This window comes from Diadema antillarum, unplaced genomic scaffold, assembly GCF_040938485.1.
Source record: "Diadema antillarum isolate AM-2024a unplaced genomic scaffold, OU_Dant_1.0 scf00000037, whole genome shotgun sequence".
Classification (NCBI taxonomy): domain Eukaryota; kingdom Metazoa; phylum Echinodermata; class Echinoidea; order Diadematoida; family Diadematidae; genus Diadema; species Diadema antillarum.
The window spans coordinates 897,902-1,042,080 of record NW_027270926.1 but is presented as its reverse complement, the minus strand read 5'-3'; the positions used below and the strand labels follow the sequence as shown (position 1 = coordinate 1,042,080).

The 144,179-nt window shown below is 38.7% G+C and overlaps 2 protein-coding genes across 2 annotated transcripts; both read right to left on the bottom strand.

Moving 5' to 3' along the window:
• Positions 1–24,783: 24,783 nt before the first annotated feature.
• LOC139709043 (uncharacterized) lies at positions 24,784–78,879 on the bottom strand. Its single transcript, XM_071621012.1, has 18 exons — positions 78,592–78,879; positions 66,682–66,795; positions 63,499–63,718; positions 56,637–56,767; positions 55,556–55,662; positions 55,116–55,176; positions 52,163–52,324; positions 47,108–47,216; positions 45,901–45,951; positions 44,672–44,722; positions 42,931–42,972; positions 40,803–40,853; positions 40,045–40,104; positions 32,470–32,736; positions 31,718–31,897; positions 26,371–26,456; positions 25,211–25,424; positions 24,784–25,020 (listed from the first exon to the last, which is right to left on the bottom strand). Exons 2-18 carry the CDS (start codon positions 66,765–66,767, stop codon positions 24,895–24,897), a joined length of 2,004 nt encoding a protein of 667 aa, XP_071477113.1. The 5' UTR covers positions 66,768–66,795; positions 78,592–78,879; the 3' UTR covers positions 24,784–24,894.
• A 5,405-nt stretch (positions 78,880–84,284) lies between these two features.
• On the bottom strand, positions 84,285–137,322 carry LOC139709032 (centrosomal protein of 290 kDa-like). Its single transcript, XM_071621003.1, has 52 exons — positions 137,230–137,322; positions 136,069–136,222; positions 135,267–135,322; positions 134,494–134,637; positions 133,344–133,397; positions 132,609–132,761; positions 132,014–132,196; positions 131,398–131,487; positions 130,472–130,594; positions 129,807–129,930; positions 128,851–129,020; positions 128,206–128,276; positions 127,259–127,436; positions 126,693–126,781; positions 125,666–125,831; positions 124,876–125,106; positions 123,826–123,990; positions 123,194–123,349; positions 122,448–122,567; positions 120,445–120,543; positions 119,745–119,894; positions 118,011–118,091; positions 113,922–114,095; positions 113,412–113,526; positions 112,695–112,894; positions 111,963–112,121; positions 111,009–111,141; positions 107,249–107,451; positions 106,392–106,505; positions 105,595–105,789; positions 104,773–104,961; positions 104,018–104,152; positions 103,140–103,361; positions 102,550–102,615; positions 101,914–102,021; positions 100,185–100,384; positions 98,470–98,683; positions 97,850–97,987; positions 96,842–96,949; positions 96,227–96,325; positions 95,032–95,154; positions 93,900–94,042; positions 92,754–92,889; positions 91,148–91,291; positions 90,022–90,294; positions 89,424–89,585; positions 88,549–88,755; positions 87,787–87,924; positions 86,850–87,037; positions 85,871–85,973; positions 85,342–85,464; positions 84,285–84,446 (listed from the first exon to the last, which is right to left on the bottom strand). Exons 1-52 carry the CDS (start codon positions 137,320–137,322, stop codon positions 84,285–84,287), a joined length of 7,524 nt encoding a protein of 2,507 aa, XP_071477104.1.
• Between the last annotated feature and the right edge of the window lie 6,857 nt (positions 137,323–144,179).

Here is a 144,179-nt window from a genome sequence, read left to right as displayed (position 1 = left end):
AACATACATTTGTACATGTATAAATTCATCAGCTGGATAGCTGGAAAGTGAAAGTAACTGAAACTGTAGTAAACTGGAGTCTTCCACAAACTGCCAACTGGGCAAAATCAACAAACTGGAGTACTTGACAGCTGAAAAGAAAATCAATCAAACCATGGGATTGTGTATGTTGAAGGCTCTGGTGATTTATGGGGAGACCCCCTGATACAGACTGCTTGGAAAGTAGATTTTTTCAGCAGAAAAAAAGGACAATTCCTAGCAAAGGAAAAAGATCAAGCAGTACCAATGACTAAATATTTTTGTGTGATTACATTCCTTCATGTATCAGGGTATTACTTACAGTCACAGAATGTGACTCAGTACAATCAAAGGGATCAAACATTACTCTTTAATCCGATAGTTACAAATCCTCAATGGGCTTAAAGACCTAATAAAATGGTTTAGGCATTTTTTTCTCAATGATGTAATAATATTAAATGTTAAATTCTAAGTAATTCTATGGTTGTGCGGTTTTTTTTACTGTTCTGAATTTTGTTCTATATTTGTTAACATAATGGATGCAATTTCCTCGGTTTTGGAAAACTTGCTATACTTTCGCCGCATGCGGCGCACTATCACTTCTAAATTGTGATGACGTCTAAGAACGGAGTCGTTCACGACCAGTCTAGCCGTAGCCTCTAGCCAGCGAGCTGGCAAGGCTATGCTAGCGCAGCGCAGCGACAGCCGGCCGGCGGCTGCACTGTACTGGCTAGCGCTGGCGGGGGAGCAAGCTAGCGAGCGCATAGCAGGTGCTGCGCTGCACTATTGTCATTGGCTAAGCCTTTAGACAAAAGAATATTTAATGAACTGTATCGGATTTAATACTGCCAATAATACAGATTACAACTGTGGTACGCTTGGATATCCATTATTTTCGGCAAACTCGTGAAATAGGCCCCACCACTGCGTGTCTGTACTAATAGTTATACTAGCGTTACGGCGACTCGCCTGTTTCAGCCCCACCGTGTGGCGTTCATCTCGGTAGGTAAGCACGGCGGTGGGGCTGCCTTCCACAGTAAATACTCGTGAATGCGGCGAAAATGACTTCATAATATGGCCCTCGACTAATTTAACGGCCAATTTAACCATAAATACAACTCTACCTAACCCTAAACCCTAGGAGGACCTACCCTTGCTTGCTATAAACGCACGGGTACGGTGCACGCGCACTGCGGTGGAGCCTATTTCACGATAGCCCCACCACCACTGCGTGTTTGTACTAATACTACGGCGACTCGCCTGCTTTATAGGCCTAGACCTACTCGTGAATCCAGCCCCACCGTGGCATTCATCGGTAGATAAGCACGGCGTTTGGGCTTCCTTCCACAGTATGATTTTTAGCATAAAACAAAAACTACTCGACCAAAATTGACGATAATTCTTGGTATCGTTTTTCTTAGAAAATGGCGCATCTAAATTACTGATAACAAATGTTGCAGAAACTGACTATGGGAAACTGGTTAGGCCTTTTTTTTTTTTTTTTTTTTTTGAGCCACGACCCACCCTGTATTCAACAACATATCCCCCTAACCGTTAGGCGTTAGAGTGTAGCCTCTGTACTACTACCAAAGATTCTGCTATCACTACCAACACTATTCGCGATGCTTTGACAGTGAAAACGCCGTTCTTACACCGTGATTTAGTCGTCCTATGGTTGTGCTTTCGTCGTGAAAAAGTCGTGGTTTTATTGTGATATCGCTGTGAAATCGATGAGGTAGATAATGAGGTAGCCCCTTTGTCATGTTAATAGATCTTTGTTCGCCCTCTTTAGAAAATGTAACAATCGGAACAAAAGCACAGTTCTGGCGAGGGTGTCTTGATCGGACTCTCGAAAGCTTTTGTTATAGCGCAGCAAGCCGTCCGCAAATTTCTATAGTCGCGTGGATTAGATTACTACCATGGCTTACCGTTAGATTACTACATTGTTTGAATTCCCTCAGTTCATCGCGCTTTGCCGCCCGGGCACACGATAATCGCTTCGACTGCAAAGTGCACATAGTGAGGACGGAAAAAAAGATATAAACTTTAGCGAAAGTGCATGATCAGACTCTAGGTATATTCTGAAAACATGCATCTAATCGATCGCTTATTTTCCGTCGCAAATTACATGGTAAAATGTGCAACAAAATCATTTGTATTTTACGTAAAAACGTTTTATAAGACCTCCGTGAACGCAATGTCAACGCAAAGCGTGAAATCAGTAAAATCGGAGAAACAGTAAACACCCTGCCTCACTCAAAACATCTGTATACTCTCCCTTAATCTGCATCGATTTCCACTCCAAATTTCACTTCGATGGAGTTTGTAATCCGTTCCTGTCGCCGTAACGAAAATGTCTAGAACATCAATGGTACTGAAAATGACTTTCCGAATATTCCGATGTATCAAGGCAGGGCTTGACACTAACGGTGGCACGGTGGTCCAAAATTTCAGAAATGAAGATTTTGATGGCCCGATCGGGCCACCAAAAAAGGTCGGATGTTTGCCTTTACTTTTGGAAATGAACAGCGGTAACAATCGGCTCCGTAAGATGCTAAATGTCAGATGTTTGCTTTATTTTTGGCAATGAATAACGGTAATATTCGACTCCGTATGATACAATAATGAATGTCGGATCTTACATTGTACTTTTGGAAATGAATAACGGTAAGATTCAGCTCCGTACGGTGCTGAAATTAACGTCAGATACTAGTATTTGATTTTGCGTTCGGAAATGAATAAGGATAACATTCGGCTCCGGAAGATGCTGAAATAAAATAATGTCGAATATTTGCTTTGACTTTCGGAAATAAATAACAATAATTTTCAACTGCGTACGATGACAAAATAAATGCCGGATATTTGCTTTTACGTTCGAAAGTCAATAACAATAACATTCAGCTCCGGAAGATGCTGAAATAAATGTCAGATGTTTGCTTTCAATTTTGGCAATGAATAACGGTAATATTCGACTCCGTATGATACAAAAATGAATGTCGGATCTTTGCTCATTCTTTTGAAAATGAATAACGGTAAGATTCAGCTCCGTATACGGTGCTGAAATTAATGTCAGATACTAGTATTTGATTTTGCGTTCGGAAATGAAAAAGGATAACTTTCGGCTCCGGAAGATGCTGAAATAAAATAATGTCGAATGGTTGCTTTGACTTTCGGTAAGGGATAATGATAACTTTCAACTCCGTACAATGATAAAATAAATGCCGGATATAATATTTGCCTTTACGTTCGAAAGTGAATAACAATAACATTCAGCTCCGGATGATGCTAAAGTAAATGTCGAATGATTACTTTCACGTTCGGAGATGAAAAACAATAATATTCAACTCCGTACGATGATTAAAATGTCGGATGCTTGCTTTTACATAGCAATAACATTCGGCTCCGGAAGATGTTAAAATAAAATAATGTCATGATGATTGCTTTTACGTTGGAAAGTGAATAGCAGTAATATTCTGCTCCGTACGAAGCTAAGATAACTTTCGGATGCTTGCTTTTAAATTTCGAAATGAATAACAGTAACATTTAGATGCATTCGATGGTAAAATTAACGTTTCATGTCTAATTGCTTTGACGTACGGAATTAATAACAATATAGTATTCAACTCCGTACGATGATAAAATATATGCCGGATGTTTGCTTTTCCGTTCGAAATTAAATAGCAATAACATTCAGCTCCGGAAGATGCTAAAAGAAATGTCGAATGATCCCTTTGACGTTTGGAAATGAATAACAATAATATTCAACTCCGTACGATGATTAAATAGATTACAGCTCGTTATTCCGAAGGTTCGTTGAAGGCTCTTCGGTCCGAAGATTCGTTATTCCCAAGGTTCCCGGCGTTGTTCCGAATTTCATTTTCTGATTAACTATTCTTCGGAATAACGAACCTTCGGAATAACGCCACAATTAATGTCCAGATTAAAGAACCCTTTTTCATTTTCGGATTAACGAACCTCTAGGTATCATCCTAGGGAGACTTTGTGTGTTTCGGATTAACGAACCTTCGGAATAGCGAACCATCGGAATAACGAACAGCACCCATAAACTAAATGTCTGATGTTTGCTTTTATGTTCGAAAGTAAATTGCAATAACATTCATAATAATCTATAAGCCTATTGGCTAAATCTTAGAACTCAGAATAACAGTAAGATGATTGAATGTTCTATTCATTTATTTTCGACATGACGCACTTCAGTAATATTTGATATTTGTTTTTCTTTGTAGTAGGACCGATGTAGTTTTTCTTAAGTTTTTCTTGATTTTTTTTCGGGCCACCAGAAAGTTAGTGTGGAGCCCTTGATCAAGGTCATTGGCATGTTAGCCCGATCGGACGCCGTGTTTTTACCAAAGAGTATAAAGCGCACGAATGTGATTTTTACTACGACTGGGCTGTGTATAGTTATGCCACTTGATAAATGTTGATGTACAGCGAGAGTTATCAACATTTAAATCATGTATTAGGAAGCGTGATCGTTCGTATTTTGTCATGAGGGTATTTAAAATTCAGATAAACATCTCATTTCTCCCATGCCGTGTGGCGGAATCCGAATGACTGTCACAAACTACATTCGAGTAAACCTCTATCAATGTACCCTACCACGCCACACTACATACATTATAGCTAACACGAGTCCATGAGAGTAATGCGTTGCCATGCATCCACGTGCGTCCGCACTACCAGTGAGCGGTCAGTGCAGGTGCGCAGAGCACTTGTACAAAGTGATGCGTGCACCTGATACTCTGGCGTGAACCATGCAGGGCCGTATAAAGAGAGTGGCCATCTCGCTTTTTGGCTTATGTGTTTTGAAGCCTGTGATTGGTCAAAAGCTGGTCCCATGATCTACAGGCGCCATGTCGTTACTAGAGTGCGCTCATAATGCAGTGCCCACTGTTTACGACCACAGAACTCTGTGTTTACGACCCATTTGGCTTGGTTATTTTACGTCTGAGCGTACACGCTAACCCTGTTACGTGTAATACGCGCGGTAACGACATGGCGTCCAAATTAGCAGTTAGCCAGACTCTCTTTATATACGGCACTGGCGTGAACCTTAAACTCCTGCCACATGGATGAGAAGACGGGACGAGATCGACGCGACGGGTACAAGTGTCGATCACAAATCAATTAAAAGATGACTAGTATTCACACTGATTATGCCTGCATGGATAAGAATTTCAGCACAGCCTTTTTATTCACTTCCAATATGGGGTCTGTAGGCCTATATATTTCCGATGTATACTTTCTCTCATGAGTCGATGGAATACTAGTACAAACTTACATGTATTCGTTTCTCTTGTCAGACACAAAGAGAAAGAGGGAGAGAGAGGGGGTGGGAAACAAACAATCAGAATACTGTTAGCGTTCGTTTAATACATTGTAGTTTAATACATTCTTAACTTGAAGCTATAATTTCTCGAATATTAATTCATTGCCTTTCCCACGGCCCTCAGAAACTAAAGTTCATGAACTTGCGGTGTGTCTTGTTTATCATGTTTGGCACGTAAGGAATGCGCGCATACTACTAGACAGGGCGTGTATTCTGCCATTTCTTTCTTCGAAGTCTGAAATGTAATACTGCAGTAACCGTCGAGTAGGTTTATTTCATGTGCTTCACATGTTAATCATGATGCATGCATGCCTGAGAGCGTTCGTTCGTCGTGAACCTTCAAACTTGCTCTATACTCAGACAATAATTTCGGGAATTTCCAAGGCAACTGAGTAATATTTCTTTTTTTAAAACCATTAATAAGAACAAATGTAACCTGCTAATTGCTTATCGATAAATCGATAAAGTTAAAACTATCGTTCTTGTGCCTCACAGTGGTGTGGAGCGTATGCCGTTGAAACGTTCTTTTTAATGATGGAATAAAAAACAAGAACGCAGTTTGGTCGACCGTTCACAAGTCACCGCGGGGCAGCAAGATTTCTTGGGTTTAGCATGCTGTTCGCGCCAATATTTGTGTCTTGTGTCTTTCTTACGTGCGAAAAAGTTTGCTAGCGAATTACAAATCTCCCGAGTTTTGTAACCTGCTAATTTGTATGCGTGTATAAGAAGACATTGTAGGCTTCCTGCCAACCTCTTCAGAATATTAAACATCGTTAGAAAATATTTCAAATATTCCACCAAGTGTCTATACCAGATTGTTGTATTTCATTTCTAAAAATGCAAAAGCTCCCCCGTGGGAGAGGGGGACACCCCCTTCTCCACATATTATAGACTTCTCTTCACTCACATAAAGTTGGTTACAGTGAAAGACGCACACGTCCATCAGAAGGTGGTTGTAGCCATTCTCATTGTTCCCCGATCGATCAGTACACATTTTCTTTTTCTTGTTTTTTTTTGTTGAAAAAGAATAAAAATATTGTAACAAAGTGTGAATTAGATCGTTGAAATTCAGGGGAGCGTTTCATGAAGCGTTTTGTCAGATATTTTGTCTGACAAACTGTTAAAAGCTACGGAAATCCTTGCATCTGATTGGCTATGAGCAAATTTGTCCGACAAGTTGTCAGACAAAATGCTTCATGAAATGCCCCCCAGATCTCGATACAAACTTTCCTCGCACCTTTGATCATCATCTATAAAGTTCTTACACAGTGACAGACGCGCACGGGACTCTGCACGAGGTGACAGAAAAATCACGATTTTATAGCCATGCCCACTGTCCCAGAGTATTAAATTTCTTACATTTTCTTTGAAAAAAAAAAGATGTGTACATGATGAATTCCATAGAAATGGTGTTGAATATCATATCTAAAAATACAAATGCACCCGTGATGGTCTGTCACAAGCTCTGTGCTCTCTATTATGCTCCAGCTCTCCCTCGATTACGTGCTCTTCCCCTCCCGCACACGTAAATATGTATATAGTGCCTATACCTGTTACATGTATCTTTGGACACTGTTCCATACGAGGGTATGATTAACCCCCACCCCCACCCCAAAAAAAAAAAAAACCAACAACAATGCAATCGTTACATGAAGTTTCCGCCAGATGTTGCTTACGCTATATGAATAAAAAACCGCGTAGATAAGTAACAATTACCATAGGTACTCTCTTAAATTAAGCTCTTACCATAGAGGTCACATCAGTCGGGTCACTAATAAAAAGAACTGTTCATAGATAATTATAGGGGCCAACCCCGATTTGTAAAGCCTGATGTTCTTTTTTTCTATATTTTGTTTGCATTTAATTACAAACGTATACAAACTGTTTCTTGACATAAAAGCCAAGGTGCTCCCTGCCCCATCGTAGGTTGTTTAACAATGACCCGGATATTCATTAACTCCTTGCGGCTGGAAGCTTTTGTGCTTGATGATGATATCAAAAGGTGGAACGGCATTGAGTCGCTGAGCTGCGCATGCATGACCAACGATGACCGAGCTGTGCCGATATAATGGGTCGGTTTGGAGATGGATCTTTTCCACCTCCCTGGTTCGATGTAGAAGGTAACATGGACATTATAGCTCACTTCGTCGTCAGAAAACGACTAACAGTTATTTACTGTTGATCACCAAATCCTCGAAGTAGTATTCAGAGTAATTTCACAGTTCAAAATTTAACTCCCTTTAATCTCGTAAGCAGTTTATTACATGCAATTCGGTAAAACGTGAGATCGTATGGGTTTTGCATTGTCATGATCATGTTGTTTATATTACTCGAAAATATCAATAAATGAAATTCTTGCCTCGTATTGTTTTCATTACAACTGATTGAAAATTTGTTTTATATCGACGTAAACTGTGAATTCGTGAATACAAATGAAAATTACTTGACTGGACAAGCATGGGCACTTAAAATCTGATCTATCCACAAAGAATAATATACATGAAGATTATCCCGTATTAATTCTATCAAATTTTGTTAAGGACAGAATTGCATTATTGTTGATAACGGAATTCATGATGCCGTAATTACGATAATTTATATACCTTGCACTGAATCGTAATATTGCTGTTAATGATACGGAATGTTGCTATAATCACTAACGAGTGCCGCTTAGTTATTTCCGCGTGCAGTATATGTCGTATATGTTGTTTGTAACAATACTCCGTTATATTTTGAACGGGCCAAGACACAATCACTCGCCCTGCGTATTATACTGTACATAAATGACATAGTTCACGATATCCCGCTCGATAAAATGATTGGATGAAATGAGCGGCAACTTCTTAGCACTTCTGATTCTTGAGCAGATATATAATTTTCTTTAAGAGAATATCCATATCAGCGTTTTAAGCTTCATGATTTAAACTACGGAAATTGTTCTGTCTGTAGGCTGTGTTATCAACAAGGTTCTATATCTGAAAGAGAAATTGCAAGAGACTTTCAGTTTGCCACTGCTCTGCGAGGAAGTTTCGTCCGCATTTGCACGCTGTTATATAGGGGCCGAATATATCACTGTCATTATCGTAACACCTCGTCTTCATCATTATCACAAGCGCCCTCGATCCATCATTATCATCATCAAAAGCATTAAAAAATTTTTTCAACGTCATAGGGCTCGACACTAACGGTGGCCCGGGGCCACCAAAAACACACGTCGGGCCCCTAAAATTTCTGAAATTAAGATTTTAGTGGCCCGATCGGGCACTAAAAAAAGTCGGATGTTTGCCTATACTTTTGAAAATGAACAGCGGTAACAATCAGCTCCGTAAGATGCTAAAAAGAAAAAAATGTCAGATGTTTGCTTTTAACTTTGGAAATGAATAACGGGAATATTCGACTCCGTATGATACTAAAACAAATGTTGGATGTTTGCTTATATACTTTTTGAAATGAATAACGGTAAGATTCGGCCCCGTATACGGTGCTAAAATTAATGTCAGATATTTGATTTTGCGTTCGGAAATGAAAAGGACTCTTAACATTCGGCTTCGGAAGATGCTGAAATAAATGTCGAATGTTTGCGTTGCCGTTCGGAAATAAATAAGAATGATATTCAACTCCGGATACGATGATGAAATAGATGCCGGATGTTTGCTTTTATATACGTTCGAAAGTAAATAGCAATAACATTCAGCTCCGGAAGATGCTAAAGTAAATGTCGAATGATCCCTTTGACGTTCGGAAATGAATAACAATAATATTAAACTCCGTATGATGATAAAATAAATGCCGGATGCTTGCTTCTACGTTCGAAAGTAAATATAGCAATAACATTCAGCTCCGGAAGATGCTAGAATAAATATCGAAAGATCCCTTTAACGTTCGGAAATGCATACCAATAATATTCAACTCCGTACAATGATTAAATAAATGTCGGGTGTTTGCTTTTACTTTCGAAAGTAAAGAGCAATAACATTCGCTCCGGAAGATGATTGCTTTTAGGCCTACATTCGTTTGGAAGTGAATAGCAGTAACATTCTGCAACATACGATGCTAAAATAGATGTCAGATATTTTGCTATAGCATTTCGAAATGAATAACAGTAACATTCAGTTGCGTTGCATGGGAAAATAATGTCTGATGTCTGCTTTGACGTTCAAAAATGAAAACAGTAACATTCGGCTCCGTATATACGATGCATATTGTCAGATTATTCATTTCACTTTCGGAAGTGGACAGCAATAGCATTCGGCTCCATGCGATAATGAAATAAATGTTGGATGTTTGCTCTTAAATCTGGAAATGAATAACGGTAATATTCTGCTCCGTACGATGCTAAAATAAATAACACATTGTTGTTTTTACATTTGGAAATGATTAACGGTATCTATCGGCTCAGTTAGGTGCTAACATAAATAGCGGATGTTTACTTTCACGTTCGGAAATTAATAGGGCCTAAGGATAATATTCAGCTCCGTAAGATGCTAAAATGAATGTCGGTTCTTTGCTTTTACATTTTAAAACGATTAACGGCAACATTCGGCTCCGTAAGGTGCTAAAATAATAGCAAAATTGGATGATTGCTTTTAATACAATATTGTTTGTTTTAGGCTTTCAATACCGATGTAGAAATAAGGACGATACGATAAAATTAGAAGCTGAATGAATATTAAACGACATGTCTCACGTCACGCTCAGGCATCTTGCACTTCTTTAATTTATGGTCTTGGTAAACACGACACGTGGTACGCGCCTGCCGTGATATAACGCATTGAAGAACCTGCATGGTAACGTACATAAACAGTAACACGCATGCGATTTGTCGTAATTAATGTGGTAGCGAACGCAGGGATTTACGAAGACGAACACCGGGATTTACGAAGACGAATACACATGCTTCGTTGCATGTCTTTTCATGCTATTCTAGGTGCTCGCGTCGATCGACGAAACCATACTATACTGTTACAAACGACATGAACAATGCAAGTAGAGCTTCGTTTGTTGTATCGAAATGGATAAACAAGGTGCTGGAACCAAGATTATCAGCGGATTATCAAACTTTGCAACGCTCCAGAAGCACTGAAACAGCATGATTTGATCGTTCTTCGGCCGTGAACTAGTAGTGAAAAAGTCGTGGTTTTGGAGCCCAAGAGCTGCGGACAAAAGCCGATGTAACAATCGGCGGATTATCACCATGAATAGCATGTGTCTTTTGTTCGATTTTCACGCTGCATAACAAAAGAGTCACTCTAGCCGGCGAGGGGGCGAGGCAGGATGTCGGTGACTGTTCTGCCCGAAAAGCACGACTTTTTCACGACGTAACAACTACTAATCCACGGTAATTTCACATCGATTCCAGCACATTTTCACAACTCGTTCACTACCTAATCACAACGCAATCACGGCAAAACCACGGGGACAATATGTAAGTGCAAAAGCACGACTTTTGCACGACTAACTCACAACGAAACCACAAGTAAAGGACGGCGTTTTCACTGTCAAAGCATCGCGAATAGTGTTGGTAGTGTATTACTACTTACTAGTCTACTAGACCTAGAGCCGTAGTGGTAATAGTACTACTACTAGCAGTGTTAGTAGTAGTACTAGTAGACTACTACTACTAGTAGACTACTATAACTACTAGTAGACTGCTACTAGATCTACTACTAGACTAAGTACTACTGGTAGTTTAACTTGTAAGCGCCGGCCGACGGGCCAGGCCACGGCCGGGACGCTCCCGCTTGCTTGCTGCGGCCGGAGTAGCCGCTCACTTTGTGAGCGAGCTGGGCCTGTTCTTCTAATCTACTTACTAGACAAACAGTTACAACTTACAATGTCAATCATGTAGAATACAGTATATCCTTTCTAACGTTAACCTATATGGGGGCATACCAGACATACCACTCTATTTCCCAGGCGATCGTTTCCGTGAGGTCTATTCTCGGGCTTGGTGCCATGTTCATACGCTCTTGCACTGGCAGCGGGGGAGATGCAGCTGGTTCATATCGGTAAGGTGCAGCCCCACGATAACGTTCTGGTTCATCGGTTGCCTCTCCCTCCCCATCTTCCCCTTCAACTTCATGTGCCGCCTCTTCTTCTCCGCTATCGTCAGAGCTGCAGTCTTCATCATCATCATCGATGTCGAAGTTTACCCATATAGGGGAAGACATTATGCTCGAGGTACCAGGTATCTGTGCAAGCTAACTTAGTGATAATGTACGTGGTAATGCATACATGTCGACAGTCAGTGGGTCGACGGGGAGCGCACATCCCGCGGGGCCCGGGCCTGGCCGGGCTAGCTATCGTGTACGCGCGTGTACCAAGCTACAGTAGTAATCTGAGTGCTTGTGCTGAGCGGCGTCTGCTAACTGAGCACAACTCCGTGCTTATACGTCATCAATCGGTTCAGGGGTGTTGGTCACGTGACTATCTTTTTCGCAAAAGCTGCAACGGGGTCCTCCAAAAATGTGATATTTGGGGGAGTTTCTAGAAGCGATAAAAACCGGAACGACACTGACAACCTATTTACATTGATAATCATGACATATATTTTACATTTCTTTTGCATATTAAAACATTTTGCAAGCATTTTATTAGGTCTTTAAACAACCTCAGGGGAGAAGAGGGAAGAGAAAGAGATAGAGAGCAAAGAAGAAGAAGGCGACTTCGGGAGCAAAAAGAGGGGATATAGCTTTGTCAGTTTGTGTATACTTTGTGCATGAGGATCTACAGCAGTATAACAGATACTAGTCTTGAAATAAGCTACTTAAACTTGTAGATATATAAACATATAGCCTACTATTAGAGTACACAAAAGGGAGAAGAATAGGAGTCCTGAAAAACTAACAAAATAGAAAGATGAAACTTGCAAAAGGGAAAAAACAACACAAACTCCACCTTTTTACCAAATATTGATACTGCTCATTGATCACAATGCCTTCAGGTTGTGCTTATCAAAGCAAGGTTGATTTCTGTGGAGAAATGTTTCGGGTAAAAGCTTATCCACTGGGTATACGGATATCACAAAACATCTTTTTTTTTTTGCCATCTCTTTTCCAACAGAAATGTCTATTACTGCAGCCAGGCATATCTTACACTGAGCAGGGGAAAGCTCCTTCACACCTCACATTAATAGGGACTGAAATATTTTTTTCTCCGCAAGAAGCAAGGCAACAGGCTCATTCACACATGACAGTTCAATAGCAAAATTCAATTCTTTAAACTACTGTTCGCTTTCGTTGATGGCAAAAAAAGGAAAAAAAATACACAAATCAGCTGCAAGCCAAGTACTTTGGGATCTCTGAACTGCACGTGCCTAAACAATGACCGGAGAGTGAACCCCAGCACCCTAGTGTGCAGACCCAGTGTGAAGAATTGCATCGTGGGATTTGAAAAACAAAACAAAACAAAAACAAAAACTTTTCTTTTTCATATGCCATTCACACGTCATTCACACACACTGCATGGACTTCTAAAACTTCTAAAAGTATTATGCAATTTTATGCAAGATTTTAAAATTGCAATGAAAGCCCGAGAAATGTAAAAAAAAAATATGCAATACGACTTCAATGTTGTCAAAAATCTCATACGACAGCCGAAAAGGTGTACATTCCCCACTGCTTTCAATTTACAGAAACTTCAGTGTCGCTGTCCATAACTCAGTGATAGGCCACAGAACGATTTGAATTTAAATGCTTCACAATCTGTTTAGCGGTTGTCAGATACTGTCAATGTCACAAAGAGAAAATAGTTATATCCTGCACATCCATTTAACGTACCGGTAATTGAAATGTTTTAGTGCATCCGTGTCTGAACGCCAATAAAGCCAATCAATAAGAACATGTATTTCTATAATACCTCATCACACCACATCACATAAGAGGGAAAATCCCTCAATTCCCCACTCCACAAACTTTCCTCAAACTCTACAGTCCTGATACCTCTTATCAAAACATTCGCAAAACGACTGAAACAAATGACACATGGACAGGGAAAAACTGAGAAAGTCTGTGTTTTGTTTGGCAAAGCACCCAGATCTGAGCAGGTCACAATCAGTGCAGAGACAGAAACAGGGTAATAGAGAATATGAGGGAGACAGACAGACAGACAGACGGAGAGACAGACAGAAAGGCAAATAGGTCAAAAGATGTAGAAAGGCAGACAGACAGTGATGCATATTATAGTATAGGGGAAAAAAGTATAACTAAGCTACATAACAACCCCTGGAAGTTGTGCAATATCCAACCTGCTCTGTCAGTAAATCATATCTGCTGGACCTACTACCATAAAAAAATAAAAAAAAACAACAACAACATTGAACACTGTTATTATACCAAAGCAGCGCACCACTTCATATCTGCGCCGTATTGGACAAATAAAGAAGTTTTGACTGCAAGAATGTTAGCCCTATCATCTAACAACATGGCGTGTTTTAAATTCTCTGTAAAAATCATGACTTTGTCGTCTCTCATGCAGAACTCTGACAAAGAACAAACTGCCTGAAGACACTTTTCCGGGGGGGGGTGGGGGGGGGGGGAGGGTTGAGTACACGGTCGGCACATCTTTCACGGATACATCTTTTCAGTTATACATGTACCCCTATCATAGAGCCAATGTTTCTTATGAGAACATTTTAACTGAGGACTCGGCACTGTAGAATGTACAACCATGCAGGTACAATACTGTCAATAGGAAACAATGCCACAAGATCATGTGATCACCACAGATATTTTGAGATACTTGCAGAAAAGCATTCAAGTCATAATGAGGTTAAAATGGTTAAATAAAGATTGTATCACTAGTTTGATTTTAGTTGAATTTCTTTTAAACTGAATGGCTTTGTTTGACTTACTGTAATTTTTTCCCTTTTCTTCAAAGTAACTCCCTCAGTTCTATATACAGTAGTCAATTTGTCCACTTATTTTTACCAACCATACAAAAATAGATGGCGAGTAGGTAGTAGACAACATCCGAATTAGATATGGTACTTTAATATCAACAATGTAGGATAGATCATACTGGACACTAAAGGGTTTTGAAGGACGATAGAAAGGAACAAGAGCTACCCAGACCAGGAATATGTATTGACGTCTTCTTTCATCGTGGCCAACTCCACACAAAACTTCATCATCATTACATTACAATTTTCTCCGTCTCAACATTTTCTTCCATCAATAGTCAATACCTATAACTCCTCATAATTGATCTATCACATCCACTCCTAATTGATCTATCATAACCCCTTTAACACAAGCAGTGACAAAATCTTCAAAAAACCAAAAACTGTTTGTGTTTCTCCCCTTTTCCCAACTGCCAAAACATACAATCAACCATGTGCTCTGTACAACCTCCATTCATTGGAATGAAAACCATAGCAAGGATACATTACAGATTTCAAAGTCGAGTAGAGTAACCTACCTAAACTGTTATACTCATCGACCATGTGAAGTGCCACTATCCACATCCACGCCTGGTATGCTCATATGAAAGCAGGTTGCGTCCATTCAGAAATTCATGGCAGCACCAGTGATTTCAATAGTGGGTTCCAGCAGCAGGCAGCTTCTATCTCACCATGGACCACTACGGCTGGAGTCCCTGCAAAAGCATGTTCTCAGCTCAGGCTGATTTCACAGCCACAGGTTGTTGGTTGCATGCACACTCTTCAGTAATCTCTTTGGTCCCTTGGAGTTTGCTATGCATGCCTTGTCACAGTAAAGTTATAAACTGGGCCTGGCGCCGAGCGAGGCTCCAGGATTGAATGTTTTACAGTGTGTGGGTGTGTGTATGTATGTTTGTCACGTGTCTCAGCAAGGAAGTATAGTGTGTATGTGTGTGGATGTGTGTGTGTATATTTGTGCTAGCCTCTCTCTTTCTCCTTCTTCCTCTCTCCCTCCCTCTCTCTCTCCTTTCTTCCCCACCCCCTTTTCCCCCTCAGTCTCTCATGCCAGTTAGCATGGCATTGATATAAGGTTTCAGGACAGTCTGAAAACCCAGTCCCTCCAGAGAGTCACTGACTCACCCAGTGTGTGTGGGATGGCCTAGAAACCAGATCTTGTCGCACCTTCCTGATCTTGTGGAAATGTGCAGTGTAATTGGGTGATATCACAGACGAAAGAGAAAAGTTATCATCGACTTAAAGGAGAACACACCAGAGAAAAAAGGCTGCAGTACTAACAGAGACAGACCAAAGAAACACTGAACCATGTAGGACAGACGTTAAAAAAATTACAAATTTTATGATTGTGTGATCATCATCCATAAGCATCTCATAATTCCCCTATTCTTCTAATCACTGGTAAACTACTTGTAGATGATCTGTTAAATTCATGTCATACTGTCCCTCTCTTAAACCTCTTGTTCTTCCATGAATCAATTTCAGAAATTCCACATCTTCTCAAATATAACTCATTTTCTTCAAGACTCTGAGATGATACAACAGAAAACCTGCTTAGATTTCCTCAAAACTTCAAATACTTGTCCAATCCCACTAAAACATTTCAGTATTTATCAGTTTAGTTAAATAACTTGGACTCAGCACAACTTCCTGCTAAAATACATTGTACATTTCAATAAATTATTTAAAGCCACCAAAAAAGGATATGAACCATACCATAGTATCAAATATTGGACACGTGGATACTGGAAATTCCGATCAATCCTGCAAATGCACTACAGTAAAAAAAAAATCACAAAGTTACATGTAACATAAGAGCTATAGAGATTCCAAAAACTAAATAACAACCCATCCATGACATAATTGTGCCTACATATTTACACACACACACACACACACACCCTATGGAATGCTTCTCAAGTTGAAATCCTGTTTCTGTGCAAATATTCACAAACAATATGGTGTTCATGTTGACAATACATCAAACACACATCACATATAATGTAGAAGAACAATGGTATGCAATGCCTTCAGAACGAAAAACTCTGCATAATCTTGCTGCGTTTTTGTTTGTTTTTTGTTTTTCTTTTTGAAAGGTAGGGTAGCAGGACTGTTGGATACACTGTTGCTTGTTAACAGTATGTCAAAATGAGGACATTCACCTGAGAAATCAAATATTGTACAGTGTAAGTTGATAGGGAGTTTAGACAGACTTGCATTGATATTTCATCACTACACTAGACACACGATCCTGTTTATTCTCTTACCACACCCCACACACACACACACACACACATACCAATTAATTAAGCCAGACTGAATCACACAATTACTTGAGCAAAATGCTGACATCTGTTGACATTTTATTCACTCTGGAATTCTATTTCTACTCTATATCTTTTTTTCTTTCTGTACTTTTTCAATATAAAGTCTGAATCGAAGTCTAAACCAGGAACCAGGCATTGAGTATCACTGGCTATGAGCTGTGCATGTAAACAGGACTTCCCAGGTAATGGACATACCACAAAGGATAATCATCAGTCTATCAAAATCCAATTGTGGGTCATACAGTCAATAAAAGGGCTATTCACACCTATAGGTGATGATGCCCCACCCCTATTCAATATTCCAATGAATTAAAAGAAAAAGGTTTCTTTTGATATGTGCAGGCTACTGAAAGGGCAAACATTCATGAATATATGAAACCAAGAGCAGGTAGAGGTCACAATTGAAGATCACAATGATCCTCAATTGCCACATATGCAATCACTCAACAAAACAACCATTTTTAGATACTCACCTTCTCAATCTCCCATCCTCTAATCACACAATACAGATAGATAGATATATACATGTTATAGATAGAGATAGATGGACACATACACGTAGATACATGTAGATGGATAAATACATGTAGATAGACAGACAGATAGATGCATACATACATACATATGATATATATACATACATACATACATACATACATACATACATACATACATACATACACATACTTGCCAACTCTACCGCATTTGGCGGTAGACTACCGCTTTTGAATGATTTCATTAGCATTCAAGCTAGCGCTGCTCGCATAGGCATCCTGGATTCTACCGCTTTCTCAAATGAAAATGTTGGCAAGTATGCATACATACATAAAGATATACAGAGATTGACATTAACAGATGGATAGACACAGATAAGTACATTGCAGATGGACAGAGAAATAGACAAATAACTAGACCTTGAACATTGTCAAGACTGATTAGGTGATCCGCTGGATCCGTGATTGGGGGCAATTGACCATGCAATTTTTTAGATGTTCATCAAAGAACTAATATTTACATGAATTGCTAATCAACAATGGCATGTCACAGTGTAGACACTTAGATTCAGGACTGTTAAAAAAAAACAGAGGGAGGGGGAGGAAAGAGAGAGATAGAATAGGAGAGGTGGGGGACAGGGAGAAGGGGGAGGGATCTCAGCTCGGTCTGACTCAACCTCAGGTTTTTCAACACATTCATCTGAGTTCTTTGCACACCTGTAAAAGCCATCTAAAGTTTTCAATAGAGAATTACATGTCAGCACACAATGACCACACCCAATCTTGCTCCTTTCTGTTCACAAATGGCATTCAGCTAAATAAAAGTGTTATTCAAAATTACCAAAGCAGCAAGCTTATGCCACTTACACCTGCACATTAGTTGCACTTTATTGCCTCGACAAGTTTCTCACAGACACACCACGCACACTATTGTGAATAGCCATGTTTGCTGCAGAATCAAAGAGAGGTCAGGACAGATGTATCAATGGCAGGATATTCTTATCTATCACTGCACAGGGACATCTTCACCACAAATCTTTCTGGCTTCTGGGGGGAAAATGATGGAAAAAACCCACGCAACTTTTTTTTTCTTTTTTTTTTTTGTAAAGCAAGTAACTTTGTAAGACAATCACGATGCGCTACATGGTAAAAAAGCATTGTTATATTGCAAGTGTAAGTACTGTACGTGACCTGGAGAAGAAAGGGGGATGTGTTTCTGTTTTTTTCTTGGGTGGCGTCAGGGGAAGAGGAAGGGGAGGCCTAGGGGTACGGGATGGCAGCTAGAGTAGAAGGGGGGAAAAATTTCAGCTCACTCCATGTTACATGCTCCTTTGATGACCACTTCAGTCCTGTCAGAGAACATGTTTGCAGAGTGAATCAGATTCTGTGCATCGCTACATCACAAACACTTGCTGTAAACTGGCTATAGACATCACGCATACACACACACACACACACACACACACACACTGTCAGATGCATAGTGACATTGTACTCTGCATATATGTGCATATCTGTGACAGGATACATACCCAACCCTACCCCCCCCCCCCCCCCCCCTTCTCATTTTTCCCTTTTCATCAATATCCTTCAGGATCCACACCTCTCCATCAGTAAACAGATTGAGTATCCTTTAATGTCAGAGACCTGACACTCAGGAGCATGGGCCAGTTCTCTGCATGTGGTAAAAACCTGATTGAAACACAATATACTAGAATTTTTTATGTTTGTTAGTTTTTGGTTTTTCTCTTTCTTCTTCTTTTTTTTCTTTTTTTTTTTTTTTTTTTTTTTTTTTTTTTTGGGGGGGGGATATACATTGTACAGTGTAAAATATATTTCCTTACTCCTGAGCACAGTTGATTATCACATCTGACAGGTATTGCATACCTCGACTTCCTGGTACCACTGCATATATCTAAGAGCAAGTTTTCAAGTGCAGGGCTGTGGTCAAAGAAAAGTTCTGAACAACACAAAATAGATATTGCAAAACATCAGGTAATTTCAAGTTTGGTGCTAGTGCTGGTGATGCATGGTGTTATCTCCTAAACAATTACATTCAATCGAGCTTCAACACCTATTGTCAGATAATGCAAACAATTGTGATTATCAAATCCCAACACTAGTGTTATCTTCACACCACCAGGAAAGTCCACAGTTGCCCTTGGTTCAAGCAGGGAGGTGAGAGGCTCACCTCCGTGGTTCAAGTCAGATAGAAAAGATTTAAACAATCAAATTATATCAGGAAAACATGACAGAAAGGGGAAAGAAAGTCTGTTTGTATGCTGTTTGTTGATGGTATTACTTCTGTAGTTTCCTAAGTTGTTTATACTGAAGCTCACAATCTGCTATTGACAAATTACTCCTTCATTTCAACTCTAGTATCAAGTGGTGCCTATGTTTCTTGAAATTGATGTACAGTCTGTATTATGACCTAATTGAATAAGTGATACAAACAATACATGATAGTAATTATTGCAGAGTGCGATATTGCAGATAGTGATATTATGTACAGCGACCCTGCAAAATCGCAAGAGGCCGATTCACATAGAAGAGTTATTGATCTTCATTGCTTATTTGCCACTGTTCACATATGACCAAATACAAACAAACAAACAAACAAACAAACAAACAAACAAACAAACACTAATATCGATTCAAGCAAAGCATGATAAATTTCCAAACTGGGCATGTCTAAACAATGACTGTAGCATGACCGTGAACACCACAGTATGCAGATTTAGTGTGGCAAGTTGCATTATGAGATTGAAAAATGTGATTGTGTGTGTGTGTGTGTGTGTGTACCACTCACGCACACTGGGCAAGGCAAACTATTGCTAGGGTTTTTAAAAAGAAATAATGATGATGGACTGATTCTTGCACTGCGACCAGTGGCATGTCGATAGACTGAATCTTGCTGGCAGGTGATTGGTACCGTGTATACGCTGGTCGGACATGTCTTACTTCCAGTGGTTGCAGACATTACAAACAGATGATCCTTGAACTTTAGTTAATCTCCCAGGGTATTGACATGGACAACACAAGTTATAAGGAAAAAAGCAGTGTTCAGAACTGAAATTGAAAGCAACTTGATGAGTGTCAGAAGTCATTCAAGGGTATGTAAGCTGGACGATCAAGGTTTACATAGCAATTAAGTATTTGTTCACCTGCTGTGTGTTCATCTAATTCTCCAATGCAAATTCAAATTAGAGAGATAGCATCGTTTTCATTCTCCTATCTTGAAAACACATTAAAGGAATCATATAGTTTTGGTTGAGACTTTATTTCAGGTTTCTAATATTTTTTCGTGAGATAACGAGAAACCTCTCATTAAATATGAAAGAGCATGTAATTCCATGAGGAATTCAACATTTATTTGATGAAAATTGGTTTTGAAATGGTTGAGATATCCAAAACAGAGTGATTTTAGTAAAGTGTGAGACCCACACTTCATTATGATCGCTTTGTTTTACTTTGTTTTTCGATGTTTCAGTCATTCCAAACCTGATTTTCATCAAATTAACTTTGAATTCCTCTTCAAATGGTACGCTCTGTACTATTTCCTAAGTGTTTTCTTGGTATCTCTCTTAAAGTTAAAAGCCCAATTCTCATCTCCACTAATACTGTACTATCCCTTTAATCTCTTTTCCACCTTGTTCCCTTCCAAATTTTTCCTTCTATTCTGGAGGCAAGAGTTCCATTTGTTTTCTCTTGCAGCCCCTCATACGTATGCCTCTTTGGCATTGGAGGGTCGAAACGCTCACAATGCCGTGTGATCTCGTTATTTCAACCAGCCATATGTGAGTGAAATGAAAGGTATCTCAACAACAGTTAAGGCATCAAAATGCTCTGTTAATGCTCTGTTATACTCTGCAATGTCTGGAAAAATGAATCTGAAAAGAATGTGATGATGTTCTTATTAAGATGATTATGGCCTACATTGAAATCTTCACAATACTTTAGCAGGAAAATTAATCAAAACTCAACAAATCTAGGAAATCACAATGTGCAGGTACAGTAACTGTTGTCCACCATAATGAAAAACTTTGTTCAGGTTTAAAGGACAAGTTCACCCAAATGTACATGTATGTGTGGATTGAGTGAATGCAGCAATATTAGTAGAAGACATTGGCGAAAGTTTGAGGACAATCAGACAATCTGTTCAAAAGTTTTGTGCAGCCATTGCTGGATGAGAAGGCTATACAGTTTGTAATATCACATTTGGAGAACAATATTAAGAAAATATACTGAAAATTCAACATATTTTCAAATTTCTAGCACTTGACTTGCTCTTTCAGAAAGAGGGGAGAATGATATTACCCTTGATGTATGTCAGTAACAAGTTGAGGGAAAGTGAACTTTTCATTAAAAATTAAACTTTGTGGAATTCACTTTTATATTTTCTTCATATCGCTCTTCATGTGACATCACATTCTGTAGTAGCCTTGTCATAAACTTCAAAAATTAATAACTTTTGGACGAATTGTCTGATTTTCTTCAAACTTTCACTGATGTGTCCTACTAAATGGCGGCATTCATTCAATCCACAAATATTTGGGCAAGCTTGTCCTTTAATGGTTATGTCGGTCACTGGCTCTACAAGGAAAATCAAACACCAGACCAGAATCAGCAGCACTGAAGTGTCCAACGTAAATGCCAATAAGATGGCAAAGACAGAGGTAAGAATAGAATGATTGTATGATACTGAATGACTGCAAGTTTTCTTCTTTCATCTTCTTCAGTGGTACAAAGAGAGTAAAAAAAAAAAAGGTGAAAGAATGGTGCATCATTCAAGAATAGTGAAAAGAGCCACACACAATACAATGATAAATTGCACACAGATCTGTAGTAAAAATGTTTTCACACTTTCTCATTGCTCTGATAGAATCAACAACTCACCAATACATGATGACAATGTGGACACTTGAACACTTGACTGGACTGGACTTGAGTTTCTGCAGTGTGGAAGGAATGAATCAAATTCCAAAGATGGCATGAATTATAATGCTCGCATTAGTAAGACAAGTTCTTCTTTGCATGATTGGTACTTTTCTGTGAAGTACATGGTGGTCATTGAGCAATTCCTCTTGTTTATTAACTTGGACAAGTTTTTGAGCAACAAGAGAATTTCCTTTGTGAATAGCAAATCTTATTCTCTATCTTGTTATTCATCAGTGCAGAAAAAATTGAGTTGCAAAGCTTTACTTGTAGTAGTGGCATCATCAGTAATACAACAGTAACAAACCGACAGCTCTGCAACAAGTTTCACTTGTACACAAAGTACTATTGAGTATATCAGGTGGACTGTATATTGCCCTAATCAATTTCCTTCCAGAGCGCACTTCCTAGAAGCACACAGTCAAGGGTCCCACGAGAGAGAATTTTAAGGAAGGAGGAAACGAACATTATTAACTGCTTTATGACACTGAGAGCCCTTTAAAATGAACATCAAGTACATGTAACACTGTTCTGGAGGAAGCAAAAACAAAAGTCCCAAATTTTGACACAACTGACCATACATTTAAGTAATTGGTGATTGCACTGGGGTCACAATTTAATGCACTTTACTGTTTTGTGGAAACCTCTACATTTCCTGAAAAAGTTGTACATGTGAGCTAACACAAGTAGTTTGTTTAGTGTCTGCTGCCCTCTTTTGATGTTGTATTTACAGGGCACACACATAGTAACAAGAGAAAGAACATGTTAGAACTTGGTTTGCAATACTTGCATAGCCCTGGCAAAGTTAGGCATGCAGTACATGTGTTGAGAAGCATTATTATTTTATACTGATACTTCGTAATATTAGTAAATTGTAACAATGTGAGAAGTGCAATTTAGCACATGAATGAGCATGAAAGACAAGGCTGGGAGTCTGACCTAGTAACATGCAGTCCAGTTCCGTCTGAGTTTCTGCCAGAAGTCTGAAAATGAGACAGAGAAAAAAATGAGTCTAGGAAGAAGTCCTTTCACAATATTGCACAGTTACTCAAATAACAAGAATGTAAATTTGAAACCCAGTGAGTCATCTGACTGTGCATGACATGATATCCACACATGCTGCTATGAAGAAAGTATCAAAACTACTACAAGGCAACAACACAGATGAAAAGCTACTACTGTATTCGCTGTTATTTTCGCGTACCGGTACAGATATTTTTGCGAATGAGGTCACAGACATTTTCACAAGATCTTGTTTTCGCGATTTTGACACTGACGCTATCATGAGTGCACTAATACCTGTCAGTTTGCAATATCTTTGTGTGTTAAATTCATGGTCCACACTATAGTGATTCGCGAAATTAAACCCTTGAGAAAATGACAGCTTATACAGTAATACACATTCAGGTTTGTCAAGACCTTTAAAGTACTTGCAAATTACCCTGAAGAGCCAAAGTTCAGGTTGTCAGCTTTGATTTTCGGAGTCAAATCACCATTAGTCGCTGTGAATTAGTGCTAAACTTTTTTCATTGTTACATATCTGATGAAACAATAAATTTCCCTCTGTGATTTTGCAATTATCACAGAGACACATTTTGGCAACAAAATGGATTTTACATGAAAAAAGAAAATACATGTACATGTTAATGATTAAGTGGCTAATTACAATTTGAAAATGAAAGAAATCCTATAGACAATGATTTATAGTACATAATCATGTTTATATCGACTGCTTGTAGAGTTCATAGTCTTGGAAATATTGTGTTCGTTGTGGTATTTGATGACAGTACCTATAACTACAGTAATCCACACAATACCAATGGAAAGGTGCTTTTATGCATTTTTGGTGAAAAATGAAAATTAATACTCTGATGATGGATTATGGCGGTACTCCACAAATCTCTGTATTAACCCTCTGAACCATTTGCAGGATCAGCTCTTTCACTGTACTAGAATGGTAATAGCGCCCTCTCTAGTCATTTGAGCTCATATGATTTACAACTTTCCTGATCAGGCCACAAGGGACCATGAATTCCCTTAAATCAAACAATAAAAAATTGTTTTTCATACAAATCAATGTGAAACTCCATTGATGTGCATAAAAATACTATTATCATACACGAGGGAAGAAGATATGGAGAAAGAGAGAATGGAAGAGAGGAGAGAGGTAAGGAGGGAGAGAAAGAAAGATGGAAACAAAGGTAAAGTTAGAGAGAGAGAGAATGGCTGCGGGGAAGAGGTGGAAAAAAAAAGAGAGGGAGAGGACATGGGGGAGAGGGAAGGAGACAGGGAGAGGCACATGTATGAAATATAATTAGTTACTAAAATAATAGACCACCGGTAGCGCAGTGCTTCTAACATGGCACTCTAAGGTCACTGAATAGCATATAATACCTCAACACTTAAAGGGATAGTACAGTTTTGGTTGAGACCTAACTTCAGATTTCTATTAAACATTGTTTGGTGAAATAATGAGAAACCTCTCATGAAATATGATTGAGCATGTAACTGCAAGAGGGATTCAATGTTTATTTGATGAAAACTGGATTTGAAATGGCTGAGATATCCAAAACAGAGCAATCCTAATAAAAGGCGGGACACACATTTTATTAGGATCACTTTGTTTTACTTTGTCTTTGGATGTGTCAGCCATTCCAAAACTGATTTTCATCTAATAAACTTTGAATTCCTCTTAAAATGGTATATGCTCTGTATCATTTCATCAGTGGTTTTTTGGTATCGTTCAAAAAATTTAAAAGCCCAATCCTCATCTCCACCAATACTTTACCATCCCTTTAACTATGTGCATGTTGACATTCATGTATGAATGTGGTATATGATGATGGTTATTCATGTAATGTAATTCCTCTCCTTTCCTTACCTCCTGGTGTCTTCCAGTTCCTTCTCTGCTCTGTATCTCATCTGCACATGCTCCTCCAGACCAGATGTCTGCGTCTTGAGGTCAAACCGTGTCACATCCAACTCTTTCTGAAGAAGTAGGCACTGTTGAGTTTGGAGAGAATAGGAGGGGGGAAAAAAGAAGAAGAGAGAATCTGTGATTAAATATTGATATTGTCAGCAAGTTATCTGCACAGTCTATCATTTTGTGATGAAGTCAACATAATCCAAACACCGACAGCCATCTTCTCTGGCATTGATCTAAAATGCATGCAACCTTGCAGAAGGATATTACCATGCTTTCCAGGTCTGTAATCCTCTGCTGGTCTCGTTTTGCAGTAAACTCCATGATCTCTACCTCGGCGCGCGACAGCTCCAGCTCATTCTGGATCTGACTGAGTCTGTGGTTGAGACTATCCATGCCATCGCCCGAATCCCGGCTCTCGATCTGCTTCAGCCGGTGATTCTCGTCTCTGACTGCCTTCAGGTCCTCTCCCATCTTGATTGCCCTACAGGGCAAGATGAAGATATAAATGGGAGTTATGACTTTGAAATTGGAGTCTGATCAAGTTCTTGGAAAAAATTCAGATACATTTTTTTTTTTTTTTTTTTGGGGGGGGGGGGGATAAACTTGACCAAGCCTGTAACCAAGAATAATATGACTATTCTTTCATGTACTCTATACAATTTTATGGGCTTTTTAAATTTGTGTCTTCTATGATAGTATGTTGGTTTTGTTTTGTTTTTCTTTTTGCTTCTCTGTTTTGCAAAAAGGCAGGTGATAAAAACTTGCTTGATGCTTTCTTAAACAAATGATAAAGTATTGCTATATGTCATGTTGCAATTAATCGCAATCATCTACATGCAGCAGTGAATCCATTCTTCTGATCAACAAGTATTCGCATAAGCATGTTAGTAATCTCATAGATAGTTATGGATTTAAAGAAATGCAAAGACCTCTCCCCCTCCCCCCCCCCCCCAAAAAAAAAAGAGAGAGAGAAAGACCCCAGACAAATTGCAAAAGAAAGAAATTGGAAAACATTATCCATTTATCCTTTTTTACATAGAATTTTGATAGCCTAGCAGTGTTCTGGAGGGAGGAAAATGTCTCACTCCTTACATAATTAAAGTTCTCATTTGGTTGGAGAAGAGAGGTTACACAATTCTAAGTCATCAACTACCACTTCTATGACAGATAAATCTTGAACTCTATCTCCAGACGATAAGGCAAAGAATTGACAGATTGAATGCATGTATGACACGTTTTCAGTGTTACCCCATCGCCAACAGTAATGGGGGGGGGGGGGGTGTAAAAATTAACAAGAGTTTTAACATCCTTCAAGGAACGGGTTAAAAAATGTAAATGACTTTAAAACACAAAAGGCAAAATCAGCCAAATTAACAAGAAGACTGTGCTCGACTAAGGTTGGAATGTGACCATAGTAGTCTCAGTACCTGTGATCAGAGTTCTTCTTTGCCTCCATGACCCACTTCATGTTACAGAGCAGGCTTTCCAGCTGTGATCTCAGCTTAGTTATGGTCTGTCAAAACAACACAGAACAAATTTCCTAATGTCAGATATCAGTGACTGAAAAAATGTAGTTATATTAATTCCTTTGATTTTTTACCTTTATAGGCCCTTGATTAATTGGAAGAACTTGATTTGTGTCCACGTGGGGGACTGGTAAATCGTAATTCAGTCGGTTGCTTAGGCACAGAGATTTTTGCTGTTGTTGAAGACAAGATCTGGTAGATTTTTTGCAATTTGTTGAATAGTCACTACTCAGCATTAGGGTGCTAAACAGGAATTGACTCGGAGAGAAAATCCATTTGCAAATGACAAGACCTATAAAATTGATCACAAGCACACACTTACTGCATTTCAATTATCCACAAAGTAAGAGGCTGTCACATCATGGTAAAGCAAGAAAATCTATAGCCAGTGCTAAATTGATGATAGTTTTCACTTTTGCCTTTTCAAATAACAAATAAATCAAAACATTATATCCGCTGCTACATTTGATTATGACTGTTGCGACTATTACCCCAAGAGTACCCCTTTGTCGGAGGGGAAGTAAATATTTCATGACAAGAGCATACTCTGGCTACAATAGAGTGGCCAATAAAGTTTTTATCTCAATAAAGTTGTCACCATAGCAACAGCTTTTCACACATTTGGAAAATATATTCTGGTTGTTCAGTCTGTTAACCCGTTGAAGACGAGTCCCAAGTATGCTCCTGCAGGCATCTATGATAAATGCGTGATGTAGCAACATCAGCCCATCCTCAATAATTATTCATTGTCATTATTTATTAATTAGTCATAATCATTGTTGACATTTTGTACATTTAACAACACTTAAAAATGATTATACTGATTAACATTTTTACTTTTGTTGTTTCTATCCCTAACTCACATTTTAGAACTATTTTGAAGCACTAAACCTGGGTTTTTGCTTCACTGCATATGGTAAATGTCTTTAATGTTTGGTCTGAGAAACATGCATACACACATGTGCGCGCACACACACACACACACACACACACACACAACACAGAAAACAACAAAATTTCCTGCATATCTTTTTTGCCTTGAGGTCATTGAATGCAAAAACTAGATTCAGTTTATTGGAAACTTGTGAAAATAGTTCATTCCACAATTTTCCACAATTGATTGCCCAACTGACCAAATATACGCCATCTCCTGTATGCAATATATTCCCTCCAAATGGTTATTCACGTTTGTCACAAGACAGACAGGTTCTATGAAACCATCCCAATATTATTCATTGAGCAGGACAATGCATGTGTCCCCTACCCCACCCTAACCCCTTAAAAAAATGAAGTGTAACACTAAAATGGCTAATCGCTAACAACATTTACCTCGCTATCATGGAGCAAGAACTGTGAAGGTCTCTAGTGACAATCCATTCTCTTGACTGGCATCCTCCCGCTGGATGTTTGAGTGGTGTGTTAATCTAGTTAAGTGCAGACACTATCCCACACTCAAGACATGGGGTACTAATGGAATTGGTTTTAATGGAACATCAATGCCCATGAATTTAATATCTCCCTCTCTCCCTCTCTCCCCATTTTTCAATTTACCACATGAATACAACTTGAAGCATTGGAAGCCACGCAGGTCGCGTTTATAATTGCAGACACACTGTGCCATCATTAATATTGTGCACACGTACATTTGAATGATGTAACATCCATGCTAATAAGCAATTTGATGCACATAAAGTAAGAGGGTTATTTCCATCGTATTTGCCGACAAGAGATGTTTTGATTGTAGTAGTACGGCAATTCATGAAGGCAGAACCCTGGACACTGAAAGTAACATCCTAATGAAGAAAAAACCCAACAACAACAAAACATACCAACAAACTAAGAACTGGACAAACCAAGACAAGTGAATAACAAATGCAAGATGGATGTGAAAACAAAAAAAGGAAAGAGCTAGAGCAAGTGAACAGTGATTCAGAAAAGACAACAGGTACTAGTGTAAATGGACAATGACACCAACACAAACAAACATACACTGATGAACAAGATAGTGAGTTATTGTGACAGCTTTGAGCCTCAGTCACTTTTGAAAATGGGGGCACAATAAAAAAGGGGGAAAATACAGAGAAAATGAACAAAGAAAACAGAGCAAAAGGAAAGATAGACTCTTAAAAATCACCCTGATTAAACCATGGGGCCCTGTAGATGTACCTCAACTCTACCCAAGAATCTCCAATAGAGTCCTCGAACCAAAGTGTGTCTCCCCAGACTATCTATAGAGGGATTTTTGTGACGGATGACAAAAGTGATATCCTTCTGCACCAAGCCGTTAGCCACGGTGTATTGCTCATACCAACACAGCATTTTGATAGCTGGTATTGTCAGGGTCTGACAAATGGTGAAGAATGCCCAAGAGTTTAAGCAAATAGGCAAGTACTGAGCTGCCGTGGTAACAGGTCAATAGTCATGAAATCATATAAAAATTGTAAGAATTGTAGTAAAGAGTGACACAAAAATGTCTGTCTCATTTTCAATATCATGATCTTGATGGTGAGACTTAAACTGCAGAATTTTCAGAAGATAGTAGACAGTGATAGTAAATAAAAAAGGAGATGACACAGCTTATTTCATACAGAGCAGGGCAAAAATTGTTAGTGATTAATTTGTGAGTAATGCAATGCTGTCTTCAAAACCTAGAATGATTGGTTACCCAAGTATGTCTAACTTGGAGCAAGATGAACTTTCAACAGCAAAAAGTTTCACTTAGTTTCACATTAGGACCACAGTTCTAAGCATGTTATTTTCATTTTTTATTTGCTGTACATGGAAAATGAAACCATGAGTTAGGGAAATGTTAAGTGTTTATCGCCTTAAAATTCTCAACCTACAATTGTAAGTGTGGAAGAGGAAAATACATTTTTGGCGAAACATGACATTCAGAACAGAAGTTTCTACAAAGCATATCAATGAGCGCAAAGAGTTGCCTTGTGTCTCGGCACTGATGGCCTATTAACAACTTAGTCAGGAGTATAGTGTGTACATGCATGGAAATACATACAAGGTAGGTAAAGCGAAAACCCTTGTCCTCCATGCACTATAAACCTGACAACAGAACATACAGACACACACACACACACACACACACACACACTATATGGTAGGTTTGTTCTTTCTTTCTCTCCCTATCTCTTTCTCGTTCTCTCTACGATTCCGCATACTTATATACTTAGAGTATGAATGAAATATAGTGGCAGTTATAAGCCTTGTGGTGAGACCTTGAGAACGAACATCATGCCTGGTTAAGTCCATAGTATTGCTGTAATGAGGGGTGGGTGAATATCAGTTTGGATTCCAATTTGGAATTATTACTTCGTGATGATAAATTTGCTCATTTGTAGCTAATAGCTGCAAAAGGAGGAAGACACATTCAAAATGGAAAATGAGACCAAAAAAAAAAAAGGACTACCTTTCTGTAGTACAGTTAGGTGTATTTTAGGCAGACTGGATCTTCCTCAGGAAAAAAAAAATGATAAGTCTCCGCATACTAGTGCATCAATAATTTACTCAGTTACAAAAGAATCTATGATATACATGTACAATTGCTTCTAATTCTAGTATAAATGTATGTATCATTCCTGCATCAAATTCACTATGCAGCACTCTCAGTGATTTGCCCAAATGCATATAAAGCCTAAAAGATAGCATATCAGCAGATCCATTTTGTGTGGATATCATGAGTTTCAACAAGCACCCTGCAAACCAGAGTGGCTGAGGGATAGATGCTATCTATCAACATATGTTTGCCTTGTCAAAAATGAAAATTAAAACAGTTGATACTCCATAACAGCGTAATTTGTGGATGTACAGTTAATACTATGACATTTCACATGCTGGGACACATACATAATGCATTTAAATCTCACTGAGACGTGAGCATAAACATTTGAACTAAATGTAGCAATAGTGATACCACATTATTCAGATAAAGAGTATGACATACAGTACATTATTCTTGAAGCTCTTTGTTCATACTCATTGTATGTGTGCAATTTGTCTGTCTCCCAGACCTCAAAATAGTATTGAAACTGTAATCCGCCATGTTGGATGATATACATGCTTGTATCAAGAATTTAAGTGGACCATAGAGAGTAAATCTGTTCATAATGAACCAATCTCAATGACCTCTTGAACCATGCAGTCCATAGTATGCCCTTACATCCTGTTGATCTGACCACATGTTGCATATAAAATACAATGTTCAATGTAATATCTATATTTATTTTTGTCTCCACCTACATACGAAATGATAGAGGACAGCCCTTACTTGAAAGTTTGAAAGTTTGAAGCAATGTTTCACCTCTTCAATATGGCAACGCACTCTTATCAACCAATGCATAAATAAGCTAATGTTATCATTAGCATGTTAACCTCTCCTTCTCTCCCTCTTTTTCTCTTATAATCAGGATGCTACCAATGAGATCACTCCCTCGTTGCTAGGGGCGGAGTCTAGCTGCAGTGCTATCCAAATCTTCGGACACGTTTCTCTTCCGTTGAAAGTCGGAAAATCATGGCCCAAAAAAACGCAGATTTTATGCCTTTTCTTTGATCGTTTAGCTGTTTCGGCAAATGATAGACAAGACATACACTACAAAATTATGAAACAGAAATCTGATTGTTTTGACCAATTTTGATGATGCGACTTCAAACTCGATTTTTTTCGGCTCAGCCATCAGCGACTTTGGGATCATTTTGTTGTAGCGGGTCACATGGATATGTACAATGTATATTGCACTGCATGAACTCATACTGTGAAGGTAGAAGTATCAATACACAAAGTGTAATTTATGCAATTGACTTACAACTTATGGAAGTACAAATTTAGGAGGACAAAGCTCAATCAACACAATTTTGGATATTTTGATTTTGGCACTGGCATCATATTGTATGAAATGTGCAAAATTTCACCCAAACGAATACTCTATATCAATTTTAAATGCACAGTTTGAGTAAAGCATTCGCTGGCGATTAGTGTCCAACACTGCATGTCCCTCAAATACACACAGCAGCACTTTGTATATAAAAACTGGACTCATTGTGCATCATCAATGCACATAATACACAACACACAGATACAGACACACAGATATCCTGGACACAAACACAGACAAAGACAGAGACACAAACACAAACATAGACACATACACATTCATAGAGTCAGAAACAGACACCCACAGCACACACATACACACATATCAAGAATAAAGCAGAGTCCATTTGAAGTGCAGACACTCACCTGCCCTAGGAAATCCTGGTCTTCAGCCGGAGCATCCTCCTGCTGGACTGTGACCATTTTCTCCACCTCAGCAATGATGCTCTCTGTGGTGGAGTGCAGCTTCTGCATCATCTCACTCTTGCCACCAGTCTCATAGGTGACAGGGCCATAGATCGGTGAGGGGAGGTGGCTCTCGGCAACCTTTGGATTTACAAAAAACAAACAAAAAACAAAACTTTAATGCTCAGACAAGGTTTAGTTGCTGCACTTTGTATCTGGCTGAATTATACTCCGACTGAAATTGTGGTAAAAGGAGTTAAAACCAATATTGAATGTCAAAGAGTAGCATAGAAATTGTAGCGTACGATCTATACAATATTATCTAGAATCTCATCAATGGAAGGGGGGGGGGGGGAGGAGGAACTTACCTGCTCAGAGATGTTGGAGAACATTTTCACTGTAGCAGCAGAAAAGGATTCATGATAAGCATTCCACTGATAAAAATCGCTCAGGATACTAAATTGCCTGCGCCATACACTGTTCAAATAGGTGCCACGAGAGGTGTTAAGAGAAAAATCTCTTCAGATTCTGTGGCAGCCATATCAATTTCTCTGGCATGTGGCAAATCAGATTGCATCCAATGACTTCCTATAAAATATACAAAACCATTTTATTGATAAAGTACTTGGGGACGGATCTGAATTCTAATTCACAATTCTGCAAGTTAGGATTCAAGGCCATAATTGATAGCCCATTACAACTTTCATGAATACCTGATACTTTAGCACTGTTCCCTGCATTGTGGGGCCTAATTTGAAATTCTTTGTGACACGTCCAGAATTACTGGTGAGACAACTTACAAATATCCGTAGTTCGCTCTGGAGGTTGTGCTCATCAGGGGTACTCTGGAGCTGGGGGAACTCCCCGGTGAGGTCGGGGGTCACGGGAGCTTTCAAACCAAGACCAGCCAGAGATGAAGTCATCTTTTGGTGGACCTGTGACAGTTCCTGCTCAATGTCACTCTTTTCCATCTTCAGTAACTATAAATAAAGCAACAAATGACGAGAGAGCGGAAATCACTGACAAGGACATCTCTACATATGCATCTATTACACAGCATATGATCAAATCAAAGAAAAAAAATTGTATACAATAAACATAAGGATGAATAATATTTTTGTTATTTGCTATATGCACATACACCTATATGATGTATCCATGTATGCTATATTGGTTATTACTTTGAGCGATCACAGGTTGTAATTATCAAAAAGCCAGTACAAATTAAATACTATATTGGCTTTTTAATGCACAACCTGTGAACAATTATATAATACATGTATTCCTCTTCTCCCTCTTCTGTGAAAAATATGATCTGCAAATTGTCATTTGGACAAAGCTTGGTGATATTGATATTATCATTAATATATCTAATTTCTGCACTGTCTTGTATATTTGCCCACTTTACCTGCTAGATGCTGGTATATTCATCAGTTGAATTATAAAACAAACTTTATCCCTGTTATATGCATGTAGTTGTAACTTGTTAAGGTTTAACAAAACAATTTACTTAATCCCCTACAAACACAACTTTAATGCGAAGTTACACAGTCTGTTATGAATACCATTGTGACAAAGAAGACACTGTACATTGTATAACATGGGAATTAGTGCCTATGCTATTTACATGTATTTAGCAAGTCTTATTTTTCACTATTTTTATAAATCAGGATTTCCCAACAATTTCATAAATGATTAAATTCAGGTATCCTTTCACACAGTAAGCGTGCCAAGAATTAAGCTTGCTCAGCTGTGTTATCATGCGCCTTATTCATGTATCATAATACTGCATTATCAGTAAATGTATGAGTGGCACGTCGCATTCATCTCAGGATCAGAGTTATCATCTTTAGTACCCAATCTGCAAAATTTGCAAAATGAACACGATCCGAAATATACTGTATACGCTATAATTTTCGCGTACATAAATTTTCGCAAATTGCCGCTGTCACACATTTTCGCGAGTGGTTAAATTCGCGATTGGGGGACCAGAGAAAATATGAAGTGGCAAAGAAAGTGTGAATTTTTAACTTACTAGCAAATAAGAATGATACTAGTTATACACTGCATGAAAAAGACTTGCCAAACTCTGCGAACTAGTAAGTTAGAATTCAACATTTTTGAAATGGTTAAGTCCATCGCGCTAGATTTCTGACGAGTGGTCCCCTTGCGATAATGGATTGGCTCTCTACAGTATTCGTAAGTAGACGTGGACGTGCGTAAACAAGCTTAGCCAGTATGGTCTGTTCGGTAAGCCGTGACATGGTATATTAGTACTGGAATGTTCGTATCATTAAGGCAAGGGATTCATTTTGGAAGGTAATATTTTCGCGTGTTGATAATTTCGCGAATAGCTCCCGACTTGAGAAATTCGCGAAAATAAACCCCCCGCGATATATATAGCGTATACAGTATGATGTGCAACTCGCAATACATGGTTCCTGTTTAATTATACAACTGTATCTATTTCCAATACCAGTACATCTACCAACTGGCTAATCAAGAGAGCTGGTGGATGTGTTTATTGGCCAATAAAGCACAGTACGGGATAATGAATCTCACTTTGTATGGAGGTTGTGAAGAATTCATTGATGTTTGGTCGCTGACAAGTTTTAACTCCTAATCTGCTCACCCTCAGTAATTTGACGAGGTTTGTGAACCTTAGATGGGGAAATATCAGGTCACAACACATGTAAAAAAAGACTGTACCAAAAATTTGATCCAAAATCCATTTCTATCTGCTTGACTTATAAATGGTAACTTTTGCAGAGATTTATTAGCCACAACTAGGATTGTTTTCTAGTTCCCTGTGCGGCTCTTAACAAGTCTTCTTACCTAAATACAGTTCTTCATGCCCCTTAATGGCATTTAGTATGACTCTCTTCAAGGTGATTAGGAGTGGCATGATTTCACACTTTGATAAGGTAATATCTCTTTTCCAACATTCTCAAAACATGTTTTGCTGCTGATGTCCTTGATAAAGAGTATCATTACTGCATACAACATTAATCCTGCCCAGAAGAGACTGGGGGAAGCAGTTGAATGCATACATCTACATGCTAACTTCATGTATATCGAGGTGAAGCCAAATACAACCATGTATGAAATACAACTGTAAATAAGCTGTCTGCTGTCAATATATTTGAATAGTAAACAGTGGATGCACAGAGATGGAATAAGTCAACATAGTATTCACTTGGGCCAAACTAAGATTTATTTCATTTCATTTTCTTTTCTTTAAAATTCCTTAAAGGATAGGGCAAGATTATCATATTCTGTGAATGCAGCTTCCACTAATGTATATCTTCTCCTTCAGTTTGTTTGACTGTCTATCTAGTTGAGTAAGACATTACGGCCTGGAGATCTACAAGATGCACATACAAATGTATCTTGCCAAAGGGCAAGGCTAAGATTCTCGCCTGAAAGGGTCAGTCCAGAGAGGCGGAGCCTAATTAGATTGGAAGCTGAACAAACAAGAGTTACACATTTATTAAACATCCCCAGTCTTGTTACCCCTAATGCCCCCTAGCCACTACATATTGCTACATGGCAATGTTATTTGATTATTCATTTTCAATGTGAAACATGGGCAGAAATCCATGGAATGCTGATGTAACATGGAATGTTGAAATACTGTACCCTGGCAAATGTAATGTTCATTCTAATCCAATGTTGAGGATGGAATACTAAGCTCCAACTCATGAAAATCTTTATTTTCAGTCAATCAGAGCCAACCTGATGTTGGTTTTCTTTGCTTCTTTTGTTTTCTTTAATTACCGTACAGACATGCAGTTGTACCTGATTGGCAAAAATAAAGAGAAGTAAAAACCAAGACTGCTGAGTCATTCTTTATTGCCAGTTTGTTTCTGAATGTCATAACATGTGTAAGTCTACTTGTGGCCATGGATATCAATGAGTAAAATAATGGTATGACTTAGTGTAACGCCTGTAGAGTAGATTTCATGTAGGATGATTTACAAAGGGTCATTACCACTACTAAAGCAGGAGCCCCTCTTAAATGGGAGAAAAGCTTGTCTCCTGACCAAACCATCACCACAGGTACGCACATGTACACGTATCAGTGCTTGAGTGAAATTATGCATGCACAGTGATGAAAATGTCAGATAAGTCATGAGTCATTAGCACTTGGACATAATATCTCTAGCTCATCTATTACATAATATTCCATGTATTACAGACATATCTAATATTAAAGAGATGGCACAGTGTGATACATGTATGTCCTTACCACAGGCAATAATGCCAAATGAGTTAATCTTTTACATACTTCTTTTTCTAAAATCCTGTTTCTCATACACTAGAGTAACGCTTTAATTTTCCTCAGACTGTTGTAACTCCTTTGTTTTGCATTGTATTATTGTGCTTACTGGCTCAAATACTACAAGATCTGCTTTGCCAAAAGGGGTCACATTTGTGTGAGAGGTAAAAAGATAGAAAAATCTAACAAAGATATGAATACAGCTTGGACATGTATGAATTCAAAAAGGATATCTGAGCAGCCTTAATAGAACCTGTTTGATAAATTTGGTATTAACGCCATGTTCACATTTTTATGTTATCAACATTTTTAATGTTGTATAGATGAAGTTTGAAGTCCAAGTTTGATTTCTTACTACTTGAACTGATTATGAATTATGGGTCACCAGGATTTTCAACAAAAGAATTCAAAAAGCAATTCATTGTTCTGAACATGCTTGGTTAGTCTCCAAACTTCATGCTGGTGATTACACGGGCAGCAATGATTACAAACATCTGGATGCCAGGCAAGAAGGAATCAAAGAAGCATAACAATTGATATTATCATGAAATCGCTATAAGATTATGCCAAGTGATATACAAATGCTTGTCTACATACTTCTGTACATTTAAGTACACTGTATGTCATTATTCCGCAGCACACATTCTCCTAGACGCCAATATGTTTATGTACTATTAACTAATAACTTCCATGAAAGTTAACTGTGGGCTTTGTTTTGTTTTGCTTTGGCACAGAAGAACAAAGTATATTTATCAGTAAAAATCATCAATATGCAAAATTTTATGAGGCCAAAACAGTATTCACATGCTAACATTACTGATAATTACTAAATTTTACTAATAGTTGGTAGGTCTGCATTTCAGGTGATGTCGCTAGACTGAAGTGAAAAATATTGGAAAATGGTAGAAGAATTAAAGAACAAAATGTTACACATTCCTAAACAGATATGTCTGCAGTGTAATATTTCAAACTAGGCCAGGTTACGAACAAATTCAAATCTGTCAATATGTTTTCTCTGAGGTTGTAGAAACAAGGTCTGCAATCCACATGTAAACACTCAGCACACTTCAATACAGTAAAAGTGGAAAATTTTGTGTGAGTAATGTTTCGCACTTGGCCAGGTAAGGAGAGATATGTGTGTTTTTGATTATGCGGAATCAAAATCAAAGTGCGCATGCTTTTATTATGGCATCAGCCGCACGTCACACACAATGCGCAGACATTTCCACAACACAATAATTTCCACTTTTACAGTACATGAAATTCCGACTGCAATGCATTTGTTGTTGCTATGCTTGGTATGCCTTTTGAGTAGCTTTCTGGTTAGGAGCAACCTTCATCCTGTACATTATGGATGTCTACAATTTGAAACATATTAGTAAATTAGTCCCCCTGGTTTATAAATGAAGTGCATGTAAATTGCAACGCACATGGAAAATCTTGCTGAAGGCAATTACCAGCTGTTACCAAACAGCAAACAGGCAACGCCTTAATTTATCACCTTCCTTGCACAGTGCAAACTGAATGCCTTAAATGTAAGTTAAGAATATAGTGGCATGCTTCCTGTCTATAAACGCAGTTGCTTGAGATGCAATTCCAACCATTACATCAGGTAGTGGGAGAATGAATTATTAACTTGTGTGTCTCTTAATGACGTTTGATGTGTGGCCAACTGGAAGAATGGAACAGCAGATCGTATTGAGCATCAGACTGTCTCTCCTCCAGAGCACGCCGCTATGTGTGATTTACGAGGACATTTCAGTGTTGCAAGCGAAATGATACAAAATGCTATGGGGAAGAAAATATTTGGCACCCTAGGTACAGGCCCACTCTGACGCAATAGCAGGATTTTGTGCTTCATTTTTGCAGCCATGTATTGGTTATCACCTATCAGGGGTACCAAGCACCAAGAGATATCATTTTGCATCTCTCATAAATCAGGTAACAGATAATTTTACAAATGATAGAAGTGTAGATCAACTAGAAACGAACACAGAGAGTGCAGACCTCGTCCAAGCAGCACACCACAGATACACACAGCTTTGAAATCCCTCTTTTGCTGTCCCTATTTTTCCATAATCCTTCTAAAGAATCAAAAGAGTATCTTGGATCCAGATGCTTATCCAGTTCAAGACCAATATCTAATCATCTCTTCACTCATTATCAATTTTTCCTGTAAGTTTTCTCCAAATCCGTTCACAACAATTTGAGTTATTTTGCGAACAGACAGACAGGCAGACAAAAAACAAACAAAGAAACAAACAAACCAATGTCGACAAAACATTAATGAGACCCAATATGCTCTCTTTGTGATTACAGAGCAGTCCTGCTTTGGCACTTTTGTTAGCACAATTCCTGAAGTTACTTACACATGGTAAGAAATGTAATCAACTTTCTGCATCCTTGGAAAAAAAAAAGGAAAATATATGTATACTATACATGCTATTTATCTACAGAGTATCTTTTTTAACAAGGAAAAGTAGAAATTACGCGGTGCGTAAAATATGTCCCCGCCGGAAGTAGCATTTAGTAGCAAAATGTACAATATCGGTAAAAAATCAAGGTCAAAGGTCAAAGAAGTCAAAGGTCAAAATTCTGTGAAGAAGTTTTGAAGCCCTCACCTAGTGCCATCACAAAAAGCAAACGGAATCGAAATCGGGTTAGAAATGGCAAAGGAGTAGCATTTTGTAGCCAATGTACAATATAGGTCAAAAATCAAGGTCAAAGGTCAAAGAAGTCAAAGGTCAAAATTCTGTGTAAAAGTTTTGAAGCCCTCACCTAGTGCCATCACATAAAGAAAACGGAATCGAAATCGGGTTAGAAATGGCAAAGGAGGAGCATTTTGTAGCCAATGTACAATATAGGTCAAAAATCAAGGTCAAAGGTCAAAGAAGTCAAAGGTCAAAATTCTGTGTAGAAGTTTTGAAGCCCTCACCTAGTGCCATCACATAAAGCAAACGAAAACGAAATCGGGTTAGAAATGGCGAAGGAGTAGCATTTTGTAGCCAATGTACAATATAGGTCAAAAATCAAGGTCAAAGGTCAAAGAAGTCAAAGGTCAAAATTCTGAGTAGAAGTTTTGAAGCCCTCACCTAGTGCCATCATATAAAGCAAACGGAATCGAAATCGGGTTAGAAATGGCGAAGGAGTAGCATTTTGAAGCAAAATGTACAATATAGGTCAAAGGTCAAGGTCAAAGGTCACAACTGAAATTCTGTGTAGAAGTTTCAAAGCTCCCATGTAGTGCTATCATATAAAGCAAACAGAATCAAATTGGCTCATAAATGACAGAGAAGTAGCAAATTGAACATTTTGATCACACACGGACGCACAGACAGACAGACGGACGGACAGACGGACGGACGGACACACGGACACACACACGTACGGAGCCCGTTTCATAGTCCCCTGCTCGAACTCGTTCGGCGGGGACAAAAAATAATATGGACTTGTACAACATTTTTGCGAGTGATTTGATTGCTGATCTACAACCATATTCTGACAGATTTTGCAAGTAGAAAATGAGCAATTTTCTACATAGGATAAACAAATATGTTTTATTGAGTTCATAGTTACTTTGTATAAAGTATACCTGCATTGTAGACAAACAAATTTGATGTACATTGTATATACCACTAGGACTTTGTCTGTATAGGAGAGAGTTTGATGTTGATGACAGTGACATAATACGTATTAATAAATAATCCCCCAAAATCAAACACACACACAAACTGACAAGCTCATACACTCAAACACTTCTTGCCTCGACAGAGAACAATCACTATCCACTTCTTGCTGGCAGCAAATGTCATGAATTAGCACGCACTGAACAAATGTTCTAGACACAAAAAGACAGAATGACAAATAACTCAAGTGATGCATATGTTGGGGATGATGAGATTAGAGAGACACGCAGTGTCACGTCACAGAAACATGAAGCATTCTATGCAAACAACATACAACACCTTACAGCCTACTGGCCATCATCTTGGCGAGATGAGGTAATTACCTTAAAGGCGTCTTGGAGCTCTCGATGGCTCTGGTGGAGGTCATCGTACCTCTTCTTTTTCTAAAAAGTCACAGGCAGAAGAGGAGAGAAAATAGAGGCACCAGTCATAAGTAATGGACAGCATCAGCTGTGTTCTTCCATCCAGAAGACATTATAAGCTGAAAGAGGACACTTGTATGGATTCAACTTAAAAAGGGAATTTCCTGTCTGCATCTCTCACAATGCATTTTTTTTTTTTTTTTGCTTGTACATGTATTTGATTGGATGGAAAAGACAGAGTTACAGAAGCTCACAATCACAGCCCATGTTAATTATGTCATTACAGCTGTACATTGTATATTCAGTGATTGGCATCATTATTAGCACCATGGAACAAACTTTCTAGATTATTAGGTCAATATGCTCCAACTACACGTCTGCAAAAAGGTAATATGCTTGCTTCACCTTGCTACCAAAAGAAGGAACAAGAAATGAATGAAACTCACACAGCTTGTGAAATAGGACTTTTGAAAGGAAACGCTAACCCTCTTGCTCAGAAGTAGAATGGGCACTCTAGTTTGAATTTATGTTATCAGATACCTGTATCTTACAGTTGTTGAAGGAACTACACTCCTGATCATTGGCAGTATTTCATAGTTATCATCCAGTGATTTACCAAAATGAAACTTTACTAAGGAATAAGTTGCATGAATTAAAGAAAAACAAACACAATGCAATGACAAAGAAAACAATTTTTAGTAACGAATTACATTTCTCACCTCAAGGAATTGAATTTGAATGGATTGCAGTCTATTTTTTGATTCAGAGAGCTGAAATGAATGAAGAAGATTTGACAAGTCAATTCATAATTACGAGATGGTTAGCTTCAGAAATGATGATCATTCCATGTTTGCACTGTAACCACACAAGGGTGTTATTAAGCAAATAATCACCAACTGCAAGGGCGATGGTACAATCTAACGTCACCGTGATGTCTATCAAGCCGAGCAGAAGGCAAGGGCTGATAGACACCTCAAGGATCACCAAGGCAATGATAAATTGTATCAATTGCCCGAGAAATAGGAGATGATTATTTGCTTTGTATCCCACATTAATTTACAAACTTGAGATTTGATAAAAAGTGTATTCCATCACGTATGGATTTTTATTTCATAATCATGCTGAATGTTTATAACACAGGTGGTTGGACGTACCGTACAACCACGGTCCTCAGGTGGTGGCAGTCGAATGAACGAGACTACATGAATTAACTAATATAGTTAGATCTAAGACAAAAACAAGCAATACTGATGTATCCATAATTGTGTGATGTGCAGGAATGTGTGCCACTAGGACTTGCTAGCTACTCGCGTGGCTAATAGATGCAAGTGATACCTTTATCGATTCAAATCGCGGGTATGTAAAAGTGTAATTGAACAAAGAATATCACAAATATGTGATAGTACCATGGCATGGATGTTGGGAGAAAAACATCTCTCGGTCACATGCTCCGAATTCAAGTAATCCTATTGGTCAAACTAACATATGTACTTAGAGGGGGATATAAAAACATGTCTATTTGGTACATGAGTTACACTTACACAAAGATCAAGTGAGGTAGCATGAATTTGAGATAAAGCAAACTGTAAAGAATCATTTTACATCCTTAACCTGCCCACTGAGTTGTCATCCATTGCCAAAGTGCTCATCCAAATATGTCATATTATATGAAGCCACCAACTGAAGTGAATGAGATGGTAATCTAATGAATCCAACTTGTGTAGGTCGACTATCAGGTCAGTGTCAGACATGTTGGGAGTGATCCAATGAGGCAAGATCGTCTGCTAAGGATCACGCAGGACATGTCTGACACCGACATGATAGTTGACCAACACAAGTTGGATTCATCAGACTGCTATCTGATACACTTTGGTGGGCGGCCAGAAGCAACACACTCTGCTTCCAATGAGTAAACGATGAGAAAAATCTCTGTGGTATAGGGGTATCGGAAAGAGTAGCTCTGCTTGTAAAGTAGTCCCAATGTAGTATAAAGTTGTTCATGGGTGAGTTAACATTATTGTATATCACTTGGTCAATGCAAGTGCCTTGCTTACTGATGAGTGGGAATGTTCTGTTCATGTTTAATGGTTGCATCCATTCACCTTAAATGGGAATGAGTCTTCAAGTTCTGCTGTTTTTACATGTGTAAACAGTCCTAAAGATTTTGGTGAAGAAAAATAAATGATTGCACTTTTTCTGTACATGCACACTTTAAACACAGTCAATGTAATTATTCATCATCTTGCATCTACCATCAACACACATGAGCTAGCATGAAATGTGGTTTCTAGGCAACCTAAACGTTGGGCTGTTATTCATGTACTGCATCACTGGATACATAAAAGGCCTCATATCACAGGACCTTGGCAGGACAAAATAATTCATTATAGCCAAAACCAATTTGTGTATGTATTCATACTTCAGCATGCTAAAGCAAATTATAACTGAATATGTATGCTGTGGTGTACTTATTTTATTGCTACTTTACTAACTTCAAACTTGTATAGTACACAGTTGTCACGCAACATACACTTGTACTTCACATAACCTGTAGGTAGCCCTTGTGTTTAGCTTACTACACTGATTAGATCCAAAAGACTTGGAAGGCCACGCACATTGTTCCTGGTGCTCATGATCATTTCTAACAAATATGTGTCAAACATATGTAAATGTATTTTGAAGTGTGTACAAATTTCAGCCACATTTTGACTCATATGCATAGAGTTAATTGCTACATTTTTTTCTTCAAAATAAAATGAATACCTGGATGGAAAGCAAGCACTTTTTTATCCATATTTTGTTATAGGAATAGAGCAATAAAGTAGATGTGAATTAAAGGTATCTTGCCTTTGTGTCTCTTGTTCTGATTTCAGTCTGTGCTCTTGAATGCTGTTGGTGCATTAAAAAAATAGAAATGCAGTTTTTAGAACACTCTGTCTATCTACAACTTTGATAAAATCTGTTGTATCATGACGCACACACATGAATAAAGATGTACATAACCATATGATGTACAGGGAATAATTTTCCTAGTATTGCATTGCAATTTGCTATGCATTTTTACACCACTGCTACTTTTGTGTAACAGTTTTCTTCCATAGAATTGTACAGGATATCATTTGAAATATTGTTTATCAGCTGAAATTGCTAATCAAATTTGAGTTAAAAAATTATTCCCTGATATAGATTAGATATTGCGCGGAAAAGTAATGCTCATACAAATATCTTTTTTCTGTATACAAATGATATAGAGAACAGTTTGGGTACCGAGTCATCGTTAAAAAAAAATTATAACCCTCTCAAAAGATTATATACATACTGTAAATGTGGATATTTTCAAGCAACAAATTTTTCATGGTCGGCCGAAGAGTTTTGCTCATTTTTAATTCCATGGAATCAAAATGACTGGAACATATGGCAAGGAAAAATATTTGCATGCTTTTATTTTTGCACTAGCTTCTGGTTGCACAAAACGCGCAAAAATTTCAACACCGTGAAAAATTCCACTTTTACAGTACTCCAACAAATGAATGTACAAGGTATAGTTATCAAATCTCCTATCAATGCTCATGCCAGTGATGGTTGGGCAAAATTTCCACTAATATAAGAACTGGTATATGAATAATAATTTTTGACAAAAGTGTCTCTGATAGCACTGATGTAATTAGATCCACTTAGATCCACAGGCTTGACTGCATATAATACTACATACAATGTACTACTCTCCGCGACTGATGCTAAAAAAGCAAAGGCAAGTTCACACCTCATCCTGACTTCATTTCAATCAAATCTGACAGTGAGCAGCCACTTTTACTTTGCTTGGCCGTTGATCATAAATTCTTTATGTGCAGGCAGGTGGCTCTCGGGATCATGTCCCAATCGCCTCACTGCAGGGGACTTCAGGGATAGAGACTAAGAGGCTCATGCATAAAGAACCATTCTGATTTTGATCTTCGCAAATCTAACTGATCTACGCAAATTGCTTCCCATCCCCCCCCCCCCCCCCCCCCCACACACACACACACTAAATGATACCTCACACCCACCCCCTTTTTTCTTGCTAAATGTATAAGATGCTGTAATGATTTGGCACTTCTATATCAACTTCCCCTCCCTCATTGTATGACTGAGGTATCTAACAGGAAACCAGTCATGGTTACCATGGAGATGAACAAACAAGGAGCCCTTTCAATGTGGAGGCTTTGCATTTATGCACACAAGAGGACTGTAATGGACTTATAATGGCACGGCAGGGTCTGGGACTATACAAAAAGAACACAAAGCAGGTGCAACCTTGTATTAAAATGGAAACATATAGAATCAAGGACTTTTGATCATTGGTCCAAGAGTAGTGCACCTGTGACAAATTTGTTATACACAATTTGCAAACAAGAATATATATATCGCAAAGCATGGGATCAAAATACTCAGTAAGTATTCTATACAATTCCATACAGCACAGTATGCATTTCAAACAATTGAGAAATATCACACACTCTAAATGACCAATGTTTAACATACATATGTTCACACATGCAAACAAACATACGTACACACACAAGGAAAAATTACAGAAGTAATTGGTCACCTCTTCTTCCAAAAACTGAATCTTTTCATGCAGCAGAATATTGTCCCTGTCCTAGAATTTGTGGTCAGAGAAATAAAACAAAACAAAACAAAACAAATCACATGATTTCTCTCACAAAAGAGAACATTTGATGAAAACTGAGAGGCACAGAAAATAAAAACTCGCAAACATGAATAAAATATCATCAGAGCTGGGGATGAAAAGGCTTTGTAAACCCCAGATGAGATACATACAATATACATTGTATCTCAACTGCATGGAGGTACACAAAGAAGCAGAGGCATGCACATACACAAGTATGCATGTACACACACATACAAACATGCAAACACACACACACACTCACACACACACACACACACACACACACACACACACACTGACACACTGACACACTGACACACATGTGCCAAAAAAAAAAAGTTGTGGGGTAAAAGGTAACTGAGCACAAGGTGATACCATTCATCTTCCCTAGATATGAACATAGTGAGAGCAGGGGCTCGTCTGTCTCATACGTCAGCAAACATGCTTCAATGATCCTCGGTTCTTTTCTCCCATTCACTCTGTATTCTGCATTGTACACATCACGATCAATTCCATTCCCTTTCACAAATAGTGATGCATTTCAAGTATGTTTACCATCATACATGCCCCCCGTAAATTTAGCACTAGACATCATCTAATGGCCAATTAATCAATGTACAATAATGTGATTAGTCAAGTTTCACTGCTAAGACAGGGCATTAAAAGAATACCAGTATCTTTTCATCTTGCCTTCAGGATATTAGAGAAGGAATCCAATACTTTTATAAGAAAATTTTTATTCATTTTACTTGCCGGGCAAATACAAAAGTGTAGTTCAAGTAGCCCCACGAATATTGCAAGCTATAACATAGCACCTTGAAAGAGCTGGGGGGGGGGGGGGGGAGAGCTTTTGGTCAATGTTTGTTTCATATTGAAAATGTTTTGTAGCATTCCATGTGTCTGTAATCTTATTTATTGCATTTTCTTTTATTTTGGCTCTTATAATTATTATTTTTTTTTTTTGGGGGGGGGGAGGGCATGTATGATCATTGCTGATGAAGATACATTCTACATTCAGCATTTCATGGAAACATAACTCAAGTTTTTAATTGTTTATGAAAGGAAACTGCCATAACAGTTCTTGCCAAATCTTTGTATAATAGATAACATTCTTGATATATGTATTTAAAAAAATGGTGGCCTACCTCATTCTCAAGAAGGTGTATTGTACTTTCCAGTGACATCTTCTCCTTCTCCTAAACAAAACGGAAAGAAAAAGAACAAACCAAATCACAACATGTTATAGCCAATGATATAACAGATTTAACTAAAGACAGGTTGTAGTACGATTAAGAAACAATACCATGAAAATGCTATAGTAATACACTTGCATGTCATTCATTCGCAATGACTATACTGAATGGAACACAGAAACAACAAAGAGAAAGTGTATCAGCAGTCTTCAGTAGTTTAACCCGTTGAGGACGGGCTGATTTTGCTACAGCATGCATTTCCCATAGACGCCTGCCCAAGTATACTCAGGACTAGTCTTCAATGGGTTACGCACTGAGTATTGACTGGTTAGTATACACTGACTGATGGAGATCAGTCCTCAATGTTAAATGGCAAGCCAAACACCATACGTAATGTATACTGTTTATCAAAAAACAAAAAACTAAGAAAATTCTCTACTTTCATATCATCAGAGGAGTGAAATGCTACATCAGAAGAAATAGACCATCCCACCACACAAAGATTTCACTGACATAATGGCTTGAATTTTGTGGGGGAAAAACATTTCAAGTAGTGTGTGATTTGACAGATCTACATCTGAATTATTTTTTTGTTATTCTCTTCCTTTTTTTTTACAAATTTGTTTCCTGAATAGACACCGCTCGAAAATACCACCAATTTGAATGTGTTCTTCCAGATTTTCCATCAAAACTTGCAACACACAATGGGTACAGTACAAATTGTAGGATATTCCCTCTCTTCAAAACGTGTGATGTCCATTTACGATGGAACATGTAACATGGCATTACACCCTATTCAACACTTTATTAGTGTTCAGAATGAATGTTTATAAATGTATGGGCTAAATGTTTATAAATGATCAGTTCGCAAAAAAAAAAACTATTTGCACTATACTTTATGTATAATATACATGCATATAACGTCATCTTTAATATTTCAATCTGACAAATTTCAGCACAGGTAGCATACACATCTGCATGAAATGAAAATATAGCAACAGACAAGGAGAGTGAAGCATACACTGTGATATACACGGTTCAAATGTTACAAAATGTTTTGGCATATACTGCTGACATCAGAATATCATCGAAAGGCAAAAACTCAAAGAGAGTTGTATTCACACTTCAAAATCTGGTGCCATTAAAAATGTTGCCTTACCAGATCCAACACTTTTGACTTCAATTCTGAGTTCATGTCTTGGAGACCTGACGTTTCAAGGTGGAGCTCTTTGATTTCTTCCCTCAAAGAGGCATTTCTGCTGCCCAGACTAAATTAATAAAGATAAAAAAACATGCACATTTTCAATCACATACACCTGTACACTGCTGAAGCATTCAATGTTGATTTCTTTATCAGGATTTCACAGAACTAAACTTCTCTGTCACTTTTGATCACATTTGATAGTAACAGTTTATTGATAGCTATCTGCTATATGATTTCAAATTTTCTTCAGAATTTGCATGCTTATATGTATCTTAAATCAAAATATGCATGCATAAATGTATGCACACAGCCATGCAAAATACATCTCTCTGCCATCCACACTTGATCCATTACATAATGCAGCTAGAATTATATACCCCAATATTTGACCAACTTTGGTTATGGGCATAGGGGCAGCTTGTAGTCACACACACACACACACAAAGAAGTTCACATCACCTCATATTGATATGGTGATTCTTTCCTTTAATCTCCTTCCCCCCCCCCCCCCCCCTCCGTTCCCTCCCTTACAACAACAGCATCATCACATCTCTGGTATGATGGACAAGTCATGTAGCACAAACACTTAACATTGACTCTAGTATCTGACTGGTAGCGTGTCATTTAGCATCGTGATTCCCAACGTAGTGGTGTGAGGAATGTATTGCTAATTCTAATATGCTGTGGGTTGTGCTTTCTTGAACAAGCTCCAATGGGAAGACTGCTACTGTCACAAGCAAACATGAGCTTTAAACTGATGAATACCGGCCAGGATTACCCACACATCTGTGATAATCCATTAAAAGCAATCACCTAATTTTGCAGGTTGTATTTTGCCAGTAAAAAACTCATCAGCACCATGGTAACAAGTGTCACACCAATTTTCCATTTTGATGCCAGAGTGGTATACAGGACAAATTGTTATTTCGTATACCGGTATGTGGAGAGGTATGAGTATTTTGCAGCCTTTATACCAGCAGCAGATGGTGGTACTTCAGTTTCCAGCATTGAAAATACTTGCATTGTTCTGTATTCATATCTATGCCAATAACAGCATGATGTTGATAAAAACATAATATTCACTCCAGCAACAAGTTAATAATGAAGCTGATATTGTTCTGACAATGAAAAATGCCATCAGTGTCATAATTGATTTGTATGATATACTGATAACTAGAGACAAGTAGATTACTGAGCTTTTCCATTGGGCACTAAATAAAAATGAAAGAGGATGATTTCCATACAAGACGTGTAACAATCAAACACAGCCCCATTGTCACTGACCAGGAAGGATTTTGAGTCTTTGCCTCATATAGACAATATTTGGTGAAGTCTGAACTTACTGTGGAAGGGACCTGTGTAGCACTGACAATGAAGTGGTTGCAAGAAGCTGATCAGCATGATGAATCAATACTGAATCATACTTGATGCATATAATCCCTATCAAAAACTTGCAGCCAATTCACAAATTGTACAATGGTCAAACTGACACTGTTTCTCATGGATACTGAATGTGCCTGATACACACATATGAACAAAAAAAAAAAATTATTAGTGTATTTTGAATAAAGCTGATTGCAAACCAAAACCAAACCTATCAACAGACAAGATCAGTTTTTCACTTAATTTAATATACAGTATTGGGAAACAGTCTGCTAATAAATTTTTCTTGAATCTAAAGCTGCTTAATAAAATTTGTGGCTTTGCTTTTTCCATCCAAATGGCAAACTTTTGACTTTCCTATGCCAGCTGACATGGGTCATGTACTGCATATTAGTTACCTAAGGGTTTACATTGCTGCTATTTCTGATTCCACGGATAAAGAAATCTTAGCATCTGACCTTAATGACCTTTTGCAACTGACATAAGAGACACACAAATTACCTTACATTCCAATAACAACAACAACAAAATGACTTCAAATTCTTTGCCACAAACCAGTGTTTACTTGATGAATGAAACCCCTTCATCACAAGTCTTACTGCTCAGTCCATTTCTGGTTTCAGTAAATAAGTGGAGATACATTGTTCTTTAACTATTATACAGTCTTCAAGCAAGACATTCAATATAACTGAGATGGCCAGTGAGAGAAATTTTTTTCAAATGTCAGAGTGACCCTGTACAGCTGATGTAGCTTTTGGAAGGATAAACACTCTCTACACTCAAACTTATTTTCCACTGAATTATGATACAAGCTGCACTATACATCACAAACACAATGTAGAGTATATATTAGGTTTATAATCAATTCAAATTGGATACACCAATACAGGCATCCATACTGTTATATATTGCACTAGTAATGTACTTTGAGTGCCCCTCAAATATCTTAGTATGTAATGATCCTGGACAATGTCTGATGTGGTCTCAGCACTATTGACTCTCCAGCAGTGCAGTGTCACCCAGACTTAATTCTCTCTCAATCATCCTGTGGTTTCAAGTTCATCGATGCGTATGAACAATATTGACCACATGCACGAATTAGCTGCTTTCCATCCTGCTTGGTTCAGCATGGTTTTGCTGCTAACGGATAGATTTGTATCATATTCAGGTCATAAACATTATGTGGAGACCAGCTAATATCAATGCCTCTGAACTCATGTTTCTTGAGCGATTAGTAACATCCATTTTTATTGTTTTGTTTGTTTGTTGTTGTTGTTCCTTTTTTTTTGGGGGGGGGGGGAGGGGGGATGGGGGGAGGGGGGGGGGGGGGGGAGGGAGGTTTGAGGGAGCTGTTAGACGGCACATCCAGAGCAGATATGAACTTGTCTTGATAGGATGCATTAATTCATGTCACGGAATAATGTTTAAATACAAATTGCTTCAGTGGCTCAATTCTACAGCTGCCTGGTCTGCTACGCATTGAATATAAAGGATAGAATATGTAAAGCCAAAAGCATTTTCACGGAGGTTCTGTTAATACAATTCATAACAGCAGAAGGCAACACACATCATGTGCCATTGAAATGTAGTAGAAATTTAGCCGTCCTAAAACAGGCTACAATTCTACATCCTTTTATAAACTTAACAATGAAATTTTATCTCAATGACATTATGTGGGAGTAAAATATCAGACTTTTCAGAAAACTCTGACCTATACAGTATTAAAGAATGCTGTTAAGGTAATTACAGCCATTAGGGTACAGAGACATGTATGAAATATACTTAATTGACTTGCTGGCCTTGCAACATACCAATTAGCTTTAATGGGTTGTAATAATCAATTACTTGTATGTTAGTAAAATTGAATAGAAATTGAGGCATCGCCCACTTAATGCTACAGATTGTTCATTTCACAAAATACAGTCAGTCATATATCAGTCTTGTTTAGATATTCATTACGCAGTTGGCATGAAATATAAAGACAACAAACAGAGGCCACAACCCTTTGTATGGAATTTATCGCTTGACTCTAGCATAGTAACTAATGGCTCTGAAATACCAAAACAAGCGACGTTAAAAGAATGTAACATCTTTCAGAGCTTGAAGGGACGTAAAAGAAAACAACAATAAAAGTCAAATTTTTAGAAGCAGTTTGTATCAAATCTTCATCGAAGTAAAGGGGTTCATTCAAGGAGAATAGATGACATCATATTTTACAGGTTCTGTCATTGCAGTAATTAACAAAACAAATGCATTATTCTGATTTCACTGCTCTCTATTTGAGTTTTGTAGTGACCAGTTGTAGACCCTTAGAGCCTCTACGGAATTTTCATAATTTCGTCCAGTGTTCAGTAGCAGGGGAGACCATTTTTTTTTTTCATAGCAAGGCATTCTCACAGCTCAGTTATAGGCATGTACATGTACCTTTGCCACAAGAAAGTGTTACGACCAAAATCACTCTGAGAATGATCGCACAAAAGAAACAATCAACTGATGTTCAGGCGGTTTATTAACAGTGATATTGTGGGTACAGACTGGTAATCGGCGTCACATCAGTACAATAATGATCACGAGAAACAAATATAAGTCAGTAATGGAATTACCTACGTAGGCATTACACGCAATATCCCTGGAAATGTCCAAATATGATGTTCGATGCACAAATGAATGATCCGCGATGCACCGATGAATGATTCCTTCGACGTAAATCCAAACACAGGTTGCGATAATCCTTGGTATAAATCCAGGGTAAAGATCCAGGGAATAATGTTCACAGCGAAATGTGCAGAATCCAACGACCACGTCCAGTCGATGTGGTGACTGATGATTCGCTCAGTAATGTTTAGCTACAAATCCAGCCCGTCACAGCTTTGCCGTAGCAATGTCCATCGTTACAAAAATGGAGTCTCTCTCCAATGTAGGCAAATTCATTCTCTGCAGGCAAAATGTCTCCCAGGCCTTATCTCCACAAACATAACAGGTCAGCAGGTAACACAGGACTGACTATAACAAGTCGCTTCAGAGCCAGAAGTGACGTAACTCTCAGAGCAGAGGTGTTGGGTACTCTGCCTACTGCAGAATTTCTCTGGCTTTAAATATACTATCCATTCAACCCCTTCTAGCACATTCTATAACTCTATCCAACCTACTAGCCAGTCCAAGTTCCAGGAAACCTGGATGACTCACTGCCTAACTATGTACAAAACATCATTACCAAGAATAACTACCAATCACATTGGGCTACAGGGACAGTGCCTCACTCAGCCAAACATGTAAGCACTTCCCAGAACATTCTGGAATGGGTGAAATCAATCTAAATTGAGTGAGCTATAATGTATTTCCTGCTACATGCATGTACTGTATAGCTACATTGCATACCACCTAGAAAATTCTCCACTGATCTGGTCAGCCTGTATGTACTATATCTATACCATGTAGAATGTTCTCCATTAATCTGGTCCACCTGTGTACATACACATTAAAACAGCCATGCATACAGTACATCATACATGTACATAACTACTAGTATGTACATTTGTGACAAAAGCGCAATGATCTGCCTGTGCAGCATCACTTATATTTTGAATACAATTTGGAATGAAAATCTTCAGCGATATGACTGCTTACCTTTTGATCTTCTCCTCAGCCTCCTCGCACTGCCTGAGTAAGTCCATCCTTGATTCTTCCGTTGTTTCCAGCTGGGCCTGGAGGTCCTTGTTGTGGTCCGCCAGCATCCTATTGTTGTGGCGCAGCTCTGCCATCCGGTCTTGGTAGGAGGGCTTGTTGTCTCTGTTGCGGGCAATGAACAGCACAACTTGCTGTAACTGATGGACAGCTTCCACGGCAAGAAGCCACAACAAAACCCATCATGGAGTCACTGAATCATTTTAATTTGGAATGAAGTCTGTGTGACAGAAACCATCAGTCACTCATAAATGCCAGCATAGATCAACTGCAAATATCCTACCAGGATATGACAGCCTTGGGTATCATGTTATACCGTATGTCCCCCCCAAAAAAATTACAATGAGTCCTCAGCAACGATATCTTTAAAAATAGCAAATCAATCCAAACACAAATTCAAGGTATGAAACTAGAACTCACTGCCCACATCTTACAGAAAACCCTATTCGATTTGCTTCAGTGGTCAAAGAGAAAAGAGGAATTATGTACAGGATGTCAAGAATCTCTTCCCTCCAAGTTCTGTCTATTGTTTTCACACACAAAAGTGTCGAAGTGCTAAACTTTGAAGAATCAGATTCACCACATGCTTTACAACATTCCACATTTCTCTGTGACCGCTTAACCAAATTTAATGGGGTTTTCTGCAAAATAGAGCTAAGATGTTACATTTTAAGACCCTGAAATAGCATTTAGACACTTTAATTATATTGGGTGTTATCAATGCAAAAAATTGATTGAAATTTTTTTTTTTTTTTTTGGACATACTGTACATAACCAATGACAGGGACTATCATTTAGCCATGATATTGACCGCAACATTGACTGCAGCATGCACAATATTTACATCAGATCAAATGCTCTTTTGCACCTATTGAACATTATAAAATGAAATTACTGCAAGAGTGCAATTTTGCAAGATATGTATAATGCACTTTACTGTTCAAATCCTATCATCTGTCAGTAGCATTCGACTTGACACTTAATGAAACATTATTTGTTTCAAATTTTAAAAACGTATGACCTTAGCTGCAATGGGAAAAACACATTGAAGACTATAATTTGATGCAGAATGTATTTCCATCTACAAATCAAAATACTAATGTGGGAAATTATTCATACATATATCTAAAGCACATATACACCGTATGTGAACAGATTGTACCAGAATGATGAGAGAAACTCCCTTGAATCCCCTTTTCTCTATTTTCATTTGCTTAAATTGTCATTTTGTGGTGGTGCTGGTGGTGGGAGGGGGGCGGGGGAATATCACTTCAACATAGTATATTATGCTGTATAGCATTCTTTATTCATTTCTTTAGTGTACCTTTTATTGTCTTGAAATTTTAGCACAAATACTCATAAAAATCCTTTGTTGCGTCAATAATTTCCACTCAAATCACAGGGGATGCTCATTTCCTTGCCAAATATCTGTCAAAGGTAAACATTTCACAATTTTCCTTTATTTTTTTCTGTTTTTTTTTCATCCATCAAAGCTTTGGAGTATACCGTTGTGAGGTTTACACATGTATTGATATCAGCAAAGGGGCTAACAGGATTACAAATGAAAAAAGAACAGAAAAAGAAACCTCACACTTGCACAGTACATGTGCATGTCAAAATCAACTCTATCTTCTGCTTCTGCAATGTGACAAAGCAAATTAAATCTCCCTCAAGATACGGTAGGTCAATATTGCCATGGCAACTCCATAAAGCATCCTCAACCAAGTATGATTCAATAATCAAAAGGCACATTCCTTTGAGCTTGTACAATGTAGTTACACAAGAGTGCACGATGCTGTTGCTGGTGTCATACACTTCTTGTGGACGATATGTACTTGTGTGCATGACTTGAGTTCTATTTATGTAACTTTTTTATCATCGATAAGAGCTGCAAAATTTCAATCTGGCCGTTTTCAATACAGTCAAATTTTATGCATGACCTTTATCTTCACACGTCACCAGAAGGCTAGCTCATTTCAAGGATAATACTACAACAATATCATGTACTAACAGTGGACCTTCATTTGGAACATACACAACCAGTTCTCTTTTTTAAGCTAAAGGTGAAAGTGTCCAGTTAAAAGTTGTTTATCTAGAAAAATAAAGGTACAATTATTTTCTGTTGCAAGAAAATGTGTAAGCGTCTGAAAAAATTTCAAAATCCTCTTTTTTTTTGTGTGTGTTTATCTCCAGACCTTACTGATATTTGGCATCATTTAACATGGTGGTCAATGATAAAAATCCCTCTCCCACTTCAAAGATTAAAAGTAATGAAAATGAAATACATGTGAGAGCGGCTTTCCTGTTTAAGGTAGAAATACTGAAAAGTGGGAATTTTTGGTAAGTGGAAATTTTCTTGCACTTTGCACAACATGAAGCTGCTGCAAAAATAAAACTGTGCAATAATTCTTTGCTAGGTATGTAATTCTACACTTGCGTTTTACACTTTTTAGTTCAAGGTACATAGTACAAAGTATAGGTGTATTGGAAGGGTATATCTGCTCTGTTAATTGTAGGTGTTTTTTTCACATTTACTAGTCATATATAACGTGAGTTAATTTGCTGTTGTCACGTGAACCAGTTACCCCACAGCACAACTTGCCTACTGGTAATCAGTTTATGTGTGCATCCACAAGATAGAAAGACTTCATCTGGAATGTGGCTCAAAGTGATATAAAGCGATTCACAAGCTGAATACACTTACTATGAACAATTTTTTATGAGATGAATAAGAACAAGATCAAAGGCTTGTATTATCTAATGCACTGGGCAAAACAGAATATTCAGCAAACTAACACACTCATATCAGACACAGGTAACTTCTTAGTGAAGTGAACTTGAGGCACAAGTAACAACATGGCGAGATATGCATGATGATATTTTGTATGATACTCACGTGTCTCCTCCGTACGCCTCCAGGCTCCCATAGCTAAAGGCTGACACATTGAGTGACGTATCTGGATTAGAACATATTGTATTCTTTCTATTATTGTTCAACTTTCTGTTGGCACCATACACAGTAGGTCAGGTCTTCCATGGAGGAATTCAATTCAAGTATATTTCATATCATTTATGATACTGTTTGCATCTCCTTGGCATGCACTATGAACACAGGTTAAAACTCTCACACACACACACACACACACACATGCACACTCAAACATGCAAATATATCTCAAACCCTCTCAAATGTATCCTGTCATATGCAAGAAACATGCAGATATCACATTAAAGAAATCAATGAAAGACAGAACACAATTTCAACAAGAAAAGGGTGATGAAAACATAAAATTTATCATATGTAAACACATCAATTTCTAAATGCAGGTATTGTACCTGTGGCAAGACTGGTGTCAATTTTCCGACGACTCTTCCAAACTGGGCTCCCATGTGCAGGGGCAGCGTCCTCTTCTTGTATGGTATTCAGGTTGTCATCTCCTTCACTATTTGAGAAAGAAGACAGACTCACATTCAAAGTTCAATTTTGATTGTCTCATTACTTTTAGAAGAGAAATCTAATCCTCGTATTTGCACAAATTCAGGAAACTGTGCATTTGAAGAATCGAAATGATCATTGGCTGTTATTTTTTCGCTTATAACACATGTTTCCTTTCATTTGATAAGGTACGGTAGTATGAACACCTGTGCATGCAATTAGCAATACAACATTACACCCATTTGAAAATATATACAAACATTGCCATAATCCTTTCTTATTGAGAAGGTTCTTTTGCATGCTATTGACTTCCTTTAAAATGTACTTTACTCATGTCATGGTTGATCCTAAGGAAGAAAAACAAGAAATATGAAAGCTATTGGTTGGTAAAGTCATAAAACCTAACATAAAATTTAGTACCCTCGAAAAGCTGCAGACATCCAACTCAAGAAGTTAAGAACTGAAAATTGGACAAATATCATTTTATATTTGTCATATAAAGTAGTTATTAATTAAAGTTATTTAATTTGGCTAGTCACAAATTCAATTTTTGTGCAAGAAATCAAAAGCATGATATCTCAATGACCAGGCAATGTCCAAATTTCTTGAAATATAAAACTACAAACATTCCTGAAGTTGCAATGGTTTCTGTCATGTTTTGAATGAAGACATTTTGTTGACAGACCTTTGAAATACTTGAATCAATCCACACTTTAAAATCACATGGGCTAGTGACTAGCATTTTGATGTATCTGTCATTCTTTGTAAGTATAATTGGGAAAACGTAAATTAAACTCTCTTTCAAATGATACACAAAGACCCACACATTCTTATCCTAGAAAGTTGAAAATTGTGGTGTTCCATTAATGATCATATATCTGGGAAATATCAGGCATGAAGCTGTATCTAAAACACAAATTTAAACATCAACAACAACAGGAGGGGGGAGGGGGAGAGGATCTGGTATTCACCAGTTCATACCTCAAGCCAGAGTTCTGGTTTTTGAGCGATGCAACCCACATAGATATTCTGTCATGATAAGTCTGCAGATCCACAGACATGTTGAGCCCAGTGGGGTCCAGGGTTTGCGCCAAGTTCTCTAGATGTTGTTCCTGCAAATCACCAAAAGGAAGACCGCCAATACTACATCAGAAATAAATTACCAATAACTTCCAAATATAACTGCAAAATGAGACATAGCTGAACTGATTATAGAGGAAGAGTATTGTGTAAACTTTGTAAAAAAACTGCTTCATAAAGTACAAGGGCAAGGAGGGAAAATGTCATCTAAATCCCAGATAACTTTGCTGGGCTCATATAAATCCCATGTGATAGTATATGTCCAGCTGTTTCTGCATGAAATAGACATCATTATACAATATCACGTATCATAATGAAATCAAGCCCATAATAGTTATGCAAGTACAGCGTACAACTGAAGTGTGTGGTATCATTTCTTGTCATCGTCAATGAACTCTTCGCTTTATGGGAGTTTGTGAGCTACAATGTATGCATTTATTATAATATCTCAGAGAAAATTGCCTACTTAAGTACAGTATTGCAGTTTTCACAGTGTAAAACGAGAGGAAACTTCTTTATATTTTAAAGCTCACTGTTGATCCCAAATACATAGGCTTCCAATTGCTTTTAATACTGCATGTTTTCACACAAAATACCGTAACTGTGAACACAATGATGAATGGTCTATCAAGGACTCCCACAAATATGTCAGGAAAGTAGAGGAATCTTTAGATTTCAAGTTGATCCTACTTCACTTGTTTTGTTTTTGTTTTTTTTTGTCCAAATGCTGCATGCCCCTGTATGCAACATTTTAACAATAACACAGTTTTCCTTCATACTCTTTAAATACTACACATGCAGTGGGTACACTACTGCTATGAAGTAACTTTAATGCTCTACCGGGAAAACCATTCCTTGCTGGTAAAATATTATCTTACCGATCTGCTTTCATTCAAGCATTACCGTTAGAAAACCGTTGCAAAGCTGACATGACTACCGCGAAAATACTCAGGAAAAGAGAGGGCTTACCGTTGGAATAACTTTTACCGTACTGTACCTTACCGATAGCGCGCGAGTACTGCAGAGCGCGCGCACCCGCAACTCTGTACTTCTATCCTATTGTGACATCATAATCGAATCTCTGGGAAATTCTTTGCGGGGACTTCCCCCTCCCCTCTTTTATTTCCCCCCCTGACATATATCATGCAGGGTGCGAAATAAGCGCTTGCCCAATTGCCCGGGGCAAGTGAAAATCAAAGTCGAGCAAGCGTTTAGGAATAGTAAACAAGCAAAAATTTCGAAGCCACCTTTTTTCCCATATTTTTCCCTCTAACAAACCCATGAAATCACGCATACGCAAGCCTAAAACTAACGACTGTCTAGCGATGTCACGATTCAACTAATCACAAATACTGTCGAACACTTACTCAATGGCGATGCAACACCAACGTTTATATAGAAGAATGTCCATATAATATTCCAATACACAATGTGTGTCTCGCCGAATAATGTGTGATGGCAAATCCAGTATTTCGGCAGTAAAAGTAGCGGCAACAGAAGAAACTTTCCGCCGTTTTCTGCTCGCGGTAAGCTGCCAGCAGCTAGCAGGTGAGTCGAGTGGTGACTTGCTGTGCATGATCTACATCGTACATGTGTTAGAGCATGGACCTACATGCTTGTATAAGCTCAGTTGAGATATAATCCACCCACAGTGAATTTCATGGCAAACAACGTCAACACACTCTACCTGTTTTTTGTATCAAGGCAATCACCAAATGCTTTCCGACAATCTCTATCATATCAACCATAGAATTTTTGGCTCACAGCAATACAGGCAACTAATTTTGATAGATGAATCACCACTTACATTTAGTACAGTTTATCCAAGCCGAGTAATTACTCTATCAAGTTCACCATACTACACATCCTTGCCAAAATTACTAGTCTACAGTATGTGTAATCTGCCTTAAATTTGCATCCACACAGTGATTGAAACAAACTGCCAATACAGGTTGTGATGGTAATCTGCTTTCAATGTAAATGGGTAATTCATCCTTGCCAAAATTACTAGTCTACAGTATGTGTAATCTGCCTTAAATTTGCATCCACACAGTGATTGAAACAAACTGCCAATACAGGTTGTGATGGTAATCTGCTTTCAATGTAAATACAATGTAGGTAGAGGAATATCAATTTGCAAAGCAAAACTCAAGACTGCTAATTTACTGTGGATTTTACCTACAAAAGTATATTGCTATTACTGTGTTTCTCATTATGAAAAAAAGAGCATTGAATAGAAATCACTTGCTCTGCATCAGACACTAAAAATAGAAAATATTGTTTTGCAGCAAAGATCTCTACTTCAACAGACACACAGAAAAGCTTTTTGTATTCACTGCTATACAGTGAGGTATATAGTTTATGTACCAAGTGTACAACATTCACTAATCTGGCACTTTGCATGATGGTCATACAATTTTTACACCTTATCGATATGCTCTTTTCCATAAACATTAAGACAAAAATATATCTTCACTGATAATGATATTTGACAAAACATCTCAAACTATCTATACTGATATTAACTACCATACTCATGCCTCATGCACTTGATTTGAGAAAGATCATATTTCTGGCAATTGAAATACATTGTACAATAGCTGATTTTTTGTTACTTCAAATACTGCCATGTGTTTGTAGGCACAACAATTTATCATGGCAGTTAAAAAGCAATTTCTGCATAATGCAATTACTGCCTATGTACACCACTTCGGTACAATTTTCATATCACCCCCTCAATAACAATCAATAATGATGGCAATCAATAATGACAACACACAGCCCTGATGTTTAATAATCATAACAATAGACTAGGAGGAGTGGGTCACAGAAGGTTTGCAATGTACAATGTACAACAGGGACATGCAATGTTCACAACAGTAAAGGGTGTTGAAAATGCTGTGCATTGCATTTCTGTTTTGCTATTCATTTTCATCTTCTTGAGAGAGACTGCATCTCATAGGCCAGGCAAGATAATGCATGAAATGTGATATGGGCATGAATTGACTCAATTATCTTTCAAATAGGTATGAATACACAAGCTTGCAGCAATGCAACAATGTATGTAGATATACCCCCCTGGGCCTGAATATGGTCAAGTTGTACACTTTATGTACGATTGGACAAATGGAAAAAAAAACCACCACCAACAACAACAACAAACAACAAAAAATATTTTCAGAGCATTACATTTTCATGGAAATGATTGATAAAGCAGAAAGCTTCTAGATTTCACAGGTATCAGCATTATTGTTTGAAGATTTACATATGTTGTACATACTGCAAAAGGCTCAGCTTAAAATGTGTTATTCAGGGCAAGTCACACAAGAATTTAAAACTAGTAAATTGGCATGGCATAAACTAGTAGTAAAAAGGCAAATTGTGTCTGACAATTCTTGGTATCACCAATACCTAGGTGCCGTGTGCAGAGCAGCGCTTCAGATGCATTATTGGGACAGCTCACGGGACAAACTTGCCCCGGTTTTGGCTGCACATGCACTCAGATCACGCTCTGTCTTTATCCAGAGGTGTTTCTTGTTGAAGATTTCTTCACTTTCCATCATTTGAACAGCACATTGAAGCTTTGCAGTAGTGAACCATGATTCTAGTGACTGCAAATCAGTAAAACTTAGAAACTTTCAATTCTTTTAAGCTGAATTATAGCCAAGAAAAAAAGGGGTAACAACGCAAAAGCAGACAAATAACTCCATTAAATCATATGGGAACTGCGACTCGCGTGAGACAACCGGAAGCAAACAAGGGCACCGAGGAACTCCGTAGTGCATTTGTGACAGAGCTCTTCAGCGTGCGCAGAAATTTTCTGCGCACTGGCAATACTGAGAAATCTATGACAAATTTCCCATCTTGTGGAGTTTCACAAGGAGATTTAAACAATCTTTGAAATATGCTTGCCAAATTATTTTCATTACAACCCATTTTTTTCTCTCACAAACTGATTTACATCAATGACATCATCCAACAGCCATGATGCCATAATGAAAAAGAATATGTGAAATAAATACATATAGTAGGTTCAGCAAGCATTCATTAAAATGTCCATTCGTTCATTCTAATTGATCCCTCCTACCACACAGAGTACTCAAAACACATATACATAGCCAGCTTTATTACACCTGCATTGCAAAACAGCACATGTTTGACATTCAATGACCTCACAATTTGTGAAACTGTACTTATCTCTCACACAAACAACATATTTTCAAAACCTAATCCAATACATGCATTTCAGCATGTCCCAGAATTCTCCGTCTAATCTAACGAGGCAATCTTGCAAATTCACAGGCACCGGATATTAATCCAGAACTGGGCTACGAGAATACCAGAATCAAATTAATGTCGGCTGGCCTTGCCAGGCACAAATATGTTCATACAATAGATGCTCACTTTGTGAGTGTATGAATTTTATGCCACACCACCCAAATATTGCAAACGTGACAGCTAGGGTAACAGCAGTTAATTATGTGAAATGATGTGTAACCTAAAGGACAGAATGCTTTCATAGGATAGGTGCAAGTGTTGAGTTAATAGTTGGCACGTTATTATACCATGTCAAAAATAGAGTTCATTTTCACTATCTTGATATAAGTATTGTAAAGCTAAAAGAGATAATGTAAAAGTGCAAATTTTTGCAAGGTGGCAATTTTGGGGCATTTTGTGCGACTGGAAACTAGAGCAAAAATAAAAGCACACAATTTTTTTTACTTGTCCTATGTTCTAGTAATTGATGTCTAGATTCCACTTTCGAAATTCAAGACATGCGAAATTCATATTACCCAGCCAACCACGAAAATTACTCACACAAAAATATACACTTTTACAGGTGTTTGTTTTACAAACTCTTGCACAATCTGACTGCGTCTCTTTCTGTTTTTTTCCTCTTGTCCAAAAAAAAAAAGCCAAAACCAAGGACATATGAGCTATGATTAGGATTTTGAATGAAACTGAAAAAAAAACTTGAATTGGTGCAGATTTACAAGAATCATGAAGCTTAGATGAAATAAGTTTGAATATATGTATTTCAATATAAGGATATAGATTTCAGAAAGAGTCTATAATGTACAGTGTACAACTCATTTGCAAAAACTACCAGTAATCATGAATGACATATCTTATAACACCCTTTGAAAACCTAGAAACTATGGTCTTTGTTACATTATAGTGACTGCACTTGTTTAAAATTCACTTTTTTCAGCTTTATCCTACATTGAAAACAAAACAGATAGGCAAGAAAGAAAAAGTTATTTTAACCGTTGAGGACAGACTGATTTTGCTACAACACGCATTTCCCATAGACACCTGCCCGAGTATACTCGGGACTCGTCCTCAATGAGTTAATAGTGTTTTCAGAATGCATCAAAATCTATGTATTCCCCAATTTTCCAGACCTAAATCATCTTCTTATTTGAGTACTCAAGAGCCTCCCTCCTTTCTGGGCACAACTGGTTTCCTGTTTGGAATAATTGAATACTATGAAATATCAAAGATCGCATATAATCTTCCTTGCAAATGTCATGAACTTTTGCGTGGTTGAAGATGTCTCCCAACACTGTATACTGTAAGAACAGAATTTTGCGAGAACCAAGATTTGAGAAATAATAATGATAACAATAATTAATATCTATAAAGCGCATGATAATTATCATGATTTCTCTATGCGCTTGACATTACATATCCAATTAATCATGACATAGCATACAATCATCAATACTTGAACAGGTAAATTTTCAGTGCCTTATGAAAGAATCATTAGCCCTTTCTAATTGAAAGGGGTAATAAATTCCAGAGAGTGGGAGCTGATGATGTGAAGAATTGATATACCATCTATATGTTTGTGTGTTTACAGGATAGCCTGACAAAAGATGTGATGACGACCCATGAATAGATAATGTCAAGTGACCATGTATTTTGACTGACTTTTTATTCACTATTTTTGGTTTTGACTATGAGAGAACATATCACTGAATGGCTCAGGGATCCAATTTAACTAATGACTACATGATAGTTTGAGCCTGTCACCTCTAAAAATAGATATGTGTACATGTAATGAGTAAGAGATGAACATCATAAAGGCCTTCAATGAAATCATTGCTCTGTGCAAAGTATAAGGTACGTGTACATTGTAAGATTTGATAGCTTTACACACAATTTGGTAAGAGTTATGAAGAGCCTGTGCAATAAAGCTATCACCTTTAAAGTCACACAACAATATGACAGAAAGAACTGGTGTATATCGTAGGATCTACCTCAATGATATCAGTAATAGTTAATATTTTTATATCGCCTTTTCTACTGGATACAATGCTCTACGATGTCATCCCTGGTCAGCATAGCAGATGAAATACATCACACAATACCAGGCATTGACAGTATGAGTCAAGTGCATGGAAATTTCAGAATAAGTAGATCTTCAAAATTTTGCTTGAAGTGATCCAGTGTGGGCTATAATTTAGGAGGAGAGAGCCTACTCCACAGCCTGAGTGCAAAAGAGGAGAAAGCTGCTTGACCAGCTACATGTAGTTTGTTGTTGTGTGGATGAGTGAAGGTGACTGACGATGAAAGACAAGCATGCCTAGATGAAACTGAGACACTCCCTAACATACTCTGAAGTTCTTTTGCTGACTACTTTGTATACCAGTAGGAGAAGCTTGAAGGATATTCTTTCCTTGGCAAGTAGCCAGTGGAGCTGACATATTAAAAATGAAGTAACGCACTGTACACAATTATCTAAAGAGATCATTCTTACCGCTTCAATGTCCGAAGGCAGAACAATCATCTGGATACACTCTATGAGTTGCGAAGCGGGCACTCGGCCTACATTCTCTGTGTCACAGGACTGAAAGAGCGTGTTGAGAAGGTCCTCATCAGTTATCTTTGAGCTGGCGCTGGAACTGGAAGTTGAGTCAGTCATGTGACGACGACGGGATGAGGTTGAGAGGCGAGATAGGATCACACCTTGAGGAGAGCTGTCATTGTCAGAGAGAAAAAAAAAAAAGTTTACCATGCAGGGGCCAAATGGGAAAGTCCACCATCTCCGTAAACATTCAGTGACTTTCATACGTTTGCGAAACATACATTGTAATTCATTTCTTCCCTCTGTCCCTTGAATATTTTTACACAGATTTCTTGATTAGACAGTCAATGTTAAAAACTGACAGGGTGGTCTATTACATATGGAGGCTAAACCTCCGTGTTTTCGCTGAAGACTCCTTAGACATACACCTCCTGGCCTTGTAACCTAGAATCATCTTTTTCTTTTTTTTTTTATAGTCCTGTAAATTGAAAGCACAGCAACAGTGTCCTGTGAGTCAGGTCAGCCTTTTTTGTGTGCAAACACACTACCAGAGAATTCACCTCTTGGGAAAAGGCTTTTCTGAATATCCATATGCTAGCTGTTTATCCTACAGCACCAATATACAGGGCGTATCAAATAAAACGTTACACTTTTGAAAAAATTGTCTAAATTACATTTCAAAATATTTGGAAAATTTTTTCATATTTATGGATGCCCAATAGTCTCATCTATTAAGTGCAATCAATAAAACAATTGTTTGTTCACGTTTGGCTGAACACTGACGCTCTTTGTCCAGAGTGTGAAAAATGACTTGCGCCAAATTGAAAGAAGATGGAAAATTCAGCCAGCAGTCCAAATAAGTGTTCTCATTCAAACAAAATGCTCTTTTGCTCACAGTTTTGATTATGTTATGATAGTTTAGGAATTTTCTGACGATTTTTTGTAACGTTTTAAATGATTCCATTGTGTTATGGAAGGTTGATTAACAACTTTAAGATCTTTTAAGCACAGGTATCACAAATCATGCACAGACATATCGAACCCACATGCCAGTTACTCAGTCAAGAAAAGTACAAAATTAATGCATCCTCAGATCATTCAATCAATACAATCAATCCAATCAATCCAATCAATCAATCAATCAATCAATCAATCAATCAATCAATCAATCAATCAATCAATCAATCATTCATTCATTCATTCAATTAATCAATCAATCAATAAATCAAGCAAGCAAGCAGGCAATCAATCATTCATTGAATCAATCAATTAATGTGTCCGTGTATTGTGAAAACTGTGCTTTAAAGATCTTCAAGTAATTACAAACTCTAATTCTCACCAATTAATTTAGAAATGAAATCATTAGAATTACGATAAAGCTGACAAAAAAATCTCAGACTATCAAAACATAATCAAAGCTTTAAGCAAAAGAGCAATTTGTTTGAATGGGAGCACTTATTTGGACTGCTGGCTGAATTTTCCATCTTCTTTCAATTTGGCGCAAGTCATTTTTCACACTCTGGTCAAAGAGCGTCAGTGTTCAGCCAAGCGTGAACAAAAATTTGTTTTGTTGATTGCACTTGATAGATGAGACTATTGGGCATCCATAAATATGAAAAGATCTTCCAAATATTTTGAAATGTAATTTAGACAATTTTTTTCAAAAGTGTAACGTTTTTTTTGATACGCCCTGTATAGGCCTACTGTTCACTGAAAATTAAAGTGCTATAGGACGACTGAAAATATTACAAAGACATTGGATTTCAGCAAATGAACACACATGCTGTCCCATAATCAGGTTTATAACCCTTCCCCTTCCCCTGTGTTTACTACATATGAGATACATTGCTTTGACACTGTGTTTGGAGGAATAAATCATCTCATGATCTCCAAATTTTAAAACAAAATATTTGTTTTGAAAACTGATAAGAAAGTTTGTAAAAAAAATACAATAGTATGTTTTCAGGCAATTTTAAACATTGTTGGTAAAACCACTTGTTTCAATTTTGCAGGGGCAGAATTGAAATGTTGCAAAAATATGTTTAACCACTTACCACCTAATCTCAAGTTTGATCTCTGAACTGAATATAACCACCTGAGACAGAATGAGTGTAATGGTGATCTCAACTCGATCATGACTCAACATTATAAGAAACAAGTTTGTATTGTACAGGTCTGCTGTGATGCCAAATACTGTTCAAGTTGACACAGTAGAAATGTTACATGCTGGTTTTTTTAATACATCCTTTATGGAAATAAACAAAAGAAATTCAAAACAGTAAGATAGCTCATCTTTCTACATATGAAACATTTTGGTAAAAAATATGTTTTATATATGGTAAAAAGAAAAATGATGCCAGAAACAGGAGCACGGTTACTTGACCAGGACAGCATTTCATAAACCCTGTCAGTCACTGACAACTGTTTTAAGCTACTGAAATCCTTTCATCTGATTGGCTGAGAGTAAATTTGTTGATGAAAATCACTGACAAAACACTTGATGAAATGCTCCCAGGACACAGCCCACAACAGAAAGCATGTAACATGCAATCCTGACCCTTAAAATGGTTAAAACTCTTAGATCCTTTGAACTCTCTCCACAAAATTTTATTTTCTTACTGTGTCTACTGTAAACTTTATTATTAGAAGAACTTCATTTTCAAGAGATATTTTTGTTTGAAAACACATCAAAACTATGCCGATACAGAACAAGCCAATGGTAATGATATATGTTTATGTTCCACTATACTTAAAGTAAATTGAGAAGTAAGAGGGGTGTTGCCCCCTAAAACTCCCTTGGGCTTGATTGCAGACCCCCACTCGCAGTCCTTTGACAGCCCTTTAATCAGCCCCTTCGGCAAATGTGCTTATATCTTGTAGCTCTCAAATACAAAAATATCTCCAAATGCACAGTCAAATGTTTGTAGCGCTGTGTCAGAGTCGGGGTCATGTATAGAAAGACAGTCTGTTCAACCCTTTCATAGTAACTACAACTGTAATCATACAATGAATGAGGCTGATGGATGCTATGGTGTGATCGAAAACAAAGTCATCAAAGATAAAATTAAAGTAGGCAATACAAAACCACATTTCCTGACCGATCACACAACTTTGGGATACAATTGTACAAGGTACCTGTTGCTCTCTCCAAGTTTACTTGGGCTGGTGCCCATTCCCTCATAATCCTCCCCCATGGGATCTCCATCCATGCTATCAGCCATGATGGCTGCTGAATAGAGCAAAGTTTACCTGCAGAAGAAGAGAGAATAAATGATCATTAGCTATCAAACCTGCAATACAAACAAACCTGTTTTCAAATGAAGGGATAGAGACATTTAAAGATAATAAAAAGTTTTGGTACCTCAAAAGTTTCCCTGAATTTCCTTGTCTTAGTTTGTGTTTCAGGTTAAAGTACGTTGTCTGTGAGACTTACTCGCCCCAAAGTGCTCTCATGTCTTAGTAATCATGCAATAGTGGTTTCGTACCAGAGCCGCCGCCGTACGGCGGCGAGGTAGTATTGTACGAAACCACTGACTGCAACCAGCAGCGTGCAGCCTCATAGCTACAAAATTGTAACTGCGAACAGCAGCCCCATACGCATAGCGTAATGGGGCTTCGCATTGTAGCATTCAGGATCCTGACAGATTTAGTATCGCGGGTATATGTCAACTGAAAATCCAACAATTTCTTCAATTTGAAGACTTACCAATTAAGTTGAAGTATTGAAAACAGGTTTCGGACAACGTTTGGTTCTGCCAATAGTCCCTTTCTGTTCGAATTGATGACTGAATGTGACTCGGTCGAGAGGACCTTGGCAGAGCTACATACACTGAATACTACGGCCAGCGCATGCACACACAAACATCTTATCCGTTGATGGATTTGAAATTTGTGCGCATGTGATGTGTTCGCATGCACTGGCTGTAGTATTCAGTGTATGTAGCTCTCCCAAGGTCCTCTCGACTGAGTCACATTCAGTCATCAATTCAAACAGAAAGGGACTACTGGCAGAACCAAACGTTGCCCGAAGCCTGTTTTCAATACTTCAACTTAATTGGTAAGTCTTCAAATTGAAGAAATTTTTGGACTTTAAGTTGATATTTACCTGCGATACTAAATCTGTCACGATCCTGAATGCTACAATGTGAAGCCCCATTACGCTATGCGTATGGGGCTGCTGGTCGCAGTTAATTGCATGATTACTAAGACATGAGAGCACTTTGGGGCAAGTAAGTCTCACAGTGTTAGTTATATGAAAGGTACTTTAACCTGAAACACAAACTAAGACAAGGAAATTCAGGGAAACTTTTGAGGTACCAAAACTTTTTATTATCTTTAAAATCAAAATGTGATAATATGATAGACAAAGCAAAGATACATATAATTGTTTCTTATGTTCTCACTTTATGACCAGCAAAGGCTATTTGGTACATAGGTTTTGTTTTGCTTGTTTTGTCTTTTAATTATTGAACATGCCGAGATTTAACAGGAATATAAACAAACACAGGAACCAGAAGAGAAAACAAAAGCAAATGGAAAATAACTATTACTTCGTGGCAAAGAAATGAATTACAGTACATGGATGTATCTGGATAATCAACTTGATGACTCTAAACTATTAAACTTCTAACATTGGATAAATTCCCCTATAGTCAAGAATACAACAACAAAGCATGCAGTTGTATTTGCTCTCTTTAATACACACATTATCATACGTATAGTGCAAAGAGAACTGTCAATAACGTGCAAACTCATCCATTCTATTCATCACAGATCATACACTTACTGAATAAACATGCACAGCATTTGGCCCATCAATAATTGGAATATAAATGCACACACACTTCTCTGTGTTGTCGGCCTCTGATCGACTCAAAACTTTTTTCTCTTTTCAACCGAGAGCAAAGTGCCCATCTTAGCTGTACAAACTGTTCAATGCCCATCCTGCATTGCAATTCTTTGAGCAGTGCCGTGGGAATGTACCACCTGGTCTATAGAACTGCGCTATAAATACAAATTACTCGGATAACGTTATTAGAGGTATCATCAGCTGTACCATGTTTACTCTGGTGTTACAGCTTTTGTGCAGAGGCACAAATGTCTGTAATAAACTGTTACTCGGATACAGTCCTCATGCTGTAACACCTTTTACAGCGATCCACACAATTACCATATTGAATTCTGTACCGATAGTTAAAGGAGCTGATCATAGAATTATATTTAAACAAAACAAAACAGGGGGTCAACATTTTGGCATTAATGGAATCCCGTGGATGGGTATTTAACACTTGCAATTCAAGAATCAAATGTTATATGACTTGTTTTAGGTTTAGTACTCTCTTTCGGTTGAGGCACAAAGAGACCAATGTGACTGTTTTCCTCATCTGGTGTGGTGAGAGCAATTTCTTATGAATATTTTCACAACTTTCAGTAAGAACATTGGGCCCTGGATTTGCTTTTAGCAGCATCTCAAGGGAATTGTTAGAAAGAGAAAATTAAACACGATTTAATGTACAATCATGAAAATGGCTGTTACATTTCATATGGAGTTCCCTAATTCAAATCCTTCCAAGCGCTTTTGACCTTGGGAAATGTTTTTACCCACAATGTTCAATCCCCTCCCCCTTGTGATCCAGTGTAACTGGTAATGGTGAAATAATGATGATAATGATGGCAGGGCACTGTTAACCATGCACTAGCGAGTAAACGCTGCGCACGATTATTGTTCATTGTGATGATCAAGCAAATACTGTAGCATACCCAGGATTATATCTGTCCCAAGGACAGACAATGACATCCTTTGAAAATGTGAAGTAGAGTCTGCTTGTGCAAGACTACTGAGGCTCACCATGAGTCTAAATACAATCACCTACACACATGGGATAAAGAGACCCCTGGAAAGGTAAGCTTCATGTTGCCATGACAACTACAGCCTCCCATTCCTGAACTGCAGCTGTGCAATCATGAGAGAACACACGGCTCACTACATAGGTTAGGAGAGTTGAGCAGTGCAGTGTGTGTCCTGCAGGGAAACCCTAGACTACGTGGATCACATTTCAAAACATTGATTAAAGAATTATATTAATGGAAACTGCATGCTCTCAATAACTCTGATCAGACCTCCAGCAGGCAATAGCACAGTGTGATAATGTGCAAAACTACATATACGTGGAAGCTCTAACTTTATATAGATACTGTAGTACCACATACATTTCTTTCTCTCTCTCTCTCTTGTTCTCTCCTTTCTTTCTTTCTCATCTCTCTTTCTTTCCGTCTGTCTGCCTCTCCTATAATTTTCATCCTACTGCATCAACAAAAAACGGCACCAGCTATCCTGCTTTGAGGAAAAGCAAGCACAGTCTCGTCTTCTCTATTTGCCCAATCCCGCGAGAACAATTTTTGTATAAATATCAAAATTTTGCGCAAGCACACAAGTTTGACAATCTGTCAAGCCCAGCCACTTCATCCTGCCAGTACGTATGCTGACAGGGAAAATGTGATCATCCAGATAGTAATGGTGGAAATCATTCGAAAACCATCAATCACTGATTAGAACCTCTGTCAATACAGAGTTTCAAAGCAAATAACAACCAGGCTGCACATGTAGGTACTTGATGCAATCAGCATTCCTCCTTTACAAAAATTATATGCCATTGCCATATGTGACACATCTGCTGAGTATTTTTCACAATACAGCTGTACTGCAATTGCTTTGGCAGTTGACAAAATAGACTGTAGATTTCTAGCATCTGCTAAGAAATCTTACATTGAATTTTGTTAAATATTTCTCTGCACAAGTCTATTGAGCACACTGTTCTATCTGATTAAAAAAAAAAAATCAAAGATGAACAATTCTAATTGATAGAGCAGAAAAGATAATGTCTGTGTGCCTACTGTACATGAAACAAAAAAAATGACAAGATTGTTTTGTGATTTGATTGTACAATGAACAAATTGTCTTTATTTTAGTCTTTTGTTCAAAATCTCTCTTAAAGTACAGTATATTCTCTAGCATGCAGAGGAAATTTCCTTCTGCATTTTTGCTGGAAAGAAGAATATATACCGGCACGGAACCCAGGAATTATGCATTGAATGACATTCACATAGAGTTGCTTTCCCTCTAGACTACTAGTTTTGCATTAACCCCCTCCCCACAACAAAAGCAAAAAAGCAAAAAACAAAAAACAAACTACATTTCATGTATTAAAGATAAATGACACACATCTGCAAGCCCATCAAAATCATGGACTATTGAGTTTTATACAACACCTATTGAGAATGTAGCTATCCGATTGGCCGATTGCTCATCTGGTGACATTTAGTGAAAGGTTCTATTGCACGCTCTGGCTGTCTCAGCGTGCAATTTTAGTTCGACCAAAATGTTCTATTGCACGCGCTCTGATGTCACAGTAAACAAACATGCGCCGTGCGCACTCAACAATTACAAGCGCGCTTACAAGCGCGTACTTTTGTCACTCATTTTTGTAAACAACTTCGTTTCGTATACGTACGTACGTACACATGTACATACACGGTGACTGCGACTGTGAGGCTACTCATTTGTCTTTCACGGAAAATGGTTGCCATTTCTGTGCTAAATTCAAGAATCTGTGAGTACCAAATCTGTTGACATTCGAGGTGTTGTATAAAACAAATACTGTATGGTCTTTACTCGTACAATGGAACCAAGATTTCGCACTCGGCGAAAGATGAGGCGCACTATTCAACTCGGCTTCGCCTCGTTGAATAGAGCGCCTCTTTCACCTCGTGCGAAATCTTGTACCATTGCACTCGTGACCATTCACTATTTGTATACAAGCATTAATCAGGGTGATTACAATCACTCTGCTAGGTGAGTTTCTACACACATTTTCATTCACACAATCCAAATCTGCTGTATGCACTTTGGACATTGACATTTCCGAACAGGTTGGATTGATACTGATAACATAACTGATTAAACATCAAATTGAGTTCACAATCTGCGTGTTAGGAAATATGATTTCAAATTGTTTAAGGACAAGGTACCTGATTAGCCATTGGTTTCCAATGCATGATACCATATTTTATTTTTTGGTTATATTCTGTAATCTTGTGGTCAATCATCCACTGACTATCTCGTGAATGAGGTCATCGCCCTGCTGTATTTCATGCACTGCATTGTTGTCGATATTTCCATGCATCTGGCTGGGTCCACCTGAACTGTTGCATGCAGCACTGCAGCATTCATGAAAGAAACACAAGACAACAATAGACCAAAGTTCCTAAAACATGAATTATGTTTCCTTAAAAACTTTACCAATGGGATTACACTACAAGAATTCACTATTAGAAAATTTACCAACGGGATTACACTACAAAAATTCATATATAAACCCTTCAAAAAAGTTTGGAAATCTGAGTTTGATCAATCATTTCTCATCTTTCCTTAGAAATGATTTATTTGTGCTTAATATCACACAAAGATTGTTTAATTCTCTTTAAAATGATACCATACCTGTGATGATCATCGTAGACATGGAGGTGCAGTGCTTACAAATATGAGGTAAAGTCAGAATTGAAAAGCTGCAAAATGGCCCAATTTTTGACGTCCGTAATGCAGTTTCCTCGTGATGAGTGAGTTCCCCATTTTTTCTTTGGTGTTCATTTACTGTAACATCAGCATTTTTATGGAGTGAAACATGTATGCGTTCAACCGAACAGATAAACACACACACACACACACACACATTGACAGCATTACACACACATACCACACATACACACACACACACACACACACACACACACACACACACAAATGACAAACCATTTCATCTCACAGAACCTCGCCACATTAACCGCAATAAAGACATAAAGAGGTGAAATGGCATGGTCTTGATGTTATTGGAGTTTCATCTTTATTTTGTCTTCATTTTGTCATTATTATGTGTTTACTTTATGTCTACTTTGTCTTTATATTGTCAATGAACATGATGGGGTTCAGCATCTGGTGGACGAGCCATGTGCTTGCACCACCGCCTGGCACCGTGTCCTCGTGCTGTTGATTAGCGTCAATCAGTATCTGACGGAGTCCTGCCTACACGTATGTCATTGCATTTGTGACCCTCTTCCCCACAGCTCAACCATGTTGATCCCAAAAATGTTCTATGGGGTTGAGGTTGGGGCTGCATGAAGGTCAGTCCATTCCTAATGATGCTCTCTCTCTCTCCCTCGAAAGTTGCCCACATGTTTCGCTTTATGTGGTTTTGCGTTGTCATCGTTTTGAAGCATCTCAACTTCAATTTGCGCTATGGCGCGGGCTTTTTGAACCTTGCTTACAAGTGGCATGATGCACAACCATAAAACTTGTTGAACTATCAAAATTGCCTGGCATGGCACCACTGAAAACTTGAATATGAAGTTAAGATGTCTATTGAAATTTGCCTTCATGGCTGACCAGTTGAGAACAAAAGACACAACACAAAAGAACATGTTCTTTACATACTCTTCACGACCATTCTCATTCATAAGGACAGTTCTTGTTCATTTTGTAACTTTTCTATGCAGACCTTATCAGACACTTTTGAGTACAGTTCTTTATTTGATAGGGGGGGGGGGCCTGGGAGGCCCCCCTTCATACTTTTGGCGATTGCATCGCGACCGCTAGGAATTTCGGATTCTCGCTTCACGACTTTTCCCCCTGAAGTCTTGCTCACATTTTGATACCACATTTGTACATATCGGACCTACCTAGGGGGTGTTATGGGCCAATTAGTATGCGCATGTCATTAAAACGGCTAATCGCTGCATATAATTGTGTACAGTTACATACTGTCAATAGACCATGGCTTGCATTACTTTATAAATTTTGCTCAGGAATTGGTTTTCCACTTGGTTCATGCTTCTATATTGTTCTGAAATAAATTGGGCAAAGTTTAGAAACAATGATATACGTAAGGAATATAAAACAATACAAAACATAAGAAATAAAGACAATACAAAACATGGACAAAAAAGTTGTTTTTTTCTCGTTTTTTTTTTCTCTCTCTGAGGGGGAAATTGTGTTTTTATCCGCATAGATGATTCAAATAACTCTTATCCTTCCACATGATTTACTGGGCACTCTTAGAAAACAATAAAATACATAACAAATGTAACAACAAAAGAAAGAAAAACATTGGAAAAACAAAATAAGTGATATTTTCACTTTTTGAGACAAAAAACATGATTCTGTTAAGTTAATTTCAAAAATGTTTTATGAGTATGGCAAATAACTTGTTTGATTTTTCTCACATTTCTATACTTTTTGTATTCATTGATTTTTCTTATATTTTGCACGCAAAATCACATATAAGCTAATTTTTATTTAAAAAATCATACATTTACATAAATTTGCATAAATTATACTTCAAGTTTACAATATCAGGGACATTAGAATACAGTTGAAAAGTATGGTAGTGCCCATGGGTCCTGTAAAAGGATAATTTTACTTCCAGTTTCATTTTAGTACGTCATACATTTCAAAAGTATGCAAAAATTCATAAGTAGTAAATTTGCATATTAATAGTTTATGCAAATCTGCTGTACTCATAAAAATAGATAAGAATTGATTTATTTCACATTTTGCAAACATTATTTTTCATTATTACACAGTTTTCATGTAATTTTGTACTTGTTTAGGCTGAAATTATGAAAATATCGCCCAAATGCATAAAATATGCATTATGAATAATTAGCTAATTATGCAAAAAATTTGCATAATTGATTAAAATAATTTACACCATCAGATTCAGCACGCAAAGATATATCAGCATGCAAATTTTCAAGTTCATCGGACATTGCGTTTCCGAAATCAATGGGGGGGGGGGGGGGGGGGGGGCCAAAGTCTGAACATTTTGATTAAATTCCTTGGAGATGTACATTCATACAGGATACTCTGCTACAGTTCAAATCCTGAATTTGTTGCGCTATTGGTGTACTCTGAGTCAACAATGTAGATTGTCAAGTTGTCTTTGTTTATAGCATTATTACATTATTACCATGAAGGGGGGGGGGGGGGAAGGGGGGGGGGGGGGTTGTTGATTCCAAACTAAGAAGTACTACAAGTTGTAGAAAGTTTCTCAAAGTCTGAAGATTTTAATTAATTTGCTTGGAGATGCACATCTGTACAGGATACTCTGCTACAGATCAAATCTTGAATTAGTTGCCCTTTTGGCGTAACTGTGAGTGGCGGCCCCCGTAATACCATAGACTTTTACATTACACTTCAACGACTAGTGCCTATGAACTCAAATCATATACTTGTGATAATAAATTTGCTCCATGGTGTATATTTCAATTGTTGCTTGCATTTTGTGGTCTGTGGTGTGTTCAGTCATGCAGCCATATATAGAACAAACATCTAACATTGTACCTGAGTATTTTCATACAAGAGTATACCTTGCACATGTTGTAGTTACATGTATGATTATTGTATGATGTTAAATGCTTTTTTTTTTACTGTAATGACCATGCTGCAATGAAAGGAAACTGCATACAAATAGATATTCAGTTTCTCTCACATGCTCAAAATACTGATAGGTGTACTGTATCTATCAAGTTATGATACTTGACTCTGGTAGTTTAAAGTGTGTCAGTGAGTCTAGTGTTTTCAAAAGCACACAAGTCTATCATTAGAGTACATGGTCATACATCAACATGAAATTGCAACACTACACTTCAACAAAACATTGTTTTGTCAAGTGCTAGACTGGGCACTGACAGGCACTTTAGTGCAATTTATAAGGAATGGTATTTACATTGCCATGAAAGTGTTTGTATTTCATGGAGGCAGTTTGCTGTGGAGTTTTCATTTGACCTAAGCAGGTATATTAACTGCTTGACCTCCTGTTCAAAGAATACATCAACGTTAGTGACCGATTTTTCATGTATGGTGCTCTGAAATTGTGTAAGGCATGCCGCTCAAGTTACCGAGTTTAAGATGGGGCTAAGAACTCAACTTTGTCAAAATGCCACTTATTTTAAATTATGTATGTTATGTTTGCTATTTTGCAATGAGCACATTATATTCCTTGCACAATATAAATGTTCTTTATCATTCTCATGTTTATTATCAAAATTTCACAGCTCATTTTCTTCAAGGCAATTATACTTTACATGCATGTGACTTTATATCATCCAACCACTTGTCTTTCTTGGTTACTCCTTCTACAACTGTATTTCTTACTCTCTTTTTTTTTTGTTCTCTTCCTCATTTTTAATCAGAGCTTCAGTTTTTGATTTTAGCCATTTTTGTATGCTTAGGCTTTGAACTTTCAGGGGCCTCATGCATTCGCAAGACCAACAAGGTGTACTTCTGATTTAAGTGCCCCCACTTTCGTTCTAATTTCTATTTCAAATATCATTTTGTTGCTTAAGTACATCTAAACTCTAGATGTTTTGACTATCATTTACGTCATGAAAAACAAAATGTCACTGTATTGAGAAAATATTCATTCAAATAGCCATATTTCTTTCTTTTTTTGTAGACCTTAAGTGGAAAGAGATTCAAATCAATCAGTCAAAACCACAAGCGTGTTACTTTATCCATGGCCGGAGTGGCTGGATACAGCCACAGCAATATCAATACTTTCATAGCAATGTGCATCACACACCACCAACACAAAGATAATAAACTTCAAGGGTGCACCGTACCTGGCGCTGGTCTGACGGTCCCTGACCAATATGACAGTAGAAATAACAGTCGGACCAGAAACTTTTTCAGGTATTTATCAGTAATAAATGGAAAAATCTAGGTATCTACAGGACCAATGGACAGGTTGGACCAGTAGACCTAGAAGAAATGGGTGAGTGTGAAAATTGCTCCATTTTCCCTTACACTCTGGAGGGTCTAGGGCCTACATATCAAAACATACCGTATTGTAGTTTCCACTTCATTCTCGTGGTCTTTTCTCCTTGCCATTCTAGGTAGTCTTGTCACAATTAGATTCTACATACTAGCACATTGTACAAACATACACCTGGGGGGGGCGTTTCATCAACGAGTTCGTCGGAGGTTTTCACCGACAAATTTGCTATCAGCCAATCAGACGCAAGTATTTCAGTAGCTTTTAACAGTTGTCAGTGTAAATCACTGACAAAAAGTTTCATGAAACGGTCCCCTGTTTGACTGGAAAATTTACTTTACTACGTTGCAGTTTCCTTCCTAACGACAACGTATAGATAGATCTAACAAAGTTAGTTGGCCTACTACAGATTTTGATCCAACTTTGCTTGTTTGCGCGATCTGTTCCTTGACCTTCTTCACTGATGATGCTGACAAGGCCTAGTTTATCACTTCTACAGAAGTAACCATTACCATGAAGTCGCCACTCGTTCATTTACGTTCATGCACCTGTCGCTGTTTGTCCCTCTCATACTTTATTATTTCATGTGCACGAGTCTTTTTTACGTCAAGCGAAAGTAAAAAATATTTCCTTCCGTCACAGTGATAAATCTGTGTGTGGCCAGCAAGTGTGTTTGAATTCGGTTTACTGCGTTTCGTTTAACACACACACACACACTGCGTGTAGAGTGTGCTCACGCGACAGGTCGGGCATGTCCACTTTTTCATCTAGGGGGAGGCAAAATTGAAGGGAGGGTAGTCAAATCACATACTGTATCATTTTGAACTTTGGCATTTACAGCATAGGGTCGAACCATTTTATGATGGGTGTGTTTTGAAAAATGAGAGAAAATAAGGGTGGCAGTTCAATAGTGACAAAATGACTGTCCGATGGCGACCCTCTGAGAGTACTGGCGAATGGCAAATTGCATGTGTTGTGTGTGCATGGGTGCTGGATTGAGGATACTGTATCTTCCGGTGCGTGCGCAAGCTCGCTCTGAAAATCTCACAGCCTGCGCGCTGTCTGTAGGCCTACTGTATGTGCTGGATGCGTGATGTGATGTGACGTCTCGTCGCGGGATGATTCCAGAAAAAGCGCCCAAAGGTAAACAGACGGCGTAATTGACGAAGAATGTGAACCCGTCATACCTACAAAGTGATTAGTTTGCTAACAAACTGAAGTACCCACCTACTCTATCAGTGTGAATATAGTAATTTGGAATATATGCACAAGATCAGGTTAGTACTGATTTTATTTTTCTTGTTACGAATTTTTGTAAAAAGATGTCAGACTTCAGCTTCATGAGGCTGATTCGTGCGCGGAGAGGTGCGAGCCGCAGAAAAAAGCACCGAAAATATTTAGTCTGATCAGGCCCCTAACAACAGTTAGGTGCGGCAGCCTTGCATTCAGCGAACCCGCTGGCGCCCATGTTTCGATGGGTTGCTGTGCATCGGTTGATTAAAACTTGATTGTTGTAAAAAAAAAAACAGACAGAATTTTTTCTTCTTTTCATCATGGATAGTGGACATGTGTGTAACAAAAAATCACCGATTGAAGTTGCGACAATTTATATGTCAGATGTGAGGTGAATAAAAAGTGAACAGGGAGCTTCATGAGTCTCTCTCCTCGGGAGCGTCATATGAGGCTCTCCGGAGGCCTCGTGAGGCAGAGGAGTGCTCGTACGGGAGAGCAGGCCTCATGAGCGGGTTTCCCGGACTGAGTTAGGCGGACGACCGTCTGAGTGCCACTCGTCATAATGTCATGCCCCGAAGTAAACACCGAAAATTGTGAGTCCATGTGAGAGTTACTGGTGTGATGTGGTGACCCACGGAAGCTCACCCATCACTTTTTATGGCACAGACCACAGTCTTGGGTTTGGGGGCTTGATACTCAATGATAGTCGATCTAGTATCAGTTACACATAAAGTTAGGTTTGATCATAATTTTGATCATTAATTGACAAGCTATACACTATGTAACTGGAGATAATTAGAAACTGCACGATTCGACACATTTATTTGGTGATTTTAGGTAGCTTCTCACACGTTAACCTGTTGTTATTGTTACTTAGAGTTTATGTTATTGTTAGATAGGGCATGACTAAATGAGATAGATTTCTAACAAGTGTCAATTTATTGTTATTTCGAGAAGAGAGGTTTCTAACGATAGTTGCACTCACCTGAAGCAAATAAACTCTTCCAATAACTTCCACAGGCAAAAGGATAGGTAATAAATTAGTGGACCATGTAAATCCAAGCAAGGATACGTCCTTGATCCAAGCAAGATAGTCCAGAATCCATTAGATATGCACGGATATAAAAATCAGCTAGGCTACTTCAATTCCATTCATACAGCTACTAGGAGCAGCTCACCAGCTAGAATACACAAACACACGTTCAGGTGCTCCTTCTGATCTGCAGTACGATATGATGACGATACCATTAGCACTCGCAAAAAGCAATTTCAGAGCGAGAGTGTGAGTGTGTGTGAGAGACCTACCCGTCTGCACGTATCATTAATTACATGCACACACATCCACGCTCCACTGATCTGCGCTGCGCGCGATCTCTTTCTCATCGCTCGGGCCGGTGCCTTCGCACGGAAGCACATTGCGCACGCGTATGTCTTTTGTGGTAATGCATATTCATATAAAAGTTTTTAGCAAATCAGAATATCGATCGCCTGCAAGAGAAGGCGGGCTAAGGTTGGGTTGTCTGTGCTTTGCGGTGATGTTCGATTTCTCGATGACAACTTGTCCCTGCACTTTCAGTAGGGGAAATATATTATTAATTCGCATCATCTAAGAGAGTTGGAGTCTCTGACTAACTGTTTTCTCAGATGTAGAATGTTTGTAGAATTTTCCTTTTGTTGCTTTGGAAATACTGTAAGAAATCTATTTAATGACTTCTATAGCTCTGAAATACATGTAGCTATTATTTCGCCAAGTGCTGTTTATTGGAGTGTTATATCTCAGACTTCTACAAGTGGCATGTAAAATGTAATTATGCATAGAGTATTACCTAGTAATTTTCATGCTCTATAAAATCACAATTTTATTTTTTTTTTTTCATCTTGCCACTTCAGATCTTGGAATTACAAGAACAATCCTAATTGGGAGGTACATATAAGACTACAAACAGGGTATTGATATGTGTGCTATGCCAAAGCAGAAATGTTACACTCTTTGTGAACAATGGTACATAGTGAAATAAAATGAAAAATGCAATAATCTTATTTTTGTCAAGTATTTGAGAAGTCCTACGCTAAGTAATCATTGATGCATTGAAGGAATACATCTCTTCTCAGATTGCTATTAATGACAGTATTTACCATTTGCAGATGAAACAAAAACCCGGCTTTAGTGCTTCAAAATAGTTCTAAAATATGAGTTAGTGATAGAAACAACCAATGTAAAAACGTTCATTAGTATAATCAATGTTAAGTATTGTTACATATACAAAATGTAAACGAAAGTTACAATAAAACTGTCTCTAGAATATACCACCTACAGTAAGAGTTTATTGAGAAAAATAGTGATATATCTTTATATTTTAGGCTTTATTGCAAAATTTTATAAGGTAGGATATTTTGTGATACAAATGACCTACACATATTCATCAAATGTAATAACTCAAACATTTTTTAAATCACTGCTCCCAATGGTAAACAATACCTTTAACTTAAAATGACCAGGTATTAGAATTTTGAAGTCAGCATGAAGGTAGTAACTTCTGTTTTCTCTTCCTCCCTCCCCCCTCCCCCCAGCCTTTATTCAGACATGCTCTCCTTCGTATGTGAGTGTCAGAGAGCTGTAAGTCACTCTAGTCATAAGACACTTTGGTCATTTTCAAACTGATTATTGCAGCAAACGATACTATTACATTTGTGTACACACACACCATATAAACTCGCTAATACATGTATTTGTGTGTAAGTATAAGCTTGCAAGTTCAAAGGGTCCCTGCAATCTAAATGTATGTTGACCTCCATTGATGCCTTTTGGTCAGTATACAGTACAGTCGTATAACCAAAGCACTAGATACTTCAGGAAAATATGCATCATATACTTGTATTTGTAAGCATTTTTTTTTTGCTTTCCTGCACCCTGTTAAGCCATACCTCTTCAAAAAAAAAAAATCATCCAGATCAGCTTTATTCTTATCTAATTAAGTTCATTGAAGAGTTTTTTCCCTAAGGCTTTTAAAGGGGCATTCCAGACGATTTTCATAATTTCACATCATTTAGTACATAAATTGACAGCCCCATGTATAGAGTTGTTGAATTTATTGTGGTCCTTGAGCAGAGAAACCAATACAGTGGACTCTCATTATAAAAAAGTCCTCAGGACTGGCTGTAAAATAATAAACCAATATAATAATAAAACAATAATAATGCCTCCGGCACCACTTCGTGGCGGAGGCATAAAAATACATAGAGTGTATAATCTTGCAACCTAAATTTTTACTTTGACGTGTCTAGAATTTTGTTATAAAAGTGTTCGTTATAACGGGAGTACAATGTACTCTGAAAAATCTTTAACAAATTACACTGAACAGTGTTGATGACATTGGAGCCTTACATATTTCAGAAATGTAGCAGTGTAATTCCATGACAATACCGCTTGCAGAACAGGTTCACCTGTGTAGAATCAATACATGTCTTCTACTTTTGTTCTGCTTCCTTGAGCCCCAACCATGCATTCTTATGGTGAGGCTGCCTTGTCATCATCCTAAATCATTGCAATTTGTTATAAATTTTGAAAACATTCTTATTCCTCATCCCAATCACAGTAAATTCTAAAACTCTGTACTCAGTACATGTATAAATATATTCATAGTTGCTCAAATGTAAAAGTCTGCAAATCATCCAGAGGTCTCCTTTAAAGGCTTAGGTGAGCTAGAATGAAATACATGTACATGTACCTTCACACTCACACCTCTCAAAAACTTATCATTCTTTTTAACAGACAAACCTGCAAATACATAAAAAGTTGTTAAATTAGTGCATCATTGAATTAGTCAAATGGTTCAGGTAGAAATGCAAATGAACATAGATCTAAATTTATGAGTCATTGAGGTACCAAAACATCCACTTCAAAAAAAAAAAAAAAACAGAGTTGGTTAGAGCTTTCAAATGAATGGATTATGCTGCGGGTGTTTCTCTGTATGCTTTTATGTAAACCTGACAAGCATACCACTCACAAATAATCACTTGATATTCCCAGAATAGTGCAGGTACAATGTATTTTCAAAACAGCCACACAACAAAAATTAGATTTTATTATTTCTCTGATTTTTTAAAGACACACAAACAAACAAACAAACAAACAAACAAAAGAAATTGACCAAGACCTTAATCAGGCCTACTCACTTTATTGCATTCATAGCAGACATGACACACATGTAATAGATATTCATATGTAACTATGATACATTACGTAAATACTCTCTCTCTTTCTGTTTATACATACACTATGAAAACAATTAGTGGTACTTCATTACTAATATAAAATGGAACATACACATTAGCGCAGAAAAGTCAACAGACTGCAAAATGTTTACACTGCAATCATATCCTTTTTCCATACAAATATTTAGTTTTATTGTAATTGTCCACAGTGGATATGATTGATGGATGGCAACTTCAGTAATGACCCCAAAAAAGGTTCAAATAGATGAACTAGCTCTTGAATGGTTACATCATTACTCCCAAACAAGTGTAGACTACCTCATATCAATTCCACTAGCCCTTTGGCTACCACACATTTCCTAGAGATGAGCATTATGTTATAGACCATGTAAATATTATCTCAAAGGATGAACATACTAAAGGTTTAATTGCACTGACATTCAGTTCATGACTCTTAAATGGTCATGCCAATATTACTTGTGGGACTAAAGAATAATACATGCTATATTGTATCCTCACTGAAATTACAATATGTGGGTCAACATCCCTTTAATTACCATTGAAATCATTTTGGGGCACAATTATTGTAGCGGCAAATTAACACTACAATACAAAATATGGTTCGAGATGTATATATCATTTAATGTAAGGGCAAATTTTAGTGCTCACTCATCCTTTCCTTGCTTTATAGGCAAATTGTATGGCTTGAAACATTAATTCATGACAAGTCAATGTGAAATTTGTTTTCCTCCTAAGCTACCAAGTACGATTCTGTGTTGATGAACTACAGTCAAACCTTGTCCAAGTTGTATCATATTTGGACTGAAGAAATGGCTTCGACTTAGAGAAATTTGACTTATGCGGGATTAAAATCAATAGAATATAAAGAGAAGAGGACTTGAAAAGAGCTTTGACTTAGGCGATTATTCGACTTACGCGAGGTCGACTTAACCAAAATTGACTGTACATTTAAACTGCTAACCAGTGCCAGCAGTGATCAAAGATAAGTGGAAAGGTAGGTTAGTGCAAGTACTTCCACATAAGTGAGGAATGTCATTGCAATTTAATACCTTTTAACATCTGACATGGAGAAGGATGAAGCATAATGAAGAAGAGGATATTTTTGCGCAAGTAATTTTTCGCGCTCAGTCAAGATGAATTTCATGTATTTTTGATTCCACGGAATCAAGACATTACACAGTGGCACATATAGCAAGCAAAAACATTTGTGTGCTTTTATGTTCATTCTAGTTTTTGGTCACGGGAAATAAGTGAAGATTTCCACGCTAAGAAAACTTCCACTTTTACAGTACATAATAATCTACTACATTCATTACATCATAATTACATATGAGAACAATTTTTTATCAAAGCTGTTTGCATTTGTTCATAGAGACTGCATTGTTTGACTTGTAGAATGCTACTGACTGGCAATGTGCCCTTCAAAGACATCACATATGTCAAGGCTGAACTTTTGGTCTTTTTCTAAAAAGAACTACAAATGTTGGTCACAAGTGCATGCTCATTGACAAGCATTTACTATTCTAATGTTACTGCCTTGCTGTTTATGATAACTGTTCGAACTGTATTATCCATTAAGCCAATTATTGTTTCATTTTCTTTTTCTCTTTCTCTCTCTCTCTCATGTTAAGCCTCAATTCTTACGTAAATCTAACGAACATGCACCATGAACATTTCAGGAAATATGAATATGCAAGAAATTCCGAGAAACAGTTTAAGATTGCAAGATTACTGGAGTGTCACACTACTGAAAGACTCACATATTGGAGACGGAATAATGGCTGTCTCCAATAATAAATTACGTCTTGTCTTATATATACACCTTAAAGGCAAAAATCTGTATCTCTGTCCATTTTTCTTTTTCTTACATATGTCAGTAACCACACAGTACGAAATTTTGTATCTTCACCAATACTGTAGACCGAGTTCCTATCACACCAGTACAACAAAACAAGTGACTCTCTCATAAATCACATCCCATTTTATTTTACTCATTACAGGCGACTAGCAGTATAACAAAGTCCGCAAGACCAAAGTTTTTCTTTCATTATATCAAATTTCTTTAGAGTCACTCAGTAAACTATATAAAGATATGTAGATGATAATTTGGGGACCCAAATTTTTACTTCGTTGTAACGAGAATTTCATTATAACCATGTTTGTTATAACACAAGTGCACTGTACACATTTTGTCTGAAACTCCTCTGAAGCTCTTTGACATGATTTGGTACAGATGATTTGTACAGCTTGCTCTAAAGCCAGAAATACAGTCGTGCCATCATCGAGAAATTGGCAAGTATAGTTGTGGTGGGAGGGATGAGGCACATAAACTACGGAAATATTGATCCCTTTTCTGCAAACACTATCCTGCCATCATGAAAAGAGGGGCAAGCATGCAAATGATCAGTGAGATGGTGCTCACACTCCTCCTATCAGCAATCATCAGCTGGGTGGTATATTGACCTGGATCCCAAACTGCTGGCCAAGACTCCTCAGCTGCTCCTCGTATTGCACATTCCTCTGGACGACCTCCCGATAGTTAAACTTGAGGTCCTCGATCTCCTCGAAAAAGGATGGGTCGAACTGCTCGAGCTCCTTTCTCAGCTATATACAAAATAACAATGTTGATGAGACAAGTTTAAGAATGTAGTCAGTGGTCACATGACCACACATCAATATAACGCTGCAAACTCTGGGTGCAGTGGTCCAGCAACACACACACACGCACAAATCAATATCTGTACACTTGACTGCAAGGTGTAACATAGCATGCGTTCATGTCCCAGGGCTGTTGCGAAACTAGAAGCAATACAGACATAAACTTCCTCTGAGTAATGCTGCAGATGGTGAGTGCAATGCAATGCAAATGAGCTTTGTTTTGAACTCCGTCAGTATGGTCATAATTATTGATGGGTAGCACGTTGGGTAAAACCTGCTTGCTGATTGTGAGATACATTTTCACAGTTATCCCCAGTAAGTGAAAAATTCCTGAAATGATAAAACCAGTCTTACAAATCCAGTAATGCATAGTCTGCAGCATCAAGGCCATGCGGCACAATCAAAGTGCATTCACACGTGTGGCACATAAAATATCCCTGCTTCCAATACAACAGACAAACAGACAAGACATGCAGTTGCCTACAAGCATGGCATGCAGAAATAATTCTAAGTGGTACATTTGGAGTAAGAGTCACGGTTTGGGCAATGAGCTTTGATTAGCGCCTTATCTGACAAATAGGAGCACACCTTGGACAGCACCAAAAGAGACCAAAAGCATCAGGGATGCTCTAATCACAACATCCCTCAGGGAAAATTTTCCTGGTATCACACTGCATTTTGCTATGCATCTTTTTTAACACAAATGTTACACAAACTATCTCTTGCATAGCAGTTTTCTTCCACAGAAGAGCAAAGGACACCATTTGAAATATTACTCATCAGCTTAAATTCTTTCACAAATTTGAGTTGGAAAATTATTCCCTGTCTTTTGAGAGCTCACCCTCTCATTCTCCTTCCGCAGGCGCTCCATGTCCAGGTCGGATGTCTGCAGCTCCATACGGATCTTCACATTCTCCTCCATCACTGAGTTGTAGTTGTGCAGCCTCTCCACCAACTCGTCGTCCTGTTGATGGTACCAAGGGGAGCGGGAGGTAATTTAGTAGGGGTAATATTCCAGAAGCTGTCTAACCTTGCAAGGTCTCAAGGAAAGCATCACTTTTAACCAAAACTCGGATGAGATTAGGGAATGGAATGGAACTGCATGATTGTTAACTTGGCATGCACCTATCAGATCATGATGCATAAAGTAATGCAGGTTGAAAGCTAAAGGGCATTGGGGTGGGGAGGGGTAGTGTCTCATTCAGTGAGATTGGAGGGGAGAAGGGGGATGGGGGAGAGGACCACAGTTATATGAATACACTGTACATACCAATCACTATTAACTCCTAATCACAGTATCGCTGGAAAGATATGGTACTTTTCCACACCTTTGTGTCCCAAACTTATACATATCTATAGGAAATGCCTACCTGAAGAGTGCTTGCTGCTCCGTGTGACGCTCCTTTTAGACGGAATAACTTGAGTTCATTCAGGAGCTCTGCCTTCTCATTCTCAAGCCTGTGATTTGTCAATCTGGAAAAAGAGGAAGGTGTTGAATATGCAACAGCATGATTATTTACAAGTACTTTGTTAAAATGAGACATCACTTTTCACATTGTTACATCTTATTCACATACAAGCGTTTGTCAAGACCTTGCGTCTGACAGCACCTCATACTCTGAAGTCAAGTCTCGAGTATACTCAGGCAGGTGTATACGATAAAATATGTTTGTTATGGCACAGTCAGCTTGTCCTCAGTGGGCTTAAAGACACACTGTAAATTGTGAATGTTCAAGTGCTTTGGTCAAGCAAGGCAAGAGACAACCAGCTGTCAGTATTCCATGTGTTGATGTGCAAACTGTATTCACTGTTTACTTAGGATACCTGCACACATGAACTAGAGTGCAGCAGTGGCAGGGAATGCTTAATTCAGACAGTTAGAAAAATTCATACATGTGGCAGAGAATTCTCATTCAAGCATGTGACAAGAATTTACTGGTAGTAGAAATGGTCGAAAGAGCCCATTCCAGATGGTAGATAATGGGTACTACAGCACAGAAAAAAATAACACCCCAATGATTGGCAAGAGCACCTGTACAGTGCTTTACTGATGCATTCAAATCAATAAATGCCTCTTTCTCACTCTGGACGTTATCAAAGCTACTCAATTCATTTCTTCCTTTGACCACATTTTGGTACTCTTGATTCCTGTTTTGCATGCATAAGTTGTGGCTATGTCATTCCTGGGCCCTGTTTTACGAAGAGTTAGAATTGATTATAAAGTTGATTTCTATGATACAATAAGTCTACGGCAGCCTGTGTGTTACGGAAATTTAAAATCAATTTTATTTTTTGATAAAACGGGGCCCTGGTTGTAGAAAACATGACAAAGAACCAAGCACACTCTACCTGGTCTGCTGCAGCTGCTGCACCACGTCCCCCTCCAGTCCTCCTCCTCCTCCCCCCTCCCTCCCAGGCAGGGGGAAGCGCTCCAGGATGCCCACCTTCTCCCGCAGCTCCCCGATCTCCTTCAGCATCGCCTGCTCCCGACGGGCGGAGTCCTTCAGGAGTTGCCGCAGGTCTCTCAGTGTCTCATTCTGCACAGGGGAGATAACACACACAACCAGCTGGAGCTGAAAGTGATCTTTAGATGACTGCAAACACTCACACACACACACACACACACACACACACACACAGGTATATTTGCCCACACAAATACCAGTACTCACGCATGCAATGCCCACACACCTGCATTCACACACAAACACAATGATGTGTGTTCTTACACACACACATACTACACATCCTCTTGTTTCCCTTATTCATAATTCAAAGTTCATTCAGTATTTTGGAAATCAAACACATGATAAATCAATTATTACAAATAAAGGAAAGAGTACTCCAACATACATGTTGTACAACTACTGCTTGAAAACACACTCATATGCATACATGCAAATTTACAAAAGTTACTAAAAGCACATACTGATTAATATCTTTAAACCACGACCTAATCTAATCACACACAGTCGATTAATGTATGCATTAATGTACCACCCCTACCTAAAGCCTTTGTCTATTAGTTGTCTGGTTCATACACACGTACAAGATGCTTACAAAAGATTTGTAGAGAGATTAATAAAAAATCGACACTATAATACAAACATACATGTATCAAAGAGGGGCCTGAATAGTGCAGAAAAAAAAAAGAATTGTAGAGTCAGTTACACTGAAATATCAGAAATTTGAAAGTAAGTTACGGTTGGAAGGTCAAAAAACAACTACAACAAACAATCAAAAGATAGAGAGAGAGAGGAGGTCATATGAGAAAGATGCTACTTGCCTTCTTCTCTACATCCTGCTCCATACCCCTCAGCTTCTCCTCATACATCCTGGTCACCACAATGGACTTCCAGCTCTTACTGTCTGCCCCTTCCAGCCTGGGCCCCCTGGCCTGCTCGATGGTCAGCTTCTCTTGAATCTGTATGGTCAAATCCACAGCAGGCATAACGATGAAATTCACATCCATTTTTTTTTTCATATTGATATACATCATGTGCTCTTCTGCTATATTATGTTATCTTTTCTTCTGTTTCATTCTGAGATTGTTTGTTTGCTTGTCTTTTTTTTTTCTTGCTTAAGCTTTTTGGTTTTGTTTGTCATGTTTTGTTTTGTTTGCTTTTTGGGAGGCATGTTTGCCCAGCAGGGATACACCAAATTCTGACATAAAAATGTAAATTTACATTTAATGTTACCTATTGATTGTTTCCAGAGAAAATAAATTCTAAAATTGGTACCATCATGGCTCATGATCTCTGCTAAGTATCTACATGATGGCTCATAAAATCTTCAAAAATCTGTGCATCTTTAGTCTCTCTTCTTCTTTTAATTCAGTTTGCTGTTATACATGTGGTAATGTATCTTTTTAGACTATTCCTGTTTTTGTTGTTAATTTGATTTGCTTAACTCACTCATTGCTGTGTTGCTTTTTGTTTTGTTTGTTGGTACATTGTATTCATAGCCTCTCTGAAGAACAGCCCCACCTGGCTGATTAAGGGCATTTTATCCCATGATCAAATAAGACAAAACAAACAAACACACAAACCTCATCCAGCTGCTTCTGCAGTCTGTTCTTGTCGGTAGTGACGTCTGCGAGGCTGACCCTCAATCTCTGGGAGGTGTCCACCTCCCTCTGCAGCTCCTGACGTAGCCGTTCGTTCTCCGCCATGGCCTTGGCCACACCCCTCTGGGTGCTCTCGTAGCGGGTGGAGAGCTGGCCCCCGACCTGATGCCTCAGCTTCTGTAACTCTTCCTATTACCGTTGTAAGAAAACCATCACAGAGAACATTAATGCTGGGAGGATGGCTGGGTTTTTTAAGAGCAGACCAGCAACAATCACAGTTTTCTTCACTTTGCCATAACTTGCCAAGCTTTTATCACTGGCATTATGCTACAGTTCTTCCCTACCCCCTCCAAAACAACAACAGATAACTTTATAAGAATGAAAAAGAAATATTAAAATGTTGGCTTGTTCATAAAATCAAAGATTCAGGTGTAATAAAAGCAAAGATTCAACTTGCAACATTACAAATGATGATAATGATGTGAGATCTTACGAGACAAATGGATAAAAGACTTCAGTATCACTATCTAGTATCATCATCATCATTGTCATTCCTCATCGTTGTCATTATCTCTTGTCATCATCATCATCATCATTACTATCATCATAATCATCATCAGCATCATCATCAGCATCATCATCATCATTATCATCACATAACTATTATCATCATCACCATCCTCATTATCATCCTCATTCTCATCATTATCTTCATTATCATCATAACCATCATCATCATCATCATCATCATCATCATCATCATCATCATCATCATCATCATCATCATCATCATCATCACATCATCATCACCATTACTATTATCATAATCATAATTCTCAAGAAGTTGCCAATCTTACCTTGAGCCCTTTGTTCTCATCCTGAAGGGTGTGGATCTCTGTCTGGGTGGTAACTCCGGGCGCCTTTTTCAGCTTCTCGTTCTCCTGCTGGACTCGCTCCACCACCTTCTTCATCAGACCCACTGTCCTCTCAAGTTCAGCCACTGACTTTCCGCTTGTTCCCTGCTACATGTAGAAGCATGACAACAACTGCTATTGTGTTTTGTGTGTGTAGTGTGTGTGTGAGTGTGTGTGTGTGCACACTAAGGAGACACAGAATGAGAATACAATGCATGACAGTGTGGCTCTGCTTATATACTTTCAAAATCTGAAAAATCATTACATTGATATTCAAGCAAAAAACAATACAAGAAATTTGAAGAGATTTAATACACCACTGTCCTTTGACTATGATAGTATCCAAAGTGATATCTGAAGGAGTGTTGACAGGTGGTATGGCCACTTAAATTTTGTTAAATATCATTGTCATACTTTTCTGATAATCACTGTCACTCATTTTGACAGAATTCTCTTTTTTTCACTTTGACACTGCTGACAATATCCAAATGGGTTTTATTTCCATTTAAAAAGCAGGACCCATCGATAGAAGACACCTCACCTTCTTGCTGGTTCCCCCAGACACGTTGGCCAGTTTGCTGGCAGCCGCCCTGCTCTTCTTCCTCTCCCGCTCCAGGTCTGACTTTAGCGCCTCGTTGTACTTCTCCAGGTCGTCCACGCGCTGCCGGAGCCGCGGGACGTCGCGCTTGGCCTGCTCAGCCTCGAACCGCAGCTCTAGGTTCTCCTGAGAGAGGTCCAGGAGCTGGCGTTGGAGCTCAGTTTCACGCTCGGCTGTCCTGACAGCTGGGGCGCTGGCATGTGTTGCTGCACTTGTCTGAACAGCATAAAACACAGGGTGTGATGCCTGGTCAAAACACAGCCTATTCTTGAATGCGTCAGGTAGCATCATAATAGCAACCTATAGAAATTTTTCTTTAACGACACGGTTTATGGTATTTTTCCTTTTCTTTTCAGCAAAATCACATGAGTAACAGTCAGAATGAGAGGGAGAAAGATAAAGAGGGAAAAAAACAGCTTCAAGTTCACTTGTGAATGCAATTTATAAAGAAATTCAATCATTGGAAGCAATAATGGCTGAGCTATCAAGCAGAAATTAATATCAAAGACATTATATTTGTCTCTGGTCGCATGCTTTCTGAGATTTTCTTAACCCATTGAAGACGAGTCCTGAGTATAATCAGGCAGGTCTCTGTGGGAAATGCATGTTGTGGCAATATCAGCCCATCCTCGACGGATAAAATCATCAGTTTACAGTTTCAACATGCGATTTAACACATTGCCTATAAAAAAAACCTGGTGGACCCCAAGAAAAGTCTGGAATTTTATGAATCTACCAGTAAAAAGGTTACACGACTTGTACTAAATATCTCACATTTTGCCTCACACAACCTGTACAATAGAGTTTCATGTACCTAAAATTTGAGGTAGTATAGCATGGCTGCATGCAATTACAATCAAGCATTTCCAATGTTCAAGCGTCAATCTGACTCAAATACATTCCTGCAAATTTAACATAACTACACCATTTTACCGCAAAGACACACCTGCTGTGAAAACTTCAAACTGGAATTTCACAGCTTACTATTCATCCAACAGTTATAGATAGAATGTCTACGCAGCATCATCTCTATCATTTAGCCACTTCTTTCTTTTTCTACCTCACATACCACGGGCATGATCCTCTCCCTCTCTGCGATCTCCAGCCGCTTCTGCAGATTCTCCATCTTGTCGTTGAGAAAGTCATTCTTCTGTTGCAGTTCCTGGACCACCGCCTCGTGGCCCAGAGCCTGTCGCCTCTGCAAGGATGAGATCTGAAAATTGGGGACAGCAGAAAAGGTTGGTCAACATTTCTATTAAAGACAGTACAGCTTTAAACACGCTGACCTGTCACTAAAAGAAAGAAAAAAATCCCTACATTTGACATAGAGTATTTAGAGCTCCATCACTGCAAAACAAATGGTAATCAATATTCACATCAACTTTGCTTAGTCTAGTGTTAGTCTGGTGTCTAATGTGACTAAATTTCTTCATTATATTTTCCAATGCTGGGAGATCTTCAGCTACTTAAACTATTAGGCAAATCGCAAAATAATCAAGCAATTTTGAACAAAATCTACACATCCTGCCATGACTGTTGTTTCCAATCTGAAATCATGTACATGTACAGTACTCTCCGCATAATCAGGTAGGCTCGGGCAGAGCGTTTCTTACCTGATTAAGCGGAATACCCGATTAACAGAAGAACACGTCTCATTTACAATTGACACACACAGTGTGTATTTACATGCATTGTATACTGCACCAAACACCTACCCTGTATGCTTAACACACGTGCTTGCACGGCACATTATAAATATCTTACACTTGCTCAGTCATAAGCAATATAGTTTACACTCTTTTTTATGGACAAATATGTCTTCAGAACACTTTGTCGTTTGACTATAGACTCCTCGCTAACACGGAGGCGTTTTCCGAAATGAACACGTCTCTTTGCGTGCACAAGTCACGTAGAATGTCGGGTTACTTTTCGAGAAGTGACTGGGGAAAAGCAAAATTATATGGAGCTTGCCAGATGGTGCATGGCCTGATTTTCATTGCAACCTCTCGTATAGTGAATGTTGTTGCGGAGCAAGGCAGGAGCGCAATTGTGTTCAACTCCTGTCTGTCTATGCAGTTGTGAGTGCCAGCTACATTTGTAATGTTAGTTTTTGTGTGACAAGTCGGTATGTGTACAAGTCTTTGCATGTTTAATCACTCCCAAAATGATTGGTCTTCTTCACAAATTAAGCAGAAAATGTGATTAGCCATGAAAAGAATTGACATGCATGATTTCTTAAAGTGTTACATCTGCGATAAAATGTGGGTAGAAATTAGATTAGAAGAAAAATTTTTACCCGTTTATGCGGAGAGGCAACCCAATTATCAGGTAATTTTAATGTGCATTGGAACTGACTCTGACAATACTACCCAATTAAACGGAGTACCCGTTTAAGCGATACCCGATTACGCGGAGAGTATTGTACTTGTCAGTCCTTCCGGCTATCAACACTGTGACAGCTATTTACAATGCATGTATTGGTAAGCACATCTTTTGTATTGTTCTCTGAGATAACTGCTTTAATTGCACAAAGGTATGACTGATTCGTGTCTCCTGTTCATATTCATATCTTCTACCATATTAATCACAGGAACCTGTTGTAATATAAATCAAACCTACATTAACTTTCCATATTTAGGAGCTGACCAGTTTGAAAGTATCACATACAGGCTAACCTCATCTTGTAAGTGATGATTTTTCCTCCTCAGGTCTTCGAGCTCGGCCAGTAGTGCAGACGATGGCTCGTCAGACGCAATCTTCCTGGTGGCTGAGAATTCTCCTCTTGTGGTCGATGACTTTCCTCTCTCATTTCTGGAAAATGCCATAGTGGTAGAAAAGTTTAGCTACATTTGGTCTACTGGCACACAAGTTACAGTGTATAAGTGTAGCACTACAAGACATCAGCATGAAGAAAATGAATAACCCAGTTTGAAGCAACATCTCATATAAAGAAGAGAAAAGATCACCTGATCATGAAGAACTATTAAATTCTGGCATACAGTGAGCTATTCAAGCTACAAGCAAATTACTGGATTTACTTCATGAAAGCAATGGCTGACTACATGATACCTATAGTGTATCTAGCATGCTTTCTGATATTTAACATATAAGTATTTACAAGTACTCCTTTACCTTGGACAGTAATTTCAGAAATACATTGGGTAGTAAAATCAGGAACACTTGAAAACTTGCACAGGCAGTTAAGATCATTGAGGACATACATTAGCTAAAAGCTAGTCAATTGATTGTCCTCTCCGTTGTCTTTAAGTGGTGTCTGTTTTGCTCTGTTAGGACAGTTTCATTTTGCTGCAATTGCACATGATACAGAGTGACAAGTCAAATAGACAATTGCACATGATACAGAGTGACAAGTCAAATAGACAGTAAGACTGGTTGGCTGATGCAACAGATACTACATTGTACTCAATGAAAGAATACAGAAAACAAAACAACATCAATCCCCCCCCCCCATAAATAAAGAAGTGTTTTATAAGTTACGACATATTTTCTACTTATACAGGGCATTTCCAACTGTAACAATACCATCATTCAAGTATGGTTGAACCTAAAATGGAGTAGTTGCATTAAAGGAGAGAGCTTCCTTTCTAAACTAATTCAGACTTCAATCTACTCAAAAGCTTCAGAGTCTTTGGCTTCTATTCTGTGACTCTTTAACCCGTTGAGGACGAGTCTCGAGTATACCCAGGCAGAGATTTATTTGAAACGCGTGTTATAGCAAAATCAGTCTGTCCTCAATGGGTTAAAACTCTCTCCAAGGTTTAAAATCTATGAGACTTTCTCCTTGACTGGTCACATCCCACCTGTTGAGGGCCTCCTTCATCATCTTGTTGCTCTTCTGGAGCTGTTCAATCTCCCTGTCTCTCTCCTTCAGCTTGGCCTTGAGGGACTCCACTTTCTTCTCCCACTTCTTACTCTCTTCCCAGCGCGCAACCTCTAGGGCAGACTGTAAAAATAAAGACAAAATAAATTAATGCTGTAACACCAGAAACATTCATGGCATGAAACTTTTTTGTCCAGTATGGGGCTAACGACCTTTTTTTTTTTTTTACCATGTAGCATGACACTTTAAAGAATTGGTGACCATGACAAATATCATGAGTACATCATATGTACTGGATTGTGTAGGCAAAAACTTTCACAAGCATTTTACTGTCAAGAATCGGGGCTCCTTGTGAAATTTGCAAGGTTTAATGCATGCAAAAATGTCTGGTTTTATAGTATGTATATGAATTTGTGGCATGTCTCACATTCGAGAGGCCGTCCACTAGAGCTATCCTATGCAACTATACAAACTTAACTGTGAGACACTTTCACTATCATTTTTCACTTACGACAGATTGCATAATTTTCTTCAAATCACAATTGCATGAAAAAAAACAAGCCTACAATCACTGTCAAGATGCGATGTCAAGTCACAAAGACATGTGTCATTCACCTAGCGTCATTCTTTTAAAAAAATCTTGATTATCTCTGCAGACATGAAGTAGCCCTCCGCGCTGTCAGTATCATTAGTCAATAAAAAGCACAAATGCTAACAAAAGGAAACATGACAAGAACCAATAATCACCGAGAACTTTTATACCCATTACAGTAGGATCAATCAGAAACATACTTTTGATACATGATACACGACAGAAATAGAATACCTATCATTACAACAGCTTTGATATGTAATCAGGGAAATGTCGCATAAAAGTTAAAACTAAGCATTAGCCAGAAAATCAAACAAAAGTCTCTGGAAACTCAATTCTGATTGGCTGATACCCAACTTACATGAACGATGGATTCGCTGACTTACGTTTGCTTATGCAACAGGGCCCTGGATGGCAAAATTTTAGCTTTGTACAGTTCTTTATTTTCTTTGATTCTGAGAAAAACTAACTAAGAAGTCCCAAATGAGACCTTCTAGTTCAGACAACCTTATTGCTTTACCTGTTCTTTTTTGTTCCCCGTATCTGTGGCTTTCCTGCTGCTCTGCACCTGGGCTTCCAGCTGCCTCACTTTCCTCTTCAGTGCTGAAACCTCGTCAATGTCCCCCAGGTCACGTTCAGGTTCCTGCAGATAAATTGTCATTTTATAGTTCATTGTTATGTGCCATTGTTGTCTTAACCCTAACTGTGCTTTGTTCACCCCACTTGGTATACACACTGGAGTGGCTTCTTTGATAATTGGCACAAATGTCTGGAAACTAACTGTCAATTATTAGAGGCTACCTAATCTCCACTAATCCCTATTGTGTCACCTTGGACTTCTTGTTGGACTGAGGCACATTGCTACACCTGAGTGGGCTTGCTTATCCCCAACTACAATGTAGGTCAAACTTGGATGGATGGATTACTAAATGCTAATGAAAAAGCCTGGCAGGTGAAGCTAAGTGCCTGGCACATGAAGGGTTAAATAAAAAAGGGGGTAGCTCTGAATGTAACATAGTGCATCATAACAGTAATATTTACAAAGCAACTATTCACTATGAGGTATACAGCACTTTCACATACACTAAATTCAAGTGTGAAATGATCTTATAACGATCACAGTTTTACACATATAACTGTAGAATAACAATATCCTAATTACGCAATGGTGAGCATCACTACGAAAATGTTAATAGTTGTACCAGTACTTTCAGCAGTCTGAAATAATAATGCAGTGTCGTAACTAATGACAAATTGTTCCACAATTTTAAAGAGAAGGTAGAAAATGAACAATCACAGACAGATTTAGTATTGTACATAAAATTGTACCTGCAATGCTGCAAAGTCTAGAAATTCTTTGGAGTACTGCACAAGCCAAATATTTTGTGAGGTTTTTATTTTTGTGAATTTCGCTACTTAGGTGCTATTTGTAAATTTAAAGACACACAGAAACACTGACTCTGATCCCAATATGAATGTGACTTGCACACATACACTTCTCCATTCAGTACTGCACTCCAGAGCTCTATGATCACAAATTTAACCACTCACGAAATCGTTGGCAAGTCCCGATTTGTGAAAAATTAGACTCACTATATATGGCGTATACAGTACCATGATTCACCCTAACTTTCTGGGAAACATTTAAGAAAACTACATTACCACAACTCACTTTAAAAGGCCACTAAAAAGAATTGTAAAAATTTGAAACTCACCTGTTGTGTTGTTTGTAGCTTCAGGATATCTACTTCCTTTTCCAGGCCCTCCTTTTCTGATTCAACCTTGATAAGTAGCTTGGATTTCTTCTGAAATTCCTGAAAGGAAAAGAACATAGTCAGAGCATTACTCATTCATGGTGGCACTGCCACACCTACATAAATGTACAGTGTATGTACATGGAAATGAACTTTTAGAAACAAAGTATCATGAAATGATATGAATGAAAATAAATATATAAGACTTAGCAAAGGATTTTGAGATTACACCTCAGCTACTTCCTTTGCCGACAATAAGAACAAAGCAAAATGTAAGCTGAAATACTTGTAAAAACAGTTATCTTTGATGGTCTACATGCCCACATGTCTACGCAATGTAGAATATATTATGCCAATTATGAAAAGCATTGACAAAGTATAAATGTCTAGGACTTTTATCTTTGGCTTCATGCACTTAGCAACAAATACAGTCGCGTGGAAACAGAAATCTTCATTGTCACGCAATGTCAATTAAGACAGAATCAAAGTAAATTTAAGACAGGATAGGAGAACCTTACTATAGCAAAATTACTATATCCCACTCAAAGATGTATCTTTTCAGGTAAGTACACAAACCTCTTTAACTTGTTCCAGTTCACGGGTGGCACTAGACACTTGACCTTTGAACTTCTTGACATCTTTCCTGGCCTGATCCAGTCTGCTCTGAGTTTCCTCCAAGACTTCCTACGTGTCCGAGACAAGAAACCAGAAAATGAAACACATCATCATCATCAAGTGACACAGCATTTTAGTTAGGGGAAAAAAAAAGCTTTCAAAAGTTACTTGCATTCTGTTGTGACCTTCAAAGTATATGTATGTACAGGTTGTATCTACATAACTGATTACAACGTATGTCAAGATACAATTTTCAATGTATCTACAGTGTAGGTTTGTTAATGTCCTTACTACTGTTATCAAAATGGCTTGTTATCATCATCGTTCATACTTGTTATTATCAGTATCTACTGTGGACATGACAAGATCAGCAATAAGCTAACTGGCCACTGCTATGTGGCTATTGGTAACTGGCTATTGCTGTATTATCACCTTGTAAATAAAAGGATTTTATTCCTTAGTGTTCTAACTTAATTATTTTGTACTTCAAGAAACCAGCATTCAACGAAATGAACTGAATTGAATTGGATTGTGTTGAACTAACTTGCATTGAACCAAACAGAAAGGAACTGAATTGAATGGTACTGAGTAGAATAAAGTTGAGTTGAATTGAACGGAATGTAATTGATCTGAAGTGAACTGAACGGAATGTAACTGATCTGAAGTGAACTGAACTAAATTGACCTAAATTCAATTCAGTTGAATAGAACTGAATTGAAGCTATGTTGAATTGTCTTCAAATCTTTGTTGAAGACTTACCTTTTTTCAGAAGCCTTTGATTAATTTATTACTTATTTTTTGTGTGTCTAATCAGTAACAATGTCAGGAGCACTGTTACATCACAGCGCAGTAGAGTATATTTACATAGTAGCTGCGCTATACAAATTTGTCTAATTATTATTATTATTAATAGACTTTGGGTGAATTTGAGTTTTATTGATGGGAACCAGTCCCTGATCAGGACATCACCTTCAATTTCTTGGTTTCCTTGTCAATGAGTTTCTGGATGTTGAGTTGCTGTTCATGCTCTGTAGCCTGAGCCTTGGCGTTCTGCTGGGCCGTGTCTACCATGTCAGCTCTCAGCTGCAGGAGTGCCTGGCTCAGAGACTACGTGGTTTATACATATTTGAAAAACAAACAAACAAACAAACCAATTATGATGATGATAATGCTGATGATGAAATCATGATAACAATGTTGATGATAATGACTGTAATTATACGACAAAATAGATAAAAAGACATAAACATAACAGTCACAATAACAGTGATTTTTTTTTTTTCATATACATAAACATTTCCATTTCAAATTGTAGTCACAGAACCACAAGGCTGAGATGCCTTATATATCACTTCCATAACTTTCCTCTGAGTAGTGATGACGTGTTTTAAGGGCAGAAGCAGGTACATGTATTCGAAGAGAGAATGTTTGAGCAAAATGGATGAACTGAACTGAAAAAGGAAAGAAAATGAAAAAGAAACAAAGTACAACTTTACGTTGTAGAAAAATGATTACCTCATTCCAATACTGATTCTTCTACAGTCAAGGTTAAAAGAGAGATAGAAAGAAGGATAGAAGTAGTAACACACCTTGTGCTGCTTCTCTTTCAGAGCGAGTTCGTTCTTCAGTCTTTCCACCATGTTCTTCATCGTGGTGGTGGGTGCCTTTGAATTGGCCGCCCTCTGAGAGTCAAGCTCTGCCTCCAGGCGCTCAATCTCCGCCTCCTTCTCACCGATGGTCTCCCTGTGGCTGGCAATCGCTGCCTCCAGTTTCTCCACCGCGCCCTTCTGATCTTCAAGCAGCCTATTAAAATACAAACCAAAATGCTCATAAACTCTACATAACTGTAATGAACACTTCACTATTTTTCTGTTTTGTCTGCACAACTGGTGTTAATGATGTAGCTATTCTTCATTTCTTGACTAGTTGGAATGTTTCAAAATGAAATGACTAAATCCAACCCTACTGGTAGTGAACTCTGCATGAAAATCACTGCACATACATGTACATGTAGATGCTACAAGAAAGTCAGTGGCAATACAGGCAATTTAAGAGCAGAAAAATGATTTTCGACTGTCTTATTGTCACAACAGAAAGATAAAAAAACAACCAGGGAGCGAAGGAGAGAGGTAACTTTATTACAACTGATTGACAAATTGCCCTACATCGACATAAATAAGCATTTTGAATTAATCTGTGTTTTAGCAGTAGCCATGATAAAACAAATCATGGGCGTACATACTATAAGGATTAGAACCAGCACTTGCTGTCGGGTGGAAGCTTGGTGGTCTAGTGGAGATGATGCCTGTCCAGAGATCAGGAGGTCATAGGTTCGAATCCTGCTCGGGTATGTACGCCCATGACTTCTTTTATCATGGCTACTACTAAAACACTGATCCGTTCAGTGCTTATTTACATCAATGTAAGGCAATTCTGTCAATCAGTTGCAATAAAAACATCTCGACAGAAGAATTTCATGAATTTGAATAATTACGCAGTACCCACTGCATGCTGTAAGGATTACAACCAACACTTGCTGTTGGGCGGAAGCTCGGTGGTCTATTGGAGACGATGCCTGTCCGGAGATCAGGAGGTCGTAGATTCGAATCCTGCTCGAGTATGTATGCCCATGATTTCTTTTATCATGGCTACTACTAAAAACACGGATCAATTCAGTGCTTATTTACGTCGATGTAGGGCAATTTGTCAATCAGTTGCAATAAAAGCCACATACTGTAAAACATGATATATTCGCGGCATGAATTTTTCGCGAATTGGAACTGACAGCCTTTTTCGTGTCATGAAATTTTTGCAAATTGCCACTGGCGTTCAATGCATATATTGTAAACAAGGACTTTCGCATGCATTTTAATTTCGCAAAACTTGGCGCTCGCGAAATTCGCGAAATTAAAGTGCACGCAAAATTTCCTCGTTTTACAGTAGCTGTCATCAATGCTGTACTCTTTTGCTATGTCTTCTGCACATCTGGTCTCAGGTTGCTGCTGATGTAGCTATTCTTTATTTCTTGACTGGTTGGAGTGTTTCCAAGTCAAACAACTAAATCCTACCCTACTGGTAGCGAACTCTGCATGAAAATCACTGAACATACTTGCAGATGCTACAAGAAAGTCAGTGGCCATACAAGCAATTAAAGAGCAGAAAACTGATTTTCAAGCGAACAGAAAAAAAAGATGAGAGTGTCATTAGATCTCAACTTCACAACAGAAAGACAAAAAACTATACCAAATAGTGAAGAGGATATGCAACTATCTTGTCTCCTTTTCATTGTTTTGTATGTGATCACCTCTCCTTGTTCCTCTGGTATTCCTTGGTCTTGCGGTTCAAAACATCCTTCCACTTGGCCACCTCCGTATGGGCTGCCTTGAGCTTGACCGACATAGCGGCCATGGCGTTGTCCTGCTGGGCTACAAGATCCTCCAGCTCCTGGAGACGGGCAAACTCACGGCTGCCTGGCACTGGTGGGGCAGGTTTGTTGACAAGTTCCTTTTGATGGAATAAAAATTAATATTATACAAATGATGCACAGGATAGAGTGCGTTAGTGGAGGCGTAGCACACTCGAGGGTATTTACAATTGTGAAACATGCACGAGGCGAAGCCGAGTGCATGTTGCACTACATTGTAAATACCCGAGAGTGAGCTGCATCTCCACTAACGCCACGAAATAATCCTGTGCTTCATTTGTTTTATAAAATGGGTCGAAAACTAACAGCATTTTTCACGTACCTTTGTGCGTCAATACCAGTCAGCTACATGTAGCACTCGAGAGAGAGAGTCGAGTCAAGCACGTCGCACTCGGAAATCCCTCACATGTAAGTACTGTACGTATAAGAGTACTGTATACGTACGCCACATAATATGTTATGCACACAAGAAAGGCCGGCCGGCAGCCCGAACCAGAAGTTGTTTACAGGATTGACAGCGCGTATAGTAGCGCGCGACGCACTTGTAACAACTGACTGAGTGCGCACTGGTACTGCAGTGCAATGGTACTAAAGCAATCAAAGCCCACGTGACTCATTTCAGCGCTTCCTATTGGCTACGTTCTTGAACCCACTTTATAAATTATAGTAACATGTGTTGTTGTGGTTTGTCCATTGGCATTGATGAGGACAACAACAACATAAAGCACACGTATAATGATACAAGTGTTACAAAATAAATATACAGTTGAACCTCCCTTATCCGGCCTCCCTTTATCCGGATCTCTCTATTATACGGATGCAATCTCGCCGTGATTTTTTTAAATAGTTACGGTAGGAAAGGGGGATTCCCAACTCCTTGAGAACTCCTACACAAACACACATGAATTACACATACTTGATATTTAAGTAAATCATCCCAAGAATTTATAAAAGAAAATGATTTCATTCTTGCAAACACGAACCTCTATTTTGGGGTCTGTTACTGAGTGTAACAATGAAAAGGTTGCAGTATACACATTACTACATGTGGTACTACAATGGGCTACATCAGTACATGTGTATGTATATGTACATGTATAAAGCATTGAGTCTCCCGTATCCGGCCAAATCCCTTATCCGGATGAGCCCCGGTCCCGACTTGTCCGGATACGAGAGGTTCAACTGTACATGTATGCTGACACTGAAATAGATATAAATTTGGTCATGAGTTATATACCTGATTTTGATTCAATTACCACTGTATTAATTTGCTGTTCATTGAACAATTCCCAACTTCATTCAAAGCACTCTTGTCTTACTAGAAGACACTTTTAGTATCAAAAGCAACTCTTCAAATAACCCTTAACTGCAAACTCCTGAATAACAACAAAAATTCCAAATAATGATCCACCCTAAAGTAAACAGTATGTTTCAGGATTTACAAATTTATATCAAGATTACTCTCCTGAGAATTTTCTAAAGGTTCTTGGAGTTTTCAAAATTTTCTTCAAGCACTATACAAATCTATTCTTTCCTCATGCTCATATGACACTCGACTTCTAGCCTCTAGAGGCAGACTGTTGATAATATCAAATGATGGTGTTCTTACAGTGGCCGCTTTCTTGAACTTGTTGAAGGCAAGGTCATTCTGGGCATGCAACTTCAGCTGAAGGTCATGAATCTCTGACATATAGTTGGCACTCTCATCTGCTGCTTCCTGTGGAGAAAGAAATTAACAAAATGTTGCAATGACACTGCACAGTTTTGTTGTTTGTTCTTTGGGAGGGAGGGATGTAAACTGTATGCTAATTTGACCAGAGGCTACCTTCTTGTAATTTTGCTTAATTCTAGTAATACTATTCACCTCCCCCCCCCCCCCCCCCCCCCCATGGGACAATGATGTTCAAGTGTTTGCTGTTCTGCTACATTTTCTTCTTTCTTCCCCTTGTCATACAGTAATAAGTTATACAAATAATGTAATTGTTATGACTACTGGTCTGCTGTTTTGATATTAGGGTTTTTTGGCAGAATTTGCATTTTTAAAAGCACAAAATTATGTTGAACTAACTCACTCAATATTGAAAACAAATATGACAGGAAAGGACTGGAAAGATTGGATTCTCATAGAGTCATAGTTGGTGAAATTATTCTTTCTATGCCTGAGACATCTAACACATTTCTTTTTTACTTCTCCCTAATCTTCTCATAAGATAACACTCCAGAGAGAAATTGCAAATAATCTCACCTTTCGTGACTGCTCCAGGAGTTCAATGTACTTATGCAATGCTTCCTCCTTTTGCTGGATACGATTCTGAAAAGACAAAAAGCATTATTGAACAAAACTATTACAGCTTGAATCTGCTTCAAATACTTCAGGAAATATGAAACACACAACCTACTTTGTATGACTATACTAAGTTAGAACATGACTTGTTCACAATCAAGTGACTACTTCTAATACATGCAACACTGTTGATGTGACCCCTACTCACAAGGTTGTTTAAACGACTTAAGCAAGATAAGGTGAGCGTATTTAATATACAAACAATAATTAGTATTTTTACTCACTTAACAGCAGCACCACATGAAGCAAAAATGTCTTAAAATGTGCGCTGAAATTGTATTGTGCAAAAAAAAAAAAAAAAATAACAGGAAAGGATATCACTCAGGAAGAAAATGATATTCAAGTATTACATTAGACCAAATAATTTGCTTGACAGATAAATGAAAACTTTGTTATCAATTTTACTTTTTAACATATACAGCAAGGGAACCAAGACAAAATTGAAATTATGGATTGGATATCCTGGGGGGAAAAAAGGAAAATAAGCCAACCTGTAAGCCTTCTATCTGAGTCTGGGCCACCTTGAGGGCCTGTTTGTGCTCGCAGGATTCCTCAATCTCCTTGAAGCGCACCCCTTCAGACATTGCATCCTTGATCACCTCGTCGCGATCGGACGAGGCGGGCAGTCTCATGCGGAGCTCGTTGATCACTCGGTCGCGAGACAGGAGGTTGCTCTCCGTCTCGGACAGAGTCTTCTCCGTCTCTGATAATTTCTAAGTGTGTTGAGAGTGACACAAATGCAGCTTTAGTCAACCTCTTGTGGTAAGTTGCAACACGTGGTAGTGATTGGCATGTAACACCACATTCGATTCATGTATACATCTTGATCTGATAAGCTATCAAAGAATGGTAACTTACGATTTGACAACATCCTTGGTCAGTATATGAAATCGTAGCAATATTCCTGGTTACAAAACATCATTGTCTTACAAGTTCAAACAAACAGAGAAATATGATTTCTGAAGAGTGATATCAATCAGAAATGGAGTAAAAGTGTGATGTCGAGTTGACAGACCCTCACGTTTTAACAATTTTGAGTATCGCATTTACATGAGTATTTGCATGTGGTCATAGAAGAAACTGTCAGTGTAAGTGCCTGCAGTGTACCCTGACATGTGCATGTAAATATTTTTTGATACATGACTCCTATTTTTAGGTGGCAAATTATTGCACATTGTTCATTTAAGCCATTGAGGACGAGTACCGAGTATTCTTGGGCAGGTGTCTATGGGAAATGCATGTTTTAGCAAAATCAAACCGTCCTCAATGGGTTAACCAATACGGAAAGATTAATGAAACTTTGATATGCACTGCAAAATATTTCTTGCTAATGGAGAAGAGTGGTGGGAGTCCGCTTCGCCATGCTCACCTTGTGCAGCGCCTTGATCTCCGCCCTGGTATCCAGGATTGTCTTAACATGCATCTTGATGGTGCGGATGGAGTGCTCCAGCTGGCTGGCCACTGGTAGGCTGGGGTCCGGCAGGGAGCCTGTGGCCTCCTCAAACTGGTGATTTCAAGGATTATGGGAATACCAGGGGCCAAGCAAAACAAAGACCTTCGCTAATCATAGCATGTGGCAACAGTTGCATTGAATAGGATCAACAACTTACATATATACATGTTTGCGACTAAACTGCAAAAAATGCAACTTCTAATCAATTGTAAACTTTGTGTAAGACACACAATCCGAAAATATCTACAGATTGAGCTTTTCACATTTTTGGTTTGAATAACAAATCATGTTTAGTAATAAATTTCTAGGTTCTCATATTTGTTACCCTTGACTGCTGTACCACCATTCTTATGCCAATTTGTTTATCTATGTTCGTTCTATGTTGCCATTAATGTGCCCCCTTTGATCATCTAGATATACAATATAATGTGTAAACTCATTATCAATCTAAACTTTCTTCAAAAGCCCTTGCATAGATAATGTAGAATTGGTTTACTCTGAACATCACTGTATACACGATTCTGACACTATTTAAGTCATGTGAAAGAAACATTACATGACTACACAATGTTACTAATTCTCAGAAGGAATTGAAAAAAATTCATGCTGTATGCATGACAACAGAGAGAAAAGGGACAGGGCAGAAGCCATGCATAGACGTTGTATGCTACCTTTACAGCTGCATCAGCCATCTCTCGCTGCTGCCTCTCCAGGTTGTCAATCATTCTCTCCAGCTCCGCCTCTCGCTGTTCCCATAGCAACTGCCGCTCCTCGGCCTGCCTGCTGATGTGAACGTTTTCCTGTTCGAGGCTGGTGACTGTCTGCTCGTGTGTGGTGACCATGTTCTCAAAATATTTCACCTAATGAAAAAACAAAAATGAACACAGAAATACAATTATTAGAAAACGCACATGAAATAACAAAATAGGTTTAATACCTCCATCAGTCTGGTTTGAAGCATTCTTAGTATCACATATTCAAAAATTTGGCATATTTGACAGTTCTGTTTAGTTTTTTCACTCTCCATTTTGCTCCTATTCCTCCTTTCTATCTTTTCCATCCTTCCTCATTCTTCTTCCTCTAATTTCTTCTCCTTACCTTTCTCCTCCTCCTCCTCCAGTCTCCTTCTCTTCCTCATCTCTGCTCTTCATCCCTCCCTCTATTCCTCCACCTCCTGTTCCTCATCACCCCCCTCCATCCTCTGTGTTCCTCCTCCTCTCTCTTCCATCTCCTGACCATCTCTCATTTGCCGAACTCTCTCCTCTTTCTCATTCTCTTCCTCATCTCTTCTTTCTCTTCATCCCTCTAATACTCATTTCTCCTCCTCCTGTTCCTCACCCTCCCCTCTCTCCATCCTCTGTATTCCTCCTCCTCCTCAAATCTCTTCCTACACACTTTTTCCCTTTCCATACTCTAACATTATTCATTTTTGTCTTTGTGGCAACATTCCCCGTCATCACTATCCCAGCACGACTCTTTGTTTAATACCCCACCTGCTGTTGAAGCCTGGTGATCTGCCTGTTGAGCTTCATGTCCTGAAGCCGAGTCTCCTGCATCTTGGCGTGCCACTCAGCCACCTTGGCTGCCCCCCTGCTGTCCTTCAGAGTCTGCATCAACTCCTGCAGACCTTGGTGCTTCAGCTCCAGGTCATTGAACTGCTCCGACACCTTCTCCCTCTCATGCTTGAGCTAGAGGAGAAAAGAAAAAAAGGGGAACATGTTGTCAAATTGGGCATCAAACCTCTGTCTATGCCAGCTTTCTTCCTGCACTGGCATCTCGTTGAACCCTCCCCCCCCCCCCCCCACTTTACCCACCACCACCACCGCCACCACAACACAGATATCCACGTACAATGTTCTTATACCGTCTTTATAACAACCTGCCTGTTGTAAAAATCTGCCCAGGTCACCCTTTAACAGCTATGATCAATATATTACTTCAAAGACACTGCTCAAGTTATCCTGTAAATTTTGGCCCTGTTCACATTGGTCACTACTACAGCAGTCTCCATTGTGTTGCTGTCAGAGAAAGACTTGTGTGCAGTTATGATTTATCCTACGAGATCAGCTACACCACAACAATCGACATTCGTAGAGATTGTGACTCGTCATGTTTTACATTTTACTCAGTGGAACAATTCACACATGTCATAACACTAGTATCTCTACCCACACTGTCAAACTTGCCAAAAGATTGGCATCAAGTAAAAAACATATGTGGACATAAATGTCTTGTCTGTTTCAGATATGTCTGAAATACATTGAAAAGGGGAAAAAAAATAAAAACTTACCACTTTCATCTCTTTCTCCATCCTCTCCTTGTCCAGGCGGAGCTGGATCATGGCCTTGGAAAACTTCTCTTGCTCCTCCAGGGGAACTGCCCCACTGAACTGTCGCCTCAAACCCTGGTTTTCAAACATTTCAGTGGGAAATAGTGTTTTGAATACTCAGTTTACTCATGGCAATTACAAGAGACAGAAAAAGTTTCCCAATCATTTGGAGAGCAGCTGGTTTAACATACACAAGAAAGTGGCAGTAACACGTTTCAATGAAATAACATTATTTGCTGTGTTTCTCAAATGGGCCACCCAGAACTACCAGGACCACAAGCCATTCATTATAACACAAAAAGCCAAACAGATATAAATCTGCAAACTTGTAGACACACATAACTGTATAGATATTGCCATTTTTGGAATTTAACACTTGACATTCCAGCAAGAGTAATATTTTCCACAAGATTTTTCAAAAGTATTGCCTTGAGGGGAAAATGTAATTCCCATGAGACCGTCAAGTGTAATATTATAATGACAGACAAGGCAATTTTTGTTATACCATGCAGTCTACATAAATACACATCATTTCATTGTAGCACTGAGTTACACCAATTTGGATGGTTGCAGTGCAACGTATCATACCCCAGTCAAATTCTTAAATCTTATTACCTGAAGTGACATCACTGCTCACAAGATAACGATTTTGATCCTCACTGCATTAGTCATGTGATTGCATTATGACCAATCACCTACTAGTGTTTATGTAGATCATTTAATCTCGTACCATTATCATTTGCAACATTTACACTGTCAAACTTAAATTGTTATAAATGCTACCTGGATCCTCAAATAAGGTAGAGCTTCTAACTAACCTGGATAGTCCGTCGGAGGTGCCTGGCCTTGTTGCGGGAGTCCACCTGACAGTGATAGAGGCTCTGGGCCTTCTCATCCAGCTGCTTCTGCAGCCGCAGGGCCTGGGCCTCCAGCTGCCGGTTCTTCATGGTGGCAGCCTGCAGCTTGCGCACCGCCGTGCCCTCGCTGACCTGCAGGGCAACGATGTGGTGATGGAGCTTGCCTGGAGGGGATGAGAAGATGAAAGTGAGAAGCATCTAAGGTAACAGATGTGAGTCAAATATACAGCATCATCACCACTACATTTGTTTCCAAAAGCACTGAGTTTCAGTGTTTTCAGACTCTTGCAGCACAACAAGAGATGGAGCGTACTCTAGCATGTTTAAAGATGTCTCCTAATGTGTCCTGGACGTCAATATGTAACACAAGCTGTGGACGAACTCACAAAGAAAGCAGGAGAAGATAACATGGCTTCATTTATGAGACGGGGCATAACAACTGTCCTGTCCCTTCTTTCAAAAAAGTATGTCACAAAATTAAACCCAGAGTGTGACTCGTTTTTCCAGACACCGAAACCCAGCACGCCGCCTTCTGGACCATGGTACAAGAAGTGCCCTGTAGGCAAAAATACTCTGGGCACTGCAATGTCCAGGCCCTCAAAGAAAGCAGGCCTATCCAAGATCTACACAAACCATTGCCTTAGGGCCACATGAATATCCATTCTTGATAATGAAGGATTTGAAAACAGAGGCATTTGTCAGGTTTCGGGGCATGGCAATAAAAGCAGCTTGGCATCCTACACAGAACAAGTCAGTAACGGCAGAAAACAACAAATGTGAGACGCTCTTTTGAGGGCCATTGGACAAAAAGTGCTTCGACCAACATCAACTCCTGCTAGATCTAGTACTACTAGTACTCAGAGCGAGATTGTCACACCTGCAACAGCGTCTGTCATGGAAAAAGACATAACCTTCGACTTGGGTTCATCACCTTCCCAATTGAGCGAGGTATCAGTTTCATGTGAGGAAGTTGTTCAGGATGCAAACGTTGTCAAAAATGCGTCGAAGCCAATTATGAATGGAGACAATGTCAACAGGGCTCAAGCCATCAATATCGCCACCAGATCAACTCATACAAGGTCAACCACTTCCAGCAGCACTATGCATCAAACAATGATGAGTCCATTCATGCTCAATAACTGTACATTGACCATCAATTATTACAACTCTCCAAATCAAAAACAGAAATAAAAACAAAGTGTAAATAAGTTCAGATGTTTGAAGTTCGCCTGTTACGAGTGTAGTTACTAAGTGTTACTGTTGAACAAGTTGAACATTTTATAAGCTTTCTTCGAAGTTGGAGTTAAATAATCTACATTGATGGAAAATGTTGCAACTATTAGGAACTTCGTAGTCACATGTTGGTGATGATTTACAGGTAAGTCAAATGTGGCTAGATCTATATCATAGGGTGTTCACATACAGTAGGCCTTGGCCTATTTGCTTAATTTACCTGGAGGATAGGTAATATTTATGATATTGACTGGCCTTTCTTTCGGGAGATCCCAGAAAATATTGCCCGCACTGCAACCATATTGCCTGAGTCAAAGACGAGGGCAATATTCTTTCAGTTTGTACAATATTTTCTGGTATCTCCCTCAAGGCCAGTCAATATTACATAAATATTGTGGTTTGCCAAGAGTCTGTTAAAGTGTGACAGAGGAGAATGCGATTAACAGGGCGCCATGCGTGGCATCCTCTGCTAATCCAGTGTGTACACTCTGAAGACCTAAACAGGGTACTTGAAGAAGGGGGAGATGTTGGACCACTTGCATCAGTGTCCTGAAGTACACCTGTACAACACAGGCCTTGATAGCATTCATGAATTGAGGAAAGCCTTACTTGATAAGCAGGTCTGGAGGTGCAGCTAAGTTCAAGGAACCTGAGATGGCTTAGGCTAAAGCCAATGCATGCCCTCGAATTAGTGATCAGTAGTTAATAAGAATTAGCAGTACAGTATATGGAGTGCCGGGGGAGAGGCATTTTATGCCGCAAACACACATACACACTGTCAAAATGAATCTGACACTGGTGCGAGTGTAGATTTCATTTTGTTGTCAATAGAGGAAGCTTATGATAGATACTGTAAACGTCAATATTTTCGCGCGATTAATTTTTCGCGCTGAGCGGCTCGACAACGTATTCGCGGGTTCTTAAATTCGCGCTCCGCAGCAGGTTACTTTACTGTAGTACACATTCACTGCTTTCATCCAAAGCCTCTGCTACATAGCTTGCTATGCCAGCGTACGACAAGCGACGTAGCGAGCGGCTCGACTGCGAGTACAAGCACTCAAATACGTTGTACAGCTGTGAATGTAGTACGGTAGTCACGGGGGAATGTAGCATCGGTGCGTGCGGTGCACACATGCATGCTACAGTACACAGCAATCTATCGTCTCTTCGCACAGTACTAGTAGCGTAAACATGCCTGTACATTGTACTACGTAGCAGTATCATCGATGAAGCGCACACAATTCATCCCGTTCAAAATGTGCATAGAAAATCGTGAAGATATATTCGCGCGTTTTTGAATTCGCGCTAGCCGAACGTAGCGCGAAATCCGCGAAAATTAATGTACCGCGAAAATTTCCACGTTTACAGTACACAAATATTTTGGAGAAAATGATTTGAATATGATTTGAATGTTATGTAGGAGGAATGTCTGGCTAGGGTGCGGTTGTGCATTGAGATAGAAGAGAGAGTGAGGAGTAGCTTGTGAGTCGTGCTGGCCAGAAGGTGCAGACGGGATGACACGCCAAGACCAGGGCCTGACCATCTTTTGGGATAATTCAGCTGCGTCACTTGGTGCATTCCCCGTGGACACTGCTTGCCGGACATTTTAAAAGGAAAAGGGACAGAGAAGCTCCGTCCGTTATCCGGACACTCAGTATCCAGGATGTATCTGGAGTTGGATACTGCCCAGTCATCCAGTAGTTATCACACGCCCAGCTGTAGAGACAGGTAGACACCCGCCAACCGGACAGGTACCCATGACTGCCGACCGTGTGTATCTGGCCACGCTGTGCTGCCACCCTGTAAACGCTTCAACGCTGCGACGGACTGCTAAGATCGGGCGTCAGCCACCCCGCGAGAACCCGCTATCCGACGCCAGAATCCGGCTTCGCCTGAGCTATACAGTCATCACGCTGCTATCAACAACGTGGAAGTGCATCTAATATGTAGGGACTTCATTCATTGGGGGATTTCAATGATAGAAATGCACATGCTTAGGGACTTATCAGAATATAGGAAATTGTGAAGCGATTTGTTCTTTTTTTTTTTTTTTTTTTTTTTCTTCCCGAAAGAACATTTTTGGTGAATTAGCATTACAATCCGGGAGTGCAAAATCCCACATTGCACCGACTAAGCTCAAATAAAAGAGTCAGATGACACAATTGATTTGAAACGATAATTCACTGTGTTCAGTTTATTATTGCTGTCATCCTCTGAGAAGCCTTTTGACACACACTAAAGAAAAAAAAATCATATATTTCACACTTACATCTTCCATAATTATAAAATGTGCATCAAAGGCTGAAATTCTGGAAAAAAGGAACACTATCTGATTACAATTGTAATGAATACATCCCCAAGATGAATCATGGATCAAAGGAAAAATACATTTTTTTCTTTTATTTTTTTTTTTTTTTTTTTTTTTTGGGGGGGGGGGTGTGGGTTAATTAGGAAGTACTGTCTTTTCTTTTTTTTTTTCTTTCTTTACCTATGATGGCCTTCTCATCACTCTGTGTCTGAATGTCCAGGAGCTGTTGCCGTAGTGATTGAACCTCCTTGTCCCTGGATACCTGCTGGGCCTCAAGTGCCTTGGTTTGGAATGAGGCTACATCTGCCATTTCCTGGTATAGCAGTGAGAAAAAAATAGATCCCATGAATTGAATAATGCCCTAGATGCAATGACCAAATCTTAATAAGTCGGATACAAAACTTGTCTCTTCAGAATATGAATTCTTCCTTCTTAACCTGCAAAAATGTTTCATAACTTTGAGAGGGATTATTGAAACTTACAGCAGTTTTTAATTTATACAATTCCATATTTTCACACAGGGAGAGAGATGTGAAATGCACACAGTATGTTATTATTATTATTATTATTTATTCGGCATTTGCAAAACAATACAAGTGATAACAGAGAAACAAAATAAACAAACAAAACACAAGAAAACAAAGTGTCAGGCTTTCCCTGCTGAGCATCCCTAAGGAGCCGGGTTGGAAAAAAGCAATCAATATCACTATGACCCTTGGGCCTCTCCAACCAACTTAAGGAAGCACATCAGGGAGTAGTTGAACATAACAGAAAAGAAACAGTACAATTTTGAATTAAGCGTGTACACCAGGTAGATTATTCTACATTGCAGGTAGTTGCTATTATCACCACAGTTATGTGATTACATAAATGATTCATGACTACCGAATGTCCACTGAATGTATATTTTCAAACTGTTTCATCAAATTCCACTATCTATCTATATTATGTAGACAAACAGTCATATCAGCACTGTTAAAACCGAAGAAAAATCCTGAATACATTTGACTACTTACCAGTAAGATGAAGCTACACACTATCTAGTGTTGAAGAAGAAACACATCAGAAAACATACAGAGAGGCAGAGAAAGGGTAGGAGGGGGAGTGAAAGGAAGAACCGATTTCTGTTTTCACCTTGAGCTTGTCGTTCTCGTTGCGCAGGGAGGCCTGCTGTCTCTCAAGCTCTTCAATCTTGCGGCGGTCCATGTCACTGGCTGCCTTGGTGACGCACTGGGACAGCTCGTCTCTCAGCTCCTGCTCACTCCTCTGCAGCTCCAAGTTCAGTTTGGTCAGCTGTGGTAAGAACACATCGTCAGGGCAAAAATCAAGCATCTGTTACATAACAACACAGTGGAGTAGGAGGAATTTGTTTCCTTGATTTAAAGAAAGCAATTAAAAAACAAAAGGCAGAAAGCAAATGCTACAAAACTCATGTCTACGTGTACGGCACTTCTTTTCCTGTGTTATCGTCTCTGAAACCAAGAATACGGCATCACAGCTTGACATCAATGAGAGTGATTGTTTATTGCAACTCACTGCAAAGTGTGTACATGTATGTGGGGGCGTCTCAAACAGATATTGATTCAATTTTTGCCAATTTTGCGAATCACAGTTGGATCGCGAATCTAACAACACACAAAAATGTCTTAAAGTGCTGGGGTAATAGTGCATTTACGTTAGCGTTGGCCCTAGTTTGCGAAAACCACATCTATCGAAAATGTCTATGACTCCTCATTCGCGAAAATATCTGCACGCCAAAATAACAGCGTATACAGTATTCGATCTTACATAACAGTGATAGCGTAAATAATCTTGAGGAAATGGATTATAATATTCATTGAGGCATTGGAGAGAAGGTGGCTCTACCTCAGAAAATTTGTTCTCCAGTTCAGCGTTCCTCATCTCCAGGGTGTGGAGGCTGTTCCTCATCTGGTTCTGCATCCGGACGGCATGCTCCGCCCGCTGCCTCTCATTCAGCTCCTTCATCTCCATTGTGGTCAGACGCTTGGCCAGCGAGAGCGTTTCGCTGCCGGGAATCACCCTGTCTCCCTTTCTACCAAGGGCCGCTGAATTTTGGCAGAAAAGGTGACAAAAGATATGTAAAAGCAGTGCTATGGGGGAGGGGTGCATTTTCCAATTCAATGACATTCCTGGCGAACACTACTGAAAATATTTGTCTTTATGGTTCTTCTGCAAGATTCATGTGAATACCAAGTGTATCAAGTACGCAAATCAAGTGGAACTTTCACTGATTACTCTATTGAAAAAAAAAATACTAACTATGCATGATTGCAGTCTGTCCTAATTGCAAATTAGTAACAACATGAAAGAAACAAGACCCAAAGTAGTGTTTCACTTAAGAATATTCAGTTTACCTGATTTCTTGGTACAATATAAACATAAACGAAAGCAGTGAAAAATAATTCAATCTGCATAATTTGCAAAATAAAAAACAAGATTTCTTGCTAAGCATAATTGAGCCCCTTTTTGTTTTTTGTTTTCCTTTTCTTTGAAACAGCCAAAGCACTTGAGATGAATAAGGCATGATACGATATGGCAATAGCAGCTTGTCTGACAACTCACCCTGCATTTGGCCGTACTCCTGCATGGCCTGTTCCAGAGTGTGTAGCTTCTCTTTCTCCAGACTCAGCTCACGTTTCAGGTTTTCTTTCTCTTCCTCCAGACGCTGGTTATCACTCTGTGCAAATGTGAAATAAATGATCCCATGGTCAGTATGTTGCAAATGCACATTGTAATTGAACAGGAGTTAAAGAACAGAGAGACTATTGCGACAGAAGTGTAATTTATGATATATGACATATACTTTGTTTAAAGACAGCATTTCCTATGATGGAAACATTTGTGGACAATAAGAAAGATTGGACCCTGGGTATCACTTTGTTGTATTGTTTTTAGCCTTTCCACATTTTCAGATTTTTGTCAAAAATAAAAGCACACACAAAATACATTGTAAAACAAAACAAAAATCAGAGGAGAAAAAAAGAAAAACAAACAAACTAAAATCGTTAAAAAAGGGCTGTTCTCTGTCACTGCAATATTTCATAGTTGAGCCATGGGTTGTCATAGTCTTACTTCCAGCTGGTCTATTCTTGTGTTCCTTGAGACCAATTGATTGTCTGTCTGCAGGAGATCCCGATACTTTGCTGCTAAATCATTGTACTGCCTGTTGGCCGAGGCTAGCTCTGCGGCTGGGACGCTCTCGTCTAGTGCCCTCTGTAGGGCTGAAATCTTAAATTGAGATGCTTCCTACAAAGGTGAATGCAGAAATAGATCAATACTTCAAATAGTTATTTACACAGTAGAAAATATGGTACTCGCATTTTATAATTCTGAACCGCCAGGATGTAACAGTGCAGAATTACAAAAGGCACTGGCATGAATGGGCCACAACTGACAATAGAATGTGACACAAATAATAAATTCATCTTGTGCATGACTCTGACCAAAAAAATTGAGCAAATATGGTCAAAACAGGTTCATGGTTATCCTTAAATAATTAAATACAAGAGTCATAATCAAAATATTGCATCTGAACCACAGAAGTTTTTCCTGTTGAAATCACAATAATCCACATCATGCTTATGGGCAAAAATCTTCATTTCTTTCACTTGTACTATGAATTTAAGGGGAAATAATGCCATGTCACTGTACCAATTCAAAACTAGCTTCACCTGCTTTAAAGTTCAGAGCAAAAGGGGAAATTTGAAATTGATCAATCTCAATCATGTTCTGAAATCTAACACTTTTTCCATACAAATAGGCCAATCCAACCTGGCATCATATCTATCTATGGTGCCCGAGTGACAGGAGACTTGCCCCCTAATCTCATGACAGGTCAATGCTATAAGCAGCACTCCAACCAGATGCACATTCTCATAGAAAGGCAAAGTTTGTGCATATACACAGCAGATGTACATCCATTTTCTTTCTCTTCCTTTCTTTGTCCTTACTGAAAAAAAAAAAATCAAACACATTGTCTTCACTTGTAATGTTGGGGATGTACAATTTATCGGTGGTGTTGGTGGTGATACTGTTTCATGAAATCTACCATCATGACTTGTTTGTTTGGAATGTTAGGGTGTGTCTTTACACAAATGTATCTTTTTGTGCTGCAAATTTACAACCAAAACTTGTTTGTTTGGAATGCACACCTGTAGGTTGTGTCCCTAATCAATTTCTACCTCTTTGTTCTATGAAATGTACTACTACAACTTGTTTGTTTGGAATGCTATGACATGTCAGTAATCAAGTATATCTTTTTGTGCTGCAAATTTACAGCCAAAACATGTTTGTTTGGAATGCACACCTGTAGGTTGTGTCCCCAATCAATTGTGTATCTCTTTGTGCTATGAAATGTACTACTACGACTTTTTGTTTGGAATGCTAGGGTGTGCCAACAATCAAATAGTTATTGCGCTGTGAAATTTACAACCACAACTTGTTTGTTTGGAATATTAGGGAGTGTCATCAATTAAAGTGCACCTATTTTGTGCTGCAAAATTTACTACCACAACCTGCTTGTTTGGAATGTGTAGGGCATTAGCGTAGAAATTGACAGCCAACACCTGGGATAAGTATGGGCTTAATTGGGTCAATTAAAAGGTCAGTGCTCTACGATAATTCAAAAACAAGATATGGTATAAAAAATGAGCATATGACTCTGCTCCTGAGAGGTGAAAATCAAACAAATGATCTTCATGCAAATTTGCCTTTTGCGTGTAGTTTTCCTAAAGCTAACCTTACTCCAAAGGGACATTCAAAACTGATATTAATCTAAAATGAGATGACTTTAAAGACCTAATAAAATGCTCGCAAAATGTTTTAATATGCAAAAGAAATGTAAAATATATGTCATGATTATCAATGTAAATAGGTTGTCAGTGACATTCCGGTTTTTATCGCTTCCAGAAACTCCCCCAAATATCACATTTTTGGAGGACCCCGTTGCAGCTTTTGCGAAAAAGATAGTCACGTGACCAACACCCCTGAACCGATTGATGACGTATAAGCACGGAGTTGTGCTCAGTGAGCAGACGCCGCTCAGCACAAGCACTCAGATTACTAGCTTGGTACACGCACGTACACGATAGCTAGCCTGGCCAGGCCCGGGCCCCGCGGGATGTGCGCTCCCGGTCGACCCACTGACTGTCGACATGTACGCATTACCATGTACATTATCACTAAGTTAGCTTGCACAGATACCTGGTACCTCGAGCATGTCTTCCCCTATATGGGTAAACTTCGACATTGATGATGATGATGAAGACTGCAGCTCTGACGATAGCGGAGAAGAAGAGGAGGCACATGAAGTTGAAGGGGAAGATGGGGAGGGATCGAGAGGCAGCCGATGAACCAGAACGTTATCGTGGGGCTGCACCTTACCGATATGAACCAGCTGCATCTCCCCCGCTGCCAGTGCAAGAGCGTATGAACATGGCACCAAGCCCGAGAATAGACCTCACGGAAACGATCGCCTGGGAAATACAGAGTGGTATGTCTGGTATGCCCCCATATAGTTTAACGTTAGAAAGGATATACTGTATTCTACATGATTGACATTGTAAGTTGTAACTGTTTGTCTAGTAAGTAGATTAGAAGAACAGGCCCAGCTCGCTCACAAAGTGAGCGGCTACTCCGGCCGCAGCAAGCAAGCGGGAGCGTCCCGGCCGTGGCCTGGCCCGTCGGTCGGCGCTTACAAGTTAAACTACCAGTAGTAGTCTAGTAGTAGATCTAGTAGCAGTCTACTAGTAGTTATAGTAGTCTACTAGTAGTAGTAGTCTACTAGTACTACTACTAGTAGTAGTACTATTACCACTACGGCACTAGGTCTAGTAGACTAGTAAGTAGTAATAGCAGAATCTTTGGTAGTAGTACAGAGGCTCACTCTAACGCCTAACGGTTAGCGGGATATGTTGTTACAGGGTGGGTCGTGGCTCCAAAAAAAAAAAAAAAAGGCCTAACCAGTTTCCCATAGTTTCTGCAACATTTGTTATCAGTAATTTAGATGCGCCATTTTCTAAGAAAAACGATACCAAGAATTATCGTCAATTTTGGTCGAGTAGTTTTTGTTTTATGCTAAAAATCATACTGTGGAAGGAAGCCCAAACGCCGTGCTTATCTACCGATGAATGCCACGGTGGGGCTGGATTCACGAGTAGGTCTAGGCCTATAAAGCAGGCGAGTCGCCGTAGTATTATACAGACACGCAGTGGTGGTGGGGCTATCGTGAAATAGGCCCCACCGCAGTGCGCGTGCACCGTACCCGTGCGTTTATAGCAAGCAAGGGTAGGTCCTCCTAGGGTTTAGGGTTAGGTAGGGTTGTATTTATGGTTAAATTGGCCGTTAAATTAGTCAAGGGCCATATTATGAAGTCATTTTCGCCGCATTCACAAGTATTTACTGTGGAAGGCAGCCCCACCGCCGTGCTTACCTACCGAGATGAACGCCACACGGTGGGGCTGAAACAGGCGAGTCGCCGTAAAATTTATATAGTACTACTATTAGTACAGACACGCAGTGGTGGGGCCTATTTCACGAATTTGCCGAAAATAATGGATATCCAAGCGTACCACAGTTGTAATCTGTATTATTGGCAGTATTAAATCCGATGCAGTTCATTAAATAGTCTTTTGTCTAAAGGCTTAGCCAATGACAATAGTGCAGCGCAGCACCTGCTATGCGCTCGCTAGCTCGCTCCCCCGCGCCGCCAGCGCTAGCTAGTGCAGCCGCCGGCCGGCTGTCGCTGCGCTGCGCTAGCATAGCCTTGCCAGCTCGCTGGCTACGGCTAGACTAGTCGTGAACGACTCCGTTCTTAGACGTCATCACAATTTAGAAGTGATAGTGCGCCGCATGCGGCGAAAGTATAGCAAGTTTTCCAAAACCGAGGAAATTGCATCCATTACGTTAACAAATATAGAACAAAATTCAGAACAGTAAAAAACCCCGCACAACCATAGAATTACTTAGAATTTAACATTTAATATTATTACATCATTGAGAAAAAAATGCCTAAACCATTTTATTAGGTCTTTAAAGGATTTCATAAAATGTCTGATAATGCTCACACAATGACTGCTGTTTGGCAAAAATGAAAGAGGTAATCATCAAACTGAAGAAAGGAACCTTCAATATTTTCAGTCATGACTGGATACTGAGAATTACCTTGTGACGTTGAAGATATCCCATCCGCTCCGTGATGGCACTCTCCATTTGAACCATCTCATTTCGCAGTTTATTCACCTCCTGCACAGACACACAAAATTGAATTAAAGATATCATACATTTACAATATATATTTATGATGCATATACACCTGCAGAATGTACAACACAAATCCCTAAGGCTGCGTTCACATAGAAGTATACGGTATTCGCTATTCGCTATGCGCTGTCAAGTCGACCCAGTACACCATCACCCGCACCATGAACTCCCTACTTCTTCCTCCTACACAATCATCCCAGCAATAACAATTTCTAAACTGCATCAGAATGTCAGTCTACATGCCTATTTTCGCTAAAGGGCAAATCCAGACCAAAATTTTCATCATTTCATAAACAAAAGATGGTATACGCTGCTCGAAAATCGAACAAGCGCGATTCCCAACATGCTATACTATTCGCAGCTATTCGGTATTTTCGAATAGTGCCCTCTTATGTGAACCGGAGTTAGGAAATCCTATCGTTCGATTCAAGCTATTTGCGTGCCCTCGAAAACAAGCACCGAATACCCAAACACTATACTTCTATGTGAATGCAGCCTTACATACGGTGTATCACTGATTGGCATAGTCTCATTTCAGTAGGTTTTTTCTTTTCTATTAAAACCTGCATATTCTTCACGTACACCTTTAAATTGACATGAAAAGCTTGAAAAAAAAAAAAGACGAAAGAATGTTTTGGGTACATGCATATACATGTTTACAGCTCTGATTAATATCATTATCTCTCTTTTTTTCTTTATCAAATTAAGGAGGGATTTGTAAATACTAGACACCGTGTGTAAAGCCCTACGAGACCCCGTTTGCAGTGCGAGGCGAGGCCGCAGCTCGGCCGTGGCCGAGCCCGCCTTCATTTCAGTGTAAACGCGCAAAAGGCCAAATGCAGGGCCAATTTTGGCCGCGCATTTGGCCACGCTCTGGAGGTGGTCTCGGCCGCGGCCGAGCCCGGCCTTTTCTCAGTGTAAACGCAAACTGGGCCAAATGCGCGGCCAATTTTAGTCTGGCTTCCATACCCTCTGCCCATACTATTTCGTTATTTAGGATATTAACCCCCTCAATGTCGAAAACTAGTAAGTATAGTTTAAGGTGGTTTTGTCCTGCAAAGGATTTTTCCTTCGGCAAAGGCTTTTGCCCGAATGGCGACAAAGTCGCCAAGGAATGCAGTTGGCAAAGGGTCTGAAAACGAGACTATACCAAATTGTGTTTGTTTACAAGCAGAGCCCCACTACGACAAAATATTGAAAGGTTTTAATCAAAAGCGCGGCCAAGCCCGGCAGTGTAAATGGACAAAATTGCGGGGCTCGGCCCCACAATTGAGGCTGGGCTCGGCCGCGGCTCTGCCCAGCCCCGCACTGTAAACGGGGTCTTAGTTGCTACAACTCAAAACTATATCATACAACTTGTAGGCTAAGACACATGGTAAGCTGATAGCCAGTTAGATATACAAGTCTGATTATGCTGACGTACTACACACAAGTCCTTCATGGATTGAAGATAACCTTGAAAAACTTTGAATTTTACTTTTTTTAAAAAAGAACACCACCAGAAAAGATTAAAAGAGCTAATATGACAAGTTTCCCCACATTGCATTTGGAAGAAAAGAGAAATGATTGGTTGTTCCAAAGCGTTGTCTATGTTAAACATTTTTCAGAAGGTTTGGTCCATGAATCTTGACTGACCTTTCTCAAGGTGCTCTCTGCTTCCTGGCAGGCAGTGAAGCGCCTGGTCAATGTCCTCTCATTCACCCGCAGGACAGTGACCTTGCGAGTAGCCTCTGCCAGACGCCTCTGCTGTTCATCACCGTCGACCTCGAGGGACTCCAAAAGACGCTATAGGAAAAGAAACAAGGTAAGAGTTTTCATTCAGTTAGTAGAATTTCATTTGCGAGACATCATAGTAGAAGGGGCAGGGTCTCCGGAAACAGTAAATGCATGGAAATCTCTGACTGCAAGCCAGTGTATCGTCACATTCAAAAGACCTTGGGTGATATTCACTGCATTTTCCTCAACCTGGCTAATCTGTATTCAGTGTGCAAAGAGTGGACTGTGGTGAAATATCCACCAAATGCTCTCTGCTGGCATTTTCCACGCAGAATGGGATCACCTTTGTGCATAGAGTTATGTATGTTTTGCCGGAGAGTCATGGAAATGTCTGACATTCCCAATTGGGACCTGAGTCAGGTCAGCCTTATGGGACCACGAGCCATTATGATACTCTTGTCTTTGAATTCATGGGTTCCATTCATTCAAATACAACAGAGTCTCACCCCATGATGACTTGCAAATTTTATGTAATGAATAAAAAATATAAGAAAAATAAAAGTATGGTTCTCAAATGCAGAAAAAGATCACTGGTTGGTAGTCTTCTGCCTAAACTCACATTGAATTCCTGCTGCCGAGCCTCGTGCTGTCCTGCGGCGTCCACCAGTTTTTGCTTCTCCTCGTCCCATGCCTTCTCTCGCTGTAGCCAGTCGTCAACCTGAGGAAGAGAGTCAGTGCATTCTATTACTGCATCAGCGTTCTGCTCACCTCTAGCCCAGCGCTACTAAGCACTTTACAGTGACTGCAGCTTACAATATTTGCATCACCATAGCAACAGGTGAGGAACGGTGATACAAGAAGCTGTGATCAATGAACTTGTTGCCATAGAAGGTGACATTGATGTCACTTATATTAATTATACACATTGTTATGCAACAGACCCCATAATATAGGTTTTCCCGGTCAATTTCATACTTTTGTCACTCAAATTCATTCATGTGCATTCAAATTCACGCAGCGCACGCACGCGAAAATATTCGGGCATTCAAATTCAGAATCCGAGCGATCAATTTCATTTATGGGCGTTCTATTTCGTGTTCGTGAAATCAAATTCACGATTGGGCATTCAATTTCAAAATGCGAGCACCGACTTTCCTACTCGTGCATTCAAATTCATGCGATAGTCACGTGATAGTCCCAATGAGCTTGTTTGGAGCGTTCAAATTCATTTTTAGGCGATCAAGTTCCTACTTCGGGCAATCAATTTAACAAGGAAAATGGAGTAGACTTTTAAGAAAGGGAAAAGGGCCAACACAACCAACAAAGGCTTGCATATAGTGTGATTATGGTTGTTTACAGGTTCTACATTGTTCTCTGTTCATGTATTCTTTGTTTTTCATCTCAATAAATTTCAAATTGCAATGTCCAATCAGCAGTGCATCCAAACAACACAGCGACTAGTAATCATATTTCTTGGTGATACTGCATGCTGACAACGCCCCAACACCAACCACATAATCATGATAATGACAATTCATCAATTTAAAGACAAACTGACACACAATGATCTCACATAGTCCCGCAAAAGTAAATCAATAAGACAGCAATACACAACAAACAATACGTATAAAATGTTTAAGTATCAGTTTCAATATAATCGAAATTGGTTTTTTTTTCCTCGAAAGTGTCAAACAACCCTCCGTATTATGCTCGTCTGTGGGCCTATACAGCGCCTAATTTTTGTTTGTTTGTTTCGTTTTCCATCAAACAAGATGGCTGGATAACCCATATTCAGCTGCAAAAGCTGGTCTTCCATAATGTGGGGTCAAGTTTGATGTTCTGCTCTTTGCGATGAATAAATGAAGTGGGATCTTTTACGTGCATGAGTTGTGACTCTCTTACACATGGGATCTCCAATGTCCAATCCGAGGGACATGTGCCTGTGTATTCCTATTTGCTAAGCGCGAGTTCAAAGTTGTCAATGAACAGGTGGACCTCTACTGCAAAATAATAATCATCATAAATCTCAATATATTCAAAGCCAAATGAGAGACACATGCATACACGACCCCAAACTAACTATATTCAGGACTTCTTTTAGATTGAATGCAATTATTTGGAACATGGTTGCCTATTCACGAATTTGAATGACCAACGAGATATATTGAAATCTGTCACAAATACATCAAACATTACAAACAGCGTCTCCTAGACAGGATCAGTCTATTAGGTACAGTATCTAGTTCTTTCTGTCCTAAAATAAATTTGTAACTTTAATTTCTATCTTCGTTAAAAAAAAAAACACCCCATAATAATAGCCACTTGCTTTCTTATCACAATAATGTTGGTACTGTTAAACTTGCATATTCTGAAGCAAACTGCACAAATTGGGTCAAGTTTTTGCAAGTCAATTCAAGCATGCACAATCACTCATTCTGAACTAACCCAACTTCATGCTTTGTTACAGGGACAATGCAGGGTGAGTTGTCATGACAAAGAGAGAGGGCTATGAAGCGAAGGAGAAGAGAAAGAACAACATTCATATGTAGATACCTCACTTCTGCTTGCTGACATGCACAACAGAAAATAAATGCACACAGCAAATAAACATGCAAATTATACCTTCTGCTGATAGTCTTGGTAAATCAGACCCTGTTGGTGTCTCAAGACAGCAAAGCGCCGCCGATACGTCTGCAGCGCCACCTCAGTTTTACCAAGCTGATCTTCTTTTACTGACAACTCCTGGAAAACAGTCATGAAGAAATTTTATTTAAAAAATACACCATGGCAAGCTCAATTAAGACCTATCTTGGGAGCTTTCAAAACTAAATTTGATATTTCATACGATTAAAAAAATAATCATGTGTCATGTAAAAGATGTATTTGTGATGCTCTTGAAAACTTGAAAACTTTCCGCTGTGGTCAATTATGTAGACAAAGTAACTTAAGTATGTCTATTTATTCTTCATGATTCATATACCAGTGAAACCCCGATACCCTAGGGGCACAGATGAACAAAATGCATCTGCACATTGACGAAATCCCTAATCATCAATATAACGTGAAAGATTTAGGATCCATGCACAGAAACAATGAAATGTGCAAGAAGACATTAAAGCTATCTCATATTTCACGGTACACAAGGCGTTGACCTTGCCAGAAACAATTCCGGTCAAGTTTGACAAGCTGCATAATGAATAAACATGACACTTGAAATTTTCACAAACATACTATTGATTTCCTTAATGTACTGCATAATATATGGCGCATATGAATGAATTCAAGATGATCACGATGCAACGCAGGCAATCATCAATCTGCTGCTGATGACACCATTAGAAATCCATACTGAACTATGATATTCTTACCTGCAAAGTCTGGACTAGCTGCTCATTGAGAGAGGAGATGATCTCAGCACTTGAGGCAGCCAGGCCGTGTGGGAGAGCTGAATGGTGAAGGGTCATCACCGCTGCCCCTTGACCCAGGTCACGCAGATCTTTTAGGTCCTGTTCCAGCCTCATGATCTAAAACATGAGGTGCATAGGAGGTGATGGTGGTGTCATGAAGTCACGATTGGATCATTGTACAGAGGGTTACGTTTCTTGATCACATCTACAGCTAGCATTTAGTATATTGTGCTTTCATAGCAGCAATATATCAAAACGGACATTAACTGATTCCATGAGTACTACATAAGTGTAGAAAGAAAAGAAGGGTTAAAAAGGTATAGTCAGGGAGGACTTCAGATGACATAATGATCAATAGAAATAGATTCATAGTAAAGGTCTAAACACAACAGAATAGCAATGTGTCATAATTGGATTACAGCAATGAAGAAGTGCTTTCACCTACTTTCTTATAGTTAAAGGCAGAAAACAAATGCTCGATTACATCATACCCCGATTTAATATTATGTCCCAAACCTTTCAGAAAGTAAGCAAGTCATGCACCGAAAAATTATCTGCAGTAGAACTACTGAAAATCTGAATGCATTCATTACCTTGGTCTGAGCACGATCCAGAGCGACACTGGCCTTCTCCGTCTCATTGCGAGCCTGCCTCAGTTCACGGCGCAGCTCCTCATTACGCCCCGTCAGCTGGTCCACCTGGGCCTTGAGGTACACCTGAGCCTCGTATGCCTCCTTGGAGTCCTTGGACTCAAACAGCTATCAGGACACAGAAATACGCACAAACAGACACAAACAAACATACACACATACAAACAGGACAAAGAGGAAAGATAAATGTTTACAGTACTGGATACCATCTGTAGCCATATGAGCAAAACTACTTTGTTGATACTTTCAGCTTGAAGCCACTGGGTGCGGTCCAAACCTTCAAATGATATGCACCGAATCTCCATTACAGCCTCTTAGTGCTGTCCTTGACTGTTCTTGTAGGCAAAGAGAGGAACAGTTTGCATTGGGCTTGCAACACACGCTTACAGATCCCTCTTTTAATGCTTTCTGCAGTTTACAGAGAAATATAGAACCAATGAATGTCTTAATTTGAGATAGTGATGCCATAGTCCAGGTTCAGACCCAGGACCTACAAAATGTACCTGTTTCCACTCACACCTGCCAACTGCTACATCATGTCACCTCCATACAACACCAGATGAGAAAAGGAGGGTAGCTACACCTTGTATATGAACATTTCATTGTCAGGAAATCTGCTGTCAACACATCATTAACACTTAGTTCTCTAAGTAGACAATTTCCAGGGAATTTCAAAATTGTATTTCCTTTAAATTTTACAATCCTGCTGTTATAATCACCTCTCTCTTCTGCAAAAATTCTGTGAGGTTGACTTGCAATTGTACTCTACTGTTAGCTTTCTAATTTTTCTCTTACAAGCTAATGGTCTGCAAAGCTTTGAAACTAAAGAATCCATCTCAATATACATTGTATATCTCGGTTTTAACCTGTTGAAGACGAGTCCCGAGAATACTCGGGCAGGTGTCTATGGAAAATGCGTGTTATAGCAAAATCAGTCCATCCTCAACAGGTTAGCAATGCAAAACATCAAATGGAAGTCAAACAGAAACTCACCACACAGAGTCTCTCCAGAATGGGACCCAAAGTCTCTGGATCCACTGGTCCCTGACCCCCTCCTCCTCTTGATCCTTCCTTTAGGGCCTCAAGGATCTCCTTCATGCTCTTCTCCACCCTCTGCTTGTCCTCATGGAGCTTCTTGTTCTCCGCCTTCACCTCCGCCAGCTGGGTGCGGCTCCGCTCCAGGGCCTGCTCTGATCTTGACACCTCTTGCTCCAGTTGGTGTGTCTGTGGTGGGAAAGAAATATGAAAAAAGATGGAATGAAAGATGTAGCCTCTTTGCCAATCAGCATTTGGCTTTTTTACCATATTGGCACAGAAATCCCTAAAATATACTGTCAATCCCATCTGTCACCTCAAATCCTTCTTGTTTCTAAATTGGCTTCCTAGTGGAACTATTGAATAGTTACATCTGGGTGGGTTTGACTAAATTGAAGCATGGCCAAAGTCTTTTTTTGTTTAAAAGTTTTGTTTTGTTTTGCTTCACTGGAGGGGTAATCGACTGAATGCAATGACACAGATAAGTAAGGAATGGTGTAGGTGCATAGGCATGTAAACAGTTGAACTCAATCTGTCAAGGAGCCATTCTAGAATTGTTTATCAAGCTGGAAATGGAGTAGCTGGGATCAACTAGACTTGATCCAGAAGGCACAACTTTCATTGTTGCCCAGTCAACCAGTATCACAGTTAGTTTTGAACATTGTGGAGCACAAAATCTTTTAGGCAATTGCACCATCTTTACACACAGTCCCATATGCAGCAAGCCATGTTTGCTGTTCACCCTCACCCTAATCCTCAAAGAGTCTGAAGGGATAATGTCCTTCCCAGCCTTGATGGCTTCTGAGATTTTGCCGGAAGCACTTGCTGGAGTGCCCTTCCTCGCTGCTTTGAGGCCCTCGGCAAACTCATCCACTTCCATCATCTCTTCCGCAGTCAACCCAAGAGCCACACCCCTGCAGGTATATCAAGGTACATATCAAGCTGTTACTCCTGTTTTAAGATACTGCAGTGTCATATGCTGGATCCTGCCACACAAATCACCGGAATAGTGGAAACCTTACAAGGGCAAACCTGTGACTAACAAAAGAATGAATACTCATGCATTGTGCTGCAGGTCTCAAAAAGCTGAAAGTTACAGACAAAAGAAGTGTCATGCAATATTTTGCTCCTTCACTAAAGATATGATTGCTGTCTTAGGACATCACTCCATTTGTGCTTATCATCCATTACGAGAAGTAATTGAATGAGTATTGGTGTCCATCACTTCTCTATTAGAAAGACACACACACACACAAACAAACACTGCACAACCTTGCCCAATAGAATTCCATTCTCATACTTTTTTTTTTAAACTACACAAATCACACAACTTATGATCAACTCCTTCAGTATATGGGGGATTCAATTTATCTTGTAATCATGTCTTGATATACAATGTATATATGTAAAGAAATGAGGTGGGAGGGTGGGGACTAATACATGTAACTGAGACTGCTATTATGAAGACAGCGACTTCAAATGTTGTGTTCTCAGTCCCACTATCAGCAAACACATTATCTTGGACTTTCTTTTATGTGATTTTATTTTGACTTTCTGTAATTTTGACTTTCTGTAATTTCATCCCGGTGTAGAAGTAGTAAGTGGAATGCAGACTGAACACATCATACATGACACAAGTATGAAAGAAGAGTCTATTTCATAAAAAATACATCTGTGTTGTACATCATATATCTGGAGCAAAGATAAATGCTCTTTTGCTATGTGCTACATTGTTTAAAGTTTGCAATTCAAGACTGAAATTGCTGTTTCCATACCTCTGAGCACGCTGGGTGGCCAGGGCACGAATCTGCCTTTTGAGAGCAATCCTTTCTTCTTCCAGCCTTTCCACCTCCTTTGTCAACACCTGCAGGGAAAATACAATCTTCAATTTAGTCAAGTAATCAACATGACACAGGATATAAGGAGAATAACATCATTCCATGCTCTTCAAAGCATCTTATACAATTTTCCTCATACAGTACATCTCATCATTGTGGAGTGCAAATCTCATCTTCCTTTGTACCAGAGTTAAACTCATTGAAAAAAAAATCAGTTCATAGTTTTGTTTTCAATGACATGGTAAACTCCTAAAAGATTCCATACTATGGAAGTAAAATTTGTCTTTTAAAATATGTTTCAAATAAGAATATTTTGTAAAGATCCGAGTGCTCAACCTGAGATTTGCAAGTGAGCTGACATCTTCATCTCATCTTACATGTATTTGTAACAAAGACAAACATCACAGTTTCATTCTACCCTTTCAAAGCCCCCATCTCTAATTCACCTGGTACCTCAGCCATTACCCCCACCCCTCCCCCATCACACCTCACCCCAGACTCACCTGGTTGAGAGCCCTATCCTGCTGCTGTTGGGTGCCCCGCTGCAGCCGGGCCTGCTCCATGTCGATGGGGCGCTTGGGCTCAAAGCCCAGCCGACTCCTCAACTCCTCATTCTCTTCCAGCAGTTCATTCAACTGGATCTCCAGCTTGTTGACGTTCTGTGTCAGCTGCTCAATGTTCCTGAATGGCAAGTGGGGAAAAGGCACAGAAAAGAATTATCATGATTCTCATCATAATGGGGCAACTTTTAAATGTCCTCTCCTTCCTGTGATAATTGCAATGTCTAAATTGCACATTTATGATCTTCATGTTGAAATAGCTACTCCCATTAAATTCAAATCAACAGCAATTCGTGTCTTGATTTTCCCCTTAAATTTGGGGTCATTTCCAGCTTATAAAAGGATGCAATCAAAAGAAAAAATGGGTTTATCGTTAGGATGTGTCTCCTATTCTCTTATTCTTTGTCCTCCTCACCTGTTCTCATCCCCCATACACCTACAACACCTGTATGCTCACTGTTCTTTTCACTTCACTCCTTTTTCTTCTCTTTTTTTTTTCATTATTTTCTAGAGAAGTTTGCTCATTATGACACATGCTGGTTTCATCATTAATAAGATTTGGGGAGACAGGAGAAAAAATGCAGGAACAGATGAACACTGGTGCACAGCAAAAAAGTAAATGACATACATACAACGTGAGAAGCAAAAACAAAACACATTATTTCATTCATGTTTGCATTGTCTGTATAACTCATCAAAGATTTCATGTTGGTAGGTGACTAGCTGATTATGGAAAAAGAACAATTTCTTGTTGCATATCCTTGCAAGGAACAAAAAAACAACAAACACAAACAAATCTACCAATGCCTTTCCTGTACAAGGGTCAAAACAGCTTCCTACTTTTGAACACAGTCAAGATCCACACACTTGAAATGATTCTGGATTCCTACCTCTCTCTCAGGGCGATCTGCTTCTTCCCAAGCTTGATTTCTTGCACTGCTTCAGCTAGGCCATACTCCCCCTGGTAGCAATGAATATGCATAAAGCATGTGAATATGCATGAAACAAACAACTACGCATGACATGAAAACAACATGCTATTCAACTACAAGTGCAAGAATCACAGATAGTTCAAATAAACAAAGCAACATTAAAAGTCAAGCTTTTAGGCATTGACTGTTAAGAAATATCAATGATGCATCTGACAAGTACAAATGGCAGATGTGATTTTTTTTTTCTCACTCAAATAACACTTTACTTGGTTACACTAAACTTGTTATGAAATCTTCAGTGCACTCCCAATACCATTAATTCTCAAGTTTCACTTTCTTCTTCTCTTTACAAACCTGGTAACATATGCAAATCTTGCATCTTGACAGTCCCTTTTTCTGTTATCAGGCGTTGATTTACAGACAAAACGCTATATCCTAAATCTTTCTCTCTCTCGCATCCACCCACCTATCTCCCTTTACGTCCTTTCATCAATCAAAAATATGCATTTATTTGAATTGTCTGCCCATCTCACACTACATTTCCTTTCCAAAACCGTGTCTGAACATCAAGTAAAGTCATGGCACTGAATCTGCCAAACTCACATCCTCATAGTCCTTCATCCTGTTGATAGCCTCACTCAGTTCCTTGTCCTTCTGCCTCGCGTCGGCCTCAGCCTGCTGTGCCCGCTCCTCCGCCCCTTTCATCTCCTTCTCCTGCTCCTTGAGCGTCTCCCTCAGTTTTGTGATCATGTTCTGCAGCCGCACAACCGGGGCTGCACGGGAAAACAAGAACGACAGAAGTTCAAAAGTTGGTCTGGCATTAGAGAAATATTTTTTTCCTTACCCTACATCCCAATGAGTACAGGGCCCTGCTGCACAAAAAGAAGCAATCAAACATAAGTCAGAAAATCGAACATAAGTAAGTGTATGGCCAATCAGAATCGAGTATTCAGAGATGTATGTTTGCTTTTCTGACTGCTTGTCTGATCTCGACTTTTATGCAACAGGGCCCAGGTTGCATCTGCAAAAAAAAAACAGAAATACAACTATCATTATTACCATCATCATCACCATCATCATCATCATCACTATGAGCTGCTGTGGCTCAGTGGAAAAGATTACAGTACCTAAACTCTGGGGTTTCTGGTTCAAGTCTACTGGCAGCAGCAGTAGTGAACTCACAAAAGATACTTTACCCTCACTGCTTTTTAATAGTCCTTTGCAAGGGAGCTAAAGCTATTGGATCGGTGGTTGCTTACTAAGAAGCATTGTTTTCTTTGTGGCCACATTAAATAAATCCAACACTAAATCCAAATCTAAATCATCACTATCACCAATGCCATCTTCATCATCACCAACAAATACCATCACATTCACTTTAACCATCATCATCATCACCACTATCACCATCATCATCGACACCACCATAATTACCATCACTATTACAACTATTACCATTATCATCGGCATCATTATAATCACCGTAATTGTCATCACTATAACAATTTTCATCATTATCATCATCATCATCACCATCAGTATCTCATACTGCACCATACCGTCACCCTTCGTGGCGTCATTCTTCAACATCTCCAACTCCTCCGCCCGCTCGTCCATCTCCCTCGCAGATTCCTCCAGCTGTTGTCGCAGGGCAGCAAGCTGAGTGTCCTTCTCCTGAAGGGCCTGCAAAGGGGAAAAATTGTGACAGATGCGACAAAACATCTCAGTTGTTTTATTCACTGCTTGACACAAGGGACCAGTTTGACCAGAAGTTTCACACATGACAAAGTCATCAAATATGTGTAATCATGATCCATAGATAAGTCTTGAAGTAACTCAGTACACTTGAAAACTAAGCATTCAATGACATTAATATCCATCTTTTCTGAGGCTACATGATTCAACTTTCAAAAGTGACTTGTACATCTTTATTGATGTAAAGCCATGTCATATAAGTCAAATATCAAATATCAAATCACCAGATGAAGACTCTGTAGTGATGAAAATGCCAATGTTTTGGTAACTTTGGGGAAAAAAGAAGAAGACGCATAGCCCAATGAGAACTTAAAAATGGCTAAGCTTCTAATGCACCTTAACAAAAATTAAGCGAGATAAATCCTGCTGTACATAAGGTTACATGAACTGGGGCTTGTTATCAGCCCATTACTGCATGCCTTTGAATATCTTTATATCCCCATCTGCAAGGGACGCTCCCCTTAATTACCTTTGAGAGTGCAATGACTGAGGTCTTGTCCGTGTCAATCTCACTGGCTGTTATCTGGTCCTTTTGCTGCTGGATGATCATGTTGAGACGGTCTATTTCCATGTCTTTGCCTTCTAGTGCAGACTTGGGAAAAAAGACAAACAATTGCAAACATTCACTGACGGCTAGATGATTTTAAGATGGTATTCTGCATGAAAAGCAGTTATACAGCACTGCTTTTGGTACTCCTGTGTACAGAATGCAGAAAAAAGCATATGAAGTTACAGGGGTCAAGGAAATTATTTTGAAAAAAATAACCATCTTTTTAAACAATAGTCTGGCACTTGATTCATGAAAGACCATCAAAATATGAATAAGCACATGGGTGTTTGAAGAGCAGTTCAACTCAGCAGTAAGGGGGAAATATCATGATCAAGGTAGAAATGTTCAGAGGAACACTTGTGGCTTCATTGCAGTGAACCTTGGGAAAATCAAATAGTTAAGGCAATAGGCCAAATTCACTAATATTAAATATGAGAGTACAACTTAGTATGTCAACTAGATGTAATCTAGTTGAATAAGAATAGATGGCATGTTATATGAGCAGCATTGATCTCAAAGTCTGTTTTCCAAGCATACACGCAGCTGAGATAGAAAGCGGAACATCACAGTGCACAATGACAGTTGGAGTACTGTACAATCAGAAATGTTTATATGCATGCAACTTTCATGAATTTGTCAAGGAGCCAAGCTTTCCGAAAGTTAAAGGCATGCAAAACTTTCTGTCTTCACTATGCATTGAATATAAGTCGTCAATTTGTGAAAGTTTCATGTTGTGAAAAAGGCCTGTTGGCTCGTATTCGCGAAAGTTTCATGTCGCATACTGATTTTAATGGAAAGAGAAAAGGGAGGAGAGCCAAATTTTGGGGCACCGTCTGGCAACTCACCTTCCACTCCTCAACCTTCTTGTCAAGCTCCGTCATGACCTCATCATCTCCGCCGATCTGGGCTTGGAGTCTGTCTGACAGCTCTTTGATCTGCAGGTGGTAGTCGGAGCAAAATCATGCCACATCACACATGGGGAGAATATAATGTAGCATACCACTCATTTAACGACTATCAGCTAGATTCATCGAAATTTAATACATGGAGGAAAAACTTCCAAAGAATGCTCATTGTGAATTTTTCACTTTTGCCCTGCCACAGGATGATCCTTTCATACTTGCATCTTTAATTCATTCTTTTTCTTTTTCTTTTTTTTTAAAGGTTTGAATGCTCCAGATTTTTTTTTTCTTTTGCTAGTTACTAGGTTGGGCAAACCTCTAATATGCAGAACTACGAATATATTGCATTTTAATTGATTACAAGCATTCATCCACTAAAACTCACCCCATTCTAATCCACTGAGCTGCAGGCATGAATAAAGGATCTGTTATGGTAAAACTGGTTACACAGAAGAAGGGCAACTAAAAAAAAATTCATTGCATTCGATGTACTGTATTGCCACTATTGATGGGGAGTTGACTTGGTCACTTAGTCACGACCGCTTTAATTTGCTCATACCTGCTCCTTCAGGACTTCATTTTCCTGCTTCAGACGCTGGGCCCTGGAGTCGTATTGGCCGGAGAGCTTCTTGATGCGGGCGTAGTCCTCAGCGATCCGATCCATCTCCTTCGTCGCCGTCGTCAACTGCTTGGTCATGTCCTCCATCTGCTTCTGGAGGTGCTCATTGGCCTCGATCAGTTGCTGGATGCATCAAAAGATTGTGGTGATGAACTGTGACAACTGTTTTGTTTACTTTTGTTTTGGTTTTGCAATCATGTAATCCATCTTTTGATTAGCTTGAAACAACAGAAACAAAGTTTTCATTAATGATTAATTTGAGAGCTGTGTGATGTACATCAAGGAAACACCATTTATCTTTGACAGACAACAAATCACCATCACATTTACTACTGGTCAAAAAAATAATATATATATCAAAGAGGTAATAGGTCACTTGAAACATGGCTATTTTCTACATGGTATTAGAGAGTGAGACCCACTATGACCACTAAAACAGCAAAAAGAGATTTTTAAGTCAGGGATGCATTCGTTGAATTGAATAGAGTGAGACTAAATTTTTGCACCTGAAGGCATTCAGACATCGTGCCTGTACCTTGTTTTCATCCAGTGCCATGTTGATGTCACGATTCTTCTGTCGTAGTTTGTCCTGGTACTCTACGTCGTCGCCCCGCCGCTGGCGCAGGCTTTCCCGCTGCGATTCCATCTGGCGCTGGTAGTCACGCAAGTCTTGTCGCAGAGCATCATTCTAAAATTCAAACAGTCAGAAGCATTCATTGTGAAACAAAAAGTGAGAAAGGGTATTGTCAGAACAATTCATGGCAAGATAAATCTTACACAAAATTTGAATAACTTCAAAAACACATACAAGTACCCAGTAGTTAAACAGTGGTTCTAAACACCATAGTATAGTTCTGTCACTGGTGAGGCATTTTCAGAATGACTAGCAAATTTGGGTCAAGGGCTGAAAAAAAAAACCAAATAATTCTTGAATATCTGTTATGATGTAGACTTTGCAAGAATGTAAAAAAAAAGATATAATGAAAATTGTCGTTTGAATCTGTCTTCAATTTCGTAATGACAGTAGGAAAAAAAATCACTGGCATGAATAATTATGAAACAAATGCATACTTACTATAGAATAATGATAACAATGATGAAGTGTTTGCAATTTCTACTTTTTAACTGTGATTTGCAGGAAGCAGCTGAACACTTGTCAATATTTAAGCAAAGCTTCCTGATATTTGTAAATTGTCAAGCTAAACGTGAAAGGTAAAATGATAGTGTAGTCAGAAAGTTCCTATAACCAGGAGCTGGTGGACATGCTTACATCTCTCTTCAAATCTCTGATCTCCTTTTCAGCCTCTTCAACTCTGCTGTGGACCTGAAATGATGGAAATATTAAAATCAAGTGAAATCAAAGCTTGCGCTCTACGTGCACTGACTCATCAGTCAAACCTAAATGGCAGGGGGGAAAATAGATACACTGGAATCAGGCACGAAGCACAAGATATGACAACAACAATGCATGCATACATCTATCAAATGTTTTTCAAATACAAAAAGCAATGATTGCACTATTTATAAAACAATATTTGAGAGATACAATATGAAAGAATGCTGCCTGTAAATAATTCATGATAATGTTTGAAACAAGGAGGCACTGTTAAAGTCTTTCATTTACACACTCCAGAGACAAGGTGAGAAAGTGCATCACATATCTTACATGCCCTTTCTACTTCCCTACTAAAATTGCAATTCTGAGAATATCTTTTGAGAAGTTTATCACATATTTAAAGGGTGTGTACAGTTCTGGTCGAGGTGAAGATTTAGCTTTTAACGTTTTGTGAGATATTCAGAAACCACTCTATGAGATGTCAAAGAGCATGCAGTTCTAAGGGGTATCAAAAGTTTGTTCGATGAAAATCGGTTTTGAAATGGCTGAGATATCCAAAAACAAGGTGAAACAAAGAGATACTGATAAAGTTGGGGCATGTCGCCTTTTATTATTAGCACTTTTTTGGATATCTCAGCCATTTGAAAACCAATGTTAATCAAATAAACGTTGAATCCTTCTTAAAATTACATGCTCTTTCATATTTCATAAGAGGCTTTTCATTATCTCACTTAGGAATGTTCAAAACATGAATCCTTACCTCAACCAGTACTGTACAGTCCCTTTAAAGTTGCACTGTTTACGAGAGTATTTTATATGAGAGCCATTACATACATATGGATAAAAACAGAATGACAAAATACGTACTCCTACAAGCACTTTAACCTGCAACATACAATGTAACAGTAGTAATCACATCACCCACACCAGCAGCATATAAGCAAGAAATCAGCTACAAATGTTCAAGTTGTTTGGGTGGCAGCCACAATTATTATTATGATTTATTTATGGCGAGTCTGCTCTCAGACACATGACCGCCCCACCCTAAAAAACCCAAACGAACAAACAACACCATCGCACTCACCCTTTCTGCTTCACTGCGCTCCTTGTACAGCTCCCTCTCCTTGTCCTTAAGCTCACGCTGCAGGAGGTCCGACTGCCGGCTCAGCTCGTGGATCTCGTTCTGCAGTGAGCGCATGTCCCTGGTGCCCCCTGTTCCACCCATACGCTGCATAGAGATACCAAGGCAAATAAACAGGAGGGACATGAATAGCGAAAGTTCCATATGGCAACCCTCTGCTATTCAGATAAGGTTATGGACTCCTTTGACCGGATGTCTTGGGTTCAAATTCTCCTCAGCGAGGGCATCCTTAGACAAGATCTTTTACCTACTATGTCCCGTTTGACCCAGGCATATAAGTGGCAAAGCTGGAGTACCATCAAAAGTGAAGAGTAAATATTACCCTAGGTAAATACACCATAATACTATAATTGTGTATTAATGGACCTGCAGAAGAAATATTGAGCTTTACATGTTTGTTGTTGTTGTTTGTTGGTTTTTTTTTTTTCATGATTTGAGTTGCTGCATACAGACCCTCATACCCCTGGACATCAAAAGTATCTTGACAGAGTATTTCATCACTTTGTAGCATCAGAAGATTAATAAATCAAGAACAAAATACAGCAAAGACAATGTGGCCAACATTATTCTCCTCTTTTCAGTGGTGGCCCTCTTCTGTCTGGTATATCATAACACACGAACCAAATTGCATTTGGCTCACTGAGCACACAAGTATATACAGCTAATGTATCATCATTATTTTGTCTATTTATTCATATAACCTTCGAAAAGCTTACCTGCAGTCTTTTGTTTTCCTCCTCAAGTTCTTTAATTTGATCAAGCAAGCCTTGCTCTGTATTTGGAAAGAGAGAATGATGGATACACAACACATTCATAGGAGCCCTCACATGAGCAACCATGCACAGGTCAATATATGTTTATGTACAAATAAATGAATAAGTGAGCAAGATAACTGATGGTGTCTGCTCACACAATGGTGGTGATCTGAATCAATGAATACAAAGCACATGTGCCTTCAAAAGTTAATAGAAATGAGTCTTGTGAGGGTTGACTTCATTATTCTTGTTACTTGTGACATCTCAATCAGGGAATAGTAATGGATAAAAAGAGGAGATGCTCAGTTCACATCAGATTCAATTTATATTAATACAAGAAGAGAAAAGGAGAAGAAATACATTGTAGCCCCCAAATTAGAAGGAAAGAAAAAAAAAATCATGCAACCAAAATAAACATACAATTGTAACTAATAACCAAGACACCAGAACAAACATTCTGCTTTAGATCACCGAGCTCCATATCATGAGGCGTTGCTATAATAGCAACTCTTGCTGCAATGGTAAGTGTCATGGTATTAAATAACAAATGACAAGAAACTGGCTTCCTGATGGGCTCTTGCTCCAAGAAGTTGCGATTCTGGCAAGAATTGCTACCATAACATTCTTTTTTTTAATAAAATGAGACCCTGCAAAGCTTGCTACCGAAATCAATGAAACACAAAGGATCACAAGACCTTTGAGTGACCGCTGCTGGTGAATGCAGATCTACAAGGCTGTATGATAAAGTCTGACCGCAACTGACCGTTTATGACTCCCTCTTTTCCTTGCTCCTTGGCAAATTCCTCCAGCTCCTCCATAGCCACTTTGGCCTGAGCATCCTTGATCAGCATGATGGCCCTGGTCACATCAAACAGCTGCTGCCATTGGTCAGTATTTTCTGCTTCTGGCTTGTCAATCTGGATGATTTCGGCCAAACAAACACTCTACATCACTGCCTTTATACAATGCAGTTACCAAAGTAATCACTTTCATCTTCATACATAGATATGGCTCTCGAATGGTAGGGCTTTACTCATATGCACTTGTATGACATTATCTGTGACCCCACAAAAGGATTGTAATCTTGCAAGACAAATCCATACAAACACATAATATTTTGTCTTGCCCCCCCCCCCCCCCCCCCCCCCCCCCCCCCCCCCCCCCCCCGCACGACCAAAATGCTCATATATGGAGAAAAGAACAAGAAGTACAACAGAGAAATATAAGAATTCGGAATAGGTAACTCCTAAAACTTTAATCCCCACCCACCCTCATATTGTAACCACTTCAAAAGGGCCAGTGTTTACTAATTCACTAATTTCGATGCTGTCATTAGAAATCATTTGCTGTATTCAGGGAAGTTACCATCTCTTCTGGTCGTACACTGACTAATGTACATGTATATTGAGACTCTTTTTAGACAGAGATTTTAAGTTTGTTAGTAAGTCTTATTTGGACTCTTCGTTTTGAAGACAACATCTAGGTTTACTGTAAGTAACTGTGAACTTAGATCAGCACATCTTTTGTCAAGATATGACAAAAAGTTGCAATAAATTGTGGCACGATATCACACATTTTAAGACCTATAATACATCATCTGCTCAATCAATTTCATAATTTTCAACCACTACTACCCTCCAATTATTTCAATAAAGAAATAAAAATAGTTTTGTTTGTATATAAAAATTAAATCTTGATACACATGAATAACTACAACTCCAAAAAAATACAATTTGTACCATAGGCCCTACAGTTCTATCAATTCTTTAAACATTTTGAATATCAAAATACAACTTTTAACAGCTTTTGCACAAGACTTTCTGGCTTCTACTAGTTCCAAATACTGCATAGAAAGGAAAATAATAGAAAGTGAAAAGAGAGAAACTGAAATGAGATAAAAGGAAATGAAACAAATTAAAGTCACCTCTGCCAGTACATTATAGAGTTCATCTGCCTGGTCATCGGACAGGTTTGTGCTCTCTATGTCCATGAACGAATCCCAGTCGATGGGAGCCATGGTCACAGATTACACTTGGCACTTGGTTCACAGATAAAGGAGACAGACTGGAGCTTCTGCTCTGCAAAACGTGAAGAAACATGAACGTAATGATTACAATATGTGACTACTCAGTTTAATAAGAGTTTAATATAATGTGAATTAATACAAATCCAGGGCTGCCAACACTGGAAACTAGTTGAGAGTGAGACTCCCATAGGCCAATGCTATAATTTAGGAGTCAAAATGAGTGAGATCAACAGAAATGCATGCAAATGAAATAAAGTTCTAGAGTGATATAAGGACCAAAATGCACGAGTCTCACGCTCAATGCGTGAGAGTTGGCAGCCCTGCAAATCCTTATGTTAATCATCCAGAATCTCACCTTTTGTACCATTGAGACAGGTGACTTGGGTGCCACTACTCTTGATAATTACACATATCACTCGGCACACCATCAAAAAAAAAAAAAGTCAACGTGTGTTACCAATCAAACAGTTGTCTGACAATGCAGGTGCAATGTAAATTAGATGAATTACTAAGAATTAAGATGGACAGATCTCTCATAGAATTCTAAATGTCCTATCCTCACACATCACAGAGACAGAGTGGTATTTCTATTTGTGTGAAACCATGGAGCTACGGTAGTAGCTCCATGGTGAAACTAAATATCATTATTCATGTTTGAACTCATTGTTTGTTTGCAGTGACTTCATTCAGGAATATGCCTGGTTGATACTGTTTGCCGAGTATTGCTAGTCACCTGGGGCGAACCACTACACGAGGGGTTGGCATCATTCGCCAGTTTTCTTGCAGTGACTGATGCTCATACTCAGACTAAGAGTAGATTTTATTCATATTTCATAAGAATAGGACATTTACTAGTCATACACAATGGTGATTCCGTGGCAGTATGGTAGGTGTGCAACACACCGACCGGGTCCATAACGACCGACCGCGCATTATAATGGCATTGCGCGTACAGAAAGAAAATGTACGCATGGGACTACGCGCAACGGTGTTCGATTCTTCACTGGGCTACGCTACCGAGTAAAATGTGGCGAAAACAACTAAGAATTCCCTCTAAATTACCGAAATTTAGCAAAATCGAATAAGGTTTATCGTGTAACTACATACATAACTAGGCCTACCTTTGCTGACTCGTTGTTAGATGTAGAGTATCCTTCCGTAATAAATTTGACGATTTTGACCGCAAAATTGTCACCGCCGCTTGTACGATCGTGCACACACGCGATACACATACACATGACATAAACATTTTGTCGCCCGCTACGACCGTGAGTTGATGCAGAAACGAGAAATGAATGTGAAAAAAACAAACCGACTCATCTAATTTATTTCAATTACGATGAAAAGTTTCCTAATGAAAATCAAGTCAAATTCATCAAACAGTCCTTCAAAAGTAATATCGAAGGATTCAAAATATATTCAAATATTATTGGGGAAAAAATGACGGCTAGAAAAAACAGCGGCCTGTCGAAAAAACGCATTTAAATGCCCTTTAACGTTATACGTATTGTCAGGGTGGTCGGTTGAAATGAGCAGGGCAACTGAGTGCGGAAAAAATGACACCCCATGCGTTCGAAGCCGCCACCTAAATGCGCGTACCTCAGATCGCATTTTCAGTGCGCGCTTGTGAATCCGGAGTATTTTCTCCACACGTGAGTAAAATTTCAGGCAAATTGTGAGATTTTTCACGTTTCTATTGATAGAAAAACGTTAGGTGTCCGGTATTATGAACACCCAACCATACTCCTCAGTGTCAGTGGTACAGTACTGTCACTGGGTCACCATTGTGTATGACTAGTAGACGGCAGTACCAGACGCCGTGTGAAGCATGATTTCTGTGCAGCGACAGGGTTGTGTAATACTGTCATCACTGATCATATTGACAGTAACTCAGCCATGCCCATACGCCATATGCTTTGAGATAGATGTTACAAATTCTATTGCTGGCCTTTGAAGATGCAACATTGCTCGAGTCACGCTACACCAAGATCAGGATCTAGGTAGCCAAAAAGAACAACTAAATTTCAATACCCTATCTATTGTGACTGGCCTTTATTTGAGAATACAAATGTATTATGACATCGCTGCGCCGAGTTGTCCCACACCGTATAATGAAGCTGCAGCCTCCGACAATTTCTCCGACAACAGTCAACAGCGGATCGGCCCAGTTGTAATTCGCGGGCAATACAAACGTATCGCACCGTACCGCGGTACCGGTACAAAACTTAAGATTGAACACCTGTAATGAAATAGAAAAGCTCTCTATTAAGTATTATTCTTACATTCACCCATACATCATCATAACAGTTTATTCCAAGGCATATCAAGCTAAGAGTACTGCGACAAATGACTTACCACTGCTATACAGTTTCAGTGGTAGATTTCTATCTGGTCTCGCTGCTCAGAAATTCAACAGTAGAAGCCATTTTACTAGCGGCGTCCATCGCGACGGAGTAGAACGCGGAGGGCGCTATACTAGCTGCAAGGAAAGGTTTCATCTACAGTTAGTTAAAGGGACTGTACAGTACTGGGGTTGAGGTGGGGATTCATGTTTTGAACATTCCGAAATGAGATAATGAGAAATACTCTCATGACATATGAAAGAGCATGTAATACTTTCTAAGAAGGATTCAACGTATATTCGATGAAAAGGGTTTTCATATGGCTGAGATATCCAAAAAAGTGATAATAATAAAAGGTGACAGGCCACGCCACTTTTATTAGGATCTCTTTGTTTAACCTTGTTTTTACGATATCTCAGCCATTTCAGAACCAAATTTACAGCAAATAAACATTTCGATACCCCTTAGAATTTTGCATGCTCTTTGACATCTCATAGGAGTTATTTCTGAAATCTACAAAAAAAAAAGCTTAATCACTCATTAAGGTGACCAGAAATCTGTACACACTAACTTTTGCTTAATACTGTACACAATACTACTATTATGTACCAAACTTGTAGTTACACAAGTAGTATCTCTCGACTCATTGGCCCGAATTCTCCTAAAGCTATCAAAAATACTTTTATCTTCCGCCATGGCAATAGTACCATTCCGAAAAGAGAAAAATAAAACGTTACATTCCACCAGTTTGAGAATAGATTCCGGGGAAATAAATCGCGTCATTTTACGTCACGAGGGCCTGATTTGCATAAGAGGCGTAATAAATCGGCGGAATAAGCGGTGTAATAAAGTTATTCCACCTTTGAGAATTCACACATTGGTTGCAAAGTATTTTCTTTTCTTGCATCTGCGTGTCTTCGTGGGTTGCTTCAATTTTTTTTCCTTTTCTTTTTATTTGCTTGTCAGCCGATTTTGGTAGACATGTGGCAGCAAGATACCCTTCCCCCCCCCCCCCCCCCATCCTGAAAACGAGTCAACTTCCTTGTTCGCCGTAAAGCGCCGCCCTTTTTATCAGGTATAGTACGATGTGAAGAAAACGCTCTTCATCTTATAAAAAAAAAAAACAACAAATAATCAATTCATTCATTCAAAAGGATGACATTTTGTGAATTAACTTCTCACATGAGTAGTGGCGGATTAGTCAGGCCAGAGAACATGACATCATCATTATGGATTCTAATCTACTGTGTATCATGATAAATGAAGCTATACGGATCCATAATAGTACTGCACTGATCACTATTATTAGGAAGCATAAAACTTTCTACCATATCAAGTTATATAGTCTGATATGACGCTGTGAACTAGATATTGATTTGTACTCCCCCCCCCCCCAAAAAAAAAGGGGGGGGGAGAGGAATGATTTACTTTGACTTTCTGGTTTTTATGTCATTTTATGCATGAAACAAAACAAAATGTGATCATAAGGAATATTACTTATAATAATCGGTGTAAGAACGCAATGCGAGATAAGCTGTTAAAAGCAATTATTATTCATCAGAAGGGGGTACATCTGCCGCAGGTTTCTGCTTGAAGAGCAAATTTCGGATCAGTTGAAGTTACTCTGAAAACAAAGAATTAAATTTAGTCAGCACAACAGTGAAATCTATAATGAGGATCGGATAAAAATTAGCAAAGTTATGAAATTGTGAAGTTTCGCTATTTTCACAAAACAGTTATTGAACAGTCAATATGAATATGTAAATGAGTGAGTTGATGATGTCATCACCTCACTACTCCCTGTATAGTATAGTTTGTACACAAGATCTTTTAATTTCTTTTTTCTTTTAGTTCAAAATAATGTACCATATGACCCAGTCTCAAATCCTGATAACATATGTACTGTTCGATCGTTTTCTTGATGTTATTCAGCCATAAATAACATTATGTTTTACACTCATATTATAGCAGAAAATTTAGTTTTGGCCCTTTTTTGTTTGTACTACACACGATCAGCATAAAATTGGGAGGTATATGGCATTATCAGTTCACTAATTCGCATATTCATATCAATAATCATCGTTCGAGAACTGTTTTGCGAGAAATTAGCAAACCTTCCCAATTTCAGAACTTTCCATTTTTTTTCCGTTTCGCATGACTCATCTTTAAGCAGGATTCCAATAAACTTGCCATACTAAATCCACTATTATAATGTTGCTGTGTGGCTTTAACGTATTAATCTAATGCTATGAAAGCACATGAAGTACATATGAAGAGTTTTGTCGCAAAACGAGCTAAATCCATTCTTGTTGAGATATTTGTGATTAAAGCTGCTAAAATGAAGAAAATAATAAGAAAAAATAGGATATTTTTAATCAGAACTTCTAGAATATTCCTTATTTCAAGTGAGGTATTACTGGGAAGGTTTAATTTTGCTCTATCTGATGATGGACTGACTTTAAAATGTTTAGAAAATGGCGCTTAGCTCATTTTGCAATAAAACTCTTCATAATGTATATATATATATCATGAAAAAACCCCTCAAGATTTGCAACTTTGCACCTTTACAGGTGCATGGTCACTACTGGTCTGAAAGGTACAAAGTTGCACTCGTAAAGGTACAAAGTTGAATCCATTTTTTTTTAAGAGTGTATAAAATATATTTAATTTGAACCACACATAAGAGCTTGCATGGCTAATTCGGGGCTGAGAATTCGCACGACAGCATACAAATCTGAGTTTGAGTAATACCTATTGGTGATATCAGCAAAAAGAATTTATTGTAGTAACTCAGAGGAATGTGGAGATTCATTTACGTATAGAGAAAGTATAACAATAAAGAACTGAGTATCAACCCTTGTAGAATATACGTTTTGATCTGTGGCAACGCTGTGCCCCTATTTTAACTCCGTTTGTTTGCATTTTACGTTTGTATTGACGAGTGATGTGACAGAGGGTGTAGAAAGCCTTGCGTATATTATATATAATGCATATATACAGTTACATGATTTTTTCGACACTTTTGTTGTATAATCAACTGTGCAGGAGTTAAATTTGTCGAGTGGAATTTTCTGAATTGAGATTTTTTGAGGTTCATTAGATCATCTTCAAAAAAATCGTAAGAGCTATTTATAAATACGAGTCTTCTCAACTCATGCTTGGAGAGATTGATGGGAAAAATTTAAAAAAAATCGATTGTTTGAAACAACGAAGGAATCATCTTTATACACACTCAGCAAAAAAAAAGAAAAGAAAAGAAAGCAAACGTTTTTCAAGTTCAGATTTTTCATTCCTTTACAAGACTGCGATAGAATCGAATAGCCTATAAGTATATCAAAGTAAATTAACTTCTATTTTCTTTCATATTGGTAGGGTAACAAAAAGATGAATCTTATACTCGAATGATCACACACATTTTTCTCTTCGAAGGTGCAAAATTGAAAAATTGCAACATTAAAAATTGCAAAAAAGGAACGATTATGCGCTGATGAGTATAATATGTCCTTCGTCATAACAATGGAAACCAAAAAAAAAAAAATCAAACTTACACATGGCTTTGTCTTTGAATGAGAGACAAGATAGGTGAATCAAACCGTACGATTGAGTTTTCGAACTGTCTCTCTTTCCCAGAAAAGAGAAAGGGAGAAAAAAAAACAGATATGGAGCTTCTACTGAGTCTTATATTATTGATAACATTCGTTGTGACTGACATATTTCCATTGGCATTCATGAATTTTTCTTTGGAATATAGTCTATGAAATAATTTAATAATATATGTTAACTTGTGCATGTAAAACCTTCAACAGAATAATACAGCTATATGTTTGTGCGACTTGTTCCTTCTTGAATGAAACACACAACACAACACAACATTTCCTGTGTATAGCTTTCGATAACTTCTTAACACTCCCCGCGTGCCTTTGCTTTTTAGCTTTTGGGGCATGGTAATTTATAGCAGAGAAAGATACTGCAAAAGTCTCAGGCGATATTTTGTTTCGGTGGAATCTTTATGTACCACATCTCGAGTCTTCATTTGCAGCTCATAAGTAGATAAGTACACCTGTATGTTATATTCTCCACAACAGACTATAATTGCTTGTCCGTTTTGTGTTGTATAATATATTAGTGTTACAATGCACAATGAGTTAATGTCTTTTTTTTTGTGGTTCTTGATTTGACGTATTTTTTAGCTGCTATAAAAAGGAAAAAGATAAGTAAAATAAAGGAAACTTTTAATCATAACTTCAAGAATGCTCCTTCTTGTATGATAACAAGTGAGGTATCACTGGCGAGGTTTATTTTGCTCTATAAGGCAATATGTGATGATGGACTCATCTGTAGATATTCAGAAATGTTGCGAAACTCATTTTGAGATCACACACACACACATATATATATATATATATATATATGTATATTATATGGGTGAAAACGTTGAACGATGTACAATTGGCCATTTTCGGGCTTTTTGGTATTCAAACCCTTGTAAAATTGTCACCTGGGGGT

Coding starts and splice junctions, on each gene's coding strand:
- LOC139709032 (XM_071621003.1), bottom strand. CDS start 137,322: ATGGCTCCCATCGACTGGGATTCGTTCATGGACATAGAGAGCACAAAC. Junction 133,398..134,493: donor AGCGCAGTGAAGCAGAAAGG/GTGAGTGCGATG, acceptor CCATCATTTCAG/GTCCACAGCAGAGTTGAAGA. Junction 89,586..90,021: donor CTGGGGGAACCAGCAAGAAG/GTGAGGTGTCTT, acceptor TACATGTAGCAG/GGAACAAGCGGAAAGTCAGT.
- LOC139709043 (XM_071621012.1), bottom strand. CDS start 66,767: ATGGCTGATAGCATGGATGGAGATCCCATGGGGGAGGATTATGAGGGA. Junction 55,663..56,636: donor AACCAGAACTCTGGCTTGAG/GTATGAACTGGT, acceptor TTTCTCAAATAG/TGAAGGAGATGACAACCTGA. Junction 47,217..52,162: donor GCTGAGGAGAAGATCAAAAG/GTAAGCAGTCAT, acceptor TTATTAATTTAG/TCTGGGCAGCAGAAATGCCT.